This window comes from Neoarius graeffei, chromosome 18, assembly GCF_027579695.1.
Source record: "Neoarius graeffei isolate fNeoGra1 chromosome 18, fNeoGra1.pri, whole genome shotgun sequence".
Taxonomy (NCBI): Eukaryota; Metazoa; Chordata; class Actinopteri; order Siluriformes; family Ariidae; genus Neoarius; species Neoarius graeffei.
Genome location: NC_083586.1, coordinates 6,111,432 through 6,217,565, shown reverse-complemented (window position 1 = coordinate 6,217,565; position 106,134 = coordinate 6,111,432). Strand labels below are relative to the sequence as shown.

At 42.2% G+C, this 106,134-nt stretch overlaps 19 non-coding genes and 1 pseudogene across 19 annotated transcripts; 11 read left to right on the top strand and 9 right to left on the bottom strand.

Moving 5' to 3' along the window:
- Positions 1-15,822: 15,822 nt before the first annotated feature.
- On the bottom strand, positions 15,823-15,894 carry trnae-uuc (transfer RNA glutamic acid (anticodon UUC)). The gene has a single exon. It is a non-coding gene; the product is annotated as a tRNA-Glu (tRNA).
- Positions 15,895-33,991: 18,097 nt separating this feature from the next.
- On the bottom strand, positions 33,992-34,065 carry trnai-aau (transfer RNA isoleucine (anticodon AAU)). Its single transcript has one exon. It is a non-coding gene; the product is annotated as a tRNA-Ile (tRNA).
- A 1,465-nt stretch (positions 34,066-35,530) lies between these two features.
- On the top strand, positions 35,531-35,618 carry trnay-gua (transfer RNA tyrosine (anticodon GUA)). The gene is given in 2 exon segments: positions 35,531-35,567; positions 35,583-35,618. It is a non-coding gene; the product is annotated as a tRNA-Tyr (tRNA).
- Positions 35,619-37,461: 1,843 nt separating this feature from the next.
- trnad-guc (transfer RNA aspartic acid (anticodon GUC)) lies at positions 37,462-37,533 on the bottom strand. Its single transcript has one exon. It is a non-coding gene; the product is annotated as a tRNA-Asp (tRNA).
- Positions 37,534-37,942: 409 nt separating this feature from the next.
- On the top strand, positions 37,943-38,054 carry LOC132866874 (U5 spliceosomal RNA). Its single transcript, XR_009650640.1, has one exon. It is a non-coding gene; the product is annotated as a U5 spliceosomal RNA (small nuclear RNA).
- A 188-nt stretch (positions 38,055-38,242) lies between these two features.
- Positions 38,243-38,417, top strand: LOC132866865 (U2 spliceosomal RNA; annotated as a pseudogene).
- A 12,772-nt stretch (positions 38,418-51,189) lies between these two features.
- On the top strand, positions 51,190-51,262 carry trnat-ugu (transfer RNA threonine (anticodon UGU)). The gene has a single exon. It is a non-coding gene; the product is annotated as a tRNA-Thr (tRNA).
- Positions 51,263-60,206: 8,944 nt separating this feature from the next.
- On the bottom strand, positions 60,207-60,370 carry LOC132866899 (U1 spliceosomal RNA). Its single transcript, XR_009650657.1, has one exon. It is a non-coding gene; the product is annotated as a U1 spliceosomal RNA (small nuclear RNA).
- A 2,600-nt stretch (positions 60,371-62,970) lies between these two features.
- On the top strand, positions 62,971-63,085 carry LOC132866869 (U5 spliceosomal RNA). Its single transcript, XR_009650636.1, has one exon. It is a non-coding gene; the product is annotated as a U5 spliceosomal RNA (small nuclear RNA).
- Positions 63,086-63,253: 168 nt separating this feature from the next.
- LOC132866908 (U2 spliceosomal RNA) lies at positions 63,254-63,452 on the top strand. The gene has a single exon (XR_009650664.1). It is a non-coding gene; the product is annotated as a U2 spliceosomal RNA (small nuclear RNA).
- A 922-nt stretch (positions 63,453-64,374) lies between these two features.
- trnas-uga (transfer RNA serine (anticodon UGA)) lies at positions 64,375-64,456 on the top strand. Its single transcript has one exon. It is a non-coding gene; the product is annotated as a tRNA-Ser (tRNA).
- Positions 64,457-66,062: 1,606 nt separating this feature from the next.
- On the top strand, positions 66,063-66,253 carry LOC132866903 (U2 spliceosomal RNA). The gene has a single exon (XR_009650661.1). It is a non-coding gene; the product is annotated as a U2 spliceosomal RNA (small nuclear RNA).
- Positions 66,254-66,466: 213 nt separating this feature from the next.
- Positions 66,467-66,581, bottom strand: LOC132866875 (U5 spliceosomal RNA). The gene has a single exon (XR_009650641.1). It is a non-coding gene; the product is annotated as a U5 spliceosomal RNA (small nuclear RNA).
- Positions 66,582-68,076: 1,495 nt separating this feature from the next.
- On the bottom strand, positions 68,077-68,267 carry LOC132866902 (U2 spliceosomal RNA). The gene has a single exon (XR_009650660.1). It is a non-coding gene; the product is annotated as a U2 spliceosomal RNA (small nuclear RNA).
- Positions 68,268-81,299: 13,032 nt separating this feature from the next.
- On the bottom strand, positions 81,300-81,492 carry LOC132866912 (U2 spliceosomal RNA). The gene has a single exon (XR_009650665.1). It is a non-coding gene; the product is annotated as a U2 spliceosomal RNA (small nuclear RNA).
- Positions 81,493-81,680: 188 nt separating this feature from the next.
- LOC132866878 (U5 spliceosomal RNA) lies at positions 81,681-81,792 on the bottom strand. Its single transcript, XR_009650644.1, has one exon. It is a non-coding gene; the product is annotated as a U5 spliceosomal RNA (small nuclear RNA).
- A 2,343-nt stretch (positions 81,793-84,135) lies between these two features.
- Positions 84,136-84,207, top strand: trnae-cuc (transfer RNA glutamic acid (anticodon CUC)). The gene has a single exon. It is a non-coding gene; the product is annotated as a tRNA-Glu (tRNA).
- A 93-nt stretch (positions 84,208-84,300) lies between these two features.
- On the bottom strand, positions 84,301-84,388 carry trnay-gua (transfer RNA tyrosine (anticodon GUA)). The gene is given in 2 exon segments: positions 84,301-84,336; positions 84,352-84,388. It is a non-coding gene; the product is annotated as a tRNA-Tyr (tRNA).
- A 649-nt stretch (positions 84,389-85,037) lies between these two features.
- Positions 85,038-85,111, top strand: trnai-aau (transfer RNA isoleucine (anticodon AAU)). Its single transcript has one exon. It is a non-coding gene; the product is annotated as a tRNA-Ile (tRNA).
- A 5,803-nt stretch (positions 85,112-90,914) lies between these two features.
- trnae-uuc (transfer RNA glutamic acid (anticodon UUC)) lies at positions 90,915-90,986 on the top strand. Its single transcript has one exon. It is a non-coding gene; the product is annotated as a tRNA-Glu (tRNA).
- The last annotated feature ends 15,148 nt before the right edge of the window (positions 90,987-106,134 follow it).

Genomic DNA, 106,134 nt, shown 5'->3' with positions numbered 1-106,134 from the left:
AGTGTTCAAGTCGATATAGCAGTATGTTGTGATCAACAGTATCAAAAGCTGCACTGAGGTCCAGTAACACCAGCACCGATGTTTTGCCTGCATCAGACGTATGTCATTTATAACTTTAATCACCGCTGTTTCAGTGCTATGATTGGCATGAAATCCTGACTGAAAGTTATCAAAACAGCTGTTTGATATCAAGAAGGCAGTTAATTGATTGAAGACAATTTTTTCAAGGATTTTCCTGATGAATGGTAGATTTGATATTGGCCTGTAGTTGTTCAATACTGAAGCATCTAGATTATTCTTTTTAAGTAGGGGCTTTACAACAGCTTTTTTCAGGGATGCAGGAAAAATGCCAGTCTCTAGGGATGCATTTATGATCTGAAGCACATCTGTAATTATAAGGTGAAGAACAGACTTAAAAAAGTTGGTGGGCAGAATGTCCAATTCAGATGTTGAGGAACTGAGATTTTGTACAGTTTTTTCAAGAGTCTCATAATCAATCAAACAAAATTCTGACATTGTGTTGAAATTGTCTGTCTGTGTCACTGGTGATTGCAGTTTTTCAGTTATTTGCAACTGAGATATATTATGAGCAATATTCTGCCATATTTTATCAATTTTACCTTTGAAGAAGGATGCAAACAGGTGCAAAGTTGCACTTAATAAATACAAACTGCCTTGGAATGAGCAGAGAAAATGCAATCATGACGAAATATTTCATGATTTCATCAGCAGATGACCATTTGCAGATGGATCTTTGACTTTCTGACAGGCAGATAATCGGACAGGTGGTGATAATCGGTAGCCACACTTCCTCCTCACTGATCCTGAACACAGGTGCGCCACTGGGCTGTGTGCTCAGTCCCCTCATGTACTCCTTGTTCACCCATGACTGTACTGCTAAATACAGCACCAACATCATCAACAAGTTTGCTGATGGCACCACCATCTTGGGCCTCCTTACAGACAACGATGAGACAGCATGCAGAGAGGAAGTGAAGGTGTTAGCCAGCTGGTGCCAGGACAACAACCTCTCTCTCAACGTCAGTAAAACTAAGGAGATGATAGTGGACTACAGGAGACAGCAAGGGAGGACACACTAGCCCATCTAGTCATAGACATTTTTAGGGTATCATTTGTGACAAAATCAAAGAAAGATGGTCTTCTTCTTTGTATCTTCTCTTCTCTTATTCACCACGAATAAAAATAATAGTAATAAAAAAGCCCCAAGACAAGGAATGACACTTTCAGCCTTGACTTTGCTCCATTTTGGCAACCGATCAGGGATTAATGCATTGGACCTGAAATGCACTGGGGTTCTTTTCAGTGCAAGTTGAAGCCTGCCTTCATGGTGTAAGCTGGTGGTGTCAACTGACTCTTTTATAGTGTTTGCCAATTAATTTCACCAAGGGTGTCATCTATTTCATTTACGTTACAGAACTTTGAAAATGAGAATGCTGTCAGATTTGTGGAAATCCCTGATTCACAAATGTGGTCCCGGAATATGTTGGGTGCAGTAGATTTGATATTGTTTCCTCATCAAACGTATGCACTTCCCCCAGAACTGCTGGTAATTAGCAGAAGAATAGAATGAGGTGTGTCGGGAGAAGAGAAAATATAATAGAGGGCAGCACAAGTTGCTTGGAAACCATCCATGAAGGCAGAAAACCCTTTTGTCTTCTTACACTCACAGCTAATATACCCTCCCCATCAGGGAATCAAACCCTGGTCTTCTGCCTGACAGGTAGAGATACTGGCCACAATACTAACGAGGACAAAGGTCGCCACCTTGTATAGATCATGGACAGTTCTGAAAAAATAAAAAAAACAAGACAAGGAATGACCCTTTCAGCCTTGACTTTGCTCCATTTTGGCAATCAGTCAGGGATTAATGCATTGGACCTGAAATGCACTGAGGTTCTTTTCAGTGCAAGTTGAACCCTGCCTTCAAGTTGTTAGCTGGTGGTGTCAACTGATGTTCAGTGCAGGAGATTTTATATTGTGTCTTTATTGACAGTTTGTCCCTGCTCAGAGAAATGATGAAGATTGATTACTAAATTAAATAATAATGGGTCTTTTAGACAGCGCAGCGTGTTGTTCTGCGTGGCTCTTGACTCCCATCATGGACCCCAAACACTTCAGCACTGGCTAAAAAAGGTCTTCAGAGGCTCCATTTCCTGAGGACTCTGAGGAAAGCAAAACTGCCTCAAAAGCTGCTGATGAACTTCTACAGGTGCACAATAGAGTCACTGATCATGCACTGCACCACTCGGGCTGCACCTTGGAAGATAAGAAGACCCTGCAGCGCATCATAAAAACAGCTCAGCGGATCACAGGCACTCCACTTCCATCACTGGAAGAAATCCATCACTCCCGGTGGACTCGCAGAGCCAAAAACATTATCAAGGACCCAACCCATCCTGGACACGGACTCTTTACCCCCTGGAAAGCGCTACAGAACTCTGTACGCCCGCGCAACCCGGCTGAGGAATAGTTTTTACCCCATAGCTATCACACTACTGAACTCACAGCACTCACTGCCTTTGCAAACTAATCCACAGGTCTGAACAGCACACCTCCACTCACTCACTGCTGCTATACTACTGTGCAATACAGCCCATGGCATTTGACCGGTTCTGTATATTCTGTGCTGTATATTATTATATCAACACTAGTGCAATAACATACTAGTACAATATTCCTCTATGTGCAATACTCATGCACTTTATCATATACATAATCTTACTCCTTCATTTGTACATATTACCGTACCTCAATAATTCTGAACATCAGCACTATTTAATTTCTCCTAGGTTTGGTGAGAAAAGCAAATGCTAAACATCTTTTGCAATGCTCAGCTGTAAGTGTAGAGGTAGAGTTTTGGTTTACCTATGGTATTTTGGTCAAAACAGAGTGTACATGTATATACATTTACTGTAACACAGATTTGAAAAACGATAGGCTTTAACACACCATTTATTGTGAGCATTGCGTTTATAGAAGAGAAAAGGCCTGGGAGTAGACAGTGCTGAGTGTGCTCATTAGAGCGCTGGCTTTATTTTGATAGATGGGTTTGATGTTTTGCATGTTGGTTTATTTTGCCCAACTGGTGAAATGAATAAGATTTCCCTGTAAATGAAACTTGGAGTGTAAGAATGAGGTTAGTGTTGGTGAAAATGCAGCTAATTTAGAACTTTATAGATTCTGTATTAAATTTTGCATTTGAGAGAGCTGATAAAGTAAGGTCTGATATTTGTTATTGCATTCCTTTCTGTGCTGCTGCTGGTAACTTAAAGAAGTAAGTGGCATTTTAACAACGCTGGGTCATTTTAACTCAGTGAAAAGAGTTATGCATTTCACCTGGCAGGTTGGGTTACTTTAACAAGGCCATTAATTTAAATTGATGTAATGGTTGGATTCTTATTTCAACCCAATATTTTGGTTATATTGAGTGCAATGCTGGGTTAAACTTACCAAATCAACGACTTGTTGTTTTTTTATTGGCTCCTTGTTGTCCTTAATTAGTCATTAGCCTAACCCTTGTTTATTCATTGTTAATCATAGCTAATCTTTAATGATAAATTATCGTTGGACACTATTAAATTAAACGTGTTCAATCTGTAAGTGTTTACAGCTATATTGGATATACAGCTATACTGGCCTGTACCAAATACTCTCATGATCTGACCAAATTGTGCAAGACATTACTTTCATTGTACCAGAATTGTTTTTCCCTCTCCTTTATTATTATCCAAACAAAGCATGTCTTATTGTGATTTCCTATAGACCCTTTGTGCACAACCTGATGCATCACGTGATAATTTCACCTGGGTGACAAACAAACACAGTCTTTTGTGCAGGCAAGGCCTGGTCTGTCTTCAATATGGTTCATTTTTGCATTTTTTTTGGTTGTTCAAATCGTTCAAATCGAGAAATAGATAAAAAGGTTTATCATATGCCTGCTATCAAGAAAAAGGTGAAAGAGAAGCAAATGCTTCAAGAACAAGGAAGAAATGAGTGGTTAGAAAGAATGCGACAAGAGGATCTAAGCCTGAAAACTCCAGAAAAGTTTGTGAATACCCATGTTTGCAGCGAGCATTTTATTTCAGGTAAGAACTTGGATTAAAAACATTTAAAAAAAAAGAAAGTTGTAAATCAGTATGGAAGAGTTTGCATAAGAATCTCATTTTATTTCTGTTAGCATTCAGGTTAGCTTCTTCATGAAAGTGTTCGAATTTCTTAAAGGTGAACCAGCTTCCTTATTCGACAAGGAAAACCCAGATTGGGCAACAAGTGAACAACTCTTTCAAAAATTCACTTTTGTTTAATTGTATTGATACAATTTGAGCGATGAATTGACATAAATGCAACACCAAAAATTCAAGAGTCCAACCAATGACCACGTTCAGATTCTGTTAAGGTAATGGTCATACGCGTCCTGTCTTTCATTTGCGATGTGATTTGCTGAACATTTTGCTCATTTTGAGCATTTGTTTGACATTTGAGCATTTACAGTGCCTTGCAAAAGTATTCATACCCCTTGAACTTTTTCACATTTTTCCACCTTACAACCACGAACTTAAAAGTTTTTTATTGAGATTTTATGTGATAGACCAACACAGAGTAGCACATAATTGTGAAGTGAAATGAAAATGATAAATGGTCTTCAAAATTTTAAACAAATAAAAATCTGAAAAATCTGGTGTGCATTAGTATTCAGCCCCCTATACTCTGATACCTCTAAATACAATCCAGTGCAATCAATTGCCTTCAGAAGTCATCTAATTAGTTAATAGAGTCCTACTGTGTGTAATTTACAAGGTGAGGTGGCCAAGTGGTTAGAGTGTTTGACTGCCAAGCGAAGGGTCCCTGGTTCAAGCTTTGCCTCAGATGGTGATCTGGGGCTTGCCTCCTATCCACCCAGCAGTGACTGGGGACCTGGTGGAAATGCTGGGGAAGTTAACGGTGGCGAGGAAAGGAACTGGCCACCATGCTGATGGCCTAGACAGAGTGTGCTCTCGAACAGGCATTCCCCAACATACATATGAAAAATGTATATGGGACTTTTTGACTTTGTGTGTAATTTACTCTCAGCATAAATGCACTTGTTCTGTGAAGGCCTCAGTGGTTTGTTAGAGAACACTGAAAAACAAACAGCATCATGAAGACCAAAGAACTCACCAGACATGTCAGGGATAAAGTTCTGGAGAAGTTTAAAGCAGGGTTAGGTTATAAAAAAAAATCCCAAGCTCTGAACATCTCAAGAAGCACTGTTCATCATTCAAAAATGGAAAAAGTATGGCACAACTGCAAACCTACCAAGACATGGCCATCCACCTAAACTGACAGAGTGAGCAAGGGTCAGAGAAGCAGCCAAGAGGCCCATGATCACTCTGGAGGAGCTGCAGAAATCCACAGCTCAGGTGGGAGAATCTGTGCACAGGACAACTAGAAGTCATACACTCCACAAATCTGGCCTTTTTGGAAGAGTGGCAAGAAGAAAGCCATTGTTGAAAGACAGGCATAAGAAGCCATGTAGGGGACACAGCAAACATGTGGAAGAAGGTGCTTTGGTCAGATGAGACCAAAGTTGAACTTGTCGGCCTAAATGCAAAGCGCTGTGTGTGTGGTGGAAAACTAACACTGCTCATCACCCTGCACCCACCATCCCCACTGTGAAACATGGTGGTGGTAGCATCATGCAATGGGGATGCTTTTCTTCAGCAGGGACAGGGAAGCTGGTCAGAGTTGATGGGAAGATGGATAGAGCTAAATACAGGGCAATCCTGGAAGAAAACCTGTTGGAGGCTGCAAAAGACCTGAGACTAGGAAGGAGATTCACCTTCCAGCAAGACAATGACCCTAAACATACAGCCAGAGCTACAATGGAATGGTTCAGATCAAAGAATATTCATGTGTTAGAATGGCCCAGTCAAAGTCCAGACCTAAATCCCATTGAGCATCTGTGGCAAGACTTGAAAATTGCTGTTCACAAACGCTCTCCATCCAATCTGGCTGAGCTTGAGCTATTTTGCAAAGAAGAATGGGCAAAAATTTCAGTGTCTAGATGTGCAAAGCTGGTAGAGACATACCACAAAAGACTTGCAACTGTAATTGCAGCAAAAGGTGGCTCTACAAAGTATTGATGCAGGGGTGCTGAATACTAATGCACATCACATTTTTCAGATTTTTATTTGTTTAAAATTTTGAAGACCATTTATCATTTTTGTTTCACTTCACAATTATGTGCTACTCTGTGTTGGTCTCTCACATAAAATCTCAATAAAAAACTTTTAAGTTTGTGGTTGTAAGGTGGAAAAATGTGAAAAAGTTCAAGGGGTATGAATACTTTTGCAAGGCACTGTACAAGACAGTATATTCCTTTAGAAATATGCAGATTGGTGTGTGAGAAAATGACCCTGTGGCACTCTGAATCAACATAGCTTGATATATATATCATTGGCCTCCTTCCGTCGTAAAGAGACGATGGGTTTCGGTCATGGTCGGCATCTTCTTTGGTGGCTGAACAAGCCAATTCTAGAGTGGCAGTCTCTGCCACATCCTGCACAACTGAATGTGGTGGTGTTGGCAGAAGGTGCCTTCTGTTGCCGCTGGTCTCTGAGTTGGGATCTGGTGGCTTCAGCTTCCTTCACCCCTGCTTTGACAATTTGTCTCCATGCTGACCGGTCAATCGCTGTTTCCTCCCATGAGTTTACGTCGATGTTAGCTGAATTAACATCTCTCTTGCACACATCTCTGTACCTCAGGTACGGGCGACCAGTTGGACGTGAACCGCATTCAAGCTGGCCATATAGGAGATCTTTCGGAACACGTCCTTTCCCCATATGGCGAACATGTCCAAGCCATCTCAGGCAGCGTTCACTGATCGTTGCAAATAAGGTCCTGGAACTGGACCTCTCGAGAACATTAGTTTTTGTTACCTTGTCCTGCCATTTAATTCTTAGGATCCTGCGAAGACACTGCATGTGAAAAGCATTGAGCTTTGCCTCTTGTTTGGCATATGTCGTCCATGTTTCACTGCCATAGAGGAGAGTACTTAGCACACAGGCCTGGTACACCTTGAGCTTGGTGTTTATTGTCAGGTTTTTGTTTCCCCAAACTCTTTTGTTGAGTTTGCTCATAATGGAGGCTGCTTTGCCAATTCTTGTGTTTATTTCAGCATCCAGATACAAGTTGTTTGTGACAGTGGATCCCAGGTATGCGAATCGATCAGTCACAGCAAGCAAAGAGCCATTGATCGATATTACCGGAGTGCTTGGAGCATCTTGGGCCATCACCTCAGTCTTCTTTATGCTGATTGTTAAGGCAAACTCTTTACAGGCATTTGAGAACCTGTCTATCGGGCGTTGGAGTCCATCAGGTGTATGACTCGCAAGGACTGCGTCATCAGCAAATAGTAGCTCCCTAAGGAGCATGGGTGTTACCTTTGTTTTGGCGTGTAAGCGGGCCAGGTTGTAAAGTTTGCCATCATGGCGGGTGTGGATGTAGACCCCATCGTTGGAGGACTGGAAGGCATACATCAAGTGCAGTGAGAAAAAGATCCCAAACAGCATTGGGGCAAGTACACAGCCCTGTTTAACTCCACTGAGAATCGGGAAAGGCTTGGAGGTACTACCCTCAAAGCTGGCAGCGCTTTTCATGTTGCTGTGGAAGGACTTGATTATGCTGAGCAGCTTTGGTGGGCAACCTATCTTCTCAAGTAGCCTGAACAGTCCGCTACGGCTTATGAGATCGAAAGCCTTTGTGAGGTCGACAAAAGCAAGGTAGAGGGGTTTCCTCTGCTCCCGACACTTTTAATGTAACTGTCTCACTGAGAATACCATGTCGATAGTGGAGCGCCCTGCTCTGAACCCACACTGGGCGTCTGGATCCACACGGTCGGCTAGTACCTGTAGTGTGACAAGAACCACATGAGCGAAGACCTTCCCAACTATGTTGAGAAGCGAAATCCCATGCTAGTTGTTGCAATCGGTTCTATCCCCTTTGTTTTTATACAAAGTCACAATATTGGCATCCCGCATGCTCTGTGGCACCTCACCTTCGTTCCAGCATAAGCAAAGAAGTTCATAAAGGTGTGGGAGAAGCGCTGGTTTTCCTTCCTTAACTACCTCTGGTGGGATTGCATCGTTCCCTGGTGCTTTTCCATTAGAGAGGGCATCAATTGCCTTCTCTAACTCTGCCATAGTAGGCTCTGTATCTAGTTCTTTGAGGACTGTCATTGATGGAATGCTGTTTATGGCCTCCTCGGATACTGTGTTCTCCGTGGAGTACAGCTCCGAGTAATGTTCAACCCACCGATCCATCTGTCCCTGTCGGTCAGTGATGGTGTCGCCAGTTTTTGCTTTTAAGGGGGCTGTTTTCTTTATGGTCGGACCAGTGGCCTGCTTAATGCCGTCATACATGGCCCTAACATTGCCTGTCAAGGATGCATGTTCTATGGGGGAACAAAGCTGTAGCCAATAGTCATTTGCGCATTTCCTTGCTAGTTTTTGACTACTAGCCTTAGCATTCTTTAGCAAGAGTAAGTTGTGCAAAGTGGGGTCCCTCTTCCATTTAACTAATGCTTCTTTTTTGGCCTGGGTTGCTGGCTCCATAACCATAAGGTTGGCTTCGTACCAGTCAACATTTCTCTTTTCTTTCCTCCCAAATGCGGCAATAGCAGACTTGTATATAGCAGCGCTGAGGTGCTGCCATCGTGTTTCTGCTGACACAACATCCCTGGCCAGTCTCAGGCCATTGATAAGGGAATGGAATTTGTTTTTGCTGTCAATATCTTTAGTACGGGCAGTGTTTATCCTTGGGAGACTCCTAGGCCTCGCATGGTGCAGCAATTTTTTTTCCTTGTAGCGCTATTTTGCTGATAACAAGGGAATGATCAGAGTCACAGTCAGTGCTGCGATAGCTCTGTGTGCTGTGCACCGTTTGGAGTGTTTTCCTTCCGGAAATGATGAGGTCAAGCTGGTGACATCGATGTGATCTGGGGTGCATCCAGGAGACTTTGTGCTTTTCCTTGTTTGGGAAATAAGTATTTGTTATACATAAGTTCCTGGTGCAACATAGTTCCAAAAGTCTCTGTCCGTTTTCATTTATTTTGCCCACTCCAAAGTGGCCGATGAATGCCGGACAGACATCGTGCTCAGCGCCAACTCTGGTGTTGAAATCGCCAAGCAGGTAGATGTCCTCTGTTGGAGACATTTGACTAATAAGCTCATCGAGCTCTTTGTAGAACTTGTACTTTGTCTCAGTAGGGACTTAAGCATGGGTGCATAGACAGACACAAGGTTTACTGGACTGTTTGTGGAGCTTAGACGAAGGCACAGTAGCCGTTTGGTACCGCCAGAAGGTGCTTCTATCATGGTTAGGAGAGATGTTCTTACTGCGAACCCAACTCCTTGTTCACGTCTGTCATGCTGGTGTTTCCCCTTCCAGAAGAAGGTGTATTGGCTTTCTTGTAATGAGCCATCATTTGCAAGCCTAGTTTCTTGGAGTGCAGCAATGTCCACGTTTAGTCTGGCAAGTTCAGCATCAATGACAGCTGTTTCTCGGTTGTCATCGATAAGTTGTAAGTCATTTGACCATCCTGTTAACATTGTCCTAACGTTCCAGCTTGCTATACGAAGTGCTGGAGCCGTCCTTTGCTTTGTGTGAGCAGGTGTGCTGAGTATCGGCCTGCTTGTCAAGCACGAGCGCCCTAAGCCCCTTACACCCAAAGGAGCAGCAGACCGTGATGGATCAGCACCCTATTGACTGGGGGCTGCCCAGCTTCAGGTGGGCGGTAGCTGATCAGTGGAACGTGGTGGCTCCTCCCACCGTAAGAGGCAGCCCGTGGCGTTCTTTTTCTATGCCAATTGAAATAGTACTTATTACCCATAACTGCTGACTCCCATGTTGTGCCCTTGCTTGTAACCAAAAAGATGGAGTGACCTCTCCAAGATGCAAAATGCCTGGGGAGGGTTATGAAGATCCTGAGTTGCCCAAGCGTCAGGACCCCCCTCTCGGCCTCACTGATGTGGTCCAGAGGAAAGCAGTGCAGTACATCTGCCACAAATTTGGCTGCAGGAGCTGCCGGAAGAGTTGACTGGTAGCCAGGTCAAACCGCCTAACGGGGCTCCGCTCTGAGTTTTCTGTCAGGGTTTACTTCCTGAGCCTTCCACTATCCCTAGCACTCACAAGGCAGTGAGACTATTTACCCATAGTTGGGGTCCTTGACAGGTGCTGTCACTCCAGGCCAGAGCGAGCCTGGGAGTAGTGATAGCTAAGGGGTCACTCCGCTCTCCCCACAGCCGGACCATGGCCCTATCACAGGTTGCAGTTTAAAGCCATACCCAGGACAAATATAAATATATATATATATATATATATATATATATATATATATATATATATATATATATATATATATATATACACATAGAGAGAGAGAGAGAGAGACAGAGAGACAGAGAGAGAGTTTATTCCAAAGATACCATTTATTGAAATAGCTGACATGAATTAGTGAACTAATACTGATTGGATATAGCAACGATAGCAGCCAAGGAATAGTTCAATATAACTGGTGATACAATATGTGCAAATAAGAATCAGTAATGTATATGATGATAACTAAGGCACTAATGGTGATCAGAAATAATAAGCTATATCCAAGTTTGCAGTGTAGGGGTGAGTGGATGTTAATAATGTGATAGGGAAACCATGTGTTTGTGGGTGGGTGTGGGTGTGAGAGTGTGTGTCTGGAATGCGAATGGAATGCAGCCGTGCCCAAAAGGTGGATGGTCAGCACAGAAAGGGCATGCGAAATTGAACAAAGTAGTTCAAACTAGTCTTGGCTTGGCCTTAAACCCAAATTCTACTCAAATCCCAATGTTGAGGAGTGAAGTACGATGGAGGGAGTTAAAAAGAGAGAGAGAGAATGCATGCACAAAATAACTAAATACAGATCGTAAATAAAGTAAATCAAACAACACGTGGTCTAAGACTGACTTTCATGTGAATCAAAATGTGTACATTTAAATCATAAATGAATTCAAATAAAGAACACTATTAACTAACTGCAAGTAAAAACTAACACATTTTGCCCAGATGCTAGCCTCACTTGGGTGATCACTCTTGTTAGTGATTGAACTGTGCCTTCTCTGAAGATAGCGCAGGATGCAGATCCAGGATGAAGACGGTTTTGTTCCTTACAGCTCATCAGCTGAAGATCCTCGGTGTCCCTTTGGCTGTCCGATAATCTAGAAGGAATCTTGTTTATAATTTGTTGACGTTGAGAAAGGGAAAAGGAATCCGGTCGCCTTTTCTCTTTGGAACACTGCATGGGCTGCAGTAACTAACCAGTTCAATTATTATTACAACTCTGTGAAGGTCAAATACATTGAACTTTGGCTAAAGTCCAGTATCAATAGCTGGTTCCTCGTTCTCTGTCCTTCTGTAGCACCAATGCACAGCTTCTCTTTCACATGTGGAATCCATCGCCAGAGAGGAAATCCACCGCCAGAGACACAGAATTTTGGTGCCGCCACTGGTTTAAAGCAGTCGTGACATCACTGTATTTGGTATCTGGTATCGTCTCTGTCCAATACCGTTACAGGGATTCAGAAGAATGGGCAGAGATAGAACATGGTGTCGAGTACCGAGATTGGTGTGTTCAAAGGAAAGGCAAGGCAAGTTTATTTATATAGCACATTTCATACACAGTGGCAGTTCAATGTGCTTTACAGAAGTAAAAGCAAAACAGTAAACAATAGAAAATAAAATTACATAAAATAAATAGGGACGAAAAATAATAAGAATTAAACAATAGTAGAAATAAAATAATAAAATGAAGTAAAAGTTCAGTAAAAAAAACAGCAGAATAAAATAGAATAAAAGTAAAGTAAAATTTAAAACATGCAGAGACTGTAAAAGTTAAGAGTTTAAAACATGTAGAGATGACAATATTAATAATTTAGCAGAAAGCATCTGAAAACAGCTTGGTCTTTAATTTAGATTTGAAGCTGCCAACAGCAGGAGCATTTTTAATGTCCTCTGGCAGTTGGTTCCATAGCTGTACTGCATAGTAGCTAAATGCTGCTTCACCACACTTTGTTTTAACAACAGGTTTTACCAGTAAATTTTGCTGCTGCGATCTGGTAGATCTGATTGAGTTAGGCCGCTGTAGCATATCACAGAGGTAATTGGGCCCTGTACCGTTTAGAGATTTGTACACCAGCAGCAATGCTTTAAAGTCAATTCTGTAGCTTACTGGAAGCCAGTGAAGGGACCTTAGAATTGGAGTAATGTGCTCTGCTCTTTTTGTTCGTGTGAGAACCCTAGCCGCTGCATTTTGAACCAGCTGAAGTCGTTTGATGGTCTTTTTTGGCAGGCCTGTGAAAAGGCCATTGCAGTAATCAACCCTACTAGAGATGAAGGCATGTATCAGTTTTTCCAGATCATTTTTTGACACAAGTCCTCTTAGTTGGGAAATGTTTTTAAGGTGATAAAATGCCGTTTTAGTGATTGCTTTCATGTGACTGTCAAAGTTTAGCTCGCTATCAATGAAAATACCAAGATTTTTAACCATTTCTTTTGTTTTAATCCCCTTTGTGTCAAGAGCAGTGGTAATCCTGAGTCTTTCATCTTTTTTCCCAAATAGAATTACTTCTGTTTTATCTGTGCTCAGCTGAAGAAATTTTGTGACATTGATTTGGTCGATACACTGGTAGAGACATTCAAGGGGGGTATAATCATTAGGTGATAGAGCAAAATAAATGTGGGTGTCATCTACATAGCAGTGATACAAAATTGAGTTGTTCTTGATAATTTGCCCAAGTGGGAGCATATAAAGGTTGAATAGTAATGGTCCAAGAATCGACCCCTGGGGGACACCACAGGTCAAGGACATTGATGTTGAGGTACAATTTCCCATGGTAACAAAGAAGCTTCTATCTTTTAAGTATGATTTTAACCAATTGATAACTTTACCAGTCAACCCAACCCAGTGTTCAAGTCGATATAGCAGTATGTTGTGATCAACAGCTGCACTGAGGTCCAGTAACAACAGGACCGATGTTTTGCCTGCATCACTATTAAGACGTATGTCATTTATAACTTTAATCAGCATTGTTTCAGTGCTATGATTGGCATGAAATCCTGACTGAAAGTTATCAAAACAGCTGTTTGATATCAAGAAGGCAGTTAATTGATTGAAGACAATTTTTTCAAGGATTTTCCCGATGAATGGTAAATTTGATATTGGCCTGTAGTTGTTTAATACTGAAGCATTCAGATTATTCTTTTTAAGTAGGGGCTTTACAACGACTTTTTTCAGGGACACAGGAACAATGCCAGTCTCTAGGGATGTATTTATGATTTGAAGCACATCTGTAATTATAAGATGAAGAACAGACTTAAAAAAGTTGGTGGGCAGAATGTCCAATTCAGATGTTGAGGAACTGAGATTTTGTACAGTTTTTTCAGGAGTCTCATAAATCAATTAAACAAAATTCTGACATTGTGTTGAAGTTATCTGTCTGTGTCACTGGTGATTGCAGTTTTTCAATTATTTGCAACTGAGATATATTATGAGCAATATGCTGCCGTATTTTATCAATTTTACCTTTGAAGAAGGATGCAAACTCATTGCATTAACTGAGAGAAGTTCAGGTGCTAATTGTGGTGGGGGATTAGTTAGCTTCTCTACTGTTGAAAATAGCACACTGGCATTGTTCATATGCCTGTTGATGATGTTGGAGAAGAAAGACTGTCTTGCTTTACGAATTTCATAATTATATTTACAAAGCATCTCTTTATGGATTTGATAATGGATGTGAAGTTTAGATTTGCGCCATTTCCTTTCAGTCTTTCTACATTCTCTCTTTAGCAATTTAACAGCTGGGTATTGCTTCCATGGTGCTTTCTGCTTGTCATTGACTCTTTTGATTTTGAATGGAGCAATATCATCCATAATTTGGGTCATATTTAAATTAAAGATTTCCAGTAAATCATCTACAGAGTCTGACATTTTGGTTGAGATTCGAGAGAGAGCTTGCTCAAAGAGAACACGTGTTGTCATTTATGACTCTCCTACCCATAGTTCTTGAGCTGTTCTGAATGTGAGGAGACATAGAAACATCAGAGAAAACACAGAAATGATCAGATAAGGCCAGGTCAACAACAGTAGTAGAAACAGTAAGACCCTTTGTGATGATGAGGTCAAGGGTATGACCACAAGAGTGGGTCGGCCCCTGTACATGTTTTACTAGGTTGAAGTTGTCAATAAGTGCAAGTAGTTCTCTGGCATAAGTGTTTGCAGGATTATCTACATGCAAGTTAAAATCCCCAGATATAATAAGACAGTCAAACTCTAAGCAAATGACTGACAACAGTTCACCAAACTCTTCCAGAAAGACTTTGGCTGAATGTCTCGGAGGCCTGTAAATAGTTAATAACAATATGCTAGGAGAGCATGTAACAAGAGCACATAAGTGTTCAAAGGATGTAAACTCACCAAGTGAGGATTGTTTACATTGAAAAGAAACTTTGAATATATTTGCGATGCCTCCACCTTTTCCCTGTCGGGTAACATTCATAAAATTAAAATTTGGGGGAGCTGCTTCAATAAGGGTGGTAGCACTATTTGCTTGATGGAGCCAAGTTTCAGTTAGAAGCAGAAAATCAAGATTGTATTTGCAGATAAGATCATTAATTAAAAATGACTTGTTTGAAAGTGATCTAACGTTCAGAAGAGCTAGCTTTACAGAAAGTCTAGAAGTAATATCCGCTTGGGCACTCTGATGTTGTTTTGAAACAGGAAGGAGACTAGACTGGTTTACCCCCTGGGTTAAATATGCTCTATGTTTTCTATTTCTTATCAACACAGGGATAGAGAATGGCATAGGCATACTGGGTCCCAGCTTGTTTTCAAAACTACACCCAATGCAGGGACCCACAGCACATCATACAAGACTCTCTGTATGTTCCATTTGGTTTGAGGGTGTAAAGATTGGAGATGTCATGCATCTTTTAGATGGTGAAAAAGATTGGTAGCCAGCTGAAAGTCCTGGGTGAACACAGTTCAGTCTGTTGGTTGATTTTTGATGAGCTGGGTACACTGCTTGTCGCGACAGATTTGGGCTGGAAAAAGAGAGTGTAGCCATTGGCAGCAGTCTCTGCATACTATTAGGGAAATCCATGCAGGGGGGAGACGGAGATGGTACAATAAAATCAGAAGAGCGAGACTTTGGTGAGGTCTTTGTAAGTGTTTCCATGACTGTCTCTGTGGTGACTGTCTCCCTGATAGTCTCTGTGATACTTGCATGGGGTTGAGATGTGGGTGATGCAGCCTTGACATGATTATCTTTGGTCAGGTCCTCAATCTGGATGGAATTGCAAACTGTACTGTGAAAGGGTTACTATGGTTATGGGCATGGTAGCCACCCCTACATCAGATGTTGGAAGAACAGCTGGATGCACTGGCACCCATTTGGCCTGGTGTAGTGAAAACTCAGACCCTTACCCTTTCCCTCTGTACAGGTTTGAGCCCACGGTGTTAAAAAAATAGCTGTAACGCTGAACACCGCCTGCTGTGGTCAGATTCAGAGTACAGCCTTTCTTAGAGTTAACAAAAAGCTGGGCCCAGGATCTTAGATGGGGTAAGAGCGAGCTAAGCTGAGTAAGCCAAGTGTGAATCCTGGAATCTTCTGCACTGTCCTGAGACTTCTTGTCCCATCATGACACCAAAAGGACTCATGAAAGCAAGAGCCTATAGAATGAAGATTTCACTCAAGGTCATGTGACTTGCAACTCAAGTGACACAACAAAGAAACATTCCCATACCGGGAGTCGAACCCGGGCCACCTGGGTGAAAACCAGGGATCCTGACCACTAGACCATATGGGACAGCCTTGATACATAAAGGTCACCTTTGAAGTGCTTAGGCCATTGGTGAGAACTCAGGCATTTTCCAGAAAAGTAGCTGTTATTTTTTATTTTATTTAGTCAGGCTGGAAAAGATTACAAAACCATCTCTAAATAGTTTGGACTCCATCAATCCACAGTCAAACAGACTGTGTACAAATGGAGGAAATTCAAGACCATTGTTACTCTCCCCAGGAGTGGTGAAACAACAAAGATCATTCCAAGAGCAAGGTGTGTAATACTCGGCGAGGTCACAAAGGACCCCAGGGTAACTCCTAAGCAACTGAAGGCCTCTCTCACATTGGCTAATGTTCATGAGTCCACCATCAGGAGAACACTGAACAACAATGGTGTGCATAGCAGGGTTGCAAGGAGAAAGCCACTGATCTCCACAAAGAACATTGCTGCTCATCTACAGTTTGCTAAAGATCACATGGACAAGCCAGAAGGCTACTGGAAAAATATTCTGTAGACGGATGAGACCAAAATAGAACTTTTTGGTTAAATGAGAAGCGTTATGTTTGGAGAAAGGAAAACACTGCATTCCAGCCTAATAAAATAATCCCATCTGTGAAACATGGTGGTGGTGGTATCATGGTTTGGGCCTGTTTTGCTGCAACTGGGCCAGCACGGCTTTCCATCTTTGAAGGAACAATGAATTCTGAATTATGCCAGCGATTTCTAAAGGAAAATGTCAGGACATCTGTCCATGAACTGAATCTCAAGAGAAGGTGGGTCAGGCAGCAAGACCCTAAGCACACAAATCGTTCTACCACAGAATGGTTAAAGAATAAAGTTAATGTTTTGGAATGGCCAAGTCAAAGTCCTGACCTTAATCCAATGGAAATATTGTGGAAGGACCTGAAGCGAGCAGTTCATGTGAGGAAACCCACCAGCTTCCCAGAGTTGAAGCTGTTCTGTATGGAGGAATGGGCTAAAATTCCTCCAAGCCGGTGTGCAGGACCGATCAACAGTTACCGGAAATGTTTAGTTGCAGTTATTGCTGCACAAGGGGGTCACACCAGATACTGAAAGCAAAGGTTGACATACTTTTGCCACTGACAGATATCTAATATTGGATCATTTTCCTCAATAAATAAATAACCAAGTATAATACTTTTGTCTAATTTGTTTAACTGGGTTCTCTTTATCTACTTTTAGGACTTGTGTGAAAATCTGATGATGTTTTAGGTCATATTTATGCAGAAATATAGAAAATTCTAAGGGGTTCACAAAGTTCCAAGCACCACTGTAAGAGTGATGCAGAACTGAGTGGAGATGTTATCTGTAAGAAAATTTTCCCTCTCTCAAAGGGTTGCTGGTCACAGCCCATGGTCAGACTCTGAGCAGAAGCTTCCACCTTTGTCAGTGTGCACAACAAGTCTTGTACAAAGTGCTGTATGGGGTAAGAGAGAACCAAGCAGCAATGCGAGAAGCGTCTGATCCGAGGTCACACGCACCAACCTTCGTGCCCCAAGCCGACGTAAGGTTTCAAGCAGTGGTGATCCTTTCTCATTTTGCTATCCCTCACAAGCCATGCTAACAGTTGCAATCCATGGACAAACTCAGAGATGAAGAGTGACTCAGTGAAACTGAAAAATCTATGATATAACCCAGATTCCGGGCGGCACGGTGGTGTAGTGGTTAGCGATGTCGCCTCACAGCAAGAAGGTCCTGGGTTCGAGCCCCGGGGCCGGCGAGGGCCTTTCTGTGCAGAGTTTGCATGTTCTCCCCGTGGGTTTCCTCCGGGTGCTCCGGTTTCCCCCACAGTCCAAAGACATGCAGGTTAGGTTAACTGGTGACTCTAAATTGACCGTAGGTGTGAATGTGAGTGTGAATGGTTGTCTGTGTCTATGTGTCAGCCCTGTGATGACCTTGCGACTTGTCCAGGGTGTACCCCGCCTTTCGCCCGTAGTCAGCTGGGATAGGCTCCAGCTTGCCTGCGACCCTGTAGAAGGATAAAGCGGCTAGAGATAATGAGATGAGATAACCCAGATTCCGACCAGGGTTACGGAGATGCCAGAACAGAATCCAATTGCTTCTCTGATTACAGCTCTCCAGACTCTGAGTTATCTGTGTTCCCTTACCAGAAAACCAGCTGCATTTTGTGGTCAGCCAAGCATCTGACAGAGAATCTTCTAATTTGTAGTCAGCCCTGTTATCCATTGCACCACTGACCCAAGCAGAGCCATGATAAGTGAGATCCAAACTATGTACGAATTTCCATTTAGTCACTGTTCAATAGTGAGACGGAAAGCACAATGCCATGACCCAGCTTCAAACCAGGGTTGCTGAAGTCATAACACAGAGTACTAACCACTATACTATCACAGCACTCCTCCTCCCAAGGGCAGAGTGCCTGATTGTGTTGCCACAAACTCAGTGGCTAGACATAGATTGGGCCATCCCGGCCCACTTTTGGCCTGGTGTTGTGAGAACAGTCAGCGTTTTAGTTCAGTTCAGTTCATTTTCATTGCTCATTTTATGTTAACACATGGCCAACTTGCAATGAAATGCAGTGGACCAGATAAAAACCAGAAACAAGTCTCTCAGCACTGGGGCCCAACAGGAGTTTAACAGAATATCAGTTAAAAAAAAAGATTCAAAGTCCTAAAGATAAAAAAAAACAATGGAAGTTAAATTCAAGTGAAAATAGAAATAACTGAGATGTATGCATGCATTGTCTCAGGGTGGTAGTGTGGGGAGGGGGTGTAGCACAAGCACCTGTATTGTACATCGGAAAAATTGACACGTGTGGTTACCAGTAATTGCACTTTGTTGAAGACCAATGAAGTACTGACCATGTAAACAGAGTTTTGATATGTGTGGGTAAATGTGGAAACAGTAAATATGTAAATGCTTTGGTGATATGTAAACAGAGTCTTGAGATATGTTGGTGATATGTAAACGGTGTCTTGTGATATAAACAGAGTCTTGTGATATGTAGATTGTGGACCTGTAGTAGTTTGAAATGATGTTTGCCTTCATGCCAAACTTCTTCAGCCTCCTCAGGAAGCACAGCCGCTGGCGAGCTTTCCTGACCACATTGTGGAACTTGAAGCTGCTGACCCTTTCGACCTCATCCTCGTTGATGTAGATGGCCTAGTGTGTCCTCCCTTGCTGTCTCCTGTAGTCCACTATCAGCTCCTTAGTTTTCCTGATGTTGAGAGAGAGGTTGTTGTTTTGGCACCAGCTGGCTAACGCCTTCACTTCCTCTCTGCATGTCATCTCATCGTTGTCCGTAAGGAGGCCCAAGATGGTTGTGTCATCAGCAATCTTGATGACAATGTTGGCGCTGTATTTAGCAGTGCAGTCGTGGGCGAACAAGGAGTACATGAGGGGACTGAGCACACAGCCCAGTGGCGCACATGTGTTCAGGATAAGCGAGGAGGACGTGTGGATACCGCTTATCACCACCTGGGGTCTGCCTGTCAGAAAGTCAAAGATCCATCTGCAAATGGTCATCTGCTCATGAAATCGTTAAATATTTTGTCATGATTGCATTTTCTCTGCTCATCCCAAGGCAGTTTTACTTATTAGAGGGATAGTTCGGGATTTTTGACATGAATCTGTATGGCATCCCCATCAATCGTGTCGTGCAAACACACTGACTTACCCCTGACAGCATCCTGTGAGTCCAGTTCTTGTCCAGTTTTGGTCCAGACGAAAGTAGTCCAGCAAGTTTGTTGGGGTCACGAAAGTAAAACGTTTTTTGTCTCAAAACAGTATGTGTTCTAAAGAGTGATATATTTGCATCACAAAACCGTTGTCAAATAAAAAGTCAGACCTCGAATCGCTTGGCACTATTTTCTCTCCCTCGGTATCACTGCACGCTGCTGCCAGGTGACAGCGAAACGCAAACCCACTAAGCTGGTGGGGGACCAAGGCTGCACTCTATCCACGGCTTACACACGTGATGGCACGGAGGATGTGTATAGTGGCAGCATCTGTCCCCCCAGAGAGGATCTTTTCAAAAGCAGGACAGATTATAACTGAGAGGAGAAATAGAATCAGAATTAACTAGTTAATTGCAGCAATTAAAGGAATAGGTAGGAAAAGGAAGGCGCAAAGACACTGCGCAGCGCCTGAAAACAGGTTTTCAGGCGCTGCGCACCCGTTTTCAGGCGCTGCGCGGTGTCTTTGCGCCTGCAGCGGTGCTTTGCCTGTGCTGTGGCTGAAAATAGTTGCAGATATAAATTGGTCTAGTAAATCCCTTCGTGTTAATTTGCATTGATATGTGTACTCAATGTGACTGTACAAGTCATGAGAAATAATTATAAAAAATCTTGAGTTATTTAATTCACTTTTGTAACGACAATGCTAGCTGGACACACCGGATTACAGTGACTACGCTAAGCTAAGCTAACCGGGGCGTTTATAGATCAGGACAATGGCTGGGTCGGCTACAAAACGCTTTGGCTCACTCATCCAACTCTAGGGACTGCAGGGACTGACTCAATTTCATCTGGGTGTGGCGTATTCCTTTAAATCAAAAATAAAATCTCAGGAGCCAAAAGAGCCGAAATTTCCATCACTGGTAAACAATGACTGAAACAGCCGTGGCTGTCACCTGGCGTCAGCGCGCAGTGATACCGAGGGAGAGAAAATAGTGCCAAGCGATTTCGAGGTCTGACTTTTTATTTGACAACGGTTTTGTGATGCAAATATATCACTCTTTTGAACACATACTGTTTTGAGATGAAAAACGTTTTACTTTCGTGACCCCAACAAACTTGCCGGACTACTTTCGTCTGGACCAAAACTGGACAAGAACTGGACTCACAGGATGCTGTCAGGGGTAAGTCAGTGTGTTTGCACAACACTATTGATGGGGATGCCTTACAGATTCATGTCAAAAATCCCAAACTATCCTTTTAAGCGCAAATTTGCAGCTAAATGCTTTCAAGATCTTGCAACCTGATTTGATTTTGGTTGCTGGTCACAGCCCATGGTCAAACTGTGAGCTGAGCTTTGTCAGAGATAGCTTTCAGAAAACAGGTTTTGGTGGCCTTGTTGAAGGACGCTTTAGGTTCAGAAAATGCTAAATGTAACTCAAAGAATGTTGAACCTTGGTCCTATCTACTGAGCTGTGCAGGCTCTAATGCCGTTTTTCCACTACCAATGCGGCTGAGCTGGGCTGAGCCGTGCCGTGCTGAGTTGGGCTGAGTCGAGCTGAGTGGGGCTGTTGGAGTTGCATTTCGACTACAACCGCGCTGAACCGTGCTGGCTGGAAGTGGGTGGACACATTGGGTGGAGTTAGCGAAAGTGGGTGGACGTTACGTGATGTCGTTAGGCGGCGCAAACAGTGACATCAGTGATCTTTTAAGCGGTAGTCTCACAACCCAGAGAGTAAACAATAAACATGGAGGACATGGAGTCATTAGTGTTGCTGGTCTTGGTGCTGTGGCTTGTTGTCACCGACAACGCCAACAGATACTGGCAAGAGCGTATAGATGAGGCGAGGCGCATAAGGCTTCATAATTCTCGCAATTCGTAATTCTCCTTCTTCCGGGTTTACGGTGTTTACAGATCCCAGCGTGCTCGCGGGGCGTGTGTGGGCATGTGAGGACACTCCTCCTCACCAATCAGTGCACAGGGGACTGTCTCCTCACGCCCCTAGCCCCACTCAGCTCGGTTTGGCTCGCTTCAGCCCTACTCCAAAATCGTGCGAGTTTTGGGAGCTGAGCAGGGCTGAAGCGAGCTGAGTCGTGCTGTTCTTAGATAGTCGAAACGCGAGCCGTGTCGGGCTGAAGTGAGCTGATGCGAACTGAAGTGAGCTGAAAAAGGGTAGTGGAAAAGGGCCATAAGATGAGCTATATTGAACCATATGATATGTATTTTCTTTTAGAACGTGAAGAATTTTGTCCATCAGCTCACTTTGAAAATGTTACCAGAATTTTGTCCATCAGGTCACTTGGAAAATGTTACCATTGGAAACAGTTGGTGCATTATGAAATGCAAAATATGATAAATGAGACTCCAAATGCTTGAGCAACTCATCTCATCTCATTATCTCTAGCCGCTTTATCCTGTTCTACAGGGTCGCAGGCAAGCTGGAGCCTATCCCAGCTGACTACAGGTGAAAGGCAGGGTACACCCTGGACAAGTCGCCAGGTCATCACAGGGCTGACACATATGCCGCTTTTCCAATACAAACGCGGCTGAGCCGTGCCGTGCTGAGTCGAGCTGAGTCGAGCTGAGCGGGGCTGTTGGAGTTGCATTTCGACTACAACCGCGCTGAACCGTGCTGGCTGGAAGTGGGTGGACACATTGGGTGGAGTTAGCGAAAGTGGGTGGACGTCACGTGATGTCGTTAAGCAGCGCAAACAGTGACATCAGTGACAGTGGCAGAACAAGTCAGAGCCGGGCCGGGGGCGGGGCAAATGACCGGGCCCTTTATTAAAGCTTATCATAACATCATTTTAGGCTACAAAATGTCCGCAACTGCGGTGTTTACCAATTTCAACACTACCGGGTGCAACTATGTTATTTAGTACATCAAATCCTTCAAACGAACATGTAACTCAGAAACAAAAAACATTAGGATACTGTACATGGCTCATAATAAAACATCAATAGCCTATACTGCGCACATTATTTGAAGGGCATACGAATGAGCGCTCAGAGGTTGCAACGGTGACAGGAAGAGTCAGAAATAAAAGGAGGGCGGTGCAAACCTCACTGAATGCACTGTGTTTACCAATTTCAACACTACGGGGTGCAACGATGTTATTTTGTACATTAAGTCCTTCAAACGAACATGTAACTCAGAAACAAAAAAACAGGTGACATACTGTACATGGCTCATAATAAAACATCAATAGCCTACTGCACGCATTATTTGAAGGGCATACGACGAGCCTTGCGCTCCGCGAACTCGTCCACGATGCTCTGTATGTCACTGATTCAGTGAGCTTTTAAGCGGTAGTCTCACGACCCGAATAGTAAACAATAAACATGGAGGACATGGAGTCGTTAGTGTTGCTGGTCTTGGTGCTGTGGCTTGTTGTCACCGACAACGCCAACAGATACTGGCAAGAGCGTATAAATGAGGCGAGGCGCATAAGGCTTCAGAAATTCTCGTAATTCGTAATTATTATTCTTCCGGGTTTGCGGTGTTTACAGATCCCAGCGCGCTCGCGGGGCGTGTGTGGGCATGTGAGGACACTCCTCCTCACCAATCAGTGCACAGGGGAGTGTCTGCTCACGCCCCCAACCTCACTCGGCACGGTTTGGCTCGCTTCAGCCCCACTCCAAAACGGTGCGAGTTTTAGGGGCTAAGCAGGGCTGAAACGAGCTGAGTCGTGCTGGTTTTTGGTAGTCGAAATGCGAGCCATGTCGGGCTGAAGTTAGCTGAAGTGAGCTGAAAAAGGGTAGTGGAAAAGGGCCAATAGACACAGACAACCATTCACACCTACAGTCAATTTAGAGTCACCAGTTAACCTAACCTACATGTCTTCGGACTGTGGGGGAAACCGGAGCACCCAGAGGAAACCCACGCAGACACGGGGAGAACATGCAAACTCCACACAGAAAGGCCCTCGCCGGCCATGGGGTTCAAACTCAGACCTTCTTGCTGTGAGGCGACAGCACTAACCACTACACCACCATGCAGCCCCGCTTGAGCAACTGAAATCCTATAATCAGGCAAGAATGGGACAACATTTCTCTTTCAAAACTACAGCATTTGTTCTCCTCAGTTCCCAAACATTTACAGAGTTTTGTTAAAACAAGATGTGATGCAGCACAGTGGTAAACATGCCCCTGTTCCAACTTTTTGAAATGTGTTCCTGGCATCAAATTCAAAATTAGCATATCTTTTTCAAACAACAATAAAATTTCTCAGTTTCAACATTTGATATGTGTGGCAGCGGGGGCGTGGTCAAGCGCCGGTCTGTGACAGGAGGGCGGAGTCAGGGAAGGTAAGTGGCAGAATCACTACACCTGACGGCAATTAACCTGTGTTTGTCTGTGTCTTCCCAGTGACTGCGCCCTATTTAAGGAGGGAGAGCGAGAGCAGAGGATCTCATCCCCGAACCAGACGCCGGTTGTGTGTGTCTGTTTGATTAAGCTATTGTTCACTGAAAAGTGTGGCAATAAAAGTCCCTGTGTATGAACCTGTTCTCTGTCCTGCCGTCCTCTGTGCTCCACCCTACGTTAGAACTGTTACAGTGGTGCCGAAACCCGGGAAAGTGGAGCACCAGCTGAGCAGCCCCATGGAGTCCTCCCCGTTCACCGACCTGGTCCACGCCCTCGCAACGGCCCAGCAAAGCCAGCACCAGGCGCTCGTCACCCCCTGGAAGGAGCAAGAGCGATGCTTCGAGGCCCTGGTGCTGGCCCAACAAGAAGATCGAGAGGCGTTCTGGCACCTCCTCGCATCGGCGGGGTCCACCAGAGCTCCTACCGCGGGCCCGTCTCCCCTCACCATCACCAAGGTGTGCCCGCAGGACAACCCCGAGGCGTTCATCACACTCTTTGAGGAAGTCGCCGAAGCCTTGGGGTGGCCTCCTCCCCCTGCTAACGGGAGAGGCACAGCTGGCCGCGCTACAGCTCCCCGCCGACCGCTGGCTGGCCTACGCGGCCCTTCGGCGGGCCATCCTCCAGCGCGTGGGGCACACCCCAGAACAGCAGCGCCAGCGCTTCCATGCGTTGCGCTTGGAGGAAGTTGGCCGGCCGTTCCCATTTGGCCAGCAGCTCCGGGACGCCTGCTGGCGGTGGTTGATGGCCGACAACTGCGACGCCGAGGGAATCATCGACCAGGTGGTGCTGGAACAGTTCATCGCTCGCTTGCCAACAGGACCCGCTGAGTGGGTCCAGTGCCACCGCCCGGCGTCGCTGGATCGGGCAGTCGAGCTGGCGGAGGACCATTTAGCGGCTGTCCTGGCGGCAGGACAGCAGACGGCATCTTCTCTTCTCTCCTCTTCTCTCTCTCTCTCTCCCCCTCCTCCTGTGTCCTGTCCTCGCCCCATTCCCCCACCGCAGAGGCGGGGGCCGGCGCCTCCCCAACCGGCCCACCGCACCCGCGGTACCCTCCCGTTTCTCCCTTCTGTGTCCTTCTCTCCCCCACCTCAGGTGAGTGAGCCCCAGAACACCGGTGCAGAGGGAAAGCCCGGGCCGGTCTGCTGGCGCTGCGGGGAGCCGGGCCACCTTCAAAAGCGGTGCACAGCGATGGAAGTGGGTGCGGTGGTTCGGATCCCCAATGCGCCAGAGGCCGCCCTCAATCGGGCTGGAGAGTATCGCATACTGGTGAGTATCCAAGGGGATACATATCAGGCGTTGGTGGATTCTGGTTGTAACCAGACCTCAATTCACCAAAGCCTGGTTCAAAACGAGGCATTGGGGGGAGCACAGGGGGTGAAGGTGTTGTGTGTGCACAGGGACGTTCACAGCTACCCTTTGGTGTCGGTCCACATTTTTTTCCGAAGGGAAAAATTTATAGTGAAGGCGGCGGTTAATCCTCGCCTTACCCACTCTGTAAGTTTGGGGACGGATTGGCCGGGATTTCGGGATTTAATGAGATGCTTAGTAGAGAGTGGGTCCTGACATTTGACAGGGGGAGGTCCCGGTGTCACTCTGGCAGGAGCAGCTGTCACAGAGCCGTCCATGTCATCTCCATGTCAGAGTGAGGAGCCGCAGGCTCCTCCTCTTTCTATTGGGGAATCCCTCGCGGATTTCCCATTAGAGCAGTCACGAGACGAGACTCTGCGACATGTGTTTGACCAAGTGAGAGTAATCGATTGTCAAACGCTCCAGCCGAACGCCACCCCGTCCTTCCCCTACTTCGCGATTATGAAGGATAGGTTATACCGAGTGACGCAGGACACTCAAACTAAAGAGCGAGTCGTGCAACTTTTAATTCCAAAGAGCCGCTGTGAATTGGTATTCCAGGCAGCTCACTTTAATCCCATGGCTGGACAGTTAGGGCAAGATAAGACACTAGCCCGAATAATGGCCCGATTCTATTGGCCGGGGATTCGCAGCGATGTCCGTAGGGGGTGTACGGCATGCCGTGAATGCCAGTTAGTAAATCCAGCGGCTGTCCCAAAAGCACCTTTGCGCCCTCTACCATTAATCGAGACCCCGTTCGAAAGGATTGGGATGGATCTCGTCGGGCCATTAGATCGGTCAGCAAAAAAAGCGTGGCAATAAAAACCCCTGTGTACGAACCTGATCTCTGTCCTGCCGTCCTCTGTGCTCCACCCTACGTTAGAACTGTTACAATATGTTTTCTCCACATTTCACCTCCACACCACTGTGAAAGCTGCTCAGAATGTAGTGATTAATTTTTTGAGAGCAACAGCTCTGACAGTATTTCCAGCTGCAAGCCCGAAAGTACTGGAACAGCAAGGACAATTCTGTTTGTTTGGGGTTTTTTTGCCATACACTGACGACATTTGCATTTGATGTCAAAAGTGGGTGGCACGGTGGTGTAGTGGTTAGCACTATCATGTCGCAGCAAGAAGGTTCTGGGTTTGAATCCACTGGCCGAGGGGGGCCTTTCAGTGTGGAGTTTGCATGTTCTCCCTGTGTGGGTTTCCTCTGGGTGCTCTGGTTTCCCCCACAGTTCAAAGACATGCGGTTAGGTTATTATGGGGTAGCCATGGCCTGAGGTTAGGCTGAAGTGTCCTTGAGCAAGGTACCTAACCCACAACTGCTCCCTGGGTGCTGTAGCATAGCTGCCCACTGCTCTGGTTATGTGTGTGTGCTCATTGCTCACTTGTGTGTGTGGGTGTGTGTTCACTGCTCCAGATGCATTAAACGCAGAGTTTAAATTCCACTGTGTGCTTAAGAATTACATGTGACAAATAACGGCTTCTTGGCTTTCCTTCTATATGTGATAGGTCAGAATTTCAGCTTTTATTTCTTGATATTTGCACCTATATATGTTAACAGAATGGTGTTGGGAGTTTTGCACAGTCAAATGCAGGGACTTTCAAGTCAAGTCAAGTTTATTTGTATAGCGCTTTTAACAATAAACATTGTCGCAAAGCAGCTTCATAGAATTTAACGACTTAAAACATGAGCTAATTTTATCCCTAATCTATCCCAAATGAGCAAGCCTGTGGCGACAGTCGCAAGGAAAAACTCCCTCAGATGACATGAGGAAGAAACCTCAAGAGGAACCAGACTCAAAAGGGAACCCATCCTTATTTGGGCAACAACAGACAACATGACTCTAACATTAACAGTTTTAACATGAAGTCAGTTTCGTTGATGTTATAAACTCTTCATTGATGGAAACTTGAGTGCAAAACTGTTCATGGCAACTGTAGTCCTAAAGTTAGCAAGTTAACTGTAGTCCTCAGCCGTAAAAGCATTACTGTAAGTGTCCAGAGCATCCTCCAAGTGTGACTTTCAACTGTCCACATGGGGCCGTCCTCCACAGGAACGATGCGATGAGACTCCAACCAGACACAGGGCACCAGGATGGATCAGGCAGGTCCAAGGAGCAGAAGAGTTCGTCATCTTGATCCCAGGACCGACATGTAACTCAGATGGAAAGATCGGGGGGGGGGGGGGAGCGAGAGAAAACGCAGGTTCTTAGGTATGCCCAATATCACCTGAATAAGTAGGAACAGTACCTGTATACATATTGCACAGTACAAGCAGGGACTCCGGCAAAAACTAACTATGACAGCATAACTAAAAGGGGACAGCCAGAAGGTAACACAGGCATGAGGGAGCCCCAGGACATAAAACAGCCAGCCACTACATCGTCAACAGACTCGAGTGAGCAAGCGAGTGGGGGACTGACAGCATCCATACATCCCAGTTTACCAAAGACTCTATGTCTGAGGACCCTCCAGATCTACACCTTTACCTCATAAACACCATTAACACAAGGCTTGACTAAACAGATATGTTTTCAGCCGAGACTTAAATGCTGAGACTGTGTCTGATTCCCAAACACTACTTGGAAGGCTGTTGCATAACTGTAGGGCTTTGTAAGAAAAGGCTCTGCCCCTTGATGCAACCTTCACTATACGAGGAACCAGCAGATAGCCTGCACCCTTTGATCTAAGTAGGCATGGTGGGTCATAGAGGAGCAGAAGTTCACTCAGGTACTGTGGCGTGAGACTATTCAGTGCTTTAAAGGTCAATAGTAGTATTTTATAATCGATATGAAATTTGATTGGGAGCCAATGCAGTGTGGATAAGACAGGTGTGATGTGGTCATATTTTCTAGTTCTAGTAAGGACTCTTGCTGCTGCATTTTGAACTAACTGGAGCTTGTTCATGCACTTATAGGAACATCCAGACAGTAAGGCATTACAATAATAAAACCTGGAGGTAACAAAAGCATGAACTAGTTTTTTTCCACGTCATGGAGTGACATTAAATTTCTTATCTGAGCAATATTTCTGAGATGAAAGAAAGCTATCCAGGTAATGTTATCAATGTGATTTTCAAATGAAAGACTGGGGTCAATAATCACTCCGAGGTCTTTTACTGCTGCACGTGAAGAAACAGAAAGGCCATCCAGAGTTACTGTGTAATCAGAAAGCTTACTTCTAGCTGCATGTGGTCCGAGTACAAGTGCTTCAGTCTTGTCAGAGTTAAGCAGAAGGAAGTTAATAAGCATCCAGTGTCTAATGTCCTTCACACATTACTCAGTTCTATTAAGCTGGTGTCTCTCATCAGGTTTTGCAGAACCACACAACTGTGTGTCATCAGCACAACAGTGGAAAATAATACAGTGTTTATGAATAATATCACCCAGAGGTAACATATTTAAAGAAAAAAGCAGTGGACCCAAGACAGAACCTTGTAACTTTACCTCAGTATGTCTAGAAAAAGCACCATTTACATCAACATACTGATAGCAATCAGTTAAATTAGAGCTGAGCCAGGAGAGGGCCGTTCTCTTAACTCCCACAACATTTTCTAGTCTATCCAGAAGAATGGAATGATCAGCGGTATCAAATGCTGCATGAAGGTCAAGCAACACAAGCAGCGAGACAGCCCTGATCAGACACCAACAGTAGGTCATTTACTACTTTAACCAGTGCTGTCTCTGTGCTATGATGAGGTCTAAATCCTAACTGATACATTTCATGGATGTTATTCCTATGTAAATATGAGCAAACTGCTGTGCCACAGCTTTTTCAAGGATCTTGGAGATAAAGGGGAGTTTTGATATTGGACAGCTGACAGGGATCAAGGTCAGGTTTTTTAATCAATAACTGCTAGTTTAAAGGATTTGGGTACATAGCCAATCCTAAGAGAAGAATTTATTATTTTTAGAAGTGGTGCAATTACTTTGGGTATTATCTTTTTGAATAGACATGTAGGCAAGGGATCTGGTACACAAGTTGAGGCTTTTGATGCGGAGATTAATGGAAGTAATTCAATTTCTCTAAGGGGAGTAAAACATTCTAATTGCTGATCTGATACAGTTCTATCAGTTAACTACAGGGTCTCTTACATTGTCTGACCTTAAATTAGTAGTTTGAGTTTTTTGTCAGATATTCTCAATTTTGTCATGAAAGAAATTCATGAAGTCATTGCTACTACATAGTACAGGTATGCACGTGTCTATAGTGGACTTATTCCTGGTTAATTTTGCTACAGTATTAAACAGGAATCTAGGATTATTTTTGTTATCTTCTATTAGGGAGGGGAGATAAGTTGATCTAGCAGCACTAAGAGCTTTTCTATACTTCAGGAAGCTCTCCTTCCATGCTAATTTGAAAGCTACCAATTTTGTTTGACGCCATTTACGTTCCAATTTTCAAGTGGTCTGTTTTAAAGTGTGAGTGTCTTCATTATACCAGGGTGCTAATTTTTTGTCTCTGAACATTTTCCTTTTAAGAGGAGCTACATTAGCTTATGGCGGATAATGAGGTCAAGTATGGCAGAACGTTGACTCTAAGCATTCAGTTCCCTGATCAAGATCTGCAGGGGCCGACAGTGACCCAATCAAAGTTGATAACCCTGGGAGATCATTTATAAAGCTCTGTGCAGTAGTTGACGTGAATGTAAATTTAATACAGTAGCGTGGTTAGGTGCATTATTATTACTCAGACATATTTTGAATGAGATGAGATAATGATCTGAGATAACTTCAGACTGTGGAAGTATGACTATATTTTCTACATTTAACCCGAATGTTAGTATTAGATCGAGGGTGTGATGACCATTATGGGTCAGTCCTATGACATTCTTTTTAATCCCTACTGAATCTAAAATGGACACAAACGCTGTTTTCAAAGGGTTTTCTGGGTTATCGAAGTGAATATTAAAATCTCCGGCAACTAAAGTTTTGTCTAAGTAAATAACCAGATCTGAGATAAAATCTGCAAATTCAGAAAGAATCTCAGAATATGGCCCCGGGGGCCTGTAAATAATAAGTCACCCATGAACCTGTTTTTGTTTTGTTTTTTTTGGATGCCTTCTTTCCAGTAGAATATAGTGAATGGAATCATTGTAATAGTCATAAATCATGGAGAAATAAACACAAGATTTTCTTGCTAGTTATGATAGTGGACACAGTGTAGCATCTCTCCTGGGAATCACAGGTCTTACTCCCTAACTTGAATCACATACCAAGACAATGAAGTTACAGCCCTTGTTGAAAGCAATAAAATCAGTAAAGCCATACAGATTTTGTGAAGAATGCAAAGGTGACATGAACCTGCGTTCATGTAGATATCTAATAGAACGTGGGCTAATAGGGGCTTCATGCCCCGAATAGAAAGATGGCCAAGATGGCTTTTGTTTCCCCTTCACATGAGTGTTAGTGCTATTGATGCTGGTCATTTGAGGTTAAGGCCTATGCCGCACTGGCCTCATCGATGAGGCACTGGACTCTTAAGCCAGTGTTTGTGTGTCAAATTTGATGAGAGAAAGGCTTTGTCCAGGGGCTTTTGAAATTCGCGATTGCATGTGTTTAGCAGAGAGGGGAAAGCAGATTTCTTCTAACACCAAAATTTCCAAGATCCCATTAATTGAGAGTACACACAAGGATGCAGCAGAAGCATGGCTGGCTTGCTAAACAAGAGGAAGCACATCAGTAGTAAACATGTGTCGCCCATTTCATCTCATCTCATCTCATCTCATTATCTCTAACCGCTTTATCCTTCTACAGGGTCGCAGGCAAGCTGGAGCCTATCCCAGCTGACTACAGGCGAAAGGCGGGGTACACCCTGGACAAGTCACCAGGTCATCACAGGTCGCCTATTTCAGTCCAGACAAATCCAGGTGTTTCCAGTTTCTTTTCTTCTTCTGTCCCATGTCAATTTGCACCACGTATAGGGACCATTACAGCGATAGAGACAGGTTCCTAGCACTTCATCCCCCCCCATCATTTGCCATCAGTCTTCTCATGTTGGACTTTTCAACAAAAGTTTCACGAATGCCTCATCGGCGACAATCCATGTCCAGTTTGAAACCATTCACCCATACAACTGGGTTTGGGAATGCCTCACCGGTGTTTGCATCATGCAACAGTCTTAGCTCATTGCACAAGTGCACAATGGACTTGTCAGGATAACTCGAAATCATTTCTGTCAACCATTGCATGCTTAGTCCTGGGTCATCAATCTCAGGCAGCCCTGCTCTTATAACAGAATAGCCAAAGGGGCCCCACCAATGGTGCCAGTTGTCCGCAACCCTTTGTTGGCTGTCCATTGCTAGCAATGATGCCTGCTTCAGTAGGATGCACAGAAACACAGATGGGCCGCGAGCCCCACACCAGAGCGACAGAGTCGTCCGCAGTGGTGGCATGAATGGCCCGGTTGAGGTGCTATGGAATGTCTAGTTTCGTGAGCTCTCCTATACTCCCTTTGATGCTTGTCTTCAATTTCAAACACTGAGCTTTTAACTTTGCTTCGCTATGTTGCTCTAACCGAGGCATCCCTTTCTCACATCTGATCGATAATGACGGCATTCTTCATGTTCCTCTTCCAAACGTCTTTGTACCTGAGTTTCTGTCCTCCTTGTTTCTGTCAGCCTCTTTCCTAGGCTCAGTTCTCCGTAGAAAACGGCTTCGGGTAGTAGACGTGTCCAGCCCAACGAAGTTGGGAAGCTGTGATAAGGGTTTCCACGCTTACTGTTTTGGCTCGCCTGAGGACTTCTACATCGGGGACCTTGTCCTGCCATCTTATTTTGAGGATTTGATGCAGGTGTCGCAGTTGTAGCCTGGTCAGATACTTGAAGTGTTTTACCGTATAGTCTCATACATTCGTTGGCGTAAAGCAGAGGTGATAAGACTGTGGCGTTGTATACTTTCAACTTGCTGGTTCTCTTGATGTCATGGCGAGACCATAGTTGCTTTTGTAAAGCACCGAAGGCTTTGGTGGCAGCTTGAATCTGGCGGTCTACCTCCAAGTCTGATGAGTTGATGTTGTGCATCTGCTTAATGCCTATAATGTAATATAATGGAATGTGATCTCAAAAACAAATTTCTGCTTGCTGCATACATTTCACAAGGGCCAAAGGCTGTATCCGACTGCATGGAAGAAGCCATGAATTAAACCCTGTAGGGCATGCTGAAATAGCTCAGTAGGGAGAGCGTAAGACTGAAGGTCCCTGATTCATTCCTGGGCATGGGGATTGGTGGTTTGTGTACACCTTTGACCAAGTGGGTGCTAAATTTTTTGCCAGAGCGAGGTCAGTTATATGGCAGTAATTTGATGGTAAAAACAATCTTGCAGCTGTGTCTTGGTTCCATGGTGTAATGGTTAGCACTCTGAATCCAGTGGTCTGAGTTCAACTCTCAGTGGAACCTCTGAAGCTGCTCTTTGCACCTCTTTAAATAATATATTTCACCTGAAGGCTGCTTTTGAGCAAGCTTGCATATCCCAAACCCTTTGTTTCCATCAACATGGAACAAGTTCTCTTCAAGATAGGTATGGTCCACTTCTGCAATTTTGGATCTGAGGTTTATTCCAGTACCATCACAGCTTCAATGATATTGGGCACTATAGGTCTGGATTTGGGTGCAACATGGTGTCTCGGGGAGCATTAGAACAGTTGGCGGTGGCACAGTCATGTAGTGGTTAACGCTGTCGCCTCACAGCCAGCATGTTCTGGGTTTGAGCCCAGTGGCTGATGGGGGCCTTTCTGTGTGGAGTATGCATGTTCTTCCTGTGCCTGTGTGGGTTTCCTCTGGGTGCTCTGTTTTCCCCTGAAGACATGCAGGTTAGGTTAATTGGTGGGTCTAAATTGACTGTAGGTGTGAATGGTTGTTTGTCTTTATGTGTTAGCCCTGTGATGATCTGGTGACTTGTCCAGGGTGTGCCCTGCATCTCGCCCATAGTCAGCTGGAATAGGCCCCACTTTGCTTGCGACCCTGTACAAGATAAGTGGTTACAGATAATGGATGGATGGATGGATGGATGGAAAGCATAATTGGCTGTGCCCCTAGAACCAAATCAGAGTGATAACTGCTCATCAATGTTTAACTCACTTGGTCTGCTCACATGGCATGATGGACCATCCATTGTACCCTCTGTTGCCACATTGGATTGTGTGGGTTGGGCTGTGAACGAGCTCAAGTTCTGATCAGATCCTGTGCACTTTAAATGAAAAACACCTGAGTCAGTCCCCTCAGAATGAAATAGTGGTCAACTGGTGAATTCTCACTATGGACTTTCTGGAAAAGCAGTCAGCTAATGACGGTATTATTTAGTGGTGAATAAGAGAAGAGAAAATACAAAGAAAAAGACCATCTATCTGTCTATCATACCCTAACAATGGCTACTACCTTCCTGGATCCTTCGGTAATTGCTATGTTTTGGAGTGGTTTTGAGTGATTCAAGCAACTAAAGATACCTTTTAGAGTTTATGAAATTAAAGTTACTTTCAAAATGAAGCACAATTAGATTAATTGAAAAAGGAGCACTGATTTTTACGAGATTCATTAGTGCTTCTCTTTGAGGCAATCTCATGCGTGTATTTGAATTTCCTGCATCCTGCAATCAGTTGAGTTACTGTATCTCAATGGCACATCCAGATACAAGGAATCGATTGATATTTTGCAAAACAACCAGAGAAGCTCTTGTTTTGCAGAACATTTCCCTCAACAGAAAAAGGCTTCCCCTGTCCTGACAACAACAGGACCTGTAAAGGAGAGAACTGGCCAGTACAGGGATTGAACCTGTGACCTTGGTGTTATTAGTACCACACTCTAACCAACTGAGCTAACTGGCCAAAAAAAAAAATTGTCATGGCTGCTGAGGTGCTTCACTAAATAGTGACGAGGCAGTGACTTTGCCTTGAACAGGTGTCTTTTCTCTTGATTATTGTTTTGAAGCCCACAGTTCGACCCACTCACATACAGTATTCACACAGGGGGATGAAAATCCCAACATCCAGTCTGAAAAACGTATTCTATCTACTGAGCAAAGTCAGCATGGATAGCTTTAACAATGTGAAAGAAAGATGCACACCTACTTCCCTTCTTCAACATGGTGGTCCAAAAGCCACCATGTGCTCTGAAGAACCACTTCTCACCAACCTCGACCCAATTGCTCACACTGAACAATAAAGCAACATCTGCTTCCTGAAACATGCGTCAAAAGAACGTATTTCCTGGTAGCTCTCTTTTTCTCAATCCTCTCTCTCTTTCTCTCTCTTTGATGATGATTTAGTCCTGACTTTTTTTACCATGGACATCAGGCAGAAAAATGGCAAAGTCACACAGTTCAGAAAAATGGCAAAGTCCCACAGTTCAGAAAAATGACAAATTCCCACAGTTCAGAAAAATGACAATGTCCCACTGCTCAGTTTTACCATGGGCATCAGGCGGAAAAATGACAAAATCCCACAGTTCAGAAAAATGGCAAAGTCCCACTGCTCAGTTTTACAATCACACAAACCTTCTTTACTGAGCTAGGACAATAATTGTAGATCTGACTGTGGAAACAACAGTGGTGATGATAGTGATACGCGGTCACGTGGTTCCTCAGCCGCAAAAAGAAAAACAAAACAAAAACACGAGTCAGCATTTCAAATTTAAGTAACTTCATTACCAGCATGAGCAGAGATCAATTTTCAGATCTTTTTTTGAGAATATCTAGAAGCAATTACACTGTACGGCCACACGAAGTCATTAAAGTACCAACAAGTTTTCCTGTCCTTGCACTTTGCCCTGACTGAGCAATTCTCTTTATGCTCTCATCTCTGTGAAGGCCACTGGTAAATTGGTGAGGACAAGCCTACAACGTTTGAATAAATCCATTTGATTAAATCAGAATAGGAAATAAAGCCTCAAGGTCCGGAATACTAAAAATGAATACTGTTTTAATAGAACCTGGAGTTCGACTGGAGTTTTGTGTACGGAGTATCACAGTCATCGTCAACACAACTTCTCTGGAGTTTGCTTTCACATTTGCCAAAATGCCCGAAACAAACAAGATCCATTCATTTGTTTCTGTTCTTCTGAAACTGAGCTTTTCATCAGCCTTAAAAGACTGAAGAGAAATCACTATTTATTATAGATTTTCTAAATTATTTCATTGCGTTGCGTATTGCGGGTGCACATAATTTGGTAGGTTAAGCCAGCTTGTGCAAAACGAGTTTTGGCACAAAACAATATATATGCCGTATATTAAAAGCAAGCGCTGTTGGAGATGTTGCTTGACAGCTCACTCAGCAGAAAAGCACTTCAGGGTACCCTTCGATAGCTCAGTTGGAAGAGTGGAGGACTGTAGTTGCTTGTGATGGCCATCCTTAGGTCGCTGGTTAGAATCCGGCTTGAAGGAAGCATTTGTTCCGACAGAGAGTCTGATGCTATTTTAATAATAAAGATGGGGAGGTGGGGGTTAAAAAAGAAACACACACCAAGACTTTTTCCTGACCAGGAATCGAACCCAGGCTGCGGCGGTGAGAGCGCCAAATCCTAGCCACTAGACCACCAGGTAGTGACCAGAGGCAAACGGGAATGCCCACAGGACCTCTGAGGACCACCCGTGGCTGGGTGTAATACCTTTGAGGCGCCATGTACTGTCTGGGCAAAGTACCTCTGCGGTCCTCGAGTGGCTTGGGGTGGTACCTTTGTGAACCTGTCGTCACGTCTGTGTCCGGTACCTTACAAGCTTCTCGTGGCCGGGCGCAGTTCCTCCGAGGCCCTCCGGTGGATGTCCCTCTGGTGCTTCTCAAGGCTGAGTGCAGTACTTTTGGCTGGGCACAGTACCTTTGGGGCATCTGCAAAAATAAGGCAAATTTTAACTTACATCTTCACAAATTATTCTCTGGGATAGGATTCTGTCGTTTTTACAAGTTTGACTGACCTTGACATCTCGCCCAATGTTATTGCAGTTTTTCTGGCAGGTTGCTCCTTTTGATGCCAGCTTATTGTGCTGATACTACAAGGAGCAAACAAATGGGAATTTAGTGATATTCATTCACCAAGGCAGGTAACTCTTGCTAAGTTGCATAACAGTTTACTACTTTTAACACATCACTCAATTTTGTAGCCTCATAGCAAGTCACACATTCACAGCTAGCTTACATGAGTGACCAAATTGCTTCACGCACTGCATCCTCTCACAATTTCCCCCGGGGAATTGTCCGGTCTAGTTATTGTTGTTGTTCTTATGAAATTAGTGTTCATAATGAATTATATATGACTATTTAACAATGTCAAGTGTATAACCATTTTAAGTGTACAAACATTCACGAAAAATATTTTTAAAGTTTCTGTCATGTGGTGCACTCCCCACTGGCTGTGAGTCGTTGGTGCCCCTGGGCACTGTGCCGCAGGCCCATATAGTTAATCCGGCCTTGTCAGCAATAGCCAGTCATTACAATTTAATTTACAACTTTCCAAATAAGACTTAGATCAAGTTTCTCCTGCCTTTCCTGTCTCTGTCTACATGCTCCTGGGGAGACTCCCAGAGTGTCCGGGAGACTAGGGATGTCTGAATTGTTTAATTTTGTTATTTAGTCTAGTCTTAGTACCCCACAGCAACCTCATAACTTTGGCCAACCAAAGCAACATTGGATTGGGGGTCGAGCGCGTGAGCCAATGGAAAAATCCAGGCTGCCAGTTCTCACTATCACGAGGGAGGTTTGCTAACGCTCCATGTGCAAAGATAGGTTAGCAGGCATCCATTAAATTAGCTAACTTAATTTTCTGATATTTACCTAAAAGCTAAAAACACAGAAAACCTTTTTTCGTCTGACTTTTACTAGACTTAGAAATAGAATATTATTAGAAGAACATTATCATCAGAGGGTCTACCATTGGCAATTTATAATAGTCATAATTGACATTAACATTGACTTTAGGCATATTAAAGTTTGGTCTATAGTCACTGGATTTATCAAGATCTGTTACAATTAATAAGATTTAATTGACACAAAATGTGGTCATTCATATATATACACACGAGACATGCTCAAGGGCACTTCAGCCCAACACCACCCCATGTTAACTGAACTACATGTCTTTGAACTGTGGGGTTAACCAGAGCTGACACAGGCAGAACACGCAAACTCCACACAGAAAGTTCCGGCAGCCGCAAACCCAGAACCTTCTTGCTGTGAGGCGACAGTGGGAACCACTCCATCCCCCTGCTGCACAAGTTAATAGATTTTTAAAGTCTCCCCGTCGGGGAATCGAACCCCGGTCTTCCGCGTGACAGGCGGAGATACTGTCCACTATACTAACGAGGATAACGCAACATGATAACGCAAATTGCTAAAAAAATTTATCAATAAAAAAATGTGGTATGGAAAGCACTTACTGCTGGGGTCAACAGCGTTCCTGTCAATAATCAAACTCCAGCTGATGTTTTCATATTTAATTTATAGGCTACATCCGTGATATTGGACAGATCACACAGCACTCAACTGTTCCTTTTCAAAATTCAACACCCCCCCATCCCGCTTGCTTATCTATCTATCGATCGATCGATCGATCGATCTTTCTTTCAAAAAAGCTCATTCGTCAGACATTTCCCTGCCTGTGTGCAATGGCTAATAAAGCTGTAAAGGTGTAAGAGATTGGCCCGGGCCACCTTACCCTATACCAGCTTTCTGCACCTCCAATCCAGTGTCACTAACCTGATCCAGTGTTAAGTGCAGCTCAGGTTTCTCTTCATTGACGTATAAATCTTTCGCCTTTTACTAAAGATTGCTGGAGAGAAATGTTAATGAGTTCAATATATTTTTGTAGGCTTTGCTCTAGCAGAGCTGAACATTTTTAGTCAACAAATGTTAGAACAGTTGATTTTTTTGCAGAGAAGTATCTCCCACACGCCCCAAAAGGCGATGTTTCTCTTCAAAAGGATCCAGCTGTTGGGGGCGGAGTCTAGGTGTGTTTACCTTTCTGGATTTTAATATGTGGAAGTGGTATATTTAAAACCATTAGCTGCAGTAAGTTATCATTTTTCCGCGTTTTGTTTAGAATCGAGTGTGGTATTTATTGTACTCAATTTCATATCTGATTTGTTCTCTAAACGAGAGCGTAATATTAAGCAGATTTTTTTAGAACAAGGAGTTGGGGTAGGAATTTGCTCTTTCAGTTCCATATACCAACCTGATGTGGTAGTACTTATTTGTTCTAGAAAAAGTTTTTTTTTTCTTACTTGATACACTCTTTAAACGAAGCTGATAAATGGGTTATTTTTTAGAGTAGAGAATAAAAATAAGAATTTCTTTCTTTTATTCAATACTTTCTTATGGTAATATAGTAGATTTAGGAATGGTTACCTTATTTTAAAAAAGAAAGGAAAAAAATCTTTGTTTTGCCTGCCCTTTTCCCTATTTTCTGGTTTTCTCCATGCTCAACAACACAGGTGTAGAATTGGGTGTGGGCGGTATGGGAGAGAAATGTTAACGAGTTCAAAGTATTTTTGTAGGCTTTGCTCTGGTAGAGCTGAATATTTTTGGTTATCAAGTGTTAGAACTATTGATCTTTTTGCATGGAAGCATCCCCACATACACTCTACAAGGCGATGTCTCTCTTCAAAAGGATCCAGCTGTTGGGGGCGGAGTCTAGCTGTGTTTACCTTTCTGGATTTTAATATGTAGAAGTGGTATATTTAAAATCATTGACGGTAGTAAATTATTGCTTTTCGGACTTTTGGTTAAGTTTAAGCGTGGTATTTATTCTTATCAATTTATTATCTGTTCTGTAAATGAAAACGTTAGAGCAAGGATCTGGAATAGGGGTTTGCTCCTATCATCCTCATATTATAGTATCTTCAGAAATAATGCTTTTGCTCAAAAAAGGATTTTTTTTTTTTTAATTCTTGTTTGACATTTTTTAAGTGAAGTTGATAAATGTTTTTTTTTTCTAGAGTAGAGAATTAAAATAGGAATTTGGCTCTTTTATTCTATACGCTCATGTGGTATTGTAGTAGATTTAAGAATAGTTACCTTATTTAAAAAAAAGAAAGAAAAAAATCTTTATTTTGCCTGCTCTAACTTTTTCCCTATTTTCTGGTTTTCTCCATGCTCAACAGCACAGGTGTAGAATTGGGTGTGGGCGGTATGGGCGTGTCCCTACCAATATTTCTGATTGAAGAGAAAAAATCCCGCCCCGTGCGCGGTACACAAAGGGTTACTGTAGGTTTCCACTGGGCGAAACACCACGCCCAATTCGCTCATGAATATTCACTCTGGGGGCGCGGTCGCGGTGTCAATTAGCAAGTGCGGTTGCTGTGATGATGATGATGATGATGATAGTTTATTTCAAACATGTAAACAAACAATGATTAAATAAGCAGATAACAAGAAAAACAAAACAGCATTTGCAACAAGAACACGTAAAAAGCCACTAAATTAGAAAATAAACCTTAAATAATATAGGTAATAATAATATATCAAAATCAAAACAAAAGAAAACAAGACAAAAATACAAAAATACATTCCATGTCCGAAAAGGAGTGGGCTGAAGTAAAAACTTATTTAATCCCACCCTCTACTTTAGTCAATATAAATTGATTATCGAGCTTCCTTTATATATATATATATATATATATATATATATATATATATATATATATATTACTTCAACTATTCAGATATCAATTCTCTATAACTATATCATATAATTAATTAATTATATGTGTATATCCATATGTCTACACTCAAGTTTACTACAAATACCACACTCACAATGGAGAACAAAATAAAACAAAACAAATAGATGAAGACTTAAAAAAGAATAAAAAGAAAATTTACACAATAAACAGCCAGTTATGATTAATCCCCTTCATCCTTATACCTTGTGAAAATCACATTTTTGTACATCTTTTTAAAACGCTTCATGTCTGGACATCCCTTGAGCTCCTCATTTAAACTGTTCCACCGCTTTACCCCACAAACAGAAATACAAAAACTTTTCTTGGTTGTGCGCACCCTATAATTTTTAAATTTAAATAAACCCCTTAAATTATAACTCCCCTCTCTTTCAGTGAACAGTTTTTGAATATTATGTGGTAGTTGATTATTGTTTGCTTTGAATAATATTTGTGCTGTTTGATAGTCCACCAGATCTGCAAATTTCATTATTTCTGACTGTAAGAATAATGTATTTGTGTGATCCCGATAACCAGCCTTGTGTATAATCCTTATTGCTCTTTTTTGGAGAATGAATAATGAATGTATTGTATTTTTGTAATTATTGCCCCATACCTCTGCACAGTAACTTAAATAAGGTGAAACCAGGGAACAGTAAAGAATCCGGAGTGAATTGTGATCTAGAAACTGTTTGACTTTGTTTAATATTGCAATACTTCTTGATACTTTGGATTGTATGTTTTTTATCTGTGGTTTCCAGCTAAGTTTTTCATCAATAGTTGTTCCAATAAATTTGATTTCCTTAACTCTTTCTATAATAACCCCATCTATTTGAATATTTAGTTGTGTGTTTGTTTTGTTGTTACCAAATAATATTACTTTGGATTTGTTCAGGTTTAATGATAATTTGTTACTGTTGAACCATGTTATTAATTTACTTATTTCTGTTGTGATCTCCTGCAATAGTTCCATTAAATTATCACCAGAAAAGAGGATATTTGTATCGTCAGCAAACAAGACAAGCTTCATTACTTTAGATACACTACATATGTCATTGATATATATAATATAAAAAACTTTGATCCTAACACTGACCCCTGGGGAACACCACAAGTTATGTCCAAACATGCAGGAAGAACAATCTCCCAGCTTCACAAACTGTCTCCTGTTACTTAAGTAGCTTTTAACCCAGTTTAAAACTATACCCCTGATGCCATATCATTCCAGTTTTTTTTTATTAATATGTCATGATTTATTGTATCAAATGCTTTCTTTAAATCAATGAATATTCCAACTGCATGTTTTTTCTGCTCTATGGAATTGGTGATTTCTTCAACTAATTCTATTAAAGCCACTGATATTGATCTATGTGCTCTAAATCCATATTGACTGTCAATAAGTAGTTTATGTTTGTCAATAAATTTATCCAATCGGTTATTGAAAAGTTTTTCGAGAATTTTGGAGAATTGCGGAAGTAGTGAGACAGGTCTGTAGTTTGTGAAGCGGTGTTTGCTCCCAGTTTTGTACAGAGGAATGACTTTTCCTGTTTTCATTCTGTATGGAAATCTACCAGTTAGAAATGACAAATTGCATATATATATGTGAATGACTTGGATATTCCATCAATAAAATTTTTCAATATCATCATGTCAATGTCATCACAGTCGGTAGATTTTTTTGTTCATACATTTCCCAACAATATCAACAATTTCTTTTTCTTCCACTGCTGTAAGGAACATTGAAAAAAGAATTATTATCCATCAAATTGCCCAGATTTTCAGCAGATGTTCCTGGATCCGGGATTTGTTCCACTAAGTTTGGTCCTACGTTTACAAAGTAATGGTTGAAAATAATGGTTATATTCATATTTGTCATTATTAAGAAAGTACTTTGGATAATTTAGATATCTTGACCCATTTTTTATAATACTGTTCAAAGTGCTCCAAATTACTTTGATATTATTTCTGTTATCGTTTAATAATTTCTTATAATATTCTTTCTTAGCAGCCCTTATAATATTAGTTAATTTATTTTTATATTTTTTATATCTATCCTCTGCCTGTTTAGTTTTCTGCTTTATGAACTCTCTATTGAGGTATTTCACTCACGTGACCAAGTCATGTGATGCTGCCATTTTGGACGGCATGGCTCGAATCAATTTGAATGCGAGGAAGGCGACAAACGAAAAACATAAAAGAAAAAGGAGCGAGATGCAGAAAACACCTTCACTATCCAGCGACGTAGGGCATTTACAGGGCGAGCAGAGGGAGAGGTATTTGCAAAAATTGAGGTTAGCAGGCTTAGAGAACGACGTTTACCTGCTTCCACCAGGATTGTTCACTGACAGCTAAGGTTTGTTCACATTTTCATTTACTTTCGGTCCTCAGGATAAACAAAATGTTATTAAATGTCATTGAAATAACTTCTTAGTCTGTTGAGACATGGCCCGTTATAAGTTTTTCCTTTACTGTATTTACTAGTTTACTGAGCGCGCTCCGGGGCTCGCTGGCCGGCTAGCTAGCGCTCCGGGGCTGGCTGGCCGGCTAGCTAGCGCTCCGGGGCTGGCTGGCCGGCTAGCTAGCGCTCCGGGGCTGGCTGGCCGGCTAGCTAGCGCTCCGGGGCTCGCTGGCCGGCTAGGTAGCGCTCCGGGGCTCGCTGGTCGACTAGGTAGCGCTCCGGGGCTCGCTGGTCGGCTAGCTAGCGCTCCGGGGCTGGCTGGCCGGCTAGCTAGCGCTTCGGGGCTCGCTGGCCGGCTAGCTAGCGCTCCGGGGCTGGCTGGCCGGCTAGCTAGCGCTCCGGGGCTGGCTGGCCGGCTAGCTAGCGCTCCGGGGCTGGCTGGCCGGCTAGCTAGCGCTCCGGGGCTGGCTGGCCGGCTAGCTAGCGCTCCGGGGCTGGCTGGCCGGCTAGCTAGCGCTCCGGGGCTGGCTGGCCGGCTAGCTAGCGCTCCGGGGCTCGCTGGCCCAGTAAACTAGTAAATCCAGTAAAGGAAAAACTTGAGACGGAAAGGTTTTAACAGTCATCCAAATGACTGAACGTAAACATTGCTACAGTAACATACTAGCTACTGTTGTTGACATTAGCTAGCTTGCCGTCCAAAATGGCGGACACCGGGGCGTCACGTGACCCTGTGACGTCAGGTGAAATACCTCAATACAATGTATTTTTCTTTTTACAGGCATTTTGTAAACCCCTTGTAATCGATGGACATACTGTATGTTTGACTTTTTTACTGTAATGAACAATTGGACAATTTTTATTATATAATGATATAAATATCCTCAAGAATTCCTCATATGCTTTATTTATGTCTTTTAGTCAGTATATTTCATCCCAATTTTGTGCCAGCAAGTAATTTCTAAAAAAAGTTAATTGATTCCTCTGATCTAAGTCGTCTGAAAAGTTTTGTGTTTTCTGGTTTATTATTCCCAAATTTTGTTTCATAAACTGAGAAAACTGGTAAATGATCACTGATATAATTTATCAATAGTCCACTTACTAAATTGTCATTAAAACTGTTAGTGAATATATTGTCTATGAGGGTGGCTCCATGTGAGGTGATTCTGCTGGGTCTAGTAATTTTTGGGAAAAAGGCCATACTGTACATTGTGTTGATAAAATTGTCTGTCATTTTGTGTTTATTTGGATTGAGCAGGTCAATATTGAAGTCTCCACATATGAAGACTGTTTTGTGACTCACTTCTGAAAACATTTCCTCTATCCAGTTATTGAAGACCTCAATACTAGAATCTGGAGCTCTATATATACAACTAACAATTACATTTTTATGTTTCTCTCTGCAAATTTCAACTGTTATGCATTTCAGTGTGTAGTCAATTACTGTTGATATACTTTCCATCACATTGAATTTCAAGTCCCTATTCACAAATATGGCCACGCCCCCTCCACTCTTGTTTTGTCTATTTACGTAGTTGAATTCATAGCCCTCCAGCTCAAAGTCCATGCCTTTGACGTTATGTATCCAAGTTTCAGATTTTGCTACAATGCTGAACGGATGTGAAAACTGATGTAGATATTCCTTGATGAGATTGAAATTTGCATACATGCTTCTGCTATTGAAGTGGATAATTGAGAGTTTGCCATCAGCTTTAATGCTCCGATTGAACTGTTCATCAGTGTAATAACAGCAGTTGTTGTTAATGGCAGAGAAGAAATTATTGTCTGGGTCTATATCATATTCCAAATCCTGTGATTTGTGATCAGTGTACACAAACGATTGTAGTTCCAGTAAATCCTGTTCCGTAATCCTCTGAGATGTGTGGCTTATGGTCCCGCTCATGATGGTCACTGATACTTTTCCAGGTCCACGATATTTTTAACAACCAATACTTTGGCCTCCTCAGGTGTACCATTTAGCTTAATAAACACCTTGCAGTTTGTCGTCCAAGTGTTCTGAATCTTCTGTTTCTTTAAGGTGTGTGCATTCCTGGCTATATCTGCATTTTGTTTGGTCAGATGCTCGTTTATGTAGACACTGGATCCCTTTAGCTTGTACGCTTGCTTTAATAGTGCAGTCTTATGTTTCCTGTTGACAAACCTCATGATGATGGTCTGCTTGTCGCTGGTGTTCCTCCTTGGTAGCGGGTGGCAAACCTCGATGTTATCGCAGTCCAGGCGAATTCCCTTGGACTGCAGGAAAGCAGATACCTGTTGCTCCATGGAGCTTGCATCCAGATCTCCGGGCTCCTCCCCGCTGATAGCTTTTATCAGCGGGGGGAGCCCGGGGAGCTGGATAATAGATATTTGGGCTCCTTGGAGCCCGGGGAGCTTTGATAGATATTTGGGTTTAATTCAAATAGTGGCTGTTTTCACAAATGTGCTGCTTTGAATGTGGCAAAAGAAATGTGATCTTGACTTGGCTGAAAGTGCAGATGATTCAGATGGTTTGCAAGATGACAAGAAAGTTTTTCTCTGTAAAATGCAAGCATGGGGGCAGTTGGTGTTCTGGAGAATGCAGGCAGCGGTCCTACGACCACTTACATGCAAAGCAAGCACTCTACCAATTGAGCTAATTCCCCTACTGTGGTTCAAGGTTTGTCCAACTAACAACTGCAAGCCCCCAACCTGCCCTTCCTGGCCTGCTCATTGCTCTCTGGAACCATACCTGAGTTTCCATTGGTTGTTTGTTTATTGTCAAGTGGGCTACTGCTCAGAAGCAGACTTTTGTTCTGGGGGAGTGTATTCTGACTCCCATTTGCATGAATACCAGGTGGTAAGCTTCAAGTGTTTTGCCACTAAAACAACCCAATCTCCTCACATGGAGTCCCTGGCATGCTTCTCACACTTTTGGGGCATGCCTCAGGAAGCATTTGTTGCTTCATTGTTCAATGAGAACAGTTGGCTGGAAGGTGGTGAAAAGTGCCTTTTCACGACAGCAGCTTGCTTTTCACCAGCAGGTTTAAGAATACAAGCAGGTAAGCATCATATTTTCATTTTGTAAAAGCTGTCTCAGCTGACTTTGCACTCGAGCGAGTTAGAATTTCATAGTGGATGGTGGGAATATGACAAGCCTGTTGAAAAATGTGATTTGAAGATCCTGAGGTCAGTCAGCAATTCAAGAAATAAAGCCAAGCAAACTGAAAGGAATCTGTGATAGCTCACCTTTGGAGCTCATCAGAGGAGCATATCAGCAGAAAAGTAGTGTGCAGTTAGTTGATTTGGTCATTGTTACAAACAGTGCCAAGGTTGTGGGTTTAATCCAAATAGTGGCTGTTTTTACAGATGTGCTGCTTTGAATGTGGCAAAAGAAATTTGATCTTGACTTGGCTGAAAGTGCAGATGATTCAGATGGTTTGCAAGATGACAAGAAAGTTTTTCTCTGTAATATGCAAGTAAGGTGGCAATTGGTGTTTTGGAGAACATGGGTATCCATCCCACTACCTCTTACATGCAAAGCAAGCACTCTACCACTTGAGACAATTCCCCTGCTGTGTTTCAGGGTTTGCCCAACTAACAACCGCAAGCCCCCCCCAGCCTGCTTATTGCTCTCTGGAACCATGCCTGAGTTTCCATTGGTTGTTTGTTTATTTTCAAGTGGGCGACTGCTCAGAAGCGGACTTTTGTTCTGGGGGAGTGTATTCTGACTCCCATTTGCATGAATACCAGGTGGTAAGCTTCAAGTGTTTTGCCACTTAAACAACCCAATCTCCTCACAAGGAGTCCCTGGCATGCTTCTCACACTTTTGGGGCATGCCTCAGGAAGCATTTGTTGCTTCATTGTTCAATGAGAACAGTTGGCTGGAAGGTGGTGAAAAGTGCCTTTTCACGACAGCAGCTTGCTTTTCACCAGCAGGTTTAAGAATACAAGCAGGTAAGCATCATATTTTCAGTTTGTAAAAGCTGTCTCAGCTGACTTTGCACTCGAGCGAGTTAGAATTTCATAGTGGATGGTGGGAATATGACAAGCCTGTTGAAAAATGTGATTTGAAGATCCTGAGGTCAGTCAGCAATTCCAGACATAAAGGCAAGCAAACTGAAAGGAATCTGTGATAGCTCACCTTTGGAGCTCATCAGAGGAGCATATCAGCAGAAAAGTAGTGTGCAGTTAGTTGATTTGGTCATTGTTACAAACAGTGCCAAGGTTGTGGGTTTAATCCAAATAGTGGCTGTTTTTACAGATGTGCTGCTTTGAATGTGGCAAAAGAAATTTGATCTTGACTTGGCTGAAAGTGCAGATGATTCAGATGGTTTGCAAGATGACAAGAAAGTTTTTCTCTGTAATATGCAAGTAAGGTGGCAATTGGTGTTTTGGAGAACATGGGCATCCATCCCACTACCTCTTACATGCTAAGCAAGCACTCTACCACTTGAGACAATTCCCCTGCTGTGTTTCAGGGTTTGCCCAACTAACAACCGCAAGCCCCCCCCAGCCTGCTTATTGCTCTCTGGAACCATGCCTGAGTTTCCATTGGTTGTTTGTTTATTTTCAAGTGGGCGACTGCTCAGAAGCGGACTTTTGTTCTGGGGGAGTGTATTCTGACTCCCATTTGCATGAATACCAGGTGGTAAGCTTCAAGTGTTTTGCCACTAAAACAACCCAATCTCCTCACATGGAGTCCCTGGCATGCTTCTCACACTTTTGGGGCATGCCTCAGGAAGCATTTGTTGCTTCATTGTTCAATGAGAGCAGTTGGGTGGAAGGTGGTGAAAAGTGCCTTTTCAGCACAGCAGCTTGCTCTTCACCAGCAGGTTTAAGAATACAAGCAGGTAAGCATTGTATTTTCAGTTTGTAAATGCTGTCTAAGCTGACATTGCACATAAGCGAGAGTTAGAATTTCATAGTGGATGGTGGGAATATGACAACCCTGTTGAAAAATGTGAGTTGGAGATACCGAGGTCAGTCGGCAATTCCAGACATAAAGGCAAGCAAACTGAAAGGAATCTGTGATAGCTCACCTTCGGAGCTCATCAGAGCAGCATATCAGTAAACGCTGTCTAAGCTGACTTTGCACACTAGCGAGAATTAGAATTTTAGATTTGATGCTAGTATGATCTTTTATTGCCATGATGGAGTTTGTGGAGGAAATGCAGCTTTTGCTAATTAGACCTGTTGCACTGGAACAGAGTAAATATCCACCATGTTGCACTGTGTGCAGGAGGAGAACCTGAAGACGGTGCTGATGAACCCGACCAGCGCCTTGGTGCAGACTAACTATGTGGGAACCAAGCAGGCAGACACAGTCTACTTCTTGGCCATAACACCCCAATTTGTGATGGAGGTGGTCAAAGCCGAGAGTCCGGATGGCATCCTGCTCTCCATGGGCGGACAAACGGCACTCAACTGTGGTGAGACCTGTTCTGAATTATATCTCTACATGTGTAGATATAGAGTGGCAGCTACAATTATCAACAGTACATAATTACTGACACCTTTTCAGATTTACCAATTGAAAACAATTTTACAAAGGTGAGTTTCAGTTACAACAGTTTTTATTGATTAAGAAATCAACCGGAAGACACCCCTCGCCCTTTGATCCTGTCGTCTGATGACACAGCTCGTTACCTGAGATGGATTTTTTTTAGCACGATCAGCAAGTTGAGGAAAACCCGAATGCTCTCATCGCATGTAAGTATGGTGGAAAGATCATAGACATGTTTTTACTTATCAAATTCACCGATATTTCATGATATCCTTGTTGAAACCTACTTTGTTTCTTACTCTTTCATTTGACAGTCGGCATTTTGTATCTTATCACGCGTTTGAGAAGTCATGTGAGGTGTTGATCATCGTGATCACTTTCACCGGTGTCCACCATTATCGACACCCTGTGGAATTAAGTGACATTTACCACTGTTATGGATCGATCTTTGTGTAGCATTGTTGAAGCAGATGAAGTACTTTAAAAAATATATAAGTGCTGTGATTTATCATAATTTTTTCCTGATTCATAACAGAATGGAATGCTTAGAGAGTATTTGGAATCTGATTGAAATAAATAGAATTAGACCAAAATCAAATTCCTAGTGTATATATATATATATATATATATATATATATATATATATATATATATATATATATATATTATAAATTACATGCTTGAAATATTCAGGTTTTTCTATTCCATTTAGAATTTTTTTTCGCAGTTTGTTGTAAATATCTACCATTTATTACAATATCAGACATTTTATATTTTTAGATATAGAAATATAAAGTTTTGGTGCGAGAACTGACATGCGACCTTTTACCTGGATTTTCATGTGGTTATAATATCAATTGCCTGTTGACATTTATTGGTAAACTACAAACCTAGAAATTAATGCAAACAACAATGAGTGATTTAACAAAATTTAATGTACAAAAGTACTTAGAAAGTGGGTAGAAAGTGGAACAAAAAGATTTTCTGACACAGGTTAAACATTATCAGTTCATTTGTTTACAACCATTAGGATTACTTCCTCATTTACCTAAGCACTGACTTCGATATATTTATATAAAACATATTTTGGACTTAATACAAGTCTACATAAAAAAATTAAATAAAAACTGTTTTGTTAACTTAATTCCACATACCATTAAAAAAATAATTCTCATCTCGATGTCAATAATTGTGGAACGGTGTCGATAACTGTGGAACGGTGTAACATCATCTGACATGCTAAGTAATCGGGAATCAACTTAATTTTTTCCAGTGGAAGTTTGAGTGACTATTCATGCACAATTTATGTATTGAAAGTCTCTTCTACTTTTGCAATGGCCAAAAGATCATTAAGGTGTCGATGACTGTAGCCGCAGCTCTAGTTCTGGATACTTAGGAGTAGTGGTAGGAGTGGTGCTGTTTCAGATTGGCGTACTGCAGCAGTACGGTGTGAAGGTTTTGGGCACACCTGTAGAGGCCATCATCGCCACAGAGGACAGACAGCTGTTTGCTGACAAGCTGAAGGAGATCGATGAGAGGATCGCCCCCAGTGTGGCTGTGGAGTCGGTGAGCCCTACTCTTCTCTCGTTACACTCCACACATGTATATCCAATATCCAGCACACGATATTCCCAGTCACCCGCTTTTAAAGGCCTATATAGATCAAATGGGTGTGCTTTTATACGAATGTTTGCATGTGTAACATTATTTATGATAATATTTACTCAGCATGTAATGATATATTGCAATGATAAATCGTGATACATATTTATGACGATTTGAAGAAATGAATTACAAAACAATATCAGCTGTGAGCTACTGCTCACTTACGTATCCCCTCGCTCTCGCTTATATCAGAATACAAGCAATTGAAGGAATAGGACACTTATTTTGAATGTTGACGTCAACAAATAATTAACCCTGAAACAAGTAAGTAAAGAGCAGTGTTCTCCCCAGGTATTTCAAATAGCATCCTGGTAAACTGTCATTTTGAAATAGCATTTTGCTTCTTGAAATAGCGTCTAAATCCACCGTATATATTTCATAAATACATTCAGTCAGTAAACAGATAGTCGATGTGCGACAGACCTGAAAACGGTATACACAGTATAGAACCCCAAGCTGAAGCTCAGTACCAAATAGCAGTTGTGATTTGTAGTTGCTGAGAAAAGTGTTTCGAAAATTTTGTAAATCCACCCTATATGTTTCGTAAATACATTCATTTGGTAAACAGGAAGTCAATGTGGGACAGACCTGAAAATGGTATACACAGTATAGAACCCCAAGCTGAAGTTTGGTACTAAGTGGCTATGATTTGTGGTTGCTGAGAAAAAGGGTGTTTCGGATGGAAGGAGATACAGATGGACAGACGGAGGTAAACCAGTATATTCCCCCTTCTTTGGAGTGGGGGTATAAAATAAATGAATTGTAATTATCAGGCTGTGTAATCACTAAGATAGATAGATAGATAGATAGCTCCCAAGCTGGGAATTTGTTTTGTTGCAGCAGCAAGTTATCAAACATGTGAAAAGAAAAAGACACACTGTGCAACATAAAATAGAATTAAAAAAAGAACAAGCTGACTTTACAATATACAGATAAAAATGTAACAATAAAAAAAAAACTAAATATGCACTTTGTACGTGACTGTGCATTAATAGTGCTAAAATCAAGAATTGTGATAAATGAAGATAAAAACTGTGCAAAAGTGTCAGTATTGAATGGAAGACAAACAAATAAAAACAAATCAACTCTAACAGTGCAAATGACTAATGACCCAAAACTATACCTCTTCAGGTAGCTTTTTTTTGCCATGATCTGGATTCGAACCAGGGTTGCTGTGGCCACAATGCAGAGTACTAACCACTATACGATCACAGCAAACCACTCTGAGATAATCATACTAGCTTTCAAGACCATACTACTCATAGTTTTCAAGTTCTGATCCGGAAACAAAACCTCCCCCTCAGACGAACCTGAGAAACTCAGTCTGATATTGTTTCCATGGAAACATGAAAAATTAAAATTTCTCAAATTTCTTAGTATGAAAAGGCACATCTACATCACCTTCTTAATATGTATACCAAGTTTCAAATCCGTATCATGAATAGTTTTGGATATATGCTCCGGAAACAAACATTGCTCTTAGAAACTAAGTCAAAATCTATTTTTTATGTAAAAATGTGAAAAATACTTGAGAAAGTAGCCAGAATGTACAGTCCACAGCCCACTCTACGATTGACACACTGCATTATTTAAAATGTATGTCCTTTTTTTGTGAGGCAAATAGTAAACAGAAACTAACTGCAGCGAGGAACTAAAGTTGTGAGTGATGTTACAGCAGTTTCTGTGGGCTGTTTTGAGGATCAGCGTAGGGGCTTCAAGGTTCTGCTGTGGCCCCAAGCTTTAGCAGCTGTGAGAGAATTGAGGCTCCATAGCTCAGTGGTGAGAGCACTGGTCTTGTACACCAGGGGTTGTGAATTCAATCCTCACTGGGGCCTATAAGGGATATTTTGAAAGTGGAAAGATAATCCAGATAAAAGAGGGGATATTGAGAACACTGATACCAGAAGGTGAGCATGTGTTGCTCATGATTTTTCATCACCTGAAGACCACTTTCTGCTGGTGATAATTGCCCCAAATGGACAGTTTGAAGATCAGTGAGATCACTGTGGATGTGACTGAGGATCTGAAGGTGTCTTTGGTGTGCAATTTCTGCAAAGCACTTTGCACTCAAATCTCCATCAATGCACGTAGTCAGGTGGTATTTGTTTATATTTGGAGGCTATTTTGCAAAATTTACCAAGTCTTGTTTTTGGTAATAATATACAAGTTCAGATATAAATTCATAAATCTGGACTTCTTGTAATGTTTGTAGGCTGCTGTTTCATAGTTAATTATGCAGGGGAACTTTGTGCATAAAAAGATCCCTGAAACCACATATAGGAAATTGGTATAAAAGTATTGCATCATTAATATGCATTTATTATATCCATAATAGGTGTTATTTGTGGCACACAACCTTTTTACTCAGGTCAAAAGCAGGGTTCATACATTAGATACCCATTTAACCCTAAAAGGACCTAAACTACTGAGTGGGATCAGTTAGAACCTCAGAGGTGGTGTGCTGCTCAGTCTATTCAACTGACATCACTTTCTGCTTTTAGGAGTTTGTTACTCTATAGATTCTTTATCTAAAAGTATGTTTGTTTCAAGATTGATGAAAAAAACTGTTTAACAAGGTGACTGATTTTCTGTTTGGGTCCCATAACTCTGTGAGATTTGTTGCAAAAAATATTTCAGCAAGTTAGTCACTTCTTTGTGTGTCTATCTTTGCCTATCTGTATGTTTGCATGCTTGTCTCAGATGTCTGCCATAATTAAGAATATAACTCTTTCTTACAAATTGTAGATAACTAGTGAACCTGTTAGTTATAGAGTTACTGAAATGTCTGATGCTTATCTGTCCATGCACTCTCCATACAGAACAACAGACAGTCCAGCAGATACAGAGGAAACTGACATTGTCTAGTTGTGAAAGTGACATTGTTTACTTTTGAAAATAGTCCAGTGGCTGTTCTGGTCATAATATGTTACCAATAACTGCTTTTATCTTCGTGTTTTGTGTTTGAATCCTTAGGCAAAGTGTTACTTCTTGACGTAGTTTGGACATAAAAAAAAAACTGCGAGCAGCTTAGTAATAAATGTATCACAGAAATTTCTAAAATGAGAGATTGTGAGCTGAGTTCTGGAATGTAGACAAGCTATAAATATTCTCAAGTTCTGTAGCAATAGTGTAAAATATTTCTGGCTTTTTTATGTTCTCTATGTACTTAAATGTCTCATTTTAAACTTAACTTGATAATATCATGTAAATATATGATTTCTATTCACATAAAGTTAGTAAACGGGTAATTAAAAAAATATATAGATTTTATAATGGACTTAAGTGATACGGATATATGGTGGGGTTTTTTTTACGTTTTTACATGTGATATTTAGCATTTCCTTTTTTGGTGAAAATGGCGATTGCTGACATTACAACAAGTAAAAATAATTTCTTTGGGATGTAAATAAAGGGTTAATACTGAGAAACCAGACTTGGCAAATTTTGCAAAGTAGGTTACATATGCTCCCTGACTAACAGTTGATACGTCAACAACAAAAAAGACCTTGCTATGGAATTTGTTTCACATACAAAGATAATTTAATTATAGCCCTGGTTGAACAGAGCAAAATCAGTAAAGCCAGAGAGATTTTCTGAAGAAAGCAAAAGTAACACGAACCTGCTTTCCTCCACACATCTCATGCAACCATCTCAAACGTTGAAACTTTATTTTGGCCTGTTGGTATAGGACAGAGGTGGGAAACCTTTTTACTATCAAGGGCCATTTTGAGTTTTATAACATCCTGTGGGGGCCAAACTAAATTTTTTAACCCATAACCTCTGCTGAAAATTTTAAGATGCAGCCCATTTATTTTAGCGTTCTTTCATGCTATTCAAATAAAGCAACTTTATGGGTGTAACTTTCTGTTTTAATATTCCCATTTTCTTTTAAAATTTTATCCACCTCTTATTGTTTTAATGTTCTGTTTTTAGTCTTGTATTCTTATTGATTTTATATGTACTGATGTAAAGCACTTTGAGCATTTTATGTAATGAAGAAGCTACAATATATAATATTTTACCAAATTTTATTATTATATCTGGCCGACCTAATGTGAATGCTGGAACTGTTTCTCTTTGGCGAGGCGTCTGATGTCAAATGGTAGAGATGACGATGATACTCGCAGCTGGTTTTCCAGGTTTGGGTCAGTCAGTCTTGAGCGGAACCGATTCTTTGCAAGGGTCAGTTTTGAGAAGAACTGCTCACAGCAGTAGGCTGTCCCAAACAGTGATGCAAAGCAGAGGAAGGTTGTTGTACCTAGCTTTGAGATCATTGTTGCTTTGCAGCTCAGTGATTTCGTGCTGTAGGTTGTCAGGCACATCAGCTGGTTCCACATTGAATGGTGTTGCAAATATGTTCAGGTCCTTCTCATAACTTCTCATCAGCTGGAACCTCTCTCCAAAGGCTTGGAGTAGTTTTGCACACTCCCCAGCATATTCAGATGTCACAGCAGGCTTTTGTTCTTGCAAAGTAGGAAAGTGCACAGTGTTTCCCCTTTCCAGTTGCACTTGTCACTGTCATGGTCCTACCTGTGGGATTCTCTCTTCAGGTAACATCTCCACTCAGCATTACCGGCCATGCCCACAGTCACTTCCTCTTATTAACTTTCAGTGACTGTCATTGGCTGTTGCCAATCACCTGCTTCCCCCTGGGTGTATTTAAGCTGCAGTTCTCCCTAGCCTCAGTGTCAGATCGTCTGCAACTCTCAGCCTGATAACCTGCTCTGTGTTCCTACTACTCTGACTCCTGAAATTGTTCTGTTCTGTTTGACTCTGTCTGCTCTCCAGCCCCGTAACCCTGACCTGCCTTCTGTTCCGTTTGACTCTGTCTGCTCTCCAGCCCCAGTAACCTGATCTGCCTTCTGTCCCCTATCTTGCTACCTGATTTGTGACTCTGTGTTCCAGTTTGCTCTCTAACGCCTGCCTGCTGAGGGACTGCTCGCTTGGAGACTACCTGAAACCCCTGTTCTATCAGCCACAGCTCTCTGACTACACCAGATCTTGTCAGATCTTAGCTGCTAAGCAGGGTCAGGCCTGGTCAGTACTTGAATGGGAGACCTCAGACATCACCACCAGCCATCCCTGCCTCTGGACTTCACCCACACATGTTCTCCCAACTCCCTTTTCCCCTATTATTAATAAACTGTGGTTTGAGCGCATTTGATCTCCTTTCCTGTCTGTTTCGTGACAGTCACAGCTTCAGTTTAACATCAAATGATTTCACATTTGAAAACAGTGAGCTGAAAAGCTGGTTGGGACCTTGGAGCTTAACATTCAGTTCTGAGAGGTACTTGGTAATGTCCACCATGAAGGCCAAATCACACAGCCACTTGCTATCATTGAGTTCTGTGACTGGTTTGCCCTTCAGCTCCATGAACTGCTTTACTTCTTCCCTCAAGTTGTATGTAGAAGCGTGCAAGCATATCTGCATGACTCAGCCACCACACCTCACAATGGTAAACCAGGTCTCCATACTCTGACTCAAGCTCAGTCAGTAGCTCTTTAAACTGGTGACTGTTAAGTCCTCTGCTTTTAATGAAGTTGATGGTGGAAACAACAGTAGTCATCACATTATTGAGCTTCAGGGAATGTGCACACAGGCTCTCTTGGTGTATGATACAGTGGCATACAACCAACTCATTTGGATCCAGACTGAGATGACTCATTTCTTTTTTAACCAACGCAGTCAATCCTTTCTGCATGCCAACCATGGCTGGGGCTCCGTCTGTTGCCGGTCCACTTAGCTTGTCAAACTGCAGTTCGAATTTGTTCATAGCCATAACAACTTGCTCAAACAAATCCTCACCTTTGGTAGTGCCATGCATGGCTTGCAAAGACAGCATTTCCTCTCATGTATCAAACTCAGCTGTAATCCCATGCATATATATATATATATATATATATATATATATATATATATATATATATATGATTGGACTAGGCATTGCCCTGGTTTATTGAGGATATCGGAAAATGGTTACAGCTGTCCAAAGCCCCATAAAGCTGCCCGACATGATTGAAGTGGTGGGCAGAGCTGTCGGCACTCAGACTGTGGCTATTCAGAACTTGAACCGCAACATGGATAACATCATGGAGAAGCTTTTGGCTTTGCAAAGGAAAATGGATCGATTCAGAGACCAGAATGGACAACCAGAGTAGTCATGTAAAAGAATGCGTCTACTTGCCCCAAGACCAAACAATCCCAATCTTATCTGCTTTCGGCCCCCTCTGACAGCACTGGCCTTGGTCAAGGCCATTGCTGGAACAACAACTCCCCCTGAAGATCACTGCAGTGAGATGATCTTGCATTCCTTCCCCCACTTCCCACGGTCACCGCTTTTTACCCCTGGTGTGACAAGCGGATGCACGACCAGTGCCGTCATGGCTGCAGGAATGGACGGCTTCTTGCTTGCGCTGGGTTATTTCCACCCCCCCTCCACCCACTGCCCACCCTCACCTCCCTCCCCTGACCGCCCCCACCCCCCTCAAGTCCTGAGTTTTCATGTTGTAAAGTACTTATTTCGTGCTTATGTGCTGAGGTGTTTTTTTTAATGTTCCCATACTGTACTCCCCACAGGAGCATTTTGTGGGGGTTGCTTTTTCTCCTCCCATCTCCTCATGTTACTCTGTATTTTTTCTTTCCATCCCTGTCTTCCTGTCCTGTCTACTCCCCCACTGTCAATTATATGTATGTGTATATGTATGGACGGGTTGATGGCCAATTTTGCTGGTACTTGTGACTCATGACAATAAAGGGTTCATTCATTCATTCATTCATTCATTCATGTGGTCCTAGTACAAGTACTTCAGTTTTGTCAGAGTTAAGCAGAAGGAAATTAATAAGCATCCAGTGTCTAATGTACTTTACACATTCCTCAATTCAGGTGCAAAAAAAAATTTTCAAACCAATTTTTCATTTATTCACCAACTTTATAGTGTATTTGAGCACATCACACACAGCAAGCCAGGGATTTTCTGATGTAACTTTCATTAGATGAGCACTTGAAGAACAATTCAGCCAAGTGAAATCCCTGATACCCCAGTCCAGATCGACCATTTAAGGTAAAACAGGCTCGTCCAAGAGTTGAACCCAGGACCTCATGCACCCTAAGCGAGAATCATACCCCTAGACCAACGAGCCAAACTTTAAAAGGAAAAAAATTAATTGGGAAAAAAAAAATCTGTCCACTTCTTTCTCCGTGGCAAAAGGTTCAATATCATCCTCAAACAAAAAGCCAACGATTGAGGATGAATTTGAAGAGCTTTCTTGTCTTTTTCAAAAGACTCGGTATCAAGAACACACGCCACTGCAGAGAATAGGATAGAGTCCATGTGGAAACAAAAGAAAATTTTACAGGTACTCTGATGGCTGATTGTTGCTGTTAGATATCCAACTAGTGGTTCAAGTCTGAGAGCGATAGTTGTTTCACAGTTGATGTTGATAACTTTGTTGTTAGCTGGCACTGAATGTGTTGACTTGTGACTAATTTCTCTTTTTTAACCAAATACAGCATCACTGTTGCTTGAAAATTGCCCTAAATAATAAACATGTGACCATTTCTTCTGTTCTGCTGCTAACCATTTATGTCACTAACACAGTGGTGGTGGGCTGAAAGCTTTTCAAAGCACTTCAAAGCTGTCAGGAGTGTTACAGTAAAATTACTTATTGCCCTACTGTGCATGCACTTTGCATTTTGGGGACTTGGCCATGCAGTTTACCTGAAGGACATGCAGTCTGTACCAGGATATGTTGTTGGATGTGCTTTTTCTCAGTACACAATCAAGAAGTGGCACATGTCAAGAGTGTTACGATTTTCAAGTTCCTACATATTTCTAACTTCACCCATCAAGGTCTATCCTATTTTTGAAAGATATTTGCCTGCCTCACAGCAAAACTAGTGCTTCATGAGTTAAATGGACATCCATTTCAGAAAATGTGGATTTTGTAGTACACAGCAAACACAAAATGTAATTTGAGTGAAGTTTAGATTTTTCACCCTTTTGTCACACTCAATGAGCCATTTTTTTTAAATAGGCCATATCTACTATACTGTCACAATTTATTTTCATATATCTGGAGTTTATACCAGCCAAATTTCAAGCGAATCCAATGAGTTTGAAAGAGTACATAATTTTTTTTTTTTTAAATGCAAAACTTTAAAAATAGCTGACTTCCTGTTGAGTGGAGCAAATATAAGCCAGTGTGAAATATGTCTGTCATGGTGATGACAGTGTCCCCACCAAAAACCATGGAGATCGAACAAACTTTGTGACAACTACAGAAATAAACACATTCAAAAATCTAAACATTGCTTGTGTTCGGGGACGCTATGGAGCTCCTCAATCATGCCAAAACCCACACACAACGTACGTTTTTGATTTTTCACAAGTATGAGGCCTGAGCCAAAGATGCATGTGCCACTGGAGGAACAGACCCTCAGGCCCTCAGCCTGCACCTCGGGTTCTCGGGCCCTAATAGTAGTCCTTACGGTTGCAATATGAATTCAATCGGGCCCTTGCACCACAACAATGAACTGCTATAATTCCTAAATGGTTAAAAGAATATTTTTGTTAAATGCCTTGAATTAAAGCCAAACAAAACCCAAAAAGTAAACTCCTTTATACTGACAGATAATATCCATATAAGACATGTTTGAGTGTTCACTTGTTCATATTTGTACCTGTATACTGTGTACAGATTTTATTTTAAAAGGAAAACAGTGTTCCTGTGCACTGTCATCTTCCTCTCTCCAAGATTCAAATATCACATTCTGAGGACAAATCGTGACGTCACTGACTCCAAACCACTGAGCTCTCCATAAAAATCTGGAGCGTTCATAGCCTATTCCCTGCTGTTGAGACGAGTGAAGCCATCTGACTGCTATCTTACCACTCACATCGCATGTATTTGGCTTCTGTGTTAAACTGTCATGTCCAATCAAATTTGCCCCAAGAAAAGTATCTCCTGACTTTTTTCCTTTCATTACCTCTTCTTATTTTCTCAACTTTACCCACATTCCTTAGATATCTTTATAGCACTCCCCTTCACTGTTATTGTTTTTTTTTCCTTTTCCAGTTCAGTCTCTGATCATTTTTTTTGAACGGCTCTTTTACTACTATAATTATTTTTACAGAGATTATTTCAGTTTTTCTTTGTACAGGAAATCATATATTGGATGCTGTCCGGGAAATAAGCCATTGACCGGGAAATATGACCAACCCTGATTTAAGAGTACTTATCAATATACTTGCACTCAATTTAAACTAAAATCATGTTAAAACAGACAATCATGCCCATTTTGTCAATTTGTGCACGTGCCCCAGTAAAAATCAGCTGTACCCCAGTAAGGAAATGTTGAAAGATTTTTGCAACAAACTAGTTTCTTTGGCAGATCATTTATCTACTGTAAGTTGTAGGACAGAGTGTGTTTCAAACTTCTATCGCCTCTTCTTTCTAACTAATTTTCTGATTGGTCTGGGAGATACTCACTGTAAACATAGCGTGCGTGCGGCATGCCATGAGTCCATTTAGCCTACTGGAGAGATGAGTCTACTCTTTGGATGAGTCAGAGAACGGGCTCTGGATGAGTTAAGGTAGTGCAAAGTTTTTGCAACAAAACTAAGCAAACCATATTCTCACAAACCCATTAAACTACATCGAATTAAACAATATTAAATTACTTTTCCAGATGGATATCAGACAGTTCTTCTCACAAAGCAGAGACAGGGGCAGGGAAACAGTGACAGATGAGGAGGAGGGTGAGGGAGGTAAGATTAAGGTTGTAGGCTATGTGCTAGTCAGTCATAACTAACCAGCTAAGTTCGTGAATCGTGAGAGTTGAGGTGACACGTTTAGCATCAGCATGCATTAAAAGCCCAAATGCCAACAATAATTTTTTTGGGGACAGGGATGTGTTTTCCGTCTAGTTGACCTATACCTTGCATAACTTAATCCACGAGAGCATAAGAATTATCCACTTTGCATAGGTTGTCCAGGAACATTAAGGTGCATTGTGCGGGGGGGGGGGGGGGTTGCAGTGCCCCAGTAAAGCTTAATTCCTAGTGATGCCCCTGATCGAGACCCTTGCTCGTGCCAAGGTTCCCAGAAGCCTGACCTAAACCCGTTCAAGAACACATTCCTTGGTGGTCAGAAAGCCGTGCGAGCAGAGCGAAAATAACAGCAACATGTGGAGCCAGCTACATTTTCTCCACATGCTGCACTTTGGTGCCTGAGCCCACTTGTCTTCATAAGACTTCAAACACATCGTGCAACTTGCACTCCAGCGCACAACATCAGGGGAGGGGAAAGAAGGAAGGAGATAGATAGATAGATAGATAGATAGATAGATAGATAGATAGAAAAGCCACCAGCTCTATTTTTGACTCTGTCAGGGTTATGGGAAAGAGGAGAGAGCAGGAACGCATTCCCCCACTTTCAGAAATTATGCAGTCGATATTCCCGCATTTGAGGAATTCGCAAAGGTCCATCCACAGTGCATCCTCAACAACCATTTTCTGCTCAAAACTCATGGAGACCCTAGCTGGGTGCTAAGGATAAAAGAAGCCTGAACAAAACCCATTTCCTAGTGCTCAGAAATGCAGCAATACACAGAACCAGAGAGATTTTTTCCACATGTTACCCTTAAGAGCATAACCCTTCTAGCTCCTCAAAGATTTAAAGCAGCTAGTAGCTCTTGATATAAAACATCTGAACACAAAGAAAATAAAAACTTCAGAAAGACAAACAGCTCTATCTTTGACTCCAACAGAATTAGGCAAAAGGGGAGAGCACAAACACAGTCCCCCACTACCAGAAATTATGCAGTTGAGATTCCTGCATTTGAGGAATTCACAAAGGTCAGCACAGCCTGAGTGCAATAGCTGGGCCTCACTTTGGGCAAACCACCTTCTTGATCATGGTGTTGCCCCTGCCAGGTAAGTATGAGCTTCTTTGCCTGGCTGAGATGTAACCCTGCAAGGGTGTAGGCCGCTCCGTGAGGGCAGGCAAAGCGTCCGAGCAGGGTTTTGCATAATTTTTGGCGCCTCCTCTTCCAAGTCAGCACAAGACACTGGTGGTGATTTCATGTGTGCTCCCTCTACTGGTCAGACAAGATATGGACCCGACAAGACTTTGCACCGACTGACACGTCGCCCTTTTCCACCAACAGGGAACGGGTTCCGTTCTGGTTCGGGCACCAAAGTTTGATCCGTTCAGAGCATTTTGGTCAAAAATCCATTGGTTCGGACAGTGGTTAAATTGGCTTTTGTAAGGAGGGGGAGCCCTTTTTCACTCACAGTGGTCAATATCTCTCAAAACATTTTTATTTATTGCACCATCAGTTTAATACATATTTTATCAACTTATGGCCTACTTATTTATATCTCACATCAATGCACATATTGGTAACTTATTAAGCCTACGTTTCACCATCAATCTACACTGTAATTTGTAAAACTTATTCACAATATACACCACTAATTCACATATTAGCAATAGTTATTTACATCTCATCAATCTGCACTATTATTTGCATTACTTGTTTACATCTCACACCATCAATTCACATATTAACAATAGTTCTTTACATCTCACACCATAAATCTACATCAATCAAATCAATTGTTTGCTAAACTTACTTACATGTCACAACATCAAACCACATATCAGCAATAGCCAGTCATTACAATTTAATTTACAACTTTCCAAATAAGACTTAGATCAAGTTTCTCCTGCCTTTCCTGTCTCTGCCTACATGCTCCTGGGAGACTCCCAGAGCGTCCGGGTGACTAGGGATGTCTGAATTGTTTAATTTTGTCATTTAGTCTAGTCTTAGTACCCCACAGCAACCTCATAACTTTGGCCAACCAAAGCAACATTGGATTGGGGGTCAAGCGCGTGAGCCAATGGAAAAATCCAGGCTGCCAGTTCTCACTATCATGAGGGAGGTTTGCTAATGCTCCATGCACAAAGATAGGTTAGTGGGCATCCATTAAATTAGCTAACTCAATTTTCTGATATTTACCTAAAAGCTAAAAACACATAAAACTTTTTTTTGTCTGACTTTTACTAGACTTAGAAATAGAATATTATTAGAAGAACATCATCAGAGGGTCTACCATTGGCAATTCATAATAGTCATAATTGACATTAACATTGACTTTAGTATGACTAAAGTATGGTCTATAGTCACTGGATTTATCTAGATCTGTTACTATTAATAAGATTTAATTGACACAAGATGTGGTTATTCATACACACACACTTTATATACATACGCTCAAGGGCACTTCCACCCAACACCACCCCATGTTAACTACATGTCTTTGAACTGTGGGGTTAACCAGAGCTGACACAGGGAGAACACGCAAACTCCATACAGAAAGGCCCCCACCAGCCACAAACCCAGAACCTTCTTGCTGTGAGGCAACAGTGCAAACCACGCCATCCCCCTACTGTACAAGTTAATAATTCAGTCTCCCCATCGGGGGATCGAACCCCGGTCTTCCGCATGACAGGCAAAGATACTGTCCACTATACTAACAAGGATGACACAACAGCCCTCATTTATCAATAAAAAATGTGGTATGGAAAGCACTTACTGCTGTGGTCAACTAGCCTGGCTAACGCGACGTCAAAGCTCTACGAGCTATTGGTCTGGCCAAGATATTAAGCCCAACCGTTTCCCAGAGCCCGTGGTTGACCCGCCTCCCTGAAATGCCTCAGTTTGCTACTGGTTGAAGCCAGAAAAGGCTGTGACGAAGCTTAAACCAATCACATCACTCTTTCCTCTGACGTATGCGACGCGACGGGGCTAACTGGTAGATTAAACTCTTACCGAAGCAGGTCGGGAGCAAGGCAAAAACGTCCTTCCTTTCAATAAATACCTCCAGGGCTGCTCTTTGCTCCGTTTTCAATGAGAACTTCCCGTTGAATGCTTTCAATACAGCATCTATGCGTAATAGATGCGGAAGCGTGAATGAAGCACTTCCGGCATAGATTCTGTAAACAATCTATGGCTTCCAGTCGCAGTTCTACTACGTCAGTGCCTTGAACACGCCTCTACCCAGGGCCGTTGGAGATGCTCAAAGTTGATTGGATCCTGATTTTTTGGGAGCTTGGAAGAGCTGTAGATAGCTTGCCTGGCCAGACTAAGCTTGCAACAGGCCTTCGTGTTGCGTCACGCTTAGGATTGGCGGGCCCAGGCTAGTGGTCAACAGCGTTCCTGTCAATAATCAAACTCCAGCTGATGTTTTCATATTTAATTGATAGGCCTACATCCGTGATATTGGACAGATCACACAACACTCAACTGTTCCTTTTCAAAATTCAACACCCCCATCCCGCTTGCTTATCTATCTATCTATCTATCTATCTATCTATCTATCTTTCTTTCAAAAACGCTCGTTGGTCAGACATTTCTCTGCCTGTGTGCAATGGCTAATAAAGCTGTAAAGGTGTAAGAGATTGCCCCAGGCCACCTTACCCTATACCAGCTTTCTGCACCTCCAATACAGTGTCACTAACCTGATCCAGTGTTAAGTGTAGCTCAGGTTTCTCTTCATTGACGCATAAATCTTTCGCCTTTTACTAAAGATTTCCGTGGAGAGAAATGTTAATGAGTTCAGCATATTTTTGTAGGCTTTGTTCTGGCAGAGCTGAACATTTTTAGTCAACAAATGTTAGAACTATTGATCTTTTTGCATTAAAGCATCTCTCACACGTCCCAAAAGGCGATGTCTCTCTTCAAAAGGATCTAGCTGTGTTTACCTTTTGGGATTTTAATATGTGGAAGTGGTATATTTAAAGCCATTAGCTGCAGTAAATTATCATTTTTCCACGTTTTGACCAAGATCAAGTGTAGTATCTATTCTAATCAATTTAATATCTGATTTGTTCTCTAAATGAGAGTGTTATATCAAGCAGGTTTTTTAGAGCAAGGAGTTGGGATAGGGGTTTGCTTTTTCGGCTCCATATACCAACCTCATGTTGCAGTACCTCTATCTTTGTTTTTAGGAAAAGTTTTTTTTTCTTTATTGAAAACACTCTTTAAATGAAGTTGATAAATGTTTTTTTTAGAGTAGAGAATAAAAATAGGAATTTGTTTCTTTTATTCTATATGCTCAGGTGGTATTATACTAGAATAGGAATGGTTACCCTGGCTTTATTTAGCAGCGCTGCCCATAGACGGTTGTACATCCAGTGAATCAACGAGGCTAGGCCATAGACTTGTTCACGTCCAACCTGAGGATTTCGCCTCCCTGAAGCGCATGCGTTTTGAAGCAAAGTGCACCGAAGCATCTCCTGATAATTTGTCCACGCTGTCCCGAGGCCCCGTGGGCAGTCGTGGCCACCTGGTTAAAGCGATGTCCTCGATGTCCACTCAACATCTCCCACGCTGCTTTGAGTATGCTGCTGACACCATCTGAAATTTGGTTTGTTGAAAGGCAGCCGGAGCCTTGTTCTGTGGCGGCTCTTACCCGAGCTTGTCTGGCAAAAGACGGAGTGGTTCCAAATCCAGGAATCTGTCCAAAATGGAAAGGGCTTCTCTCCCGGACAGGTCGAGTCAAAGCACTGTCATAAAATGTTTGCCGGAAAGTATGTGTTTTCTGCAAACTTGTAAAAGCACTGCCCAGAGCATTGCAATAGTGAGCCAAGCGCATGGCCCACATGTGAGAGCAGCATGAGACCTCAGCATGTTCTACTCCGGATTCGGGCTAGGTGTGGCAAGTCAGGTTGGCTGAGTGGTCTAAGGCACTGTGTTCAAGTTGTAGTTTCCTCTGGAGGTATGTGTTTGAATCCCACTTCTGACATTCGCTACAGTGGGTTGTTGATGGGCCTTGTGGCCTGTGCTTGGTGTGAAAACAGAGGCTTTGACTGGTGTGCCTTTGCAAAAGAAAAAAAGTGCTCAAGGGAAATTTTTGTCGCACTTGAATTTCAGAGCCTCCAGTAGTCATGGCTGAGTGGTGAAGGCGACGGACTTGAAATCCATTGGGGTTTCCCTGCGCAGTTTTGAATCCTGCTGGCTACGTGCGGTGTGAAATTTGGGGCCTGTCGAGTGCTTCCTGTAAGGTTGAAGCTGAAATCTCAGGTGAATCATTTGTAGAAATAAAAAGTTCCCACTGATTTCCTAAAAATGCAGGATTGCTAAGAAGAGATGGATTTAAACACCAATGTCTCGATAAAGGGTCATAGTAAAAGGCAGGCATTCTATAGATTTTGATGAGTGGTCTGAGAGAATGCATGTGTTAATGGAGCAGGCTCCGGTTCTGTCAAGGGCCAATCTAGAGATGAAAATATAATCAATTCTAGAAAAAGAATGATGGGGATGTGAGGAAAAATGTGAAATCTTTCTCTCATGGATTAGTGACTCTCCATGTGTCAAATAACCCGAGGTCTGACCAAAGCTCTATTGTTGCTTTTGCCATTTTTGATGACAAAATATTATTTCCAGATATTATTTGTCAAGATATTATTTGTTTATTGGTGACCTTGTTAAAATAATAAAGAAAAAAATATTTCTTTCTTTGCCCGACCTAACTTTTCCCCATTTCCTGGTTTTCTCCATGCTCAACAAGCAGCTGGACTGTAAGTCTGCAGTAATTCTTTCCCCTACTTTTTCATTAGACGGATCACACAACACTCAGCTGTTCCTTTTCAAAATTCAACAATCCCCACGCCCTTACTTACTGACAGCTGAATCTCATCTCATCTCATTATCTCCAGCTGCTTTATCCTGTTCTACAGGGTCGCAGGCAAGCTGGAGCCTATCCCAGGTGACTACGGGCAAAAGGCAGGGTACACCCTGGACAAGTCGCCAGGTCATCACAGGGCTGACACATAGACACAAACAACCATTCACACTCACTTTAGAGTCACCAGTTAACCTAACCTGCATGTCTTTGGACTGTGGAGGAAACCAGAGCACCCGAAGGAAACCCACACGGACAGAACATGCAAACTCCGCACAGAAAGGCCCTCACCGGCCACGGGGCTCAAACCCGGACCTTCTTGCTGTGAGGCAACAGCGCTAACCACTACACCACCGTGCTGCCTGACAGCTAAATCCTTTTGAAAAAAGACATCGTCTTGGGGGCGTGTGGGGGGTCCATGCAAAAAGCTCAATATTTCTAATATTTGACCACCAAAATGTTATCTATCTATCTATCTATCTATCTATCTATCTATCTATCAAAAATGCTCGTTGGTCAGACATTTCCCTGCCTGTTTGCAATGGATAATAAAGCTGTAAAGGTGTAAGAGATTGGTCAAGGCCAAATTACCCTATACCAGCTTTCTGGACCTCCAATACAGTTTCACTAACCTGATCCAGTGTTAAAGGTAGCTCAGGTTTCTCTTCATTAACATATAAAGCGTTTGTGGTTTACTAAAGATTGCTGCAGAGAGGCATAATAGTAAGTTCAACTGTGGTTTTTTTTGTAGGTTCTGCTCTGGCTGAGTTGTATGGTTTTGGTGATCAAATATTAGAAATATCAAGTTTTTTACAAAGAATTTCCTCCAACCATTCAGTACACCCCTAAGATAATATCTCTCTTCAGAATGATTCAGCTGTGTTTACCTTTCTAGATTTCAATATTTGGAAGTGGTACATTTAAAGCTGTTAACTGCAGCCAGTTATTGCTTCTCTGCCTTTTGGCTAAGATCAAGTGTAGTATCTGTTCTTATCAGTTTAATATCTGATATGTTTTTTAAATGAGAACATTATATTTAACAGATTTTTAGAACATGGAGTTTGAATAGGAGCTTGCTCTTTCTGCTCCATGCATCAATCTGGTATTGCAGTATCTCCAGGAATGGTGCTCTTCTTGAAAAAAAAAATCTTATGTCACTTTCGTGTTTGATGTGTTTTCTGAATGATGATGATTACAGCTGTATCCTTTTGAAAAGAGACATCATTTTAGGTGTGCATGGGAAAGAATTACTGCAGGCTAATGGTCCAGCTGCTTGTTGATCATGGAGAAAAGTTTTGGAGCTATACCAAAAGCTAGATATTTCTCATCTTTGACCACCAAAAATGTTCAGCTCCCCCAGAGCAAAGCCTGTAAAAATAAGTTGATCTCATTAACATTCCTCTCCACAGAAATCTTTAGTAAAAGGCGAAAGATTTATGTGTCAATGAAGAGAAACCTGAGCCACGCTTAACACTGGATCAGGCGAGTGAAACTGTATAGAGTATTTTCACGTGACATCATCAAACCGAAAGTCGGCCATATTAGAGGCATTGGACACATGAACAGCAAAGCAAGCTTTGTGAATTTTTCGATAAACAAACCAAATAATGGTGAATTACTGCACAGTTTTGGGTTGCCACAATCGCTCAGATCTTGAGAAACATCTGCACTTCTACCGATTACCTAAAATAATCAAAAATCAGGGGGAGGAAACCAGAAAATTGTCAGAGGACCATCATCATCTCTGGCTTGCCAAACTAAACCAGGATCTGACCGACAAAAATCTGCACAACATGAGTGTGTTCAGTTCACTTTGTATCAGGTATGATTTTTTTTTTTTTAAGTTTTAATCAATGTCTTAAAATTAAGCATGACACCATATTTCTACTGTCTAGCCGTGATGGTGCTTCTGTATGTTCTCTTGAGAGTAAGCTAAAGTTAAAAATCACAATCAGCTGTCAGCTGAGGTAGGCCCACAGGGGATGTGCACACATGATCTACAGTATATCACTGTACATGTAATGTACACAGTACACACCTTTGCTTTCACCAGACATTTGTCATCAAATTTCCATGCTTTTCATTCCCTGACCCAGACACAGCACATCTGGTTATAGGCTCCTAGTCCCTTCAAACACTTCAGATCCTCAGCAGTGTATGGACTTGGCAAAAAAAAAAAAATAGTTGATGATGTCTGGGTATATTACAGCGGGCAGCAATGCATTGTCTTCACTCAGTTCCTCTCCCGTTTCATATGGTTCCAGGCTGTTGATTAACTGCAGTTTCCCCAGATAGCAGGCTCTTACACTGGGCTCTAGGCCTTCTACATGCTTTCTAGCAGCTTCTGTCTTCTTATTGCAAGTTTCTTTAACCAATACCATTACAAAAAATGTGATTTTTTTTTTCCTAGATGAAATGCAAGCACTGTTTACGGAAATCAAAACCACCAATATGGCGCACATCCAGAACTTTTGTGTTTTGGTGATGTTGGTGAAAACACTATTGGAGGTGCAGAAAGCTGGTATAGGGTCAGGTGGCCTGGGCCAATCTCTTGCACCTTTATAGCTTTCTTAGCCATTGCAAACAGGCAGAGAAATAAATAAGCCAACAAGTAAATAAAAAGAAAAAAAGAAGATAGGTGATGTTGTGTGATCTCTCTCATGAAAAAGTAAAAGAAAGAATTACTACAGACTCACAGTCCAGTTGCTTGTTAAGCAAGAAGAAAACCAGGAAATGGGGGAAGAATTAGACCAGATCAAACAAAATATATATATTTCTCTTTTAAACAAAGCAACTATTTCTAGAACTACTATAATGCTATACAGACACACAGAATAAAAGAAGTAAACCCCAATTCTAGCTGTATACTTTTATACATGCATTTATTACTCTTATTTTGAGAACATAAACATTAAATTGATTTTCTGAAAAAAAGCAGTTTGTCTTTTTTTTAGTTTTAAACAAGGGCATCATTCCTGAAGATACTGCAATACCAGGTTGATGCATGGAGCAGAAAGAGCAAGCCCTTATTCCAGCTCCCTGTTCTAAAAATCTGTTTAATATAATGTTCTCATCTAGAAAACATATCAGATATTAAACTGATAAGAACAGATACTACACTTGATCTTAGCCAAAAGACCGAGAAGCGATAACTTACTGCCGTGAACAGCTTTAAATAAACCACTTCCAAATATTAAACTCCAGAAAGGTAAACACAGCTAGACTCCGCCCCCAACAGCTGGATCCTTTTGAAGAGAGACATCGGCTTGGGGGTCACAATATTTTGCTCCGTTGTGTTCCATCAAAAGAGATCCATCATCTCTCCAAAGCCCAGACTTTTAAAATTTGAAGTTTAGAACTGTAGTAATTCATTAATAATAATAATAATAATAAATTCATTTGATTAATTGCAAATCTTGCATGTGATGATTAACTCATTCTACCAATTTGCAAATGTGTTTTATTGACTGTCGGGAGGGTGTATGTTCGTTTCCCTCTTAAACGGAAGTAAAACCCATCCGGAGCCTTAAACAATTTCTTTTTCTTCCACTGCTGTAAGGAACATTGAAAAATAATTATCTATCAAATTGCCCAGATTTTCAGCAGATGTTCCTGGATCCGGGATTTGTTCCACGCAGGGGCGGTCCTGGGGGCGGTCCGACCGGGCAGCCGCCCGGGGCGGTATCGCGGGGGCGGCACGGTCGCGGGCGCGAAAAAAAAAAAAAAACGGTCCCAAAAAAAGAAAAAAAAAAGAGCTCGTGCAGGAGATCAGGAACTTTCCTGACTTGCCTTCAGCAACTGTGACCCCCCTTGAGCTGATCACATTCATGCACGAGAAGGAGCTATCAGAGATCGACCCCAATTTCTGGACTGGACTCAGAATTGCTGCCACTCTGCCTGTCACTGGGGCTCAGGCAGAGAGGAGCTTCTCGAAGCTAAAACTGATCAAGACTTACCTAAGGTCAACAATGTCACAGGAACGGTTCAGTGGCCTTGCTGTGATCAGCATAAACCACGCCTTAGGGGAACAAATCTCATATGAAGACATTGTGGAAGAATTTGCATCCAGGAAGGCCAGAAAAGCCAACTTTTAGGTTGTGCTTTCACTTTTGCATCCTGAATATAATTGCCACTTAAATGTATATAGACTGTTTTCCTCTTACTTCTTTTGCACGTCTTGTTATTTATGACAAATTATAGTGGTTTGCCATCTTTGCCACTTTAAAGAGTGTTAACTTCTTCATTTGTTACTTCTTGTTATTTATGATACACAATAGTGTTTGTTATTTCTTCTTATGTGTACAGTAATATGTATAGGATTTACCTCTTCTCTGTCATTAGTTCATTTATTTATGATACATGATTGCGTTTTACCATTTTTGCCACTTTAATGTATAGTATTTTTAGACCTTTTGTCACTTCATGTTATTCTGTAATTGTGATTGTTTAACTGTTTAGCTTCTTTTGTTATTTATATGGTGTGACTTTAATGGAGGTTTAAGTCTTCTTGTTAATAATAATGGTGAATGGTACTCTATGATAATTCATTGTGCACTCTGTTGGTAAAACTGACTGACTTGTGCAATATTTTGACCATCGGGTGGTGCTGTAGTGCAGTTGTGCTCTCTTAAATAGCTGTGGATAGCTGTAATGCGAAGTCATTGAGTCTTTTTGTTTATTGTTTATCTTTTATTGTTTATCTTTGTATTTTTTATTGCACTAGTCATTAAAACTGGAAATTTGTTCTTGAAAATAGCTGTTGTGAGTTTGTGTGTGTTCTGGACGAAGTTAGTGTTTTCTTAGGTGGTGGGTGGGAGGTGGTTGTCGGGTTGGGCCGGGGGGGGCGCCAGCAGGGGGTTTCGCCCAGGGAGTAAATCACTCTAGGATCGCCACTGCACACTGGGATTCAAGACACACGTTCTACAAACACACTCAGGTAGAGGTGCTCAGATGTTTTCTCCACAATCAGATATAATCACTTTCTGTTTGTGTTTACCAGCTTTACTTCCCTGAGACTACAGAGGAAATACTGAAAGAGCCATTTCTCTCAAGCTTTAACCATCTTTAAAATCTAATGCTTCTAAAATAAATCAATGTTGTACTAAATACAGCTGATGAAGAAAGAAAATTCACATGTTAATTGGGTTATTGAGCCCAATTTTAAGCGTACATATCCCTGAGATTAGGGGAATAAAATGGTTCATCTACAATATTGAGGAAAATGTGTATTTTGATTTCGGACAGTAATTCTGGCTGCAGTATGAATGAGATATTAATATCAACATGTTTGTTCTAATGCATTATTGTAGACACTTAATGTAAGATTTACAATAAACAGAGTCCAATGATTTCAGTTTAGTTTTCCACTGTGTGCATTATTGTGGTATAACAGCATGGCCTGTTGTGTGATATTCTTTACCTCATGGTTATGGTTTTGGAATGGGATGTTCAACAAACTCATCAGACTGGTCAGGTCTCCTATATTACAGTGTCATATATAATCACATACAGACCCAGTCTACCATAGAAACAATATAAGCAGCCGTTCGCAGATGAAAATACATTTCTAGAGATAACAAATAGTGTTAGTTTAAAGTTTAGAGGCATCTATGATCTAATAATGATGCTCTCAATGTTATAAAATTAAACTTTGCTTTAGGATGTAGCACAAGCGCATATTTTTGCCTTGAGCCCCAGGAAAAAGTTGTCAATAATTATGTAGGTTTTCAGTCCATTCATCTCATCATCTCTAGCCACTTTATCCTGTTCTACAGGGTCGCAGGCGAGCTGGAGCCTATCCCAGCTGACTACAGGCGAAAGGCGGGGTACACCCTGGACAAGTCGCCAGGTCATCACAGGGCTGACACATAGACACAGACAACCATTCACACTCACGGTCAATTTAGAGTCACCAGTTAACCTAACCTGCATGTCTTTGGACTGTGGGGGAAACCGGAGCACCCGGAGGGGACCCACACGGACACGGGGAGAACATGCAAACTCCGCACAGAAAGGCCCTCGCCGGTCACGGGGCTCGAACCTGGACTTTCTTGCTGTGAGACGACAGCGCTAACCACTACACCACCATGCCGCCCGTTTTCAGTCCAGTGATCAGAATATTTTTAAAGAAATATTGCTGCTGGCTCATCCAAGTTTAATACTTCATTGAAATGTGCTTTGATTTGTTTAATTGCATGTTGGTCACATTTGGCTTGTGTTTCTAAACTTATACTTTTGTAATGTCAGGGTTCAAAGCTCACACAGCTGCAGTCATGTGAATATACCTTTTGATATTACTTAGCATCATGTCAGATAATAGAAAATGTGATATTGGAGCTCAAAAAAGGTACTTTAAAAAGTGAACTTCTTTAAGGGTAAAGTCATTTGAAGTAGCTTGTTTATGCCTTTTGTTCAGCCACGTTGCTGCCTGTTAACAATCCACACGAGTGTCTGTTCTGTGAAACACACAGAGGTCTGATGCAAAGTTGGGTGACACTGTGTCTCTTTTACTGGGGAAAGTTAATTTCTTCTGGTCGATAGTGCACGAACAACATGCCAAACTATTATAAAACTACATATTTTGAATATGATATCAAAGGAGATGCAAATTTGCCCATTTATTCCAGACCCCAGCATTTGTAAAACATTTTCTCTCTCTGAGGAAATGCGTCACTGAAATATTAGGGACCACAGCTAAAGTGGTGAAAAATAAATTGCTAAATGCTTAACATAAGGAATTACCTGATTTCTCCAGTGTCTTCCTGCATAGGAGCCACTCTAACCTTTTATTGCCAATGTTATTCACTGGATTTTGAGGAGGGATGAATTAGGTAGGATCATTAGAACAAGTTAATTCGCTCCAAAATGAGTTGTAACAACAAAAATCACCTTTAACCACTTAACCTCATGTTTGTAATGAAAATGTCATGAATTTTTGAATAATTATAATTAATTGTAATTGATACTGATAGAGAAATAGAAAATTATCATTTTAATTTAATTAATTTATCATAAAGGGCTGGATATTTGCAATTATATGATAAATTGTTTCCTGATCTCATCTCAATGTGAAATGGGATGAAATATACCGACTAAAAGACATAAATAAAGCATATGAGGAATTCTTGAGGATATTTATATCATTATATAATAAAAATTGTCCAATTGTTCATTACAGTAAAAAAGTCAAACATACAGTCTGTCCATGGATTACAAGGGGTTTACAAAATGTCTGTAAAAAGAAAAATACATTGTATAGAGAGTTCATAAAGCAGAAAACTAAACAGGCAGAGGATAGATATAAAAAAATATAAAAATAAATTAACTAATATTATAAGGGCTGCTAAGAAAGAATATTATAAGAAATTATTAAACGATAACAGAAATAATATCCAAGTAATTTGGAGCACTTTGAACAGTATTATAAAAAATGGGTCAAGATATCTAAATTATCCAAAGTACTTTCTTAATAATGACAAATATGAATATAACCATTATTTTCAACCATTACTTTGTAAACGTAGGACCAATCTTAGCGGAACAAATCCCGGATCCAGGAACATCTGCTGAAAATCTGGGCAATTTGATGGATAATAATTCTTTTTTCAATGTTCCTTACAGCAGTGGAAGAAAAATAAATTGTTGATATTGTTGGGAAATGTATGAACAAAAAATCTACCGACTGTGATGACATTGACATGATGATATTGAAAAATGTTATTGATGGAATATCCAAGCCATTCACACATATATATATATATATATATATATATATATATATATATATATATATATATATGCAATTTGTAATTTCTAACTGGTAGATTTCCAAACAGAATGAAAACAGCAAAAGTCATTCCTCTGTACAAAACTGGGAGCAAACACCACTTCACAAACTACAGACCTGTCTCACTACTTCCGCAATTCTCCAAAATTCTCGAAAAACTTTTCAATAACCGATTGGATAAATTTATTGACAAACATAAACTACTTATTGACAGTCAATATGGATTTAGAGCACATAGATCAACATCACTGGCTTTAATAGAATTAGTTGAAGAAATCACCAATTCCATAGAGCAGAAAAAACATGCAGTTGGAATATTCATTGATTTAAAGAAAGCATTTGATACAATAAATCATGACATATTAATAAAAAAACTGGAACGATATGGCATCAGGGGTATAGTTTTAAACTGGGTTAAAAGCTACTTAAGTAACAGGAGACAGTTTGTGAAGCTGGGAGATTGCTCTTCATCATTTTTGGACATAACTTGTGGTGTTCCCCAGGGGTCAGTGTTAGGACCAAAGTTTTTTATACTATATATCAATGACATATGTAGTGTATCTAAAGTAATGAAGCTTATCTTGTTTGCTGACGATACAAATATCCTCTTTTCTGGTGATAATTTAATGGAACTATTGCAGGAGATCACAACAGAAATAAGTAAATTAATAACATGGTTCAACAGTAACAAATTATCATTAAACCTGAACAAATCCAAAGTAATATTATTTGGTAACAACAAAACAAACACACAACTAAATATTCAAATAGATGGGGTTATTATAGAAAGAGTTAAGGAAATCAAATTTATTGGAACAACTATTGATGAAAAACTTAGCTGGAAACCACAGATAAAAAACATACAATCCAAAGTATCAAGAAGTATTGCAATATTAAACAAAGTCAAACAGTTTCTAGATCACAATTCACTCCGGATTCTTTACTGTTCCCTGGTTTCACCTTATTTAAGTTACTGTGCAGAGGTATGGGGCAATAATTACAAAAATACAATACATTCATTATTCATTCTCCAAAAAAGAGCAATAAGGATTATACACAAGGCTGGTTATCGGGATCATACAAATACATTATTCTTACAGTCAGAAATACTGAAATTTGCAGATCTGGTGGACTATTAAACACCACAAATATTATTCAAAGCAAACAATAATCAACTACCACATCATATTCAAAAACTGTTCACTGAAAGAGATGGGAGTTATAATTTAAGGAGTTTATTTAAATTTAAAAATTATAGGGTGCGCACAACCAAGAAAAGTTTTTGTATTTCTGTTTGTGGGGTAAAGCGGTGGAACAGTTTAAATGAGGAGCTCAAGGGATGTCCAGACATGAAGCATTTTAAAAAGATGTACAAAAATGTGATTTTCACAAGGTATAAGGATGAAGGAGATTAATCATAACTGGCTGTTTATTGTGTAAATTTTCTTTTTTTCTTTTTTGAGTCTTCATCTATTTGTTTTGTTTTTATTTTGTTCTCCATTGTGAGTGTGGTATTTGTAGTAAACTTGTGTGTAGACATATGGATATACACATATAATTAATTAATTAATTATATGATATAGTTATAGAGAATTGATATCTGAATAGTTGAAGTAATAAGTAATATACAGTATATATATACATATATATATATATATATAAGGAAGCTCAATAATCAATTTATATTGACTAAAGTAGAGGGTGGGATTAAATAAGTTTTTACTTCAGCCCACTCTTTTTCGGACATGGAATGTATTTTAGTCTTGTTTTCTTTTGTTTTGATTTTGATATATTATTATTACCTATATTATTTAAGGTTTATTTTCTAATTTAGTGGCTTTTTACGTGTTCTTGTTGCAAATGCTGTTTTGTTTTTCTTGTTATCTGCTTATTTATTCATTGTTTATTTACATGTTTGAAATAAACTATCATCATCATCATCACTGCAACCGCACTTGCTAATTGACACCGCGACCACGCCCCCAGAGTGAATATTCATGAGCGAATTGGGCGTGGTGTTCCGCCCAGTGGAAACCTACAGTAACCCTTTGTGTACCGCGCACGGGGCGGGATTTTTTCTCTTCAATCAGAAATATTGGTAGGGACACGCCAATACCGCCCACACGCAATTCTACACCTGTGTTGTTGAGCATGGAGAAAACCAGAAAATAGGGATAAAGTTAGAGCAGGCAAAATAAAGATTTTTTTCTTTCTTTTTTTTAAAATAAGGTAACTATTCATACTATAATAACACATGAGCGTATAGAATAAAAGAACCAAATTCCTATTTTAATTCTCTACTCTAGAAAAAAAAAACATTTATCAATTACACTTAAAGAGTGTCAAACAAGAATTAAAAAAATCCCTTTTTGAGCAAAAGCATTATTTCTGAAGATACTACAATATGAGGTTGAGAGGAGCAAACCCCTATTCCAGGCCCCTGCTCTAACGTTTTCATTTACAGAACAAGTCAGAGAGTAAATTGATAAGAATAAATACCACACTTAAGCTTAACCAAAAGTCCGAAAAACAACAATTTACTGCCGTCAATGATTTTAAATATACCACTTCTACATATTAAAATCTAGAAAGGTAAACACAGCTAGACTCCGCCCCCAACAGCTGGATCCTTTTGAAGAGAGACATCGCCTTGTAGACATCTCATCTCTCATCTCATTATCTCTAGCCGCTTTATCCTTCTACAGGGTCGCAGGCAAGCTGGAGCCTATCCCAGCTGACTATGGGCGAAAGGCAGGGTACACCCTGGACAAGTCGCCAGGTCATCACAGGGCTGACACATAGACACAGACAACCATTCACACTCACATTCACACCTACGGTCAATTTAGAGTCACCAGTTAACCTAACCTGCATGTCTTTGGACTGTGGGGGAAACCGGAGCACCCGGAGGAAACCCACGCGGACACGGGGAGAACATGCAAACTCCACACAGAAAGGCCCTCGCCGGCCCCGGGGCTCGAACCCAGGACCTTCTTGCTGTGAGGCGACAGCGCTAACCACTACACCACCGTGCCGCCGCCTTGTAGACATGTCTGTGAATATTCTCAGTCATCCAGGTCATAGTAGCTATGGGTGGTAAAAGAGAGCAACTGGACTTGCTTCAAGATTCTTGAAAGTTTTATCCAAGGGACTTAACTTTGCAGTTTCACCAGAGCGGATACCAGTGGTAGATCTCATCACAGCCACAGAGTCAGCCATCAGAAACAACAACCTGACCAACACAGAGGCAGAACAACTTAGACTGAAGGTATCAGCTGCTCTGTCCGGTGCAAACGCACCCCCCTCCAACCTCACCAGCCAAGAAAGGAGGGCTCTTACATTGCTTCAAAGAGACCAGGACATCACCATCCTTCCTGCTGACAAAGGGAGATGCACAGTGGTGCTAAACACAGCGGACTACCACTCAAAGATGACCAGTCTCCTCAGCGACACAACCACCTATGAAACCTTAAGACGGGACCCCACCAGTTGTTACAAAAAGAAAGTTGTTAGCTGCCTGCAACAACTAGAAAATGACCAAGCCATCAACCAATCTCTGTACTACATATTGTACCCCGGGGAAGCCGTTCCTCTCATATATGGACTCCCCAAGATTCACAAGGAAGGAGCTCCACTCAGACCTATCATCAGCAGTATAAACTCTGTCACCTATAACATTGCCAAACACCTAGCCACCATCCTGGCTCCTCTTGTTGGGAATACAATACATCATGTCAAAAACTCCCAAGATTTTGCTACTAAAGTTGCAGACCTCAAACTAGACTTAGATGAAACCATGGTTTCTTATGATATCACTTCTCTTTTCACCTGCATTCCCACCACAGAAGCAGTTGAATCTGTTAGAAAACGACTCCTTCAAGACAACACCTTACTGGATAGAACGAACCTCACCACGGACCAGATTTGCACCATGCTTGACCTCTGCCTGACTACCACTTATTTCCAGTTTAATGAAAGTTTCTACAGACATAAGCATGGATGTGCCATGGACTCACCGGTGTCCCCTATTGTGGCCAATCTTTACATGGAGGAAGTGGAACATAAAGCTTTGACCACTTTTTCAGGACTTGCTCCCAGCCACTGGTTCAGATACGTGGATGACACCTGGGTTAAAATCAAAGCCCATGAAGTGGAAGTCTTCTCTAAACACATCAATGCAGTGGATATCAACATCAATTTCACTCAGGAGGACGTAAGTGTGAATAATCTAGCCTTCTTGGATTGTGATGTACACATTAGACAAGACAGAAGCCTTAGCATCGAGGTCTACCGGAAACCCACACACACGGACCAGTACCCACTCTTCAATTCTCACCACCCACTGGAACACAAATTGGGGGTCATTAGGACCTTGCAACACAGGGCTCAGAACATCCCTACAACGGTAGAGGGAAAAGAGAAGGAGCAGAATCACATCAGGAAAGCACTTCAGAACTGTGGGTATCCCAACTGGTCTTTCTTCAAGAGCAGGAAAAGGAACATAACGGACAAGGAGGATAACAGGAACAAACACAAGAACATTGTCATTCCCTACATTTCTGGTCTATCTGAGAAACTCAGGAGGATCTTCTACAAACACAACATTCCGGTACGTTTCAGACCCAGTAACACCCTGAAGCAGAAATTGGTCCAGACTAAGGACAGAATACCCAGACACAAACAGGACAACGTGGTGTATGCAATTCAGTGCAGTGAGCAAGGCACGGACTCGTATATTGGTGAAACCAAGCAACCGCTTCACAGGCGCATGGCTCAACAGAGGCGATTCTAGGGTCTGGTGGGGCCCCAAGCAGAAATCCCATAATGACGGTGGGAGTTATTTATCTGCTGCTAGGGGCTGACCAATCACACTGTATGGGCATGCATGGCACACCGTGCGGTCTGTTGGAGAGCCAACTTAAGTTAACTAACTTTGCTGTCAAATTAAACCAGGCAGTGACTGTAGTACAGTCATTAAAATCAACAAAAGAAAAGTATGGCCATGCTAACGCGAGTGAAACTAGACTAGCACCATTATATAGCACTACATCATTCATTATTATTTCGACTGACTTACCACTGTCTTGCCTTCTTCTCTCCTCTTCCTCTTTTTTCTTTTTTCTTTTTACATTCCCGGGTGGATAGCTCCTCTTCATTTTCTTCTTGACGTCGTAATTAGAAGAATAGCTGGTTTATGTACGACAGGCACAATTTTCTATTTGCAGGTTAATACGCGCAATGACTTTTCAAAACGCAAGTGTCAAATCTCGACTCTCTTTCGCCACCTAGTGGATCAGGGGCCCCAAGCAGCTGCCTGCCTTGACTGGTGACAAGATGCGCCTCTGTGGCTCAACACAGGAGAGCCAGTTCCTCAGGCCAGGACTCTGCTGTCTACCTTCATCTTAACAACAAAGGACACTCATTTCAGGATTCCAACGTACGCATTTTAGCCAGAGAGGATCGTTGGTATGAGCGAGGAGTTAAAGAAGCCATTTTTGTCAACCTGGAACGGCCATCACTGAACAGAGGTGGGGGTCTAAGACATAATTTATCAGCCACCTACAATGCAGTCCTTGGCACACTTCCCAGACAACTGAATGCACACCAAAACCCAGCTGTTTTCAGTGGCTCACAGGAGGACAGAGAGAATCAGCATTCCATTGATCACCTTAACGGGCAATCCATTGATCACCCTAATGACTCTTGAGGCCATTCACATTCAGCCCCCAGTGACCCACACCAACAGGATGACTCAACGACACCTTATGCCGCTTTTCCACTACAAACACGGCTGAGCCGTGCCATGCTGAGTCGAGCTGAGTCGAGCTGAGCGGGGCTGTTGGAGTTGCATTTCGACTACAACCGCGCTGAACCGTGCTGGCTGGAAGTGGGTGGACACATTGGGTGGAGTTAGCGAAAGTGGGTGGACGTCACGTGATGTCGTTAAGCAGCGCAAACAGTGACATCAGTGACAGTGGCGGAACAAGTCAGAGCCGGGCCGGGGGCAGGGCAAATGACCGGGCCCTTTATTAAAGCTTATCATAACATCATTTTAGGCTACAAAATGTCCGCAACTGCGGTGTTTACCAATTTCAACACTACCGGGTGCAACTATGTTATTTAGTACATCAAGTCCTTCAAACAAACATGTAACTCAGAAACAAAAAACATTAGGATACTGTACATGGCTCATAATAAAACATCAATAGCCTATACTGCGCACATTATTTGAAGGGCATACGAATGAGCGCTCAGAGGTTGCAACGGTGACAGGAAGAGTCAGAAATAAAAGGAGGGCGGTGCAAACCTCACTGAATGCACTGTGTTTACCAATTTCAACACTACGGGGTGCAACTATGTTATTTTGTACATTAAGTCCTTCAAACGAACATGTAACTCAGAAACAAAAAAACATTAGGTGACATACTGTACATGGGTCATAATCAGTGATGGGAATAACGGTGTTAGAATAAACGGCGTTACTAACGGTGTTACTTTTTTTAGTAACGAGTAATCTAACTAATTACTTTTTACATCGTTATAACGCCGTTCCCGTTACTTACAATAAAATACTATGCGTTACTTTATTAAAGCTGTTCTCATCTGGCACGCTGCTCGTTCAGCCTTTCTTTACTCTGCTTTCGTGTGGGGCGGGGAGACACGAGACAACGGCACAGTAAGCCAATCAGAGTAGATTTGGACAACATATGTAGGTAGGCCACGCCTACTGCACTACTGCGCACGCTTTCAATCGGAAGACCCAGCGATGGCGAGCGGTCAGCCCAGCACTGCGCTTTCACACTGGAAATACAGCCATTACTTTTCATTACTTGAAATAAAAGGCAAGAGTGTTTACGTGCAATGCACATTATGTCGAGGAACAAAGCGTTTGTCCTCGTCAGTGGCCAGTAATTAGTAACATAATTTTAATAACTGCAAAAATATATTACATTTGATAGATGTCTTATCTCATATTGTCCCACAAAAATATTAATATAGTGTAGATAATGTTACTAACTGGTTCTGTTAAGTGTCCATTTCAGTCATTAAACACATTTAACATTCACTTTTATTATGATTACACTAATTGAATTTGATTTTTTTTTTTTTGGGGGGGGGGAACAAAATGTAACGGAATAATTACTTTCCCTGGTAATTAGTTACTTTTATGACAAAGTAACTCCATTACTAACTCAGTTACTTTTTGGGAAAAGTAACTAGTAACTATAACTAATTACTTTTTGAAAGTAACGTGCCCAACACTGGTCATAATAAAACATCAATAGCCTACTGCGCGCATTATTTGAAGGGCATACGACGAGCCTTGCGCTCCGCGAACTCGTCCACGATGCTCTGTATGTCACTGATTCAGTGAGCTTTTAAGCGGTAGTCTCACGACCCGAATAGTAAACAATAAACATGGAGGACATGGAGTCGTTAGTGTTGCTGGTCTTGGTGCTGTGGCTTGTTGTCACCGACAACGCCAACAGATACTGACTGGCAAGAGCGTATAGATGAGGCGAGGCGCATAAGGCTTCAGAAATTCTCGTAATTCGTAATTCTTCTCCTTCCGGGTTTGCGGTGTTTACAGATCCCAGCGCGCTCGCGGGGCGTGTGTGGGCATGTGAGGACACTCCTCCTCACCAATCAGTGCACAGGGGAGTGTCTGCTCACGCCCCCAACCTCACTCGGCTCGGTTTGGCTCGCTTCAGCCCCACTCCAAAACGGTGCGAGTTTTAGGGGCTAAGCAGGGCTGAAACGAGCTGAGTCGTGCTGGTTTTTGGTAGTCGAAACGCGAGCCGTGTCGGGCTGAAGTGAGCTGAAGCGAGCTGAAGTGAGCTGAAAAAGGGTAGTGGAAAAGGGCCATTAGATGAGCTTTTCATCCATGAGAGGATAAATACCTGATACTCCCTACCAGTCAGACAGAACTGAAGAAGCCTTTCGGATGAGAGGTGAAACGTCTTCAAGAATCTTCAAGCAAGTCCAGTTGCTCTCTTTTACCACCCATCGCCTTGTAGAGTGTATGTGGGGATGCTTCCATGCAAAAAGATCAAGAGTTCTAACACTTGATAACCAAAAATGTTCAGCTCTGCCAGAGCAAAGCCTAAAAAATATGTTCAACTCATTAACATTTCTGTCCCATACTGCCCACACCCAATTCTACACCTGTGTTGTTGAGCATGGAGAAAACCAGAAAATAGGGAAAAAGTTAGAGCAGGCAAAATAAAGATTTTTTTCTTTCTTTTTCTAAAATAAGGTAACCATTCCTAAATCTACTATAATACCATATGAGAGTATTGAGTAAAAGAAACAAATTCTTATTTTTATTCTCTACTCTAAAAAAAAACCCATTTATCAGCTTCATTTAAAGAGTGTGTCAAGTAAGAAAAAAAAACTTTTTCTAGAACAAAGATAGAAGTACTACAACATCAGGTTGGTATATGGAACTGAAAGAGCAAATTCCTACCCCAGCTCCTTGTTCTAAAAAAATCAGCTTAATATTACGCTCTCGTTTAGAGAACGAATCAGATATTAAATTGAGTACAATAAATACCACACTCGATTCTAAACAAAATGCGAAGAAATGATAACTTACTGCAGCTAATGGCTTTAAATATACCACTTCCACATATTATAATCCAGAAAGCTAAACACACCTAGACTCCGCCCCCAACAGCTGGATCCTTTTGAAGAGAAACATCGCCTTTTGAGGCGTGTAGGAGATACTTCTCTGCAAAAAAATCAACTGTTCTAACATTTGTTGACTAAAAATGTTCAGCTCTGCTAGAGCAAAGCCTACAAAAATATATTGAACTCATTAACATTTCTCTCCAGCAATCTTTAGTAAAAAGCGAAAGATTTATACGTCAATGAAGAGAAACCTGAGCTGCACTTAACACTGGATCAGGTTAGTGACACTGTATTGGAGGTGCAGAAAGCTGGTATAAGGTAAGGTGGCCTGGGCCAATCTCTTACACCTTTACAGCTTTATTAGCCATTGCACACAGGCAGAGAAATGTCTGACGAATGAGCATTTTTGAAAGAAAGATCGATAGATCGATCGATAGATCGATAGATATCTAAGCAAGCGGGGTGGGGGGGTGTTGAATTTTGAAAAGGAACGGTTGAGTGCTGTGTGATCTGTCCAATATCACGGATGTGGGCCTATAAATTAAATATGAAAACATCAACTGGAGTTTGATTATTGACAGGAACGCTGTTGACCCCAGCAGTAAATGCTTTCCATACCACATTTTTTATTGATAAATGAGGGTTATAGCATCATCCTTGTTAGTATAGTGGACAGTATCTCCGCCTGTCACGCGGAAGACCGGGGTTCGATTCCCCAACGGGGAGACTTTAAAAATGTATTAACTTGTGCAGCAGGGGGATGGAGTGGTTCATGCTGTGGCCTCACAGCAAGAAGGTTCTGGGTTTGTGGCTGGTGGGGGCCTTTCTGTGTGGAGTTTGCGTGTTCTGCCTGTGTCAGCTCTGGTTAACCCCACAGCTCAAAGACATGGGGTGGTGATAGGCTGAAGTGCCCTTGAGCATGTCGTGTGTGTGTGTATATATATATGAATGACCACATTTTGTGTCAAATCTTATTAATAGTAACAGATCTAGATAAATCCAGTGACTATAGACCAAACTTTAATATGCCTAAAGTCAATGTTAATGTCAATTATGACTATTATAAATTGCCAATGGTAGACCCTCTGATGATGTTCTTCTAATAATATTCTATTTCTAAGTCTAGTAAAAGTCAGACGAAAAAAGGTTTTCTGTGTTTTTAGCTTTTAGGTAAATATCAGAAAATTAAGTTAGCTAATTTAATGGATGCCCGCTAACCTATCTTTGCGCATGGAGCATTAGCAAACCTCCCTCGTGATAGTGAGAACTGGCAGCATGGATTTTTCCATTGGCTCACGCGCTCGACCCGCAATCCAATGTTGCTTTGGTTGGCCAAAGTTATGAGGTTGCTGTGGGGTACTAAGACTAGACTAAATAACAAAATTAAACGATTCAGACATCCCTAGTCTCCCGGACACTCTGGGAGTCTCCCCAGGAGCATGTAGACAGAGACAGAAAAGGCAGGAGAAACTTGATCTAAGTCTTATTTGGAAAGTTGTAAATTAAATTGTAATGACTGGCTATTGCTGACAAGGCCGGATTAACTATATGGGCCTGCGGCACAGTGCCCAGGGGCACCAACCACTCACAGCCAGTGGGGGGGGCACCACATGACAGAAACTTTAAAAATATTTTTCGTGAATGTTTGTACACTTAAAATGGTTATACACTTGACATTGTTAAATAGTCATATATAATTCATTATGAACACTAATTTCATAAGAACAACAACAATAACTAGACCGGACAATTCCCCGGGGGAAATTGTGAGAGGATGCAGTGCGTGAAGCAATTTGGTCACTCATGTAAGCTAGCTGTGAATGTGTGACTTGCTATGAGGCTACAAAATTGAGTGATGTGTTAAAAGTAGTAAACTGTTATGCAACTTAGCAAGAGTTACCTGCCTTGGTGAATGAATATCACTAAATTCCCATTTGTTTGCTCCTTGTAGTATCAGCACAATAAGCTGGCATCAAAAGGAGCAACCTGCCAGAAAAACTGCAATAACATTGGGCAAGATGTCAAGGTCAGTCAAACTTGTAAAAACGACAGAATCCTATCCCAGAGAATAATTTGTAAAGATGTAAGTTAAAATTTGCCTCATTTTTCGGGGGCGTCGTGGCTCAGGTGGCTAAGGCGCCATACCATAAATCCAGGGACCCGGGTTCAATTCCGACCCGAGGTCATTTCCCGATCCCTCCCCGTCTCTCTCTCCCGCTCATTTCCTGTCCTGTCTCTACACTGTCCTATCCAATAAAGGTGAAAAAAGCCCAAAAAAAATCTTAAAAAAAAAAAAAAAATTTGCCTTATTTTTGCAGATGCCCCAAAGGTACTGTGCCCAGCCAAAAGTACTGCACTCAGCCTTGAGAAGCACCAGAGGGACATCCACCGTAGGGCCTCGGAGGAACTGCGCCCGGCCACGAGAAGCTTGTAAGGTACCGGACACAGACTTGACGACAGGTTCACAAAGGTACCGCCCCAAGCCACTCGAGGACCGCAGAGGTACTTTGCCCAGACAGTACATGGCGCCTGAAAGGTATTACACCCAGCCACGGGTGGTCCTCAGAGGTCCTGTGGGCATTTCCATTTGCCACTGATCACTCCCTGGTGGTCTAGTGGCTAGGATTCGGCGCTCTCACCGCCGTGGCCTGCGTTCGATTCCCGGTCAGGGAAAAGTCTTGGCTTGTGGCGTGTGAGTGTTTTTTTTTTTAACCCCCATCTCCCCATTGCTAAAATAGCATTAGACTCCCTGTCAGGACAAACGCTTCCTTCGAGCCGGATTCGAACCAGCGACCTAAGGACAGCCATCACAAGCAACTACAGTCCTCCACTCTTCCAACTGAGCTATTGAAGGATACCCTGAAGTGCTTTTCTGCTGAGTGAGCCATCAAGCAACATCTCCAACAGCGCTTGCTTTTAATATACTGCATATATATTGTTTTGTGCCAAAACTCATTTTGCACAAGCTGGCTTAACCTACCAAATTATGTGCACCCGCAATATGCAACGCAATGAAATAATTTAGAAAATCTAATATAAATAGTGATTTCTCTTCAGTCTTTTAAGGCTGATGAAAAGCTCAGTTTCAAAAGAACAGAAACAAATGAATGGATCTTGTTTGTTTCGGGCATTTTGGCAAATGTGAAAGCAAACTCCAGAGAAGTTGTGTTGACGATGACTGTGATACTCCGTACACAAAACTCCAGAAAACTTCTTCAGAGCACATGGTGGCTTTTGGACCACCATGTTGAAGAAGGGAAGTAGGTGTGCATCCTTCTTTCACATTGTTAAAGCTATCCATGCTGACTTTGCTCAGTAGATAGAATACGTTTTTCAGACTGGATGTTGGGATTTTCATCCCCCTGTGTAAATACTGTATGTGAGTGGGTCGAACTGTGGGCATCAAAACAATAATCAAGAGAAAAGACATCTGTTCAAGGCAAAGTCACTGCCTCATCACTATTTAGTGAAGCACCTCAGCAGCCATGCCTTTTTTTTTCTTTGGCCAGTTAGCTCAGTTGGTTAGAGTGTGGCGCTAATAACACCAAGGTCACAGGTTCAATCCCTGTATTGGCCAGTTCTCTCCTTTACAGGTCCTGTTGTTGTCAGGACAGGGGAAGCCTTTTTCTGTTGAGGGAAATGTTCTGCAAAACAAGAGCTTCTCTGGTTGTTTTGCAAAATGTCAATCGATTCCTTGTATCTGGATGTGCCATTGAAATACAGTAACTCAACTGATTGCAGGACGCAGGAAATTCAAATACACGCATGAGATTGCCTCAAAGAGAAGCACTAATGAATCTCGTAAAAATCAGTGCTCCTTTTTCAATTCATCTAATTGTGCTTCATTTTGAAAGTAACTTTAATTTCATAAACTCTATAAGGTATCTTTAGTTGCTTGAATCACTCAAAACCACTCCAAAACATAGCAATTACCGAAGGATCCAGAAAGGTAGTAGCCATTGTTAGGGTATGATAGACAGATAGATGGTCTTTTTCTTTGTATTTTCTCTTCTCTTATTCACCACTATTATTTACCACTGCCGGCCCCTGCCTCTGCAGTGGGGGAATGGGGCGAGGACGGGACACAGGAGGAGGGGGAGAGAGAGAGAGAGAAGAGGAGAGAAGAGAAGATGCTGTCTGCTGTCCTGCTGCCAGGACAGCCGCTAAATGGTCCTCCACCAGCTCGACTGCCCGATCCAGCGACGCCGGGCGGTGGCACTGGACCCACTCAGCAGTTCCTGCTGGCAAGCGAGCGATGAACTGTTCCAGCACCACCTGGTCGATGATTCCCTCGGCGTCGCGGTTGTCGGCCATCACCCACCGCCAGCAGGCGTCCCGGAGCTGCTGGCCAAACGCGAACGGCCGGCCGACTTCCTCCAAGCGCAACACGCGGAAGCGCTGGCGCTGCTGTTCTGGGGTGTGCCCCACGCGCTGGAGGATGGCCCGGCAGAGGGCCGTGTAGGCCAGCCAGCGGTCGGCGGGGAGCTGTAGCACGGCCAGCTGTGCCTCTCCCGTTAGCAGGGGGAGGAGGCGCGCCGCGCACTGCTCCATCGGCCACCCCGAGGCTTCGGCGACTTCCTCAAAGAGTGTGATGAACGCCTCGGGGTCGTCCTGCGGGCACACCTTGGTGATGGTGAGGGGAGACGGGCCCGCGGTAGGAGCGCTGCTGGACCCCGCCGATGCGAGGAGGTGCCGGCACGCCTCTCGATCTTCTTGTTGGGCCAGCACCAGGGCCTCGAAGCATCGCTCTTGCTCCTTCCGGGGGGTGACGAGCGCCTGGTGCTGGCTTTGCTGGGCCGTGGCGAGGGCGTGGACCAGGTCGGTGAACGGGGAGGACTCCATGGGGCTGCTCAGCTGGTGCTCCACTTTCCCGGGTTTCGGCACCACTGTAACAGTTCTAATGTAGGGTGGAGCACAGAGGACGGCAGGACAGAGAACAGATTCATACACAGGGGCTTTTATTGCCACGCTTTTCAGCGAACAATAGCTTAATCAAACAGACACACACAACTGGCGTCTGGTTCGGGGATGAGATCCTCTGCTCTTGCTCTCCCTCCTTAAATAGGGCGCGGTCACTGGGAAGACACAGACAAACACAGGTTAATTGCCATCAGGTGTAGTGATTCTGCCACTTACCTTCCCTGACTCCGCCCTCCTGTCACAGACAGGCGCTTGACCACGCCCCCACTGCCACACATATCAAATGTTGAAACTGAGAAATTTTATTGTTGTTTGAAAAAGATATGCTAATTTTGAATTTGATGCCAGGAACACATTTCAAAAAGTTGGAACAGGGGCATGTTTACCACTGTCCTGCATCACATCTTGATTTAACAAAACTCTGTAAATGTTTGGGAACTGAGGAGAACAAATGCTGTAGTTTTGAAAGAGAAATGTTGTCCCATTCTTGCCTGATTATAGGATTTCAGTTGCTCAAGCGGGGCGGCACGGTGGTGTAGTGGTTAGTGCTGTCGCCTCACAGCAAGAAGGTCTGGGTTTGAGCCCTATGGCCGGCAAGGGCCTTTCTGTGTGGAGTTTGCATGTTCTCCCCGTGTCTGCGTGGGTTTCCTCTGGGTGCTCCGGTTTCCCCCACAGTCCGAAGACATGTAGGTTAGGTTAACTGGTGACTCTAAATTGACTGTAGGTGTGAATGTGAGTGTGAATGGGTGTCTGTGTCTATGTGTCAGCCCTGTGATGACCTGGCAACTTGTCCAGGGTGTACCCCGCCTTTCGCCTGTAGTCAGCTGGGATAGGCTCCAGCTTGCCTGCGACCATGTAGAACAGGATAAAGCGGCTAGAGATATAATGAGATGAGATGAGTTGCTCAAGCGTTTGGAGTCTCATTTATCGTATTTTGCATTTCATAATGCACCAACTATTTCCAATGGTAACATTTTCAAAGTGAGCTGATGGACAAAATTCTTCACGTTCTAAAAGAAAATACATATCATATGGTTCAATATAGCTCATCTTAGAGCCTGCACAGCTCAGTAGATAGGACCAAGGTTCAACATTCTTTGAGTTACATTTAGCATTTTCTGAACCTAAAGCATCCTTCAAAAAGGCCACTGAAACCTGTTTTCTGAAAGCTATCTCTGACAAAGCTCAGCTCACAGTCTGACCATGGGCTGTGACCAGCAACCAAAATCAAATCAGGTTGCAAGATCTTGAAAGCATTTAGCTGCAAATTTGTGCTTAATATGTAAAACTGCCTTGGGATGAGCAGAGAAAATGCAATCATGACAAAATATTTAACGATTTCATGAGCAGATGACCATTTCCAGATGGATCTTTGACTTTCTGACAGGCAGACCACAGGTGGTGATAATCGGTAGCCACACGTCCTCCTCGCTTATCCTGAACACAGGTGCGCCACTGGGCTGTGTGCTCAGTCCCCTCATGTACTCCTTGTTCGCCCACGACTGCACTGCTAAATACAGAGCCAACATTGTCATCAAGATTGCTGACGACACAACCATCTTGGGCCTCCTTACGGACAACGATGAGACGACATGCAGAGAGGAAGTGAAGGCGTTAGCCAGCTGGTGCCAGAACAACAACCTCTCTCTCAATGTCAGGAAAACTAAGGAGCTGATAGTGAACTACAGGAGACAGCAAGGGAGGACACACTAGGCCATCTACATCAACGAGGATGAGGTCGAAAGGGTCAGCAGCTTCAAGTTCCACACTGTGGTCAGGAAAGCTCGCCAGCGGCTGTGCTTCCTGAGGAGGCTGAAGAAGTTTAGCATGAAGGTAAACATCATTTCAAACTACTACAGGTCCACAATCGACATATCACAAGACTCTGTTTATATCACAAGACTCCATTTACATATCACCAACATATCTCAAGAGTCTGTTTACATATCATCAAAGCATTTACATATTTACTGTTTCCACATTTACCCACACATATCAAAACTCTGTTTACATGGTCAGTACTTCATTGGTCTTCAACAAAGTGCAATTACCGGTAGCCACACATGTCATTTTTTCCGATGTGCAATACAGGTGCTTGTGCTACACCCCCTCCCCACACTACCACCCTGAGACAATGCATGCATACATCTCAGTTATTTCTATTTTCACTTGAATTTAACTTCCGTTGTTTTTTTTATCTTTAGGAATTTGAATCTTTTTTTTAACTGATATTCTGTTAAACTCCTGTTGGGCCCCAGTGCTGAGAGACTTGTTTCTGGTTCTTATCTGGTCCACTGCATTTCATTGTAAGTTGGCCATGTGTTAACATAAAATGAGCAATGAAAATGAACTGAACTAAAAAGCTGTCTGTTCTCACAACACCAGGCCAAAAGTGGGCCGGGATGGCCCAATCCATGTCTAGCCACTGAGTTTGTGGCAACGCGATCAGGCACTCTGCCCTTGGGAGGTGGAGTGCTGTGATAGTATAGTGGTTAGCACTCTGCGTTATGACTTCAGCAACCCTGGTTTGAAGCTGGGTCATGGCATTGTGCTTTCCATCTCACTATTGAACAGTGACTAAATGGAAATTCGTACGTAGTTTGGATCTCACTTATCATGGCTCTGCTTGGGTCAGTGGTGCAATGGATAACAGGGCTGACTACAAATTAGAAGATTCTCTGTCAGATGCTTGGCTGACCACAAAATGCTTCAACCAGCAGCTGGTTTTCTGGTAAGGGAACACAGATAACTCAGAATCTGGAGAGCTGTAATCAGAGAAGCGATTGGATTCTGTTCTGGCATCTCCGTAACCCTGGTCAGAATCTGGGTTATATCATAGATTTTTCAGTTTCACTGAGTCACTCTTCATCTCTGAGTTTGTCCATGGATTGCAACTGTTAGCATGGCTTGTGAGGGATAGCAAAATGAGAAAGGATCACCACTGCTTGAAACCTTACGTCGGCATGGGGCACGATGGTTGGTTCGTGTGACCTCGGATCAGACGCTTCTCGCATTGCTGCTTGGTTCTCGCTTACCCCATACAGCACTTTGTACAAGACTTGTTGTTCACACTGACAAAGGTGGAAGCTTCTGCTCAGAGTCTGACAATGGGCTGTGACCAGCAACCCTTTGAGAGAGGGAAAATTTTCTTACAGATAACATCTCCACTCATTTCTGCATCACTCTTACAGTGGTGCTTGGAACTTTGTGAGCCCTTTAGAATTTTCTATATTTCTGCATAAATATGACCTAAAACATCATCAGATTTTCACACAAGTCCTAAAAGTAGATAAAGAAAACCCAGTTAAACAAATTAGACAAAAGTATTATACTTGGTTATTTATTTATTGAGGAAAATGATCCAATATTAGATATCTGTCAGTGGCAAAAGTATGTCAACCTTTGCTTTCAGTATCTGGTGTGACCCCCTTGTGCAGCAATAACTGCAACTAAACATTTCCGGTAACTGTTGATCGGTCCTGCACACCAGCTTGGAGGAATTTTATCCCATTCCTCCATACAGAACAGCTTCAACTCTGGGAAGCTGGTGGGTTTCCTCACATGAACTGCTCACTTCAGGTCCTTCCACAATATTTCCATTGGATTAAGGTCAGGACTTTGACTTGGCCATTCCAAAACATAAACTTTATTCTTTAACCATTCTGTGGTAGAATGATTTGTGTGCTTAGGTTCTTGCTGCCTGACCCACCTTCTCTTGAGATTCAGTTCATGGACAGATGTCCTGACATTTTCCTTTAGAAATCACTGGCATAATTCAGAATTCATTGTTCCTTCAATGATGGCAAGCCGTGCTGGCCCAGATGCAGCAAAACAGGCCCAAACCATGATACTACCACCAACATTTTTCACAGATGGGATTATTTTATTAGGCTGGAATGCAGTGTTTTCCTTTCTCCAAACATAACGTTTCTCATTTAAACCAAAAAGTTCTATTTTGGTCTCATCCGTCTACAGAATATTTTTCCAGTAGCCTTCTGGCTTGTCCATGTGATCTTTAGCAAACTGCAGATGAGCAGCAATGTTCTTTTTGGAGATCAGTGGCTTGCTCCTTGCAACCCTGCTATGCACACCATTGTTGTTCAGTGTTCTCCTGATGGTGGACTCATGAACATTAGCCAATGTGAGAGAGGCCTTCAGTTGCTTAGGAGTTACCCTGGGGTCCTTTGTGACCTCGCTGACTATTACACACCTTGCTCTTGGAATGATCTTTGTTGTTTGACCACTCCTGGGGAGAGTAACAATGGTCTTGAATTTCCTCCATTTGTACACAGTCTGTCTGACTGTGGATTGATGGAGTCCAAACTATTTAGAGATGGTTTTGTAATCTTTTCCAGCCTGACTAAATAAAATAAAAAAATAATAGCTACTTTTCTGGAAAATGCCTGAGTTCTCACCAATGGCCTAAGCACTTCAAAGGTGACCTTTACGTATCAAGGCTGTCCCATATGGTCTAGTGGTCAGGATCCCTGGTTTTCACCCAGGTGGCCTGGGTTCGACTCCCGGTATGGGAATGTTTCTTTGTTGTGTCACTTGAGTTGCAAGTCACATGACCTTGAGTGAAATCTTCATTCTATAGGCTCTTGCTTTCATGAGTCCTTTTGGTGTCATGATGGGACAAGATGTCTCAGGACAGTGCAGAAGATTCCAGGATTCACACTTGGCTTACTCAGCTTAGCTCTCTCTTACCCCATCTAAGATCCTGGGCCCGGCGTTTTGTTAACTCTAAGAAAGGCTGTACTCTGAATCTGACCACAGCAGGCGGTGTTCAGCGTTACAGCTATTTTTTAACACTGTGGGCTCAAACCTGTACAGAGGGAAAGGGTAAGGGTCTGGGTTTTCACTACACCAGGCCAAATGGGTGCCAGTGCATCCAGCTGTTCTTCCACCATCTGATGTAGGGGTGGCTACCATGCCCATAACCATAGTAACCCTTTCACAGTACAGTTTGCGATTCCATCCAGATTGAGGACCTGACCAAAGATAATCATGTCAAGGCTGCATCACCCACATCTCGACCCCATGCAAGTATCACAGAGACTATCAGGGAGACAGTCACCACAGAGACAGTCATGGAAACACTTACAAAGACCTCACCAAAGTCTCGCTCTTCTGATTTTATTGTACCATCTCCGTCTCCCCCCTGCATGGATTTCCCTAATAGTATGCAGAGACTGCTGCCAATGGCTACACTCTCTTTTTCCAGCCCAAATCTGTCGCGACAAGCAGTGTACCCAGCTCATCAAAAATCAACCAACAGACTGAACTGTGTTCGCCCAGGACTTTCAGCTGACTACCAATCTTTTTCACCATCTAAAAGATACATGACATCTCCAATCTTTCCACCCTCAAACCAAATGCAACATACAGAGAGTCTTGTATGATGTGCTGTGGGTCCCTGCATTGGGTGTAGTTTTGAAAACAAGCTGGGACCCAGTATGCCTATGCCATTCTCTATTCCCGTGTTGATAAGAAATATAAAACATAGAGCATATTTAACCCAGGGGGTAAACCAGTCTAGTCTCTTTCCTGTTTCAAAACAACATCAGAGTGCCCAAGCGGATATTACTTCTAGACTTTCTGTAAAGCTAGCTCTTCTGAACGTTAGATCACTTTCAAACAAGTCATTTTTAATTAATGATCTTATCTGCAAATACAATCTTGATTTTCTGCTTCTAACTGAAACTTGGCTGGATCAAGCAAATAGTGCTACCACCCTTATTGAAGCAGCTCCCCCAAATTTTAATTTTATGAATGTTACCCGACAGGGAAAAGGTGGAGGGATTGCAAATATATTCAAAGTTTCTTTTCAATGTAAACAATCCTCACTTGGTGATTTTACATCCTTTGAACACTTATGTGCACTTGTTACATGCTCTCCTAACATATTGTTATTAACTATTTACAGGCCTCCGAGACATTCAGCCAAAGTTTTTCTGGAAGAGTTTGGTGAACTGTTGTCAGTCATTTGCTCAGAGTTTGACTGTCTTATTATATCTGGGGATTTTAACTTGCATGTAGATAATCCTGCAAACACTTATGCCAGAGAACTACTTGCACTTATTGACAACTTCAACCTAGTACAACATGTACAGGGGCCGACCCACTCTCGTGGTCATACCCTTGACCTCGTCATCACAAAGGGTCTTACTGTTTCTACTACTGTTGTTGACCTGGCCTTATCTGATCATTTTTGTGTTTTCTCTGATGTTTCTATGTCTCCTCACATTCAAAACAGCTCAACAACTATGGGTAGGAGAGTCATAAACGACAACACATGTGTTCTCTTTGAGCAAGCTCTCTCTCGGATCTCAACCAAAATGTCAGACTCTGTAGATGATGTACTGGAAATTTTTAATTTAAATATGACCCAAATTATGGATGATGTTGCTCCATTCAAAATCAAAAGAGTCAATGACAAGCAGAAAGCACCATGGAAGCAATACCCAGCTGTTAAATTGCTAATGAGAGAATGTAGAAAGACTGAAAGAAAATGGTGCAAATCTAAACTTCACATCCATTATCAAATCCATAAAGAGATGTTTTGTAAATATAATTATGAAATTCGTAAATCAAGACAGTCTTTCTTCTTCAACATCATCAACAGGAATATGAACAATGCCCGTGTGCTATTTTCAACAGTAGAGAAGCTAACTAATCCCCCACCACAATTAGCACCTGAACTTCTCTCAGTTAATGCAATGAGTTTGCATCCTTCTTCAAAGATAAAATTGATAAAATACAGCAGAATATTGCTCATAATATATCTCATCTCATTATCTCTAGCCGCTTTATCCTTCTACAGGGTCGCAGGCAAGCTGGAGCCTATCCCAGCTGACTACGGGCGAACGGCAAGGTACACCCTGGACAAGTCGCCAGGTCATCACAGGGCTAACACATAGACACAGACAACCATTCACACCTACAGTCAATTTAGAGCCACCAGTTAACCTAGCCTGCATGTCTTTGGACTGTGGGGGAAACCAGAGCACCCGGAGAAAACCCACACGGGCAACATGCAAACTCCACACAGAAAGGCCCTCGCCGGCTTGAACCCAGAACCTTCTTGCTGTGAGGCAAGAGCACTAACCACTACACCACCGTGCTACCCATAATATATCTCAGTGGCAAATAATTGAAAAACTGCAATCACCAGTGACACAGACAGATAACATCAACACAATGTAAGAATTTTGTTTAATTGATTATGAGACTCTTGAAAAAACTGTACAAAATCTCAGTTCCTCAACATCTGAATTGGACATTCTGCCCACCAACATTTTTAAGTCTGTTCTTCATCTTATAATTACAGATGTGCTTCAAATCATAAATACATCCCTAGAGACTGGCATTGTTCCTGTGTCCCTGAAAAAAGCCGTTGTAAAGCCCCTACTTAAAAAGAATAATCTGGATGCTTCAGTATTAAACAACTACAGGCCAATATCAAATTTACCATTCATCGGGAAAATCCTTGAAAAAATTGTCTTCAATCAATTAACTGCCTTCTTGATATCAAACAGCTGTTTTGATAACTTTCAGTCATGATTTCATGCCAATTATAGCAATGAAACAGTGCTGATTAAAGTTATAAATGACATGCGTCTTAATACTGATGCAGGCAAAACATCGGTCCTGTTGTTACTGCACCTCAGTGCAGCTTTTGATACTATTGATCACAACATACTGCTATATCGACTTGAACACTGGGTTGGGTTGACTGGTAAAGTTATCAGTTGGTTAAAATCATACTTAAAAGATAGAAGCTTCTTTGTTAGCATGGGAAATTGTACCTCAACATCAATGTCCTTGACCTGTGGTGTCCCCCAGGGGTCGATTCTTGGACCATTACTATTCAACCTTTATATGCTCCCACTTGGACAAATTATCAAGAACAACTCAATTTTGTATCACTGCTATGCAGATGACACCCACATTTATTTTGCTCTATCACCTAATGATTATACCCCCCCCTTGAATGTCTCTACCAGTGTATCGACCAAATCAATAACTGGATGTCACAAAATTTCTTCAGCTGAACACAGATAAAACAGAAGTAATTCTATTTGGGAAAAAAAGATGAAAGACTCAGGATTACCACTGTTCTTGACACAAAGGGGATTAAAACAAAAGAAATGGTTAAAAATCTTGGTATTTTCATTGATAGCGAGCTAAACTTTGACAGTCACATGAAAGCACTCACTAAAATGGTATTTTATCACCTTAAAAACATTTCCAAACTAAGAGGACTTATGTCAAAAAATGGTCTGGAAAAACTTATACATGCCTTCATCTCTAGTAGGGTTGATTACTGCAATGGCCTTTTCACAGGCCTGCCAAAAAAGACCATCAAACGACTTCAGCTGGTTCAAAATGCAGCGGCTAGGGTTCTCACATGAACAAAAAGAGCAGAGCACATTACTCCAATTCTAAGGTCCCTTCACTGGCTTCCAGTAAGCTACAGAATTGACGTTAAAGCATTGCTGCTGGTGTACAAATCTCTAAACGGTACAGGGCCCAATTACCTCTCTGATATGCTACAGTGGCCTAACCCAATCAGATCTACCAGATCGCAGCAGCAAAATTTACTGGTAAAACCTGTTGTTAAAACAAAGTGTGGTGAAGCAGCTTTTAGCTACTATGCAGTACAGCTATGGAACCAACTGCCAGAGGACATCAAAAATGCTCCTGCTGTTGGCAGCTTCAAATCTAAATTAAAGACCAAGCTGTTTTCAGATGCTTTCTGCTAAATTATTAATATTGTCATCTGTACATGTTTTAAACTCTTAACTTTTACAGTCTCTGCATGTTTTAAATTTTACTTTACTTTTATTCTATTTTATTCTGCTGTTTTTTTTACTGAACTTTTACTTCATTTTATTATTTTATTTCTACTATTGTTTAATTCTTATTATTTTTCTTCCCCATTTATTTTATGTAATTTTATTTTCTATTGTTTACTGTTTTGCTTTTACTTCTGTAAAGCACATTGAACTCCCACTGTGTATGAAATGTGCTATATAAATAAACTTGCCTTGCCTTTCCTTTGAACACACCAATCTCTGTACTTGACGCCATGTTCTATCTCTGCCCATTCTTCTGAATCCCTGTAACGGTATTGGACAGAGACGATACCAGATACCAAATACAGTGATGTCACGACTACTTTAAACCAGTGGCGGCACCAAAATTCTGTGTCTCTGGCGGTGGATTTCCTCTCTGGTGGTGGATTCCACATGTGAAAGAGAAGCTGTGCATTGGCGCTACAGAAGGACAGAAACGAGGAACCAGCTATTGATACCGGACTTTAGCCAAAGTTCAATGTATTTGACCTTCGCAGAGTTGTAATAATAATTGAACCAGTTAGTTACTGCAGCTCACGCAGTGTTTCAAAGAGAAAAGGCAACCAGATTCCTTTTCCCTTTCTCAACGTCAACAAATTATAAACAAGATTCCTTCTAGATTATCAGACAGCCAAAAGGACACCGATGATCTTCAGCTGATGAGCTGTAAGGAACAAAACCGTCTTCATCCTGGATCTGCATCCCGCGCTATCTTTGGAGAAGGCACACTTCAATTGCTAACAAGAGCGATCACCCAAGTGAGGCTAGCATCTAGGCAAAATGTGATAGTTTTTACTTGCAGTTAGTTAATAGTGTTCTTTATTTGAATTCATTTATGATTTAAATGTACACCTTTTGATTCACATGAAAATCAGTCTTAGACCACATGTTGTTTGATTTACTTTATTTACGATCTGTATTTAGTTATTTTGTGCATGCATTCTCTCTCTTTTTAACTCCCTCCATCGTACTTCACTCTTCAACATTGGGATTTGAGTAGAATTTGGGTTTAAGGCCAAGCCAAGACTAGTTTGAACTACTTTGTTCAATTTCGCACGCCCTTTCTGTGCTGACCATCCACCTTTTGGGCACGGCTGCATTCCATTCGCATTCCAGACACACACTCTCACACCCACACCCACCCACAAACACATGGTTTCCCTATCACATAATTAACATCCACTCACCCCTACACTGCAAACTTGGATATAGCTTATTATTTCTGATCACCATTAGTGCCTTAGTTATCATCATATACACTACTGATTCTTATTTGCACATATTGTATCACCAGTTATATTGAACTATTCCTTGGCTGCTATCGTTGCTATATCCAATCAGTATTAGTTCGCTAATTCATGTCAGCTATTTCAATAAATGGTATCTTTGGAATAAACTCTCTCTCTCTCTGTCTCTCTCTCAATATATATATATATATATATATTTGTCCTGGGTATGGCTTTAAACTGCAACCGGTGATAGGGCCATGGTCCGGCTGTGGGGAGAGTGGAGTGACCCCTAGCTATCACTACTCCCAGGCTCGCTCTGGCCTGGAGTGACAGCACCTGTCAAGGGCCCCAACTATGGGTAAATAGTCTCACTGCCTTGTGAGTGCTAGGGATAGTGGAAGGCTCAGGAAGTAAACCCTGACAGAAAACTCAGAGTGGAGCCCTGTTAGGCGGTTTGACCTGGCTACCAGTCAACTCTTCCGGCAGCTCCTGCAGCCAAGTTTGTGGCAGATTTACTGCACTGCTTTCCTCTGGACCACATCAGTGAGGCCGAGAGGGGGGTCCTGAAGCTTGGGCAACTCAGGATCTTCATAACCCTCCCCAGGCGTTTTGAATCATGGAGCGGTCACTCCATCTTTTAGGTTACAAGCAAGGCCACAACGTGGGAGTCAGCAGTTACGGGTAATAAGTCCTATTTCAATTGGCGTAGAAAAAGAACGCCACGGGCTGCCTCTGATGGTGGGAGGAGCCACCACGCTCCACTTATCAGCTACCGCCCACCTGAAGCTGGGCAGCCCCCAGTCAATAGGGTGCTGATCCATCACGGTCTGCTGCTCCTTTGGGTGTAAGGGGCTTAGGGCGCTCGCGCTTGACAAGCAGGCCGATACTCAGCACACCTGCTCACACAAAGCAAAGGAAGTCTCCAGCACTTCGTATAGCAAGCTGGAACGTTAGGACAATGTTAACAGGATGGTCAAATGACTTACAACTTATCAATGACAACCGAAAAACAGCTGTCATTGATGCTGAACTTGCCAGACTAAACGTGGACATTGCTGCACTCCAAGAAACTAGACTTGCAAATGATGGCTCATTACAAGAAAGCCAATACACCTTCTTCTGGAAGGGGAAACACCAGGATGACAGACGTGAACAAGGAGTTGGGTTCGCAGTAAGAACTTCTCTCCTAACCATGATAGAAGCACCTTCTGGCGGTACCAAACGGCTACTGTGCCTTCGTCTAAGCTCCACAAACAGTCCAGTAAACCTTGTGTCTGTCTATGCACCCACGCTTAAGTCCCTACTGAGACAAAGTACAAGTTCTACAATGAGCTCGATGAGCTTATTAGTCAAATGTCTCCAACAGAGGACATCTACCTGCTTGGCGATTTCAACGCCAGAGTTGGCACTGAGCACGATGTCTGTCCGGCATGCATCGGCCACTTTGGAGTGGGCAAAATAAATGAAAACGGACAGAGACTTTTGGAACTATGTTGCGCCAGGAACTTATGTATAACAAATACTTATTTCCCAAACAAGGAAAAGCACAAAGTCTCCTGGATGCACCCCAGATCACATCGATGGCACCAGCTTGACCTCATCATTTCCGGAAGGAAAACACTCCAAACGGTGCACAGCACACAGAGCTATCGCAGCACTGACTGTGACTCCGATCGTTCCCTTGTTATCAGCAAAATAGCGCTACAAGGAAGAAAACTGCTGCACCATGCGAGGCCTAGGAGTCTCCCAAGGATAAACACTGCCCGTACTAAAGATATTGACAGCAAAAACAAATTCCATTCCCTTATCAATGGCCTGAGACTGGCCAGGGATGTTGTGTCAGCAGAAACACGATGGCAGCACCTCAGCGCTGCTATATACAAGTCTGCTATTGCCGCATTTGGGAGGAAAGAAAAGAGAAATGTTGACTGGTACGAAGCCAACCTTATGGTTATGGAGCCAGCAACCCGGGCCAAAAAAGAAGCATTAGTTAAATGGAAGAGGGACCCCACTTTGCACAACTTACTCTTGCTAAAGTATGCTAAGGCTAGTAGTCAAAAACAAGCAAGGAAATGTGCAAATGACTATTGGCTACAGCTTTGCTCCTCCATAGAACATGCATCCTTGACAGGCAATGTTAGGGCCATGTACGACGGCATTAAGCAGGCCACTGGTCCGACCATAAAGAAAACAGCCCCCTTAAAAGCAAAAACTGGTGACACCATCACTGACCGACAGGGACAGATGGATCGGTGGGTTGAACATTACTCGGAGCTGTACTCCACGGAGAACACAGTATCCGAGGAGGCCATAAACAGCATTCCATCAATGACAGTCCTCAAAGAACTAGATACAGAGCCTACTATGGCAGAGTTAGAGAAGGCAATTGATGCCCTCTCTAATGGAAAATCACCAGGGAACGATGCAATCCCACCAGAGGTAGTTAAGGAAGGAAAACCAGCGCTTCTCCCACACCTTTATGAACTTCTTTGCTTATGCTGGAACGAAGGTGAGGTGCCACAGAGCATGCAGGATGCCAATATTGTGACTTTGTATAAAAACAAAGGGGATAGAACCGATTGCAACAACTATCGTGGGATTTCGCTTCTCAACATAGTTGGGAAGGTCTTCGCTCATGTGGTTCTTGTCACATGACAGGTACTAGCCGACCGTGTGGACCCAGAGGCACAGTGTGGGTTCAGAGCGGGGCGCTCCACTATCGACATGGTATTCTCAGTGAGACAGTTACAGGAAAAGTGTCGGGAGCAGCGGAAACCCCTCTACCTTGCTTTTGTCAACCTCACAAAGGCTTTCGATCTCATAAGCCATAGCGGACTGTTCAGGCTACTTGAGAAGATAGGTTGCCCACCAAAGCTGCTCAGCATAATCAAGTCCTTCCACAGCAACATGAAAAGCACTGCCAGCTTTGAGGGTAGTACCTCCAAGCCTTTCCCGATTCTCAGTGGAGTTAAACAGGGCTGTGTACTTGCCCCAATGCAGTTCGGGATCTTTTTCTCACTGCTCTTGATGTATGCCTTCCAGTCCTCCAACAATGGGGTCTACATCCACACCCGCCATGATGGCAAACTTTACAACCTGGCCTGCTTACGTGCCAAAACAAAGGTAACACGCATGCTCCTTAGGGAGCTAATATTTGCTGATGACGCAGTCCTTGCAAGTCATACACCTGATGGACTCCAATGCCCGGTAGACAGGTTCTCAAATGCCTGTAAAGAGTTTGCCTTAACAATCAGCATAAAGAAGACTGAGGTGATGGCCCAAGATGCTCCAAGCACTCCGGTAATATCGATCAATGGCTCTTTGCTTGCTGTGACTGATCGATTCGCATACCTGGGATCCACTGTCACAAACAACTTGTATCTGGATGCTGAAATAAACACAAGAATTGGCAAAGCAGCCTCCATTATGAGCAAACTCAACAAAAGAGTTTGGGGAAACAAAAACCTGACAATATACACCAAGCTAAAGGTGTACCAGGCCTGTGTGCTAAGTACTCACCTCTATGGCAGTGAAACATGGATGACATATGCCAAACAAGAGGCAAAGCTCAATGCCTTTCACATGCAGTGTCTTCACAGGATCCTAGGAATTAAATGGCAGGACAAGGTAACATAAACTAATGTTCTCGAGAGGTCCAGTTCCAGGACCTTATTTGCAACGATCAGTGAACGCTGCCTGAGATGGCTTGGACATGTTTGCCGTATGGGGAAAGGACGTGTTCCGAAAGATCTCCTATATGGCCAGCTTGAATGCGGTTCACGTCCAACTGGTCGCCCGCACCTGAGGTACAGAGATGTGTGCAAGAGAGATGTTAATTCAGCTAACATCAACGTAAACTCATGGGAGGAAACAGCGATTGACCGGTCAGCATGGAGACAAATTGTCAAAGCAGGGGTGAAGGAAGCTGAAGCTACCAGATCCCAACTCAGAGACCAGCGGCAACAGAAGGCACCTTCTGCCAACACCACCACATTCAGTTGTGCAGGATGTGGCAGAGACTGCCACTCAAGAATTGGCTTGTTCAGCCACCAATGAAGATGCCGACCATGACCGAAACCCATCGTCTCTTTACGACGGACGGAGGCCAATGATATATATATCAAGCTATGTTGATTCAGAGTGCCACAGGGTCATTTTCTCACACACCAATCTGCATATTCCTAAAGGAATATACTGTCTTGTACAGTGCCTTGCAAAAGTATTCATACCCCTTGAACTTTTTCACATTTTTCCACCTTACAACCACAAACTTAAAAGTTTTTTATTGAGATTTTATGTGAGAGACAAACACAGAGTAGCACATAATTGTGAAGTGAAACAAAAATGATAAATGGTCTTCAAAATTTTAAACAAATAATAATCTGAAAAATGTGATGTGCATTAGTATTCAGCCCCCCTGCGTCAGTACTTTGTAGAGCCACCTTTTGCTGCAATTACAGTTGCAAGTCTTTTGTGGTATGTCTCTACCAGCTTTGCACATCTAGACACTGAAATTTTTGCCCATTCTTCTTTGCAAAATAGCTCAAGCTCAGCCAGATTGGATGGAGAGTGTTTGTGAACAGCAATTTTCAAGTCTTGCCACAGATGCTCAATGGGATTTAGGTCTGGACTTTGACTGGGCCATTCTAACACATGAATATTCTTTGATCTAAACCATTCCATTGTAGCTCTGGCTGTATGTTTAGGGTCATTGTCTTGCTGGAAGGTGAATCTCCTTCCTAGTCTCAGGTCTTTTGCAGCCTCCAACAGGTTTTCTTCCAGGATTGCCCTGTATTTAGCTCCATCCATCTTCCCATCAACTCTGACCAGCTTCCCTGTCCCTGCTGAAGAAAAGCATCCCCATAGCATGATGCTGCCACCACCATGTTTCACAGTGGGGATGGTGGGTGCAGGGTGATGAGCAGTGTTAGTTTTCCACCACACACACAGCGCTTTGCATTTAGGCCGACAAGTTCAACTTTGGTCTCATCTGACCAAAGCACCTTCTTCCACATGTTTGCTGTGTCCCCTACATGGCTTCTTATGCCTGTCTTTCAACAATGGCTTTCTTCTTGCCACTCTTCCAAAAAGGCCAGATTTGTGGAGTGTATGACTTCTAGTTATCCTGTGCACAGATTCTCCCACCTGAGCTGTGGATTTCTGCAGCTCCTCCAGAGTGATCATTGGCCTCTTGGCTGCTTCTCTGACCCTTGCTCGCTCTGTCAGTTTAGGTGGATGGCCATGTCTTGGTAGGTTTGCAGTTGTGCCATACTTTTTCCATTTTTGAATGATGGATTGAACAGTGCTTCTTGAGATGTTCAGAGCTTGGGATTTTTTTTTTTTATAACCTAACCCTGCTTTAAACTTCTCCAGAACTTTATCCCTGACCTGTCTGGTGAGTTCTTTGGTCTTCATGATGCTGTTTGTTCTTCAGTGTTCTCTAACAAACCACTGAGGCCTTCACAGAACAAATGTATTTATGCTGAGAGTAAATTACACACAAAGTCAAATAGTCCCATATACATTTTTCGTACGTATGTTGGGGAATGCCTGTTAGAGAGCACACTCTGTCTAGGCCATCAGCATGGTGGCCAGTTCCTTTCCTCACCGCCTTTAACTTCCCCAGCATTTCCACCAGGTCCTCAGGCACTGCTGGGTGGATAGGAGGCAAGCCCCAGATCACCATCTGAGGCAAAGCTCAAACCAGGGACCCTTCGCTTGGCAGTCAAACACTCTAACCATTTGGCCACCTCACCTTGTAAATTACATACAGTAGGACTCTATTAACTAATTAGATGACTTCTGAAGGCAATTGATTGCACTGGATTGTATTTAGAGGTATCAGAGTATAGGGGGCTGAATACTAATGCACACCAGATTTTTCGGATTTTTATTTGTTTAAAATTTTGAAGACCATTTATCATTTTCATTTCACTTCACAATTATGTGCTACTCTGTGTTGGTCTATCACATAAAATCTCAATAAAAAACTTTTAAGTTCGTGGTTGTAAGGTGGAAAAATGTGAAAAAGTTCAAGGGGTATGAATACTTTTGCAAGGCACTGTAAATGCTCAAATGTCAAACAAATGCTCAAAATGAGCAAAATGTTCAGCAAATCACATCGCAAATGAAAGACAGGACGCGTATGACCATTACCTTAACAGAATCTGAACGTGGTCATTGGTTGGACTCTTGAATTTTTGGTGTTGCATTTATGTCAATTCATCGCTCAAAGCACTATATCAATACAATTAAACAAAAGTGAATTTTTGAAAGACTTGTTCACTTGTTGCCCAATCTGGGTTTTCCTTGTCGAATAAGGAAGCTGGTTCACCTTTAAGAAATTCGAACACTTTCATGAAGAAGCTAACCTGAATGCTAACAGAAATAAAATGAGATTCTTATGCAAACTCTTCCATACTGATTTACAACTTTCTTTTTTTTTAAATGTTTTTAATCCAAGTTCTTACCTGAAATAAAATGCTCGCTGCAAACGTGGGTATTCACAAACTTTTCTGGAGTTTTCAGGCTTAGATCCTCTTGTCGCATTCTTTCTAACCACTCATTTCTTCATTGTTCTTGAAGCATTTGCTTCTCTTTCACATTTTTCTTGATAGCAGGCATATGATAAACCTTTTTATCTATTTCTCGATTTGAACGATTTGAACAACCAAAAAAAATGCAAAAATGAACCATATTGAAGACAGACCAGGCCTTGCTTGCACAAAAGACTGTGTTTGTTTGTCACCCAGGTGAAATTATCATGTGATGCATCAGGTTGTGCACAAAGGGTCTATAGGAAATCACAATAAGACATGCTTTGTTTGGATAATAATAAAGGAGAGGGAAAAACAATTCTGGTACAATGAAAGTAATGTCTTGCACAATTTGGTCAGATCATGAGAGTATTTGGTACAGGCCAGTATAGCTGTATATCCAATATAGCTGTAAACACTTACAGATTGAACACGTTTAATTTAATAGTGTCCAACGATAATTTATCATTAAAGATTAGCTATGATTAACAATGAATAAACAAGGGTTAGGCTAATGACTAATTAAGGACAAAAGGAGCCAATAAAAAAACAACAAGTCATTGATTTGGTAAGTTTAACCCAGCATTGCACTCAATATAACCAAAATATTGGGTTGAAATAAGAATCCAACCATTACATCAATTTAAATTAATGGCCTTGTTAAAGTAACCCAACCTGCCAGGTGAAATGCATAACTCTTTTCATTGAGTTAAAATGACCCAGTGTTGTTAAAATGCCACTTACTTCTTTAAGTTACCAGCAGCAGCACAGAAAGGAATGCAATAACAAATATCAGACCTTACTTTATCAGCTCTCTCAAATGCAAAATTTAATACAGAATCTATAAAGTTCTAAATTAGATGCATTTTCACCAACACTAACCTCATTCTTACACTCCAAGTTTCATTTACAGGGAAATCTTATTCATTTCACCAGTTGGGCAAAATAAACCAACATGCAAAACATCAAACCCATCTATCAAAATAAAGCCAGCGCTCTAATGAACACACTCAGCACTGTCTACTCCCAGGCCTTTTCTCTTCTATAAACACAATGCTCACAATAAATGGTCTGTTAAAGCCTATCGTTTTTCAAGTCTGTGTTACAGTAAATGTATATACATGTACACTCTGTTTTGACCAAAATACCATAGGTAAACCAAAACTCTACCTCTACACTTACAGCTGAGCATTGCAAAAGATGTTTAGCATTTGCTTTTCTCACCAAACCTAGGAGAAATTAAATAGTGCTGATGTTCAGAATTATTGAGGTACGGTAATATGTACAAATGAAGGAGTAAGATTATGTATATGATAAAGTGCATGAGTATTGCACATAGAGGAATATTGTACTAGTATGTTATTGCACTAGTGTTGATATAATAATATACAGCACAGAATATACAGAACCGGTCAAATGCCATGGGCTGTATTGCACAGTAGTATAGCAGCAGTGAGTGAGTGGAGGTGTGCTGTTCAGACCTGTGGATTAGTTGGCAGAGGCAGTGAGTGCTGTGAGTTCAGTAGTGTGATAGCTATGGGGTAAAAACTATTCCTCAGCCAGGTTGTGCGGGCGTACAGAGTTCTGTAGCGCTTTCCAGGTGGTAAAGAGTCCATGTCCAGGATGGGTTGGGTCCTTGATAATGTTTTTGGCTCTGCGAGTGCACCAGGAGTGATGGATTTCTCCCAGTGATGGAAGTGGAGTGCCTGTGATCCGCTGAGCTGTTTTTATGATGCGCTGCAGGGTCTTCTTATCTTCCAAGGTGCAGCCCGAGTGGTGCAGTGCGTGATCAGTGACTCTATTGTGCACCTGTAGAAGTTCATCAGCAGCTGTTGAGGCAGTTTTGCTTTCCTCAGAGTCCTCAGGAAATGGAGCCTCTGAAGACCTTTTTTAGCCAGTGCTGAAGTGTTTGGGGTCCATGATGGGAGTCAAGAGCCACACAGAACAACACACTGTGCTGTCTAAAAGACCCATTATTATTTAATTTAGTAATCAATCTTCATCATTTCTCTGAGCAGGGACAAACTGTCAATAAAGACACAATATAAAATCTCCTGCACCGAACATCAGTTGACACCACCAGCTAACAACTTGAAGGCAGGGTTCAACTTGCACTGAAAAGAACCTCAGTGCATTTCAGGTCCAATGCATTAATCCATGACTGATTGCCAAAATGGAGCAAAGTCAAGGCTGAAAGGGTCATTCCTTGTCTTGTTTTTTTTATTTTTTCGGAACTGTCCATGATCTATACAAGGTGGCGACCTTTGTCCTCGTTAGTATTGTGGCCAGTATCTCTACCTGTCAGGCAGAAGACCAGGGTTTGATTCCCTGATGGGGAGGGTATATTAGCTGTGAGTGTAAGAAGACAAAAGGGTTTTCTGCCTTCATGGATGGTTTCCAAGCAACTTGTGCTGCCCTCTATTATATTTTCTCTTCTCCCGACACACCTCATTCTATTCTTCTGCTAATTACCAGCAGTTCTGGGGGAAGTGCATACGTTTGATGAGGAAACAATATCAAATCTACTGCACCCAACATATTCTGGGACCACATTTGTGAATCAGGGATTTCCACAAATCTGACAGCATTCTCATTTTCAAAGTTCTGTAACGTAAATGAAATAGATGACACCCTTGGTGAAATTAATTGGCAAACACTATAAAAGAGTCAGTTGACACCACCAGCTTACACCATGAAGGCAGGCTTCAACTTGCACTGAAAAGAACCCCAGTGCATTTCAGGTCCAATGCATTAATCCCTGATCGGTTGCCAAAATGGAGCAAAGTCAAGGCTGAAAGTGTCATTCCTTGTCTTGGGGCTTTTTTATTACTATTATTTTTATTCGTGGTGAATAAGAGAAGAGAAGATACAAAGAAGAAGACCATCTGTCTTTGATTTTGTCACAAATGATACCCTAAAAATGTCTACGACTAGATGGGCTAGTGTGTCCTCCCTTGCTGTCTCCTGTAGTCCACTATCATCTCCTTAGTTTTACTGACGTTGAGAGAGATGTTGTTGTCCTGGCACCAGCTGGCTAACGCCTTCACTTCCTCTCTG